General features: G+C 42.1%; 5 protein-coding genes across 5 annotated transcripts; 4 read left to right on the plus strand and 1 right to left on the minus strand.

Moving 5' to 3' along the window:
• Nucleotides 1-27411: 27411 nt before the first annotated feature.
• On the plus strand, nucleotides 27412-39584 carry LOC149285181 (activin receptor type-2A-like). Its single transcript, XM_089495725.1, has 12 exons — nucleotides 27412-27544; nucleotides 30788-30995; nucleotides 31822-31931; nucleotides 32609-32763; nucleotides 35870-35893; nucleotides 36609-36752; nucleotides 37349-37492; nucleotides 37666-37811; nucleotides 38299-38413; nucleotides 38695-38833; nucleotides 39184-39314; nucleotides 39393-39584. Exons 1-12 carry the CDS (start codon nucleotides 27412-27414, stop codon nucleotides 39582-39584), a joined length of 1641 nt encoding a protein of 546 aa, XP_089351851.1.
• Nucleotides 39585-45332: 5748 nt separating this feature from the next.
• LOC149285182 (origin recognition complex subunit 4-like) lies at nucleotides 45333-53039 on the minus strand. The gene is made up of 13 exons (XM_089495726.1): nucleotides 52983-53039; nucleotides 52179-52255; nucleotides 51766-51856; nucleotides 50858-50933; nucleotides 50413-50498; nucleotides 50045-50093; nucleotides 49308-49459; nucleotides 48749-48922; nucleotides 48133-48219; nucleotides 47473-47581; nucleotides 47170-47265; nucleotides 46729-46796; nucleotides 45333-45515 (listed from the first exon to the last, which is right to left on the minus strand). The coding sequence occupies exons 1-13, from the start codon at nucleotides 53037-53039 to the stop codon at nucleotides 45333-45335; spliced, it is 1305 nt and encodes a 434-aa protein (XP_089351852.1).
• An 11525-nt stretch (nucleotides 53040-64564) lies between these two features.
• LOC149285183 (methyl-CpG-binding domain protein 5-like) lies at nucleotides 64565-74008 on the plus strand. Its single transcript, XM_089495752.1, has 10 exons — nucleotides 64565-64677; nucleotides 65796-65898; nucleotides 66003-66183; nucleotides 66789-68858; nucleotides 69749-70066; nucleotides 70561-70778; nucleotides 71092-72282; nucleotides 72807-72880; nucleotides 73371-73446; nucleotides 73937-74008. Exons 1-10 carry the CDS (start codon nucleotides 64565-64567, stop codon nucleotides 74006-74008), a joined length of 4416 nt encoding a protein of 1471 aa, XP_089351878.1.
• A 13691-nt stretch (nucleotides 74009-87699) lies between these two features.
• Nucleotides 87700-105106, plus strand: LOC149285184 (enhancer of polycomb homolog 2). Its single transcript, XM_089495698.1, has 14 exons — nucleotides 87700-87852; nucleotides 97722-97881; nucleotides 98562-98707; nucleotides 99220-99426; nucleotides 99678-99826; nucleotides 99917-100049; nucleotides 100441-100635; nucleotides 100795-100884; nucleotides 101085-101230; nucleotides 101321-101647; nucleotides 102421-102571; nucleotides 102746-102905; nucleotides 103420-103753; nucleotides 105034-105106. Exons 1-14 carry the CDS (start codon nucleotides 87700-87702, stop codon nucleotides 105104-105106), a joined length of 2424 nt encoding a protein of 807 aa, XP_089351824.1.
• A 4345-nt stretch (nucleotides 105107-109451) lies between these two features.
• On the plus strand, nucleotides 109452-131079 carry LOC149285185 (kinesin heavy chain-like). Its single transcript, XM_089495727.1, has 25 exons — nucleotides 109452-109577; nucleotides 114199-114289; nucleotides 115423-115496; nucleotides 116456-116560; nucleotides 117444-117492; nucleotides 117814-117869; nucleotides 118114-118201; nucleotides 118603-118727; nucleotides 119049-119153; nucleotides 119931-120079; nucleotides 120173-120321; nucleotides 121718-121893; nucleotides 122738-122806; nucleotides 123091-123297; nucleotides 125697-125843; nucleotides 126304-126492; nucleotides 126612-126729; nucleotides 127465-127541; nucleotides 127796-127905; nucleotides 128156-128257; nucleotides 128563-128623; nucleotides 128787-128858; nucleotides 129187-129291; nucleotides 130661-130877; nucleotides 130967-131079. Exons 1-25 carry the CDS (start codon nucleotides 109452-109454, stop codon nucleotides 131077-131079), a joined length of 2880 nt encoding a protein of 959 aa, XP_089351853.1.
• The last annotated feature ends 13100 nt before the right edge of the window (nucleotides 131080-144179 follow it).

The following is a 144179-nucleotide window of genomic DNA, read 5'->3' on the forward strand; positions in this document are numbered from 1 at the left end:
AAATAAAACGTGGTCCAGAATGAAAATGTGACGGCCGCCGGTCATGTTTGTCTACAAAAGATGACACAATTACTGATAAAATACTGAAAAAATAAAACAAATAATAAGAGAAGTATCCCTTTAAATCTTTAAATCCCGAGGGTACAAGGTCAGAAATGTAATTCTCCTCCTCAAAGACCCCCCTGTCGCTCAAAGCGTTAAACGTGAAAACGAAACGAGCATAAAATCTGCCACCTTTCCTATCGCCGTCCAGTTACAGGAAAAGGAGTTGCAGGAAAATGTCAAGATTGGAATCCAAGAACAATATGGTTTACGTTACCGGCCCTTTCTTTATCTGACTTGGAAATAATGAAAGGATATGCTACCAAAGGGGACACGGGGTTGGGCTTTATCTGCTCATCATCCAATCAGATCCTTATATTCTAGATGATGTCGAAATGTTCCTCATTCTGACGGGAAAAGTTTCCGTTGGCAAATAATTTTATATGAAGTCACGTTCTTGGAAGTTGCTTCAGTTCCAATTTTTTTTCCCCCCAAACCGCAGAAGTGAAAAAAAATATATATATTTTCACAATAAGAGGAAACTGGCGAGGTGAGCAGGTTCACGGGAATGATACTAACGTTTAATAGCTGTTTGTTATTGTTCGAAAGTTAGAAGGCTGGTAGTCTATTGAACTGGTCAGTGGGGCTTTCAAACCTTAAGCCCTCAATGACAAAGCCCGTACATGTTTTCAATGGGTTTAGGGACCGCCCATTGTCCTTAAGGGGTTAAAGGGACAGACTAACATCCCTAACAGCGAGGGCTGGACTGGCAATGACCGCCGGGCCTGGCACTTTAAGGCCAGCAGCCTCCCCGATGATGATGATGATGATGATGAAGTGCTGGCTATCCACGGCTGCATGCTATGTATTTTATTGTGAAAATTTAAAGGGACCACGCAGCTATCATATGCAGAAAAGTCCCCCTTTAAGTACATAAGAGGCAGGGAAATTGCTAGAACAGTCCAGAACATCTTTAAAGGAGGTTCTGCTATGGAAAACACAACGGTTAATGATTACTGCAAACACTTTATCAAAACCCATTGGGTCATTTTGTTTAACGTGGAGCACAGATATTGATGATGGGCCTTGTAGTTGCATGCAATCAAATTCTTCAGCAGCACTTAGTCACACAGTCTGGAACTGACTCCTTCCTATTGGTGCTTTTGCTGCCAGTATGCGATGGTTCACCTCCCTGCTTGAAACCAGGTGACTCCAGGTGTATCTTCAAATAATGAGAAGTCAATGCTTCCCATGAGGACCGGTACCAGAGCCATCAGGGTAACACATCTGGCGAGTCGCCACATAGAATCTTCACCATGGGCTATTAAAGGGTTAAAATTTCCAGCATCTCAGGGACTGCTCATTAAGAAAGTTCCCAGCTACGGTCATCGGGCGCAGAAACAGAAACCACATCTGCTGATGGAACAATGTTTGTATCTCGCGGCGGGTTTTAATGAGTTAACTTCACGAAATCTATATTTTCTAAAAGAATTCTCGAGGACGAAGCAGGGCAAAAAAAAATAAAGACAATAAAAGCAGTTTTGTTTGACAAATAATGGTCACGCTTATTAAATACCCCTGGAATTCTAGCGCAGGCTTTTACTTTCATGTTTGTTTAAGTTACCATGTATATTATTTGCGTAGCAAAAATAACGCGCTTAATGGCCCCAGCCTAATCTCCTTCTACAAATATCAGGGAGGCGTTAGTGAAGCATATACCCCGCCGATAAGAGCGGGTATTCGTCAGCATATACACAGAATAATCAGATGGGGTATATACCTGCTAGTAGGTTTCTCTATGACATCATCAAGAACGTTACTTTTATGTGTTGTTATGCCTTCTTATCTTCGGCGGAAGATATTTTACTGAGAGGGTGGTAGATAAATGGAACAGCCTCCCATCAGAGGTAGTAGAGTCTAATAAAGTTAGGGAATTTATGGGATAGGCATTCGAGTAGAAAGATAGAATGGCTGAGGGGGGATTAACATATAGCGACAATTCATAGTAATGTAAAGCGCTGCGGAATATGATAGCGCTAAATAATAATTAGAGTGAGGAACCACGAGAAAGACAGGATGAGCGTGAAGAGATAATGGAATTAAATCTCTCTGTCTCTCTTTGTTGCCCTGATGCCCTGAGCTGAGAAGATTTGCCCGGTTGGCCATCTGGCATTATAATAAAGTATAATATAAGGTATAATATATATATATATATATATATACGGAATATATTAGGCAAAATGTAGCGAATCAGACACCCGCAGGCAGTGTTCGTCTATTGAACGCAGAGTGCATGCATTGCAGGCGGGATCTGGATGAGTTTCGAGTGGATATTTAAATGGCAGATCGTATTCGTATAGAATAGACATTCATCCTTAACTCTTCGCTTTCTTCTACCTCCCCCAGAGGCAGTTTGACCTTGAGGGCTCTTAAAAGTATCTTAGTTTCTGCTCCATTGTTATTGTGACAGTAATTCCATTAGAGCGGCGCATTTTCTCTAGACAAAAAGAAAAGTTACCAAGGCTGGCAAACTAATTCATTTTTGGACAAAGAATATAACTTATTGAATTCATAAACAAAGTATTATTTTTTTTTCCCAATCATTTTTTTTCTTCTTTTTTTGAAAAAGTTCTAGTTTTTGCATAATAAATGAGTTTCAGGCAGGCGCAGTAGCCATTTGTATGTGTTTTTACCCCAATCTACTGACTCTGTATCATACCGCACGTGGTAAACAATAGAACGCCTCTGTTGCCGTCTCTAGCTGCCGGATGGCTAATGGTGGTGGAAGTTACAGTCCGGCGGAAAAAAAAAAGATGAAAAATGCTGCATCGTTCTACCAGCAATCAAAGGGTTAAATCGCATGTTTGGCCCCATTTCATCCGATACACGGTTTAAGAACAGAGCCCTGAAAACGTAGCCTTGCGGACGCGGCGCCCGCGTTAATTGCGCACAGCTGCCGGGGATCACTAACACTTTTTAAACACATTTAGCAGGCATGGGAAACGCGTCTTTCAGGGCGACGGCTTTGTGGGGTTGGGCAGGACTCCGATACTGCTCACTATTGGGCTTCCTCCCGAAATCTAATCTCGTGTTAATCGCCCTTTTCTTTATCTCTCGCCCGCCTGCTGTGAAGCCAGCCTTGTTTTCGCTTACAGCGGACCTCGAGGGCAGAGAGCGATTGCGCGTCCACGTGTTCCCCCCGCGAGGGGAATACGCATTTTTTTTTCTTTTTTTGCATAACAAACCAACAATGGATCCCTAACGATGGGGAATGTTGACACAATGGGGCAGGATGCGAAGGTCTAGTCATTAAAACGTAACGAGCCACAGGTGTCATTATCGTTAGCATACCTGGGAACTAAGGGTTAAAGGGGCAAAATCTCAGGGTCGTGTAGTCTGGAGCTGACTCGTTCGTGCATTCATCTGATGATATCCCTGCTTGAATGCAGGTGACTCAATTAAATGTATCAATCAATGTGAAAAGTCAAGGTTTCCGTGCGGACAGGTATTAGAGTGGGTGGCAAAGTGGACCCCAGGGTGCGATTCTGCGCATGGGCAGTATGTATTCTCTGGTGTCCCAGGCACAGGAGAATTAAACCAGGACCTCAGGATTGCTGTCCCGGGCCAGAGGTAGAGGGCCATCAGGGAGGAAAGAGGGCCATCAGGGAGGAAAGAGGGGCGTCAGGGAGGAAAGAGGGGCATCAGGGAGGAAAGAGGGGCACAGGAAGAATACTCCAATACCCCTCAATAACATCTGGTGCTAACACCGGCCACGATTTAATACACACAGTATTTGCACTGCTTTGTGTTTTTTTATAGTGATTTTTATTAGTGATGTATATTTCTGGGTTTATTGTTTTTAACCTTTATGGTAGTTTGGTAGCTGTATTTTTATAAGAATTCTACAATACTATTTAGTTGTGTATTATATTTTAATCACTTTTCAGAAGGATTAACTCGCTCTTTTTTTCCCCATTTTGCCTATTTAACCCCTTGTTTTCTAGAGGAAACGCTTGCATAGTTTGGAAAGGAAATGCTGTTAGCAATCATAAGAATTATTAAATGATTGCTTGCCAAGGCCATTTGGGAAGGGTCACAGCCAAAGCTTCTTGCATTCCTAATTTATGACATTCACCTCTATTTTTTGCTTTGTTGGTTTGTTAATAAGCGTAATAGTTTTGGAAATATTTGGCAGAAGTGACATATTGATGAATTCCCTGTCCCCTTTCACCTTACCCCCACCCTTACAAAGTGGTGATCAACAGGGGGGAAGCAAAGCCATGTGCCGCCCGACCCCTCTCTCCCTACTATCCATGTACATTCACACACACACGCTTTCACTCAATCACATACTCACTCATACTCTCGCTCACATGCACACGGTCTCTCACTCAGTCACTTACACATACACCCATGGAGCCTGTCCTGTGCCCGGTCCGCATAATGTTCACCCAGTGATGTACTCTGGCCTAGCCCAACTAGACCTAGGACTAAAGTTGCAGGTCCAGGTGGGCAGCGGTTCCCTTGCCGCAAAACCAGATGGGCAGATCGACCCCCCATGCATGCCGCTGCTCCACAGGCTGGATACAAGGAAGATCTCTGATCTCCCCAGTATTTAATATATGCATTTAATATCCTGGCCCTCCGCAGTAAGGACGACAGCCGTGAATGCGATGGCCTAGGGTCAGACCTAGGGAAGCGCCCACGACAAATAATCCACTTTCTGCACTGGCCACCCCAGAGCCTAAAACCTTAGGATAAAGAGAATATACCAAGTGGGTTAAAAAAAAATGCAATATATAATATTTAGTATACAAATGGTAAAACACACAATTTGGAGAAAACGGAAGATCTTATACGTGCCCTTTAAAAAGATAAAATGTAAAAGAATAAATCAGGGATTCAGCAAAAATAATAATAAAAAAAATAAAAAAAAAAGGTCCGCTCTGATTTTTACAAATTCCACAGCAAAAAAAACCCCATCAGCGGTACAGATGTCAATAGATACAGCGCTGACCTTCTGCATAGCCGTTCCTTTGATTAATTCTGCTGAACTGTAACAAAACAAGTCTCAGTGTTTCTGTACAGATGGGTATTGCTTGTTCTGCATTTGCACCATAATAGCATTGAAAGAAACTTCAAATCCACTGTCCGCCCCGCAAAGAATTTAAAGAAGTTTCGGACCAGTCCAGCGGTACGGCGCTGTAAAAAGCGCCAATTGTTTCACCAAACCATATGGAAAATGAATGGAATTCTAAATGTTTTAACAAAACAATGATCGCATAACTTGGGGCTTTAGCTGGGAGGTTCAATTGACATCAGAGAAGGAAAACCAACAAGTTATTTCTTTGTGAAACTTTGTGAATAAAGATACTCCCAGTGACTGGAAATTCATCTGACCGCACCAGGGCCAGACTGGGGATAAGAATAGGCTCCGGCGCTTTAAGACCAGAGGCAGGTAAAATGACGTACATGCGGCTGCCTGCAGAATACACGCGGTAACACGAGGCCGTGTGTATCCAACCGGCTGCCGTACACTAAAGGATGGGATCTTCCGCTCGAGGGGCAGTAAAGGGACATAGGAAAGTGCCATTGGGTATTTGCCAGGGATGTGTTTGGGGTAAGTGGTGGCTGAGAAAAGAGGGAGAGGGTGAAGCAGGGAAAAGTGTGTGTATGTATGTGTAAGCGTATGGTGTTAGAGTGAGTATGTGAGCCGATGTTAGAGCGAGTTTCTTTCAACATTATATTATTGTGACTTTTATGGCTGTAAAACAGTCCTAGGAAAGAAATACATTAAGAGAAAGATGGACTGGGAGATTTGGGTCCCAAAGGGGGATATCCCCCATTTGTGTTGTCCCTAAACCCCCAAAAGCTACACTGGTTACTGGGCTTTTGTTGTATGTTAACCATGACGAGAGGTAGAATTTGATTCCACCAATCCCAGGACTTCTTTCACCTCCTTACTGCCCCCCTTCCCTTGTTTAGGGCTATTTCCACCTTCCAGCTCACGCGTGGAGACAGCGGGGAGATCTCAGGCCAGAATTGCTAAATCCCCAAGTTACCGCAAGCACATTGAGTCATATGGAATCGAGTCAACTCAGCGAACTGACAAACTGTTCCTATTCTACGAGACCTTCTGTTGACCAGCTGTGTTTACTTACCGCACACAACTCATGCAACTCCCAGCCAGCCAGAAACGTTACTAAGAAGAATCTGGCGAAAACGGATTACGGATTTTGTGCCTTCCCAATAAGTAACCGCTGCGGCAGCTGAAAGCTGAAACTATAGGCAACTGCCTGTCTCCACCTAATGAGTTTATCCCTGAGTGGTTTGCATAGATTTTTAACTTGATTTTATTGAAAACCTAAAGATAATTTCAACAAGAGGCAATTCTCCGGAGAAAGTCCACCAGTGGACGCTGGACATATTTTAGGTAGAGCGCTTTGTAACACATCTGTGGTTTATAACTACCATATGGTTACCATTTATTGCATTGATGTTTGAGCAAACAAATTAAACAGAATGTATACATATGTACTGGCTGTATAAACACGGGGCCCGTATTGAAATCTATTCTGGCAACAAAGATATCAGCCATCACCTTAAATAAAGTGGTTTATTATCTTTTATGAGCAAGACTTCCTCTGGAGCCTGATCACTGTTCTCAGAATTCAGAGAACGAGCCAAAATATTTCACGAAATTCCGTATGTTTACCAGAAATCGCAAAAAAAAAATAAAAAAAAATGTAAGATGGCTTCGGTTCGTCCGGTTACAAGATATCATCTTACTCTGATGCACGTTTCGATGGGCTACAACAGCAGCGCTAGCTTACATGCCATGTCCGGTATTAACCCCTTGAGAACTACCAATGCCATGTAAAGCCCAGCCTCTGGCAGGCAATTGGTTAATCGGATTTCTATAGTACAGTTCTTAGTTGCACTCTGTCAACTGATAGAATTCCGTACAAATGAATAATACAAAAAAAAACATAAATTAGGATTTGTCAACTCCCAACACACTTTTCCATTGGGGAATTGCATCAAAATATGTGGTGGGGGAAAAAAAATAACAAAAACAAAATTCACCATGGAAAATCGACTCAACGTAAAAGCGCTAGAAGAAGAAGAAAGAAAAAACCCATGTACTTCAAATAAATCCTTTTTTCTTCTTTCATCGTGTCGTCTGTGCCACAAAAAAAAATAATTAATGGGAAATTGGCAAAGCGATTCTTGTCACATGGTGGGAACTAGTTCTGGTATCTGGAACCTAGGACCTGGAGAGGCAGGAGGCTTCACGAATGGCCCAGCTAACACGGGAATTTAGGACGACACGTCTGTTACATGTTTAGTGGATTAACCGGCTAAATGCCTATGCACGGGAGATAGTCATATGAATGAACCACCACACCCAAGGTCAAAACAATGTCAGGTATTTAAAGGTGAACTGTAAAGATGCGTCATCTACACTAAAGCAATGCCAGGTAATGCAGAAGGGCTATAGGCGATGATTAGAGGCAGTTTTATTAAACCCAATTAACGCCGTGCCTGCATATTTTCTCTTTATTTGGTGATCTACTTACCACTAGAAGTAGGTTAGGAGACAGGTATGGGATCTAAGGGGTTTGGTTAGTAGGAACACACAAGCAGTTGCGACCATGGGCTGTACTTCCCAGGAAGAGATCCCTGCCGCATACCTCATTGCACCCCAGCGATGGGATATCCTCCTGCCTTAAGGAACAAGCTGGTTTTGTGAAACGCATACCTAACGTTGGGGGAAAGGTCATCGGGCTGCTCTTCACAATAGGCAGTGAAGTTGTGAGTTCAATGTCAAAATCCCAGTTTAGTAAATACACTCCATTTAACAAACCAGATCTCTAACCTGTCAGCACTCGTGCTTTTTATATACTGCCACTACACGCATAAAATCTGTGACCTTCCCATTCACTTACCTCTAATGCTCCAGGGATGGAATGTCATCTCCAAGGCACGAGCTAGGGTCATTCGACCAGCTCATCAAGGTCTCTTGGTACTGGCAACTTAAGGTCTGTCTTCATTAATGTGTAGTTAATCAGTTAAGGTTTGTCGGTGTACATGGCAAGGTTAATTGTTTCATTGCACGTTAATTAACGTGATCCTAAAACTCTTGTCAGGACATGTAAAACTTGTAGGACGGGTTGCAATGTAGGAGATGTCAGAAATGCAGTTCTGGGCTGGGGTGAGCAGAATGCAGAGCCATCAATAGACCAAACCGTCACTGACCATTAAATGTGCTGTGCCATTTAATGGCAAGGAAGGTTTTATTAAAACCTGTTTGCACAATTAAATAAAACAAAACCATAGACGCACCTATACTATATTCTGTATTTATTCTACAGAACAAAAAAATACACATTTTTGGAGAGGGGGCCCCTTAAAATTTATATCCAGCAATCTGAAATGCCACTTAAGGGTTTACATAAATCAATGTAATTTATAACCTTTAGCAACGGCATTGCTGGAACTTACCATTTACTTTAAATAGTTTCCGCTGGACCAAAAAAAAGTAAGCAAGAACAGCAAATCAATAAATAAAAGAAATGACACAGGTCTCGCTACACTAAAATGCCTTGGATATCACATACGGGAGCAAAACAAAATTTAGCTTGGCGTTTATTATTAAAGGAACAGTCCCACGGAGCTTCACCAACAAAGACTACACAATCAAGTACTTTATAACTGCTTAATTATACATTCTTCTATAAAACAACATTTTAGAAAAGCCACTTACCTTTAGGTAATGGGTGCAATAACCCCTCTCATTTTCTGCTTATGTGTAAGCCCACATTTCTTATTAACTACTTCAGTACTCTTGAGCTGGTTGGGGGTAAGTATACCACGTGGGCTGAGCACATCTCCTCCAAGGCAAGATAGACGCGAACAAGGTGTGTTACCGTGAGTGTGTGCTAGTTATGAGTGTTAGCGTGAGTGTGTGCTAGTTATGGGTGTTAGCGTGAGTGCGTGCTAGTTATGGGTGTTAGCGTGAGTGCGTGCTAGTTATGGGTGTTAGCGTGAGTGTGTGCTAGTTATGGGTGTTAGCGTGAGTGTTTGCTAGTTATGAGTGTTAGCGTGAGTGTGTGCTAGTTATGGGTGTTAGCGTGAGTGTGTGCTAGTTATGGGTGTTAGCGTCAGTGTGTGCTGGTTATGGGGGAGGTACACAGCTTTAGTCCCTGGCCAGAAAGCACCATCCTCGGTTCAGCTGGCCCTACATAATGTATCGTCCAACCAGTGAGTTTACGTTTAAGATTATGAGGGCGTAAGAGGAACTCACAAAAGTGAGGGTGGAGCGGGGTCACGTAATGCAGCATCCTATGATCCTGTGGTGGCATCCCTATAAGCATGCAAGCAGCTATGAACACAGGCTCCAGGCAAGGTGAAGGTGTGTATTAAACTATTTTTCATAAAACAGTGAAGGAGAGACAAGAATCCAAAGGAATCGGGGCATTCTATGAGTTTATTATTCATTGCTGATTATGTAAAATTATCATTTGGACTAACTATTGCAAAACAGAATTAAACAAACAAATAAGCTTGTTTTTTTAAGCTTGGTTAGATAAGGTCTTCTGGCGTTCTGCGGTCAAATACTGGCAAGATGTCAGCACTGCATCTGACTTCTGCTATTGGGAAAACGACAAAGAAAAGGTTAGATTTGCTGACGTTACAAATAATGCGGCTGAATATTCTTTTTGCCAAGGGTCTCAGTACAAACCGAAAAAAGGGACAATCTCTGCCCAAAGTTTAGATGCCTGAATCCACTGTATTGGACTCGGGACAGCCCCAAACCGAATCCTACCCCAGCCAAGCATATTCTTTTCCTTACCACCCCCATAATTTTATTTCTATTTCAGATAACATTGTTTTTTTCTGCCGTTTTACCTAGTGTAACTTTTCGGGCTGTAGAACCCTGTGATACCCTCATACCCAGCAAACATTCTGATTTCCTAGAAAAGAGGGTCATCATAGGGGGGAGATGGCAGTAGGGTATTGGCTTCTGCTGCTTATCCGTGTCGCCACCAGAAGACTCCGGGTTGTGGGAGAAGCCCACTCCCTACCCATTTCCCATGGCAAAGTGTCCACCAACGTCAGCTGGAATGCCTGCAACGTCTGCTGGACTGCCCACCGACGTTAGCAGGACAGCCCACCAACTGCAGCTGGACTTCCTGCCCACATCGCACGACGAGGGGCTATGGGTGGCCAAAGCCATAATGTTCCCAGATATGGCGGGTAGTGGGCACGTCTAAACACCGCTTCAGTGACCCGGAGCCTCCAGGCAAAACCCGGAGAGTTCCCAGGCATCCCTGTGAGGAACACTCCTTTGCCTGGCACCTCCATGATTCAAGCACCACTGGAAAGCCTGGTGCGAAAACAGGCCCTGTGGGGAAAAGTAATAAAAATAGGAAGTTCCGTTTGGCATAGATTACGTTCTAAGGAGCTCTGCCAATTCCCAGAATCCAGAGAGGAAAAACTTTTAAATATTTGCGCACTGATCCCTTACCTTTTTACTCAATTTAGGATTTTTTTTTTAGTACAGCTGTATTGTAAGAGAAAATGCGGTCTTTTTTATGTAGGACTTCAGAAAAATTCCTGCTGTGTAATGGGACAAAGTTTAAATTCAGTCTGAAAGGCTTAGATGTAATGTAAATTCTACTTTACTGAGAGGGTGGTAGATAAACGGAACAGACTCGCAGTAGAAGTAGCAGAGGTTAATACAGTGGGGGAATTTAAACATGCATGGGATAGGCATATGGCTCCTGAACCTAAGACGAGACCAACGACTGATCAAGGTCCGAGTCATTAAAAATTGGGTCTCATTTGTCATCAAATCCTAGATTTCTTCTACAAACCAAATAAATACTATGCTCGCTGACTGACGAACTGAAGGGTGACCTTGTCTAAAATCCTACATTCCATAAGGCTTCTTTGGCTACCACGAGTAATCTGAAACAGGATCCTCAAGCTTATGCTGACCTTCCACTCAGTAAGAACGTATAGATACAAAGACTTTTAGAAGTGGATCTGAACGCCCCTATAAATCAATATGAAGACTAGCGATGACTGGGTTTGTTGGTAACAAAAGGCAGAAGATGTAATGAGCAGACTGAAGGACCCTGTGAAGCCTTAAGAAGTGTAAATAAAAACCCACGGATCAATACACCAAGAGATGGAGCAAAGTTCCATCTAACAAGCTAACACGTTAGGAACCCCTATGCATTGTCATTTCCTTTAACCCACAATTTATGGGGACAACATTGATAGTCTTCTATCTGCAGTGGCCACACACTTGACAAGTCTGAAAAATACTGAAACATTTATCTAGTGATAAAATTAAAGTACGATCTTAGAGACTCTACAAAACTGTTCTAGCTGTATTTTGGTCCTCTGAAAGCTTGGGATATGGCCTCATGCTAATCGGTTTCCCAGAGTATGTCAAAAGGTAACACTAATAACATATTAATTATTTTTACACACACATTCTAACTCACACACACGCTAACCCATGTAATATGTAATATTGCTAAATGATACTAGTGGAGGACATTAGAGGTCGCCTCATTCTAACATTGAACTTTTTGGATTATTGTTTCCCACCTTTTGTAGAGTGTTTGTTCAGGGTAGGTTTGGTTAGGACTCTGCCCTGCATGATGCATAGTTACATCAGTGAGTTTCATGACATTTTAGAAGTTTAATCATACATTATACAGGCTGAACAGTCTTTCTTTACAGGAAATGTTCACTAGGGTTGGCCATTCAAATTGGGGTTTTCCCGTAACATTTTGAATGGCCAACAAAAGCATGTTTCTATACAAAAGCATATTTATCCCAGTGAGATTTCCTGAAAGTTGTATTATACAACCCTTTTTACCAAACAAATGGCAGGTATGGCTCTTTATAACGCATAAAGAGATATATAAGAACAGCTCAACTGGGGACAGGCAGCAGCAACATAAGAGCCGACCCTACAATGCATTCCTGCTTAGAAGCATCGCAGGTTTTGGCTCGCTCGTGCCATTAGAGGAAATATTTCCATTGATATATCCGGCCTGGAGCCTATAGAGACTATGCTGATACGGCACAGCCTCCACAGTGCAAGTGGGCAGGTTGGGAAGATCAAAGATCTCCCATACAAACGGTCCATTGAGCAGCAGGACACCAGGGGGGTAAAAAAAATCCACCAAGGACCAACCATAGCCCAGGCCAAGATGAGAAATAAAACAGGTCAAAATCATCGAGGAGTCAATAATATACTTACCTGCATCACTACAGTGTATGTCAAAACCATAACCCTCAACCATAATACTTGTGGTGGACAAGCCCTAGCTGTCCAGCTCAACCTACACCAGCAGAGTACACTAAATCCATATGTGAGACTCACCTTCACACTCCATTGACAGCAGTCCAGAACTAATATACATGAGGGAACCAACAACCCCAGATGTACAATTTGGCCTTCATGAGCCTCATCAGCAGGATACGGTTGGTATCACTTTAGGCACAAGTGAGCAAGGAGGTCCACGTCTAGACCCACCTTTACAGTTTCTCCCTTTGGGAGATCTCTTGGGGTTCACCCCAAGTGAAAAGGTGAGTCAAGATGTGGAACTCTTGGCTCATGTGAGCACAAGGACCATTGGGGTCATAATTTAGAGCTGTTGGTTTTCGTACAAAAAAGGAGAGTTTTGGAATTGCAAATGGCTTAGAGTTACATGTCCTCAGTCAAAACTGAAATAAGTTAAAATATGGGGTACTCCCAAGCAGGAATACCCTATAGGACAGACAATCACCCTGGTGTCTATTCCTGCACGAGTTCAGAAACCCCTTTTTAATGTTAATTAGCTGCTGCCAGGAACTTTGACTAGTATGAGAATTCTACTGAGCACGTGCGAGGAGCATACAGAAGTATGCTCCACAGTTTCAATAACGGCAGCTGGGGGAGGAGTTAAATGGGAAGAACTCCAATAACCAAAGAACGCCCTCATTAATATGCATTCAATAAGATGCCCTGGAGTGGTTATAGCGATTCTTATTTCCCTGTTACATTAGAATGTTCCACAACGAACATGATCCATGCTGCTGCGATATAAACAAAATGTACATATTGTTACACGTTTTAATTGTCTTCACGACAGGAACACAAAACAATGCATAAACATCACATTTTATATATATATATATATATATATATATATATATATATATTCATAGTTGTCCATAATGATCAGGCATGACCTCTTCTAGGCTCTGGAGCCACCCAGCACCCTCCTCAAACTTTCTATAACAATGTACTGTGCAGCACCCGGTCATGTATTTTGGAGCATTTGCAATCCACTCATCACCCTAACACCACGTCTGTCTTTTTTTAAATGCTCCCTCGGTCAGGACCGTCCACACCGAGCGCCCTGACTCCGTCTCTCCCTTTAACTGTCTGGAACATTTCATGTACCAGCAGCTCACCGCCTTCATGTTGAAGCCTCGCCTCCTATATCTACTACGTCACTCTGGGCAGAATCCCCACCTTTTCCGGAAACCCACCCTCCAATCATTGGATGATTATTGGATAGCGGACGCAAACACCGCCCAGTGCCTATTTTGACTGGCTCTTACTAGTGCCAGTCAGGAATCGGCGCCAAGCTCCGCCCATCCCTGATGTCCCTGTAGAGGCGGAGGAGGGAGGTGAGAAAACAAAAACAATCGTCCGGAGCCGCCATCTTGGCTGGGACTCTGCGGCTGAATGGGGAGATATGAGATTGGCAGGGAAGCCGCGGGCGTTCACACACATTTACCGAGACTCCGGAGAGGCCGGGCCGAGTTCGGAAACGCGTGGCTCACTGCAGCGAGGTCTTGAAGGCACCGGACTCGCTGCTTTCACAAGCTGTGACTGGTTACAGCTCCCCGGGCACGAGTGAGAGGCAGTCGCGCCAGCCGCCTCCCCCTCTTCCCTGTGAGGGCCGTGTGCTGTGTAACCCCCTCCGGGAGTCGGGGGGCATGACTCCCTGGTGTGCGAGGGGCTGAGGGCCCTGGCTCCTTCTTTGACACTCGCCTCAGTGCCCACTCACCTACCCGCTGCCCCTGCGCTTCAAGAAGCGGAATTTGCTGTAAGGATTTGCTGGGTGTTCGCCATCTCTCGGACATGGGATGTTTATTAGCCCTGCCTGTAGCCCCGGCTGTTGCCGCTGATCCTGCCCTTTGCCTGGTGACTTAGTAAGGACCCGGAATAGCAGGACACCCCCTCTCCCGGGGCAGGGGCGCCCTCATATCTCACTCACATGGTGGCAGCAGCGGGGTACCTGTGATTCCAGGGCTCATGGATGGGGATCAAGCCCTGGCATCGGAGTGATCGTACAGCTGGCACACGTGCTTCACAATATTTGTTCCGGGGAGAAAAAGACTTCCCCTGGGGGGTATCTGTATATTATTCCTCTCTGCTTTTTTTTTTTCCTTGCTTTTGGGGGACACATTTTGGGGGCACCAGGAGTGGATCTAAAGCCCCCCTCCATTTCTCCTGGCTGTAAACATGGGAGCTGCTACTAAGCTGGCCTTTGCTGTGTTCCTTATCTCCTGTTCTTCAGGTAAGAATGTAAGATATGTTGGTACCTCTGCTAAAAAAGCAGGGGTGAAAAAAATTTAAATACACCTCTTTTTTTTCTGTTAAGAGATCGGTGCCGCTGTGTGTTAAGCATGCTGCTAGCGCGCATTTATGTAAACATAGAGAAGGTTTCCATGTCTGTCTTGTAATCATGCCTTTATGTTTTTACACTATGCGCTATCTCTTCTTTTATCAGGTATCCCAAAATTGGGTAAAATAACCTTTTTTTGTTTGTTTTTCTTAGGGTGTGGGGTCCCTTTCGCTGGTTTGTTGGGAGGGAGGTGCAGATTCTGAAGGCTGCCAGTAACCCAGATGTGCCAATGTGGCCACTGGTCGCATTAACCCCTTGTGCTCTGTTCAGATAACACGGGGTTAAGCGGTGGATACGTCATGTTTTAGTGTACTTGGTGATCCAGAGTCAAAAGTTTACAAATTGTTTTTCTTTTATTCTTCTTACCGGTTTAATAAATCATCCTAAAATACATAATGATTTGCTTACCTTGCAAGGACAAAAGGCCCTTGATTTCACTGTCATTTTTAGTCCCCCCCCCCCCCCCCGTGAACTATTTGGATTACATAACTAATGTGCACATATCATGCAGCTGGGGGGGGGGAGCTTGGCATACCCCGTAGAGATATACTAAAAGCAGCTGTAAGGATTTGCCGTATACATAGAATTATATTTAGCATCCTGTCCAAAGGCGTTGAAGCAGGTGCCGGGCTATAGGCAGACATACAGTACGAATACTCTGCCGGAGTTACCAACATAGAAGTCTGCGGCGTGCTTCATGTGTGTACGGCAAGTTCAAAAGTTTGGGGTCACAGACATTGTCATGTTTTTGAAAGTAAAGCAAATATTGTCCATAAAAATAACACGAAAGCGATCAGAAACCCAGCGCAGGCGGGGTTAATGCTGTAAATGACTATTGTAACTGGAAAAGGCTGATTTTTAATGGAATCTCTTCACAGGCGGACAGAGGCCCTTTATCACTCCCATCACTCCTGTGTTCCAATGGCCCTTTATCACTCCCATCACTCCCGTGTTCCAATGGCCCTTTATCACAAAGACAGAAATGTCCTTGTTTTACATGAAAACAGCTAAGTGACCCCAAACTTTTGATTGTAGTGTATATGATGTCCTGAGCTTACACCCTGTTTTTACGTTTTTTGTGTAGTACATAAGTTGTGTTGATGTGTCTGGTGGATCGCACACATGCCGATTATTTGTTGTATTTTAATATATGAACTATGGTGCATCGGTGTTCTTCCAATCGGACTGTACTGCGGCCTGTTGGCACGTTTGCTGTCTAGGCCTGATCTCTTGGTGTAATGGTGTGCGTGTGTTCTGCCTACTAGGTTGATCTAATCCTGACAGTTCGCTTTTTCTTAATAGCTGTCATTTACAAAGCATTCTCTTGGTGAGGATCCATAATTCCGAACCCCCATTCATTGCTATAAAAGCCATTTGTTTTCTCATGCCTATCCCCAAAGCTGGGTTGGTAATTCAGTCGCTCACGCGTTGGGTTCTCTTCGGATCGTGGATAGACGGAGTGAATTGGATTCCGTGCACCTCTTTGTATTCTTCACGCATGTCTTAGTGTAAGTTAATGGAACGAGCCGCGGTTTGGGACAGCGTGTGACTAAAAGCATGTGTTTTGCGTACAGAGGAGCTCTGATTTTTTTCCTTTCCTCGCCGCCCCAGTTAATGTTCAGGTTCACAGGCGGCGATCCTTTTCTCCGTTCCGTTCACGTTTCTTTTTACTCCTCTGTTGCTCGTGAGTGGGTCGCGTATTGTTCCAAAGGCAGACATTCAGCCGTATTCACAAAGCTTAAAAGGGCTCTGCTGGATAGATCAGTTTTCTTGTGGTTACTAAATGCTGCAGAGTCTAGTCCGGTGTCTGTAGGGCCATCGATTAATCGCGGGTAGATTGTGCTGTGAAATTGCAGTTTTCTGCCGGGGGATGAGAAGGCGATTGAAAAAAATCAAGAGCAAAACATAAATTGAAACTAAAATCTCGGTAATATGACATTTTTATTCCGTCCTTAGGGTTAGCGTGTGTAGGTGGAGGTCGGGTAAAGATGGGTTGAAGGGATTAAGGTTTGGAACATTAAAAAAAAAAATAAGAAAACCACATTAAATTCTTGTAGGAACCCAAAAAAAACAGTCATGTGACCTGTCATTGCGTAAGATGGTGTAGCAGAAAGTTGGGCTTCCAGTATTTTCGCATTGCTCTTAACTAAAAAGGGATTATGGCGTGACACCCCCCCACCCGACAGGTAAACGGAGCTGTGTTTTTTTAACACATTGTTTAAGCGGAGCTTTCATTCCGCGCCGTTTGGTTTCTTAAGGTCCTAAACCTCGGCGGCTGGAGGTCGTCTCCGCATGGTTTCCAGAAACGCTCCTTTTTGTCCCGTTCCCCGTATTTGGAGATCAGAGTCCTCGAAGTCGTTAATGTTCTCGAGGATGTCGAGTGGGTCCGTGTTTTTAACACGTGGTTTTTTTCAGCACCTTTTCTTAAGCTGATCACGTGATCCGCGTTAACCCTGCGTGCGCTTCACTCAGTGCTGTAATACGAGTCCTCCTTGTTATTAGTCCCGCCGAGAGGTTAGTGGTCCTTATCCCGGGATCTTAGAATCGTTACTTTCCAATAATGTTACACGCGGTTTGGATTTGGCTTTGATGACAGTTTTTTTTGTTTTTTTTTGTGTTTATTATGTAAAAACATTTTTTCTTTTGCATGATGTGGCTAATGAAGATATACGCAAATCTATGAATGAAGACACCGGCGTGATTTATTTATTGGTTCCAACTACTTTGTGTCATCTGGAGACGCATTGCGAGCTGTTTAGACGAGCAAGAAGCAAACATTTTGGGGCTTTGTCGTGTTTAACAAGTTCCAATGGCTCGTTGCGGTCTAACTAGCATTTTTCAAACTCACTTTGCGCAAAAAAAGGAAAAAGCACACCCTGAAAAGCATATACATTCAGATTCCGGGGTGCTACTTGGGTGAGCAACATGTACCCACAAAGCAAGAGATCAGCGCACAGCCAGCAAATGCCATTTAAAATCATAAGTATCGGGGGTTCCGTTGCACTATAGGGCCATATATCGCCCGCCACTACGTCACAATACCCCATGGCGAGTCCTGCCTAGTACTTAATGGCTATATTGCTTACCAGGGAGCTGAATAAGTGGACTGCATCTTAACCCAAAAAGAGACAATTTAAAGCCCCCTCTCGACGGCATTAATGAGGCGCCTGCATGGCAGGTGGGGGGTTAACCCTCAGGTTTGGCCAGAACCTGTAAATATACAGAAAAGGGGAGCGGACAACCTAAAAAGGTTAAAGGTGAAGTCATTCCGCTGCTCTCTGACATCGTAGACCCTATTTTTGAAGCTAGTAGGGGCCTGTACCAATCCGGGCAGCAGTCCGGCGGAGCGCCCCCATACCAGTCAATCAGTCCCGTTATGTGAAGGGCTGCAGACCCTACAGAACTGGTCCTAAAAGCCTGCATTGCACCACGCTCATACATATTTATTGCCCGGATTGCTTTATTTTCCTGTTTAAATCTCATCCTGAATCCAAATCGATATTCCGTGTATAAGAGGATGGGCTTTAAAGCCGCAGGACGCGCCGTCTGTGTTTAAGAATTCGAGGAGGAATGGCTGGTATATTTTCTTTGCTAACTTTCATGTGTGATTTATTACCTTTTATTTACGTGATGCTGACAGGTTTATATAGACTGAGATGGGGGCCGGGAATAAAGTTGACTTTCTTTGCTTTCTTGGTGTTTTATTGAACTTGTGTTCTTTGCGCCTGGGGAACATGTTCAGCCACCAGTATCACCCGAGGGGGCAAAATAAATATATATATATATATATATATTTTATACCCCATTTTACTGTCATTATAGCAAATGAGAGATCAGCCACACGCAGCGGTCACTCATACTCGCATCAGATGGTTAGCGGGTGCTGATCGGTTCTAGTGCGGTCTCACGGTATGTTTTGGCCTTGAGGGCTTCTACTGTTCGTCTTCTCAGGTGGCCGTTATCGGAACAGAACAAATATATTATTTTCTTCTATTTAAATAAAAAAAACACAATACCCCCCCCCCCCCCCCCGGCTCCCATTCCTTTGAACGAGCTGCCATACGTGGCCCATATCAATGATTTCCTACAAGAGGGAGACGGCTCATCGTATAGAAGTCTCGGTTATCCAACTCTTAACTTTCTGTAGAAGGAAAGTGCGGTTCCTTTAAAACTATTTTTTTTTATTATTATTATTTCCCCAAAACCTGTGCGTTCGTTTCCAGTAATAGATGTGGCTTAAAATCCCAACGTAAAACTCACATTCAGCTTGCGCGTCAGTTTATTGAATAATGAATATATTGCATTATATTTATAAAGCGCCAGCAGGTGCCGTAGCGCTGTTGCAATCAGCGGGATCATTTAAAGTCACGCACGTGTTTGACTTCTACTTGAAATCTAAATCCGATGACCTCACAATTCATTCCTAAATCATGTATTTACCCTTTTAAATAGAAAAAGTATTGTGTGTGTGTGGCCCCCAGGACCCCCATCTCCAGAAGGGGAACATAAAAGATCCAGAAAGACTAAGGGAGCGTAAAATGTACGGTGCGCATGCAAAAGAAACATTTAAATACTTAAAGGGATTGAACGGTACAGGCGGGAAGCTTATTGCAAAGAATGAGAAACAAGAGACCACTTTACAGAGAGCAGTAGATAAATGGAACAGCCTCCCGTCAGGGGTGGTGGAGGCTAATACAGTGAGGGAATTTAGACATGCATGGGACAGACATAAAGGTATCTTCGCTATGGGACCAAATTCTGTGTTTCTAAGTGGAATCAAAGTGTTTTTTATTTGAAATTTGTATAAAAATCCCAGCATGCTTTGCTTTACGGATTAAAGCTCTAATTTTCTATAAGCAGTCCCTCGCTTTCCCAAATATTGAAATTTTCTGGTCACTCAATTAACCCATGAAATGCTGAATATGGATTCGCGTAAGCAATGCGAAGACGCTGGAAACCGGTAACGTGGACGCCGCGAAGGACGTTCGCTCGTCTATTTAGTTACTGATTGTTCTTGGGGGGGGGGAGTTAGATGATTCTGATTCTGCCACAAGCTGCCTACGGTCTCAGGTTCCATGATGTTAACCTTTAAAGTAAATTTAAAGTAAACAATTGCCTTGATTGACAATCTAAAGGTTTGTTCTATAATTAGAAGAGATGCTCCAAATGCACTTTAATGCGTATGAAAGCTTCTGTAGAATCTCTCCTCTATACATTTGCCCCCCCCCCCCATAAATTCCATTGCGGGGGCTTCCTTCCCACTGATTGGCTGGGTTGAGTTGTCCCTTTAATAAATAAGTTGGGTTAAGCGAATGACCCTCTGCTTTTTTTTGGAATCGCAGTAAATATATTTTTAAAGGGATTAAAGGCGATGTTCCACTGCCTTAGCGCTTCTGTAACTAAATGCCGAACTAGAAGCGTCCTGCCTATTACTATCTAATGACCCAGAAAATATCCGTTTTTAAGAACCCTTTTCACTTTCTATGGCAACAACCTGTTGTTGCCATCTTTTGAGTCACATGACACTTTGGTGCTCCCAGCAAAAAATATTGCTGAGGCCAAATTTTACATAATTAGTTTATTAAACCTTCAATGAGAAACGTAAAAGGACAGATCCGCTGGGAGTTCTTTGCTTTGATAAAACATTAGCTGCGCTTTCTAATGCAAAGTAAAACGGCATCTTTTAGGACCGACGCATTTTGCGCCTTTCCCGTTCCTGCTTCTCGCGTGGCTTACTGGAAATAAAGTGCCCTTATTTACTAAAACTGTGCTGGAGCTCTACGGCCAATAAAACCTAAACTCGCGGCAAAACGTTTCGTTCCATCCGGTGATTGCTACATAAACATCCCTGACAAACGCGACTTGTCTTCCTACCTACCTGCCTGTCATGCAAGCAATTGCTTGTTAGGATATACCTGTAAAAATATGAAGCCGGCTTCCCTAAGTGACCTCCTATCGGCATTGCTACCTTGTAACCTTCGCTGCTGCTGCGCGATAAAGTACAAGATAGCCGAGATCCCTGCTTGAATTCAGGTGACAGGTGTATCTCTAATGACAAGTCGAGGTTTCCAATTGGTTAACATAGAATCTTCACAACTGGCTATAGAAGGGTTAAAGTTCGGAGTGTCTCGAGGAGTTATTGGAGAAGGAACGAGCAGAGAGTCTATAGAGGAAGCCCTGCTTGGGTTTGTCCCGCAGGGGGGAGGGGGGGCTGCTGCTGGGTGTATTTGCTAATTTGAGTCAGTTTGCTGTGATTTAGTGGTTTTAGAATTGCAACCAGCGCTTCCACTTTCTTAAGTCAACTTCCTCCTGATTCTGCGTTCTGTGGGTTTGCCGGTTAGTTAACTTTCTGACGCCGCGGCGCTCGCTGCTGGCGGTTTACGCGCAGGTGCTGCTTTCTTTGATTTTTACGTTCATTCCTTCTGGAGCCGCTGGAACGCATTCGATGGTGTTGTAGTAAAGCAGGAGGATGAAAAGCGAAACGTGAGATCATTAACCCATTAAAAACAATGCATTGTGAGCCTGTGCATGTACAGTGAAATCTGTTTGTTGGTGACCGAGATGGGAATTGGTTTCAAGATGCGGCCCCCGTAATGTAAGGGCCGCAGCACTGGGTAATGTATAGAGCGCCAGCTTTACGTTACTATATCATTAAACTTTATACTAGATTGGTGATAACTCGCGTCGGGGCATATTGGTATAGAAGGAGAACGGGGCTTTGTTCCTGTGAGCTTACAATCTATTGTTTGCGCTTTCCTGACTGGAGAAGCCGAGTGACTCTGTCCCCGGACAGTAACGTTTTCTGTAAACGACTTGGTTTTTTTTTGTGCCGCTGAGCAGGATATCGGGAACGGTCGTTCTCGTCTGATGTGGGTGGCAGCCGGCTGCTGTCTGTCTTGTGGTCAGTGTTTGGGGGGCTTTGGTAAACCCAGGGCTGTTACGCTGCTTACGGGGGCGAAGTGTGTGTTATTTTAATTTGTTTTATCCGATTTTAAGGGCTTTCCAACAAGTGGCTTCATAAGTGAGTTTGTTTGAAATGCAGACTTTTATAAAACAGATTATATTCTGCTCGGGACCCGGGGGTCGTTATTTTCTTTCGGGTTGAAGATTACCGGGGAACTCTCGGGTTTGCCCCCTTAGTTTGAGTTTTTTTTCTCGGGGGGGGGGGCACATGATCTAAAGCCGACTCCTTCCTATTCCCTCAAGCTGGGATAAGGCTCCCAGTATGTTATGGTCAATATCCCTGCTTGAATGCAGGTGACTTGATTAAGTGCATCTTTAATAAGTCCAGGTTTTTTTTGGTGGCTTTCCCCTTTTTCCTGCCACCTCTACAGGGGATTCTGGGTAGGCATAACCAAGCAAGCTTACAGTGCCTCTATATCCGCTATATACGGTACTTGGGTCCCTTTAGGGCTAATGGCCGCTGTACTAGCCAGCCCTTAACCAGAAATATAATAAATATATATATATCTGTATATGTAAATGAATGCGCTCTATTTAAAGGGACTGTATGTTTTTCAGCGCGTTCCCCCCCTTTTAGCTCGTATACACGAGTTTGTTGCCTTTCTAGAAGTTCTTGTTTCTAGATTACCTTCCTCCGGACTTCTCATGAGTTCCTCCATAAACAAAAGCTTTTGTTGGGTAACAAATCCCTTTTCGGTTTATACTTCCCTTTTGTAGTCTCTGTTTATTCTTGTGAAAGCCTCAAGGCGCGAAGTAATTTTCCTGCTTTTTCGGTAGCGGGTTGGACTCGCTGTCACGTTCCATACGGTCCCCCGATCTCCATTCTTCCACCGATATACATATTGTCGAAAATGTTAATATAAAAACCACCTGTCATTTTCTGCACGCCGTATGAGAAACTTGCTGCCGCGTCACATGTGTTAAACCGCTGTCCGTCTTTTACAAGGGATTTACAGCGCCGTGGTATATGTTGGCGCTATATAATACGCTAAATAATAATTATTATTATTGCATGGTCTGCTAGCACAATGGTGGCAGAGTCTACATAATGGGGGTCTTTTCGCTAGGGTAACCAAAGTGTGTTATCTCCTTGACTTCACGATACATTATGAAGAGCTGCCCCCAGCATACCCTTATAATCTATCCTTAAATCTGAAAGATTACTTCAAAGCCTCCTTTCTCATTGAGTTATGCATTATACGAGGCCGGCTCGCCTCATCACACTCGCAAACTTGCTTGTGCTGGCCCTTCGTGATCAATAGTGAGCGTTAAACTCTCCTGCAAGCTCTCACCCCTTAGTGAATAAACCCCAATGTCTTACAATTGGCTGGGAATTAAGAGAGAGCCGGCGGAATTTGTATGAAATGTTTGGTGGCGGTCCGAGCCGGAATCTGGATAGTTTAAGTAAGAACCCGGTATATTTCTGCTGTGGCGGGTCCTTTTTCTAGGTCCGCCTATAGTTGGCAGTATAGTGCGATTACGTATAACCTATTTATAACTTTAATTTTGTTCGCACGTAATTATTCGCAGGAAAGCCTTTCATGTTCTTTGGGTGTAAGCGAAATTCTCTTCCAAACTTAAAGGGAAATGAGAGGTTAAGCGGCTCGGCCCTTTCTGTGGGCGAGCGCGTGTTGTGCAATCTAATGGGCCACGCGGACCTCCGCTGAAGCCGGTTTTATAAGAAGAATGAGCATTTTGCAATATCTCCGAGCCATTTCCCATTCATTCGCACAATCTCTGGGTCTGAAGCAGATGTTAGTCGCGTTTATTTTTCTTGAATGTGCTTTTTTTTTTTTTGTGTGGATCTGTCCATTTCCATGAGACTATTTCACAGTCCGGTACTTCATAAACCTATATGGTGATTTTTGTTTAAAATGAGCAATATATATGTATTAAAAACCCACCGTATGTAGGAGGAAGTCATCGGTTCGCTGTCGCGTACTGTTTCAGAAGTCGTTTCTTTTGGCTGTGGACGACTGGAAGGGACTTCACATCAGGAAACTAATTTTTATGTAACTTACTTTCCCCGTCATCGAGCCTTCGCTTGTCTGGAGGTAGTTTTGGGTTTGTACTGAAATGGGGTGTTAGCCCTTCTGGGGAATGAAGGAAACCGAGCATCATCATGAGCTACCCTGGCTGTGGTATGATGTTAGATGCCAAAAAATTAGGAATAACTGGGAGACGGATGCAGGTTAGTTTCAGCGACCCCCTGCAGCGACAGGTCAGATGAGAGCCCCAGACACCCCAATAAAACCTCAATTAGATTATTCTGCCGTGACAGACATCGCTCAATCGATCCTGGACTAACTGTCTATTTACAGCCTAAAAGGCATCCCTTTTTTTTTTTTTTTTTTTTTAACATTTACTAACTTTTAACGTGCGTCCAGCTTGACCCGATTGGCTGGCTCATTGCGTTGGCAGCTGCCCCGCATCGGAATGTCCGTTACCAAGAAAGCCCATGATGTGCCAGCAAACTGCACAAGAAAGGGCTCGGTAATGTGACGCACGGCCTCACCTCCAACTACCCATTTAGTGAATAAACCCCGGTGAATACCCCCCACCCAGTTTAATTGTAAGAATAAGTACCCTGCCCCCATTTCATCCCTTCTGATGTTCTGCCTGCCGAGCTGTGTTACTGAGCTGATGTCTGCAAAGAATGGCTTATTCACTAAAGGGAGAGTTTTCAGGGCCAGTACTTACATAATGCATAATTTAATGGGCGAGCATCTGCCTCATATTTACTGTACATTATACAGGGCCAGTCGAGGTCTTCATGTAGCATCAGCTTGCTGGGGTTGGCCCTTCATAACGTATAGAGACTCTTTAGCAAATTCTCCCACCACCTATCGCTTTAGTGAATAGACGGCAGAGTGTATCCGCATCACCTGTAACGGATACAGAAAGAGAAGCGGACAGTGTGGGGAATTCTTTTCTCTCTAATAAGCTAAGTTTTTTTAACCCTTAATATCTTATCGTTGGCATCCGTCAGACTCCTGCCATTAACCTGCTGGTTACGGTTGGTGTAAGTGTGTGTCTTAGTGTTTGATGCACTGATATCAGTTGGGTGATCAAAGCCCAGAGCTGTTAATTGGGGAGGGCTGGTTAGAAAAATATATTGTCCTGTTAAATGTTACAGCTTGAGCATTTGGCCCTTTTGTAAACAGAATGACATCATGTTAAGTAAAACTGCCGTACCATAGGTGTGATGATGCAATATTTACCCATATAGGCATTTGTGTGTATGTGTGTATATATAATATATATATAAAATTTGTGTGTGTGGTTTTGAGCCAAGCTGGGTTTGTAACAGTCCTGATCATTCTTTCGCCATTACGCTCATTCATTTAATTACACAGAGGCAGGAGCAGAACGCTAACATTTACAGCAGGCCACAGGAATTCAGCAAATGCAAACATTTGATTGCTGGTTGTAGATCCCTACATTGGATGATGGGCTGTATTCACTAAGGCGTGAGATGACTACTTCAGATTGCTGCTTATACCGATGCAACTTGGCCCTTAATAGATGAAAAACCATAAGGTTTAGTCCTTACTTTTAAACAATTAGAGCTGTAAGGAATTCAACATTTTGACACAATTCATCAAGTGAATATATTCCTTAAAAATAAGTTCAGGACAATCCGAAAGTGAATTATGTTAGTGATTTTCACCCCCCCCCCCAAAAAAAACGGTAATGAAATCATAAATCCGCCTCCTGCAAGTGAAAGGTTCTTGGGTTTCCCCTTCATAATTCAGTGATTTCTGAAACTGAAATTTTCTGCAAACCCCGTCTTTAGGTAATAAACCCGTTTGTTGTGGGTGCGTTTGGAGAAGACTGAGAACCTCGGGACAGGGAAGCTGAGTGATCGCTTCTGGATTAAAACGTCTCTCGGCACGGTGGGACATCACAGAAGAGTCGGCTAACCTCTTATTTATGTCTTTTGAGTCTCAAGGGCAATCTAGTGAGGGTGATGGTCATGGAGTCGTTAAATATAGATGAGCTTTCATAGCAGGCCGATGAAGAACGTTGTATTGTCTTTCTATAACCCTAGGAAATTGATGTACCTGGAGCCTGAAGAGCTTTGCGTGATTTCCGTACCACCTCCTCTACCTTCTTGGAGACGCTCATCGTCCCTTCCTTCCCCGGGTTTCCTGCCTGTCTGCTGCTTCATTAACGGCTCCTTCATGTCTGCCTCGGAAAGAAAGAGAAAAAAAAAAAAAGCTTTTAATGTTCAATCGATGGATCATATCCACATCTAGAGCTTCATTCGAACAATCTGTTCATACGCGTTGATTTGAGGGCATTATGGGGAAATTTAACACGTTTTTAGGTTAACTGTCGTGTTCTTTCAGATGGTCTTTAAGTGCGCTCGAGGCTTCAGGTGCAAGTTGCGTTCGTGTTCGAGGTGATAAGAGTTGCCCTGAGTGTGTTTGAAGCGTATAAAACCACATCTGCATATCACATTAGAGTCTTTCTGAAGTAGACCGAAGTCTAGACTGCATGTCTGCGTTCTTCTCCAGCTTTGATCTTTGATGTAACGTCGTAAGGTTGGATCTTCGTGTGCCTCTTTGTTTTATTTTGTTTTTCTGGCCTGTTTATCCACTGCTTGAAAATATTTTTTACCTGGAGGCGGCCATTGCTGTCAGTCATGTGATATTTGGGATGACTTTCCTGGCTTAAACACCGCACTGAGCTGATGCTTTATGGCAATGCTAATGAAGTCCGTTCTTCCGTAGGCTTTCATTTCATAGTCAGAGGGGTTAATTCACTAAATGTAGAGAGATTACAGGAGAGCTGTGGGTTTTAACTCCCTCCCTTCTCTATACATGCAGGATTCTCCGGCAAGAAACGTTAAGCTGGTCCTGTATAATGCATAATTCAATGTGTAAGAAGGCTTTGAAGTAGTCAATTTACTATGCATTATACAGGTCTGTCTGCAGTAGAATATATCAGATTGGCCCCTAACAATGTATAGTGAAGTAAAGGTGTTGAAAACAAAACTCTCTTGATAACTCCCCCTTTAGTGAATAAACCATAGAGTGTTGGTGTCTGAATCGTATTGTTTACTAGAGTATGATAAGGAGCCGGGGGTTTGTCTAGTAGATCGGGCTGAGATAATAGGGCGAGAAATCATACAAATGGTTAATATGCAGCTGCCTGTAAACATTATATATTACACAAAACTATACCTTTTTATTAAAAAAAAAAAGTTAGTGGGATTTCCCCTTTACCGGGCCAACAATCCCCCCCCCCCCCGCTGTTATTTATTGTGTTAATATTTAGGCTATATTTTTACCTGTTTTTTACGTTTGGGAAGTGGCATTAAACCTTTTTGTACTATTAAACGATTCAGCGGATCTTCCATTAAAAGCAAGGTCAGTAAGGGAGCCGACGGTGTCCAAAAAGCTCACCCAGCTCCTCGCTTAAGCCGTCTAGCGTCTCGCTTTGATCGGTGAACCGAACCCGGCTTCTGTCCGGAGGAGTTTAGCGGGATGGAAATTGTTCTCAGATATCGACACGTTGAAGGCCTTGGGTTAGGTTGACTTATATTAGGAGGGACAGGAGGCGTCCGTTCTTTGGTGGATAATCCTAAAATAGTTACATAATTAGGTTTTAAAAAAACACATCGTCCGAGTTCAAGCGTCCCGCAAACCCATATTAATTAAAGATTTGTTTTAAGATTTTGTTCATCGCCGCTATGGCACTCAGATGGTTAACAGACACTCTGTGCTCCGAATACGTCTCTTTAGGATTTTATGCACAAGGTTTATTCGCTAGTGAATACAATGAGCTCCCCGTCTCCACCACAAACGCCCCACCGGATCCTCACGGTAACCTCTCCTCCTCTCTATCCCCCGACGTCTCTAATGCTTCACGAATGTGATAGGAGAAAAACCAAAAAGCTCCAGGGAGCCCGGAAAACGCCACGTTCTGGATCTGCAGGTTTCAGGATAATTAACAGAAGTCACTTCTGGGTGTATCTGAAACGTCTATCACTTTATTAAAAATACTTGATCCCGGTGGAAGAACGCGTCCGGCCGGTTCTCGGGTTCGTACAACTCGCTTCTATTCTGTTTACACGAAGCAGGATTTTTTTTTAATAATTTCTCCCAAGTTCACAAAGCAAAGTTCCGGCTTCTTCCCCATAAACTCGTCAACATAAATAGTCTGTATTCACGTAGCTTTTACTAACTCCAGGGGTAAGTCCCGCCGTGTTACGGTCTTGTTGCTGTGGGGCTGGAATGTGTGTGTTTGTCACATATAGTAACTTTATGGTAGTTTGCGTGTCCCAGTTACATGGCACAGTAAATGGTGTTAGGCGGCCTTACTGAAACCACGTATTGTTGGGGAAAAAAACAGTGAAAGGCGTCTCTGGCTTCACATAAAGAGCTTCGGAAGTCGGCTCCGACTACTACCGGCCCTCGGCGTCTGGCCGTGAAGAGGTACCTTCGACTGTAGCAAACCCTGTATGTAGAGTCTGTAAATCACACAGACGCCCATCCAAAACACTGAACACTTACACACACACCTACGTCCCACGCGTTCCAGTTACCCCGCTGATCATATAAATATCCCGCAGACGCTGCGGACTTTCCTCTTTCGGTTTGATTTTATGGTTTTCTTTATAGATGTCAATAGCTGGGAGGGAACAGAAAATATACGTCATCTTTATAGTGAATTCCGCTACTTACGATGCGGGAAATCGTGCATAGAGAGTGCGTGAGACCTAAACATATAGACTGTTTCTAAAGACGAGGCCCGAGTGACCTAAACTGCCCCACAGATTAGTCTGAAACTGCATTGTAACATTTAATGTGCTTAAAGATATGCTGGGATTCATTGTTTGTCTTTAAAACACAAGGACAATTCTAGCTGTAACATAATTTGCAAAAGGGTTTCTAACGATCAATTAGCCTTTTAAACTTAAACTTGAATCAGCGAACACAACGTGCCATTGGAACACGGGAGTGATAAAGGGCCATTGGAAGACGGGAGTGATGGGAGTGATAAAGGGCCATTGGAACAGGGGAGTGATGGGAGTGATAAAGGGCCATTGGAACACAGGAGTGATGGGAGTGATGAAGGGCCTCTGTACGCCTATAAAGATATATCCATTAAAAATCCCGCTACAATAGTCATTTACAGCATTAACCCCGTCTGTGCTGGATTTCGGATCCATTTCATGTTATTTTAATGGATAAAATGATTTTCGTTCAAAAACAGACATTTCTGTTTGTGACCCCACTTTTTAATGAGTGTGTGTGTTTGTATATTTGCTTATTTTCTGAAACACTTCGGAACATTTTTATCCCGTAGCCCAATGCAGCTCGTTGGCTTTGAGTCTTTGAGTCCTTGCTAAGGACCCAGTGACCTCGCTGTATCTGACTACATTCATTGATAGACACATGTCGGTGTATCACACGTTTGCCACGGAACCCAAATATATTGCTGCCAGCAAGAATGATAGTGAATTTTAAATTATTATTATAAAGTAGCTGGGGTGGGGGAGAAGCTGGTGCTGTAATGGGGGAGGTGTGTGTATGTATAATGTCACGATACGTGCTTTTCATATTCAGGATGAGCCGGCCTGCTGAATGGTGCATTAAATAACATTCTTATAGACCATTGTATTTTCTTATTGTGCATAAAATGCATTTTCCCAAGTGTCACGGTCAGGACTACTTGCCAAGCCGTGACTGTGTGGAGGGCGTGGGCATGAAGGGGTTAATAGCACCAGGCCTCTGGATTTACTAACTTCACCCCTTAACAAGGCATAAGTTACACCAAATTAACCCCCAAATCCTGCCTGTATCCCCCCAGGTAGTCTGCCACCACTCACGATTTTGATACCGGATTCGTGAGAAATCCGAATTAGAACCTTTATCTCTATATATATATCAACCCACCCCGGGCAACTAACATATATATATATATATATATATATATATATATCCTGTAAAACTTAACAATATGGTAACGTGTTATCCTCTCTTAGGGTTTGTGGATATCGATACTAGAGCCCAAAGACAGACTTGGATTATGAATATTTTAATAACAAAAAGACAAAGATTACACAGTGCCAGAATTACAAAAAACAAGACATACAAAATAAAAATAAAACAGCAAACAGTTCTTAAAAACAAAGGGACTTAAACACAGGACCCTCACTCACGAGTTTCTCCAATAAGTAGGCCTGTGGGAACTCCTTAAGTCCAGATGGATTGTTACGATGTTGTTCCGATCAGAGTATATCATGGAGTTCTGCTTTGAGGTCGCTGCTTTGTCCCTAAATCAGACTTTTGCAAGCAAACGCCCCTCTGACCACATGACTGATTATATGACACCATCCCCAAGAATCGGGTCCCATCTTTGATGTGCCAATAAGTTATGGTGGGGTAAAGGTGATGGAAACCCCTCCACTTAAGATAGGAATGGAATTCCTATAACTCAGGGTCCTTATCTGTAAGGCCATGAATCACCACAGGGGTCCTTTGGGAAGATGACACCTCTAGCCACAACAGATACAGAGGGCATGCACAAAAACACATTTAAATCAACCTCAGATTAACTCATTGAATGCTTAAACAAAGAAACTAACCACCTCTGCTGGGTTACCCTTCCATGCATCCACTACGTTATATGAGTTAATCATGACACCAAGGATTGTGTTTGATTGTAATCTGATGTCATTAGCGATACTGAGTCGAGTGCCCTCCGTTTCAGAACGAGAGGGTCACAACCCAATATTTAAACACTGCATGCCTTCCACCGAAACTCTACTACGTGGCTGTAAGTGCTCCGGCTATGGGAGTGTGAGTGTTATTAACCCCTTCTGCTCTCAAATGAGTGGGTGTATCGTAGAGATCATTATCACAGTATTTCCAGCCATTCTAGAGCACTATGTACTGCATGCCTTTTTCTCACTAATAGCGGGTGCTGCCGCTAGAAGCTCATTTCATTTCTTACCGAGTTCAAGCTGACAAATGAATGCGCTGAACGTGGTTTAATGTGTTAGGTTTTTTTTTTTTACCCCGTTGCTAAAAGCCCGGCGTTTATTTATTTATTAAATATAGGAGCCATACTTGGAAGATCTGAAACCCAAAAATGCATCTTCTACAATGCGAGTTGGGAAAAGGATAAGACGAATCGCAGCGGAATAGAGACCTGCTACAGTGACAATGACAAGAGGAGGCATTGCTTCGCCACGTGGAAGAATGTGTCTGGATCTATCGAAATTCTCAAACAAGGGTGCTGGTTGGATGACATCAACTGTTACGACAGGTAATAAGAGGAGCCTGGCACCTGTAACCCGTACAATCCCCAACCAATCGTTCGTTGGGCTCATCTCGGATTCACTATCTACCTATCCCATGCATTTTTTAAATTCCCTTACAGTATTAGCCTCTACCACTTCTGCTGGGAGGCTGTTTTACTTATCTACCACTCTTTCGGTAAAGTAAAAAATGAGTAGCTCTTATCGAGAGGGAGAGGGTTCTTCGGTCTCCACACGAGTGTGGGGAGCAGCCCCAACACCCCCCTGCTTCCTGATCGCTCCCTGAGAGCGACAGTGCAGCGTTAACCCCTTCAATGCCACAATTGTGTATGACACATTCGTGGCATTGCAGGGGTTAACATTTGACCCCACAAGCTTGTGGGGGACTTAATATCAGTCAATGCTGTGCTCTAAGGGAACATCAGCATTGAAATGGTTAAAAAAATAATAAAATTAAAAAAAATAATAAAAAAAAAAAAAAAACAAACAGCACTGACCTGAAAGTCCTGGGTGCTTCCAGGTCAAATGCTGTGAGTTTAGTAAGTGGGGTGATGATGATGATCAGATCACTTCTGACCAAAAAAAAAAAAATCCTGGCTCCTAACTTTTTTAGCTATCGCCTAGATTCACAACAAATTTGTCAAGCCCTGTGATAAGCAGTAATGACTAACGATGTCACAGGGATGTCATCTGCATCCAGAATGTGGGGGTTCACAGGCGTGGGGTAACTAGTTCTAAAGGAAAAAGTAGCCGATGCAACCGTTAAAGGTTTGCAGACTTTGGGTATAAAACGTAAGACGTGGAGATTGTCACCGACACTCTTGTTCTGTTCAGGAATGAATGCGTTGAGAAGAAGGAGAACCCGGATGTGTTTTTTTGCTGCTGTGAAGGCAATATCTGTAATGACCGGTTCATTCATGTACCCGAGATGGAAGTCACACAACGTGAGTATTGCCTTCCTTTTACGTTCTAAACCGATATTTATACATAAACGCACACCAATACGTGCTTACCTATACATCTAGCACCACAGCGGGTGAAATGGCTACCACCCTTATGTTGCAAATTATGTAATCCCGACTGGAGGACGGTTGGGCGAGAAGATAAGGGTATACGAGAGAGAAAAGTATATATTTTGTGCATTTCGTGCCCCAGGTTTTATGTGCCGTGTTGCCCAGCGTCACCCCCCCCCCACACTGTAGGATGTGGAGGAGCTCCTGGCAGCAAAACAGGGATGTGAATTGTGTGATGGTCTTAATGCTTGTAGTTGACGAGACGGGCTTTAAGGTTGGCACTGCCGCTCTCTAAGGTCTCGCTGACCCTGTAAGACGGGCAGCGTCTCATTGTTCTCCCCCAAAGCAAATACGGAACTCCTGCTTATCGAGAAATCCATTAATCTTTTTCCCAGGAATAGTCGAATGTTACGTTACAGATATGAACAGGCGTTACTATCGCTGTGCAAAGATTAAACATTGAACTCTATTTCCAATCTGCCCGGAATTCCGGCGGTCAGCCTCTTGTGTGTAAAATAGTATTGGGGGAATGATTTTGGTTTCTATATTTTGCTCTGTTGCCGCCGTCTCTCACAAACTTTGTAACGGATCATTTTCTCCTCTTACAGCCACCTCAAATCCTGTTACACCCAAACCGCCTTTATTCAACACTTTGCTGTACTCGCTGGTGCCTATCATGGGGTTCGCGGTCATAATCCTTTTTTCGTTTTGGATGTATAGACATCACAAGCTCGCATATCCACCAGTCTTGGTTCCCACGCAGGTAAGTGGCTCTGCCGTATGCTTGCTTCAAACTTCAAATGCCTCCTCTACCTGAGCGTCTTACAAAGCGTTACAATCCGGGTCCTTTCAAACCGAAACATAAGGATGAAGTATTTTAACGTTGATAAGAGTCATGTCACGCACATTACCGCACGTATAGTTGGCAGAACCTTCCGCTGTCCTAAGCGACTTGGATTATTCCTTATTTCAAGTGAGAAGTGTTTTAGGGGGTTTTCAAGCTGAAATGCTGCGTTTCTTTCCCTTTTTTGGTAGAATAAAGTTTATACTGTCAAAATTAGCTGTTTTTATTAAAACAATGGGAAACGGTGTTGGAAGAATATATAAAGTCACTTCTCCAGGACTGACTTTCTTGCTGGTTTTTATTTATTTTATCTTTTAGTACGATAAGTATTTACATAAGATTAATCATTGTCCACGCCCGGCCCCCAGTAGTACTTGACATGCGGTTATCCGCGTGCCGCGCGTTACTTTACAGGTATTGTAATCATGCACCCGGCGCTCGGACCTATGCGGGCATCCGGCAGGGAAGGGCATTTACTTTCTTGCCTCTTCGCTTAGCGGTTATTCTCCAAACCCCGTTATAGTTGTGAACCCCGCAGGGTCTGTGCTTTCTAAACGGCGAACCCTGCATAGTCCGTCACTACCGTTGAGATCTTCTCCCTGGGCTAATGATTGCCTGCGGTGTGAGACGGGGGTCGCTTTTATGCTGCACTTGGCTAGCCCGGGTGAAGGCGAAATGCAGCCCTCGATGTCAGACTTTAAGAGAAACCCAACATTACCGATAGCCGGAAGAATGCGTGTGTGGGGGAGGGGTGGCGTGTTTACGCTGTGGGGTCTCCAAACTGAAATCTGACTCCTGCCATTCATCGCTGCGTTTGGTTTCTCCGTCTCCTGCGCTGAATGATCCTGAAGCCGCCACGGATTAACAGCTCTGATTATTATTATTATTATTATTATTATTATTATTATTATTAGATCGACGAAGCAGGGAGAAGCCATAAGCGCTGCTGGGTATAGCGAAGAATGAAGGGGCGCATCCTAGGTGCTAGAATGAGGCTCGTCGGGTCACGACCCACGCTTCGGGCATTGGGCCTGTTGTGCGCTTGCGAGACCTTTTTATGCGCAACGACCTCCTTCCATCGGATTAACGCCGAGACTGCGCAGAAAAACGCGGAAAGCCATGTTATTCCGTCTGTGTTCTGGGCTGCGATAAGAGCCAGAAGCGGATGTTAGTGTAGCGGCTGAGACACTCTGAACGTTAGAGGCTCTGCGGAAACTGTTGGCGCTATATATATATATATATATATATATATATATATATATATATATATATATATATATATATATATATATATATATATATATATATATATATATATATATATACCGTATTGGTGCAGATATAGGCCGCCCCCGTATATAGGCCACCCCCTAAAAGTTTGGTGCTTTTTTAAAGAAAAAGTTTTTTTCTTTAAAAAAGCACCAAAAAACATGCTGCCACTCTGTCTTCCCCCCCCCCCGAGATATGCTGCCACTGTCCTCCCCCCCCGAGATATGCTGCCACTCTGCACCCCCCCCGACTTACCAGAGCAGACTCCCGGGTGTCTTGCGTGGCCGGCGGGGGACATCTACGCAATACGCGTATACAACTTCCGGTGCCGGGACTCAGCGGATGTGCCGGGACCGGAAGTTGTATACGCGGGTAAACAACCTCCGCAGCCGGTGACCGTCCGCACGATGCGCTTAGACAATCTCCGGTGCTGGAAAGTGGAAAGTGCTGGCAGGGGAGGCTGTCTGAGCGTATCAGAGAGTAGGATACGGGTCCCCTAAACCGCTGCGGGGGATCTGTATCCTAACCCCGCTGCCTGTCGGGCGCTAGACCCCGAATATAGGCCGCACCCCCACTTTAAAGACTTAGTGGGGGGAAAAAGTGCCTATATTCGAGCCAATACGGTATGTGTGTATGTATATTTATCATATACGTGTGTATAATATATGATAATGAGATCGCGGCGGAGAATACTGCAGAAATATTGCTTTGCTGTGAAAGTAATAAGTGACTGAGAAGGTCGCACGTACGTTTCCGGGATTGTAGATTTTTAGCAGGTTGCCTGAATAGTCGTAATTTTTTACATATTTTACGGCTTTCTGCTGGAGTTCGGGGGGGGGGGGGGCGCACAGAACCTGGCCTTGACTCCAGTGATATTGAAACGATGGAAATGCAGAGCGTGATTAACGTTTATTATTAATCTAGCGCCGATTTAGATTCTATAATTAGAAGGTCAGAGTCTTAGAGGTAACGCGAGGAGGATTTGCTTTACTGAGATGGTGGTAGATAAGTGGAGCAGCCTCCCAGCAGTTAATGCAGTTTTTTTATATGATATCCAAACGCTGAATCTAGATCTTTACATCAGGAAAACCGGGCTGACTAAGAAGCCCTCGGCCCGTCTAATTATGTTTCTTTACAGAACAGGTTTTAGGAAGGAATGCCTTTTCTTTATGATTTTGTTGAGTTGATAATGAGCTTCTTCATCGCTTCGGAGTTTGGGACTGTTCCATGTGCAGAATGTTGCAGAACATCTCACCAGGTTATCGGGTCTCTCCTCTCTCGCGCTCCTCGGCCCCTTCCCCTCCACCCGAGTCCTTTTAATCAAGTGGCAGTGCGCCCGCGTTCCTCTTCCCCCGTTGTTGCTATGATGCTGTTTGTAGGGCTCCATTATCTTTCTTATCTTGGTTCTGTGTATAAGTTTGGCTACGAGAAAAATGTGACCCATAACTGATAAACTTTCTGAAGTTTTTAAACAATTTCCGGTGAATCCGCTTATTTTCATCCATTGAACGCGGTTAGTTTTCACACCAGCGCCCTCTGCTGCCAGAAAGTAAAACTGCAGCTTTTCAGCCTAAAACCGTCGCGTAATTTGTTTTTCTGCTCTCAGTCCGCGCGGCCCGAGTGTCGGATCGCACGCGCCGTGGCTTCTAAATGTTTAGCGTTAACGGGCTTATTATTATAACGCGTTCTTTTACGTCTGTAGAGGTTGTTGGCGGATAAAATAGTAATTAGTTTTGCCTGTGTTTTTCCTCGCAAGCACGCCTTTCACATTATGATAGAGGTAAGAGACCTTATTGCCTGTTTACGGAGCATTTCGATTTCTAATTTTCTGCATCGTTTTATTATAATTTTTTTTTTTTTGCTAATAACCTGCATGACACGATATTTCTTGTGTAAATAACCATAGAAATAAAGCTTTTAGTCGCAGGACGCAGATAATGGCTACGAAGCATCGACGCCATCTTTTATTAACTTTATCTAACCACGCGTTATTTTCAAAGCAGCTTATGGATGGAATATGTGTTTATAATCCAGTGTTTTATTTATTATATTTTTCTTTTCTATCACATTAATGTAGCCTTTTAATTTTATACAGCGTGTTTTATGAGTTTGGTTGGGGTTCCGAGTGCTAATTTATAAGAGTCGGTTTCAGAAAAACTGACAAAAGAATAAAATTCCTCTACAATGAGTTTTTATTTTCTAAAAGGGTTGTGGATCAATGGAACAGCCCCCCTGCAGAAGTGGTAGAGGGTAATACAGTGATGGGATTTAAACATGCATGGGATAAGCGTGTGGCTCCAGGGATTGCTTTAGGGGTTGGGAAGAGGTTTATTTTGTATGCTAGGTCGGGGGTGACTGGATCCGCACGGATCATACATGAATGCTTTGCTGCATGTCGTTCCTGACCGGATCCGAATGTTTAACCCCTTCCTCGCTGTGTTTCTGGGAAGAAGCCGACGGGGCCCGTAGCTCATAATTCTCCGACTCTTTCCTAGGATCCGGGGCCGCCGCCGCCGTCGCCTCTCCTGGGCCTGAAGCCTCTGCAGCTGCTGGAGGTCAAAGCGAGAGGGAGGTTCGGCTGCGTGTGGAAAGCTCAGTTATTACACGAGACCGTGGCTGTCAAGATATTCCCGCTGCAGGTATGTCCCGGCGTGTTCCGACACGGCCCCGCAAGTATTTCCTCGCGCTGCCGAGACTTGTTGCCTCGACTCGGTGCAGCACGCTGCTGCCGCCGCCGCCTCGCGTGGAGGTTCGTTCGAGTCGGAATTTACAAAAAAAATCATAATAAACCCCCCCCAATAGCATATTTTAAGTGTCCGTGTTTCTTTAAATAAAGAAGGTGCGTTAGTCGCTGACTAGAAATGTTATGCAGGCCCTTCTTTAAGGGGAGTGGGGCAGCTGTCCGGGGTGCCGCTGTATAGGGCCCGTTCATTCTTTAGGAGCCCACAGCAGGAAAGGGGTCTGTAAAGCCCCTGTATTTTTATTTTACTCCCCTGGAGGGCCGTGGAGGGGAAGGTGCAGAAAGAAGGGGGCGCTGTGAAGTATGGGGGGCACGGTGGTTGGGATCCACAAGCAGAGGCTGGTCTAGGGGCCCCACTTACATTAAATCTTCTGCTGACAGCTAATGTCTGTACCGAGGAGTTGTAGAACTTGGCCGCGGCGTATACCGGTTTGTGTACCGACATCCCGGCGCATGCATTCCTTTGAAGGCTGAACTCTTGTCCTCTTTCTTCAGGACAAGCTGTCTTGGCAGAACGAATATGAAATTTACAGCCTTCCTGGCATGAAGCATGAAAACATCTTGCATTTCATCGGCGCTGAAAAGCGAGGCACGAATCTTGACACTGATCTTTGGCTGATAACCGCTTTCCATGAAAAGGTAAATATTCCCGATGTGCCTCTTAACATTCCCGGCGTGCTGACACTGGAAGGGGTTAATAACCGGCCTTGGGTCAAAAGCAAACTTTTCCGTGAAATATTCCGCTGTGTTTTATTGGCCGAGGATTAGCGGCGCGTGTCGTTATTGTAACTCCTCGTGCTCCTCGTCCGCAGGGCTCGCTCACCGATTTCCTGAAGGCGAACGTCGTGTCTTGGAATGAACTTTACCATATAGTTGAAACTATGGCCCGGGGCTTGGCGTACCTCCACGAGGATATCCCAGGCCTGGAAGATGGACACAAACCAGCAGTAGCCCATAGGTAATTTATATCTGCTGCTTTCTCCCCATCTGTGCCAGGCTGGACCGCACGGAAACATACAAAATACATTGTGTGTGTGTATATATACACACAGGGATCCATGTATAAAGTGGATATAGAGGCAAAGGTGATAATTGTTAACCTTATTTGCATGCGCCTACCCAGAATCCCTTGTGGTTGTGAAAGCACCATGAGATTTCTGAGGGAAAAGCAAGCCTTCTGGCTTGTCTGGTGTCTGTAGAGGAGTGCTTAATAATACTTCTACTACCCCTTAAATTTAAGTGGAAGGGTTTCCATCACCTTTTACCCACCATAACTTATGTAATGAGATATATATATATATATATATATCATGTGTATGTATATATATGTGTGTATATATATATGTGTGTGTGTGTATATATATATATACTGTATGTATATACACAAAAATAATTATTCAAAATCCTATTTAGTTTTTATTTTAAAACTGTTTCTCCTTTTAAAGGGATATCAAGAGCAAAAATGTGCTCCTTAAAAACAACCTGACCGCCTGTATAGCAGACTTCGGTCTGGCTCTGAAGTTTGAAGCTGGGAAGTCCGCCGGGGACACGCACGGACAGGTAAGGACTCTCGATCCATTAAGTTTTTCATATTCTTTACAAGTAAATCATTTTTCTGTCCGTGACGAGTGTGCAAAGTCCCCCCTCTAAGCAGCGCGCCGCACAGATGTCCTTGAAATGTCTCGTGGTATAAAAGGGGGGCTGCGTGTATTTATTCCGTGACCTGGAACATGCTGCATATATATTAGGCGCCGGCCGTAGCCACGGCACGATACGTTAATCCTGGGGTAACCGCTACTAGCCGACTGCTGGGGTTTAAACTCCACTAACTCTCTTTTCAGGTCGGGACTCGGAGGTACATGGCCCCGGAAGTATTAGAAGGCGCGATCAATTTCCAGAGAGACGCGTTCTTAAGGATAGACATGTATGCGTTTGGATTAGTTCTCTGGGAACTCGCCTCCAGATGCACAGCTTCAGATGGTGAGTCCCGCGGGTTATTAAACCGGTGTTTAGACCAACCAAGAAATAAATGACAGAACCGACTCCGTATCAATCTGGGGTTGCAGCGCACCGCGGCGTACGGTTTCTTTCTATCTCCTGCTGCCTCTTTTGGCCTGTCGATGGCACGAATGGGTTGCGGCGGGACTCCGTAGTGAACCCGGGTGCTGGGGGAGACATAGCGCTCTCGACTGACGGCCGGCGAGTGAATGAGCAGCTTTCCATTAAAGCAAACTGTATGTGTTGTGAATGCTGCGCCTTTAACTTCCCGTCCTTCCCTTTCCAATAATCCGGTTCCGGCGTCTCAGTAATTCTGTAACATACGTGTGCAGGTCCCGTGGATGAATACATGTTGCCGTTTGAAGAGGAAGTCGGTCAGCATCCGTCGCTTGAAGACATGCAAGAAATAGTGGTGCACAAAAAGACGAGACCCATTCTAAGGGAGTGCTGGCAGAAACACGCGGTGAGTACCACGTTTCTTAGACGTGTAAGAGGGTCTTTATTGTTTGCGACGGCTCCCTAACTGGGCTCTCCCCCGCAGGGCCTGGCGATGCTTTGTGAGACTATAGAGGAGTGCTGGGATCACGACGCCGAAGCCAGGTTATCAGCCGGCTGCGTGGTGGAGCGAATCATTCAGATGCAGAGACTCGCGAGTATCACGACCGAGGACATTGTAACGGTGGTCACGATGGTCACGAACGTGGACTTCCCCCCCAAGGAATCCAGTCTATGATGGCCGCGCGTGGACGTGCGCATCTACTCACCGGACTCCCGCGCGGAGCCGCTAAGCTAAAGGATCCGCTTCTGGACAAACACGGAGTCTTTCACTCGAGGGGGAAAAACAAATACAAAAAGGACCCGGGAATTGGTTGGTCTTTCCTCGGAAGGGTCGGCTTTGGAGACGCTCGACGACACGGATCCACAAGACTTATTTCATTCCACGGAAAGGCCGGGCGGCCGTGTGACTTGCAGCGACTTTGCAATAAGTTTTAAGGAATGAAACAAAATATATATATAATGAAGAAATAAGGACCTTTCTGGCTAATAAACTGACACCGGTTTTCTAAACGCGTCAGAAAAAAAAAAAAGACTAATATCTTAAGAGAACTACTTACTGTTATTATTTTTTTTTTTTAAATCAAAGCATTTCATTTCAGATTTTAAAAAAAAAAAGGGTAACGGTTTTTATTGCATTTGCTGTTGTGTTTCTATAAATGACTATTGTAATGCCAATATGACACAGCTTGTGAATGTTTAGTGTGCTGCTGTTAAATGTATATATTAACCCTTAAATACTCGGTGGAACATTTAAACGAGGCTTCCAAGCATACTTTCAACCAAGGTATACCTCAGTTCCACAACTCTCTAAATTAAATTATACAATTGAAAACACTAAGATTTTAATAAATCGTTCCTTTTACCTTTTTTTTTTTTTTTTTTTTTTTAAAAAGAAAAATAATGTATTAAAATGTCAACTGTGTAAGTAGAAAGTAAAAATGGGGGGGTTAAGCTATATAAACTTACCGGGGAGCAGATAAACTGCTCTGTAATTGCTGCTGAACCACAACCCTCATCATCCTCAGCCAGCCCGTGTTAGTTGAGGGTAATGAGCGTCAGTTGAGCGCCCGAAGGCAGTCGGTTTTGCTTTAACCATTTTGCTTGCCAAGGTATTGCCCTGGCGACGCTGGGGTTAAGTAACAATCCCTGGAAAGGTTAAATAACAATAAATAGCCATTCCGAAAGCAGTTATTTTTAAATTTTCTTTTTTTTTTTTTTTTTCTTCCTTTTGGCTTTTTTTTTTTTTTTTCCACCCATAAAACAAAACGTGCCGATTCTAAGACGCCTTTCTATTACCTTTTTTTTTTTCTTTTTCTTACCTACAAAACCCTGTCGTTTCATTTAAAAGCCGCGTAGGTTTGCCGCGAAACCCTAAAGCATGCTTTTTATTCTTTCTTTCCTAATTTTTTTTGTGAACTTGGAACACTGGAACCATCAATTCTTTCGACTTTCTCGTCCGTGTTGACAGAGGCTCATCCGCTAAATTGTGCGTTCTGTTCAGTAGTCGGGATGCGGCCTCGCACGGCCGTTTCCGGATCCTCAGGAAGATTCATTACCCAGAATCCCTTACTATGCTTTGAGACGTATACACAATACACAACCGTAGTGCCATTGTGGTCAATGTAGCGTTCGCGATCTTACGATCTACCTTATCGTTCTCCGATACGACTTATGTTTTGGGTTTTTTTTGCCTTTTCAGAACGTTATAAAATCAGGGAAAAGTATTTAAACAAAAAAAAAAGTATTGCCCAAAAATATGCAATTATTGAGATGTAACAATTACGTCTAGAAACTGAATAAAATGGGAAATTTACGTTTTTTTTTTGTACCATATTGGCATAAATGGATTGGATTTGGGGAGGAGGTGCCAAAGTCCGTCTCAAAGTGGAGTAACAATTTGTTAATTTTGTAAATGCCAAAGTAAATGTTTTTTCCTTCTAAATTTTTTTTTAACTTGTTTTACAGCGAACCTTCTTCAGCCAGTATTATTATTATCTTTGTAAATTCTGATGCAGGAAACTTTTTTTTTATTATTATTAAAAAGTCAATTTCTAGTCAATCAGGAGCTTAAAATAACAGCGATTTCCGTAATTCCAACTCGCGGTACGCAATGTTTTACTTACGATATGCAACAATTCACAGAACCACCAAACGCTAAGCAGGTAATTAAGATGCTTAACTTTCTGTAACTCAGAGAAAAACAGTCAGAACAGCTCTTTTAAAATGCCCTTTTACTGTTTTTCCCCCTTAAAACTCAGGCTGTTGCCGCTGCTGCATTAACGCTTATTATTGGAGTGAAATTCCTATCACACTCAGCCAGCTACATGTCTTAGAATGATAGGAGTATATATATATATATATATATATATTACAGCCTGGCTTTAGGTTAAGGGATCCCGAGACCGTATTTAAGAAGGGGGGGCGAGCCGCGGCGAAGGTTAATAAATCTGAATTTTAGATATTTTGGTTGCAGAAAATGCTCTTTTTCTCTCAAAAAGCTTTATTTATGTGACGATTCCTTGTATCTGTTCACCAGGCTTTGCAGTCGTGTCACAAGAAGCGATCTGTCCCTGAACTCTCAGGAAGCTCTTATTATCTCGTATAAACTGCTCGGCCGTTCTCTGCGTTCCTCCCCGTCCGTCCTGCTTTATGACTCCTTCGGGAGATTTCTCTAAAGTTTAAGCTATTTCTGCTCCCTTTCACTTAAATACTCGGCTCGGCTGCATTAACGTCGGCGCAAGAAACTCTTACCCTACGAAACTAGCGTTGAAATGTAACAGCGTTATTTTAAAGCTTGTCTGTAGCTCGGTGTTTTATTCATGCTTATGTTTTAATGATATACCTGCTTGAGCACAGGTGCATGTTACTGATTCAGTGTCAGATTTGTGCAGCCTTAAATATAATCCCACCATGGCCACTAGGGACCCTTTCTGTATGATAAGTCTATAAGGATCATAGGGGTTGTTGTCCGGATACACCTGGAAGCCTTCTGCAGGTTTTGAAAACGTATTGGTCTGTTAACCCCTTAGTGACAAAGCCGGTACATGTACGCGGTTCTAAAAGCTCTGTATCTGATGACATATTGGGTTCTAAAAGTTCTATGTAGCTTTTAAATTGCATGGTAAAAATGTATCAATGTACACATTTACTCCCTGTGTATTTGATTTTTTTTTTTTTTTAGGGCCCCTCTTTATTCCGCCATCCGGCATCATTAACGTGATGATTGTCCCAACTATTTTTAAGCCACGGATGATATTTAATTATTAGTAATGTTAGTCTGTCGAGCGGCTTCAACAAAACAGAGTAGATTGGATTAAAAGCAGGTTTGAGGGGAGGCGTTCTCCATGCGGTAAGGATAGCAAGAAGGGACAAACAAGTGAGCTGATATAACGATTGCTTAACCCCAAAGGCATTTTATTTCTCGCCGATCTCATCGTACTCTCGCGCGGCTCTCAGCTCCCTCTACCAATAAATCAATATTTTCTCCCAATTTACTCCATCAAACTTATTTGTACTTCATGTTAAAGAAAAGAGCAGCTTCTATGTTCACGCAAAACCTCTACAACCAATACTTCCTTACAGGGACTTTAAAAACCAGATCAAGTGCCCCCTACTCCTCGGCCTATTATTTACTGAATCCGGGCGGCCGTAGGAATCCAGGCAATTTTGGGTGTAAAGGGTATACATTTGGGGAAATCATTAAAGCAACCAATGACGCGTAAGCGCGGCTCGCTCCGAATGTATCTCTTTGCTCCGGAATTCTTCTAGATGGACCTGGCTCTCCGGACCTCGTTACGGATCTCGGTAACCCGGCAGTAAACGATACGGCCGTTTCTCTGATTTTTATCCTTATTTTCTGATGCCTTGGGACATGTGCTGAATGTAATAAAAGGTATAATATTCATTTTTATCTGTGACTATATCTCAAGAACACAAACTGCCAACTTCAGTTTGCCGAGTACAGATTTTATCGATTTACCGACGTTTTTCAATCTGTTTGAAAACTTTTTATGAATTTTTTATTCAATGCATTTTGGTATAAATATGCAGATTTTATTTATGGTTTAATTGCAAAAAAACAATGCGAGGAAGCATTGTTAAAACATCATTTACCTCAAATATTCAACCAGCAAAGTATGTTTTTTATGCAGTCTCGATCCATATAATACGTTACCTCTCGGATATTTACTAAGCAAATCTAGCTTTTTGCTCTCTGTATTTGTCGATGTTCGGGCGCAGGTTGTACTACTGTCTGGTTTTACTTGCAATTCTTTTAATTTTGTTTTTTATTATTTTTGTTTCAGTTTTGCAAGTATCTACAATAAAAAAAAAAAAATGCCCTGGATAAAGTGATTGTTAAATATTGTATAAATTGTATGCTATCCCCACCAAAACAAAAAAAGGAAATAAAAAAAAGTAAGAAATAAAATGTGATTGTTTGTTGTGAGCGTTTTATTTCTCTCTGAAACGGGTTTGCTGAAGAATTTATATACAGGACAGAACGTGAGAAAATATTTTAATATCTGATGATTTCAAATGTATCGTATCCTCTGCCCACAATGTGCTGTTGTGTACATATAACAAGTATATATATATATATATATATATATATATATACTTAAGTGCCCCATGTAGCCTCCTTATCCAAGTACTTTAATATACATTTGTTAAATTACTTCCTGTTACAGAAGTTGCAGCTCCAGAGCTGAAGTGCAAAATATGGTCCATGATCTGGTGTTTTGCTCCACTGATTGGCTGTTTGAATAGGCAAATACATTATTATTATTATCTTTTATTTATATAGCGCCAACAGTTTACACAGCGCTTAATAGAATACATATATTCAAGGGGTTTAACGAGACGAGAATAGACAGACTGTGACAAACCGATACATTAGGTGCAGAGACCCCGGCTCGCAAGCTTACAATCTTGGGGTGATTCTGCAGAAACCCTTCATGATCCCACGATCCTCTGCTATTTAAAAGCTAGTGGAAGCCCCTTGGAGATGGGAACATGGAACTTGATTGCTTCAGGTCACGTGACCAGCGTGCAACATAATCATGTGAAAATTGCTACAACGTTGAGTTTCTGCCTTTTACCCCCTTGCATTTATCATTAGTACCCCCAAGCCTTCATCCTTTCAATCACACCCCTCCAAAACCTCATTCATTTCATGTAGTTTTAATGGAGAACATTTGCTTTTCTTTTAAAAACAAGGACATTTTGAAGCGGCCTCGCACTTTTGGCTGGCAGTGTGTATTTATCATTTGATGTAGGTTAGTTTACTGAATAAAACCCTAAAATGTAAGTTTTGAAGAAGGGGACTGATCAAGTTAACTGGGTTTAACTGTTTGACTTCTAGTTTTTAAATTGCCCCTCACACTGAACGTCACCTGCCATTCCTCATCTCCATTTCTTACTTACATGCTTTAAAAAAAAAAATCTTGTGGCCCAGTACAAACCTATAGACCATGTCCCACCACCCTGCCCCCGGCTCCCACCACCCTGCCCCCGGCTCCCACCATGGCAGATCAGGGAACACAGACCCCGTACATAGGTATTGGTTGGAATGGCAGCCCCTTTTAAAGCAACCCCAAGCTTGGTTATTCCACAAAAATTGGACTTTTGGTCCAGAACCAAAGTCTTCCGTATGATCCGTGCAGAACAATATCGGAGTCGCTGTTTTATGGCAATTTCCTTCTCAAATAACGAGCAATGGAAAGTTCCAACATCAATTAAGCAACAGTTCAAAAACCCCAACCTATCCAATAACAAACAAACTGACCTAAAAGCAACATCAAGAGCAAACATAGTAACAAAATGCATCGGTCATTTTATTTAGAAAAATACTTTAAATATAAAGAGCATTATCACTGAAAGTATATTTTTCATCATGAAACTATTCTAGGAAATTAAGATATCATCATTCTAGTGCTGATACTGCCCATTGCTTCACATCTGTGGGGCAATTGGGGTACCTCTGGAGCGCCTCAGTGACTTGGCTGTTGTCTAGAAGCAGCTTCATGAGTCTGTATTCTTTCTGGGAACGGACAGACAAACCCTCCATTGGTTTTATCAACTCCAGCTGCTGCAAATGTTCAAACGCCTGAAAACGAAAACCAAGCACCCATCAGATTTTTGGCACCCATCAGATTTTTGGCACCCATCCGAATCGTCTTTTTCGAATAGCTTTTAAAAGAAACAGACAAATGCCAGCGATAAAAACCGTGATAAGACTGCAATGTAATACCACCAATATCCAGCAGAGGGAGCTCTGCACCATCTGAAGATTTAAAGAAGACCAATTAGATTGCTATAAACTGAGTGTTACTCGCCTGCACAGAGAATAGTTTTATGATGTCATAAAAAAAAAAAAAAATACCATAATGCCCAACAATAATGGCTCTTGGGTTTTTATGGGCTATGTGCAAGAACCCTTACTGGTCATGTCTGGCACGAGACTTCCTATAAATTAAGTTACAAAAAAAACCCCCCAAAAAAACTTATCCCATGATGGCGCTATAATATCAATCAATCAATAAGTCACGGTCTGCCCTGAATCAGACTTGCCTTAACCCAAAAGTCGGGACCTAACCCAGTGGACAGGGGCAGCCGTACATTTTCTACACCCCATAAAGTGTCAAACGCTAGTCTTCAGCAACAATGTTTCTCTTATATGTTCTGAATGCTCCGGCCCATCAGCTTCTTAAATATTCACAGGCGTCTCCGTAATCTGACTACATTGATCTACGTAACACAACAGAAGCAGGTGACAGACAAGAGGGCACTTCAGCTTTGCAAGATGTAAGAAGAAAAGCTGGCAGGGGATGTTTGTTTACAACCAAAGCGAAGTCCTTAAAAGGTCAAGATAATGAGAGGTAACGAGTAGCACTCAAGACAAAGGAACAGGTGAATATTTGGACATAATGAGGCAATCATTAATGACCCATAAACTATTGTATTTCAGCACTGTTTGTCCTCGAGAGCCACAAATTCAACAGCATAAAGAAATCCTGAAAAAGTCCTGATTGGAGCTCTTTGCGGTCGGTTTTAAGCAGACCGTGTTAAGAGGATCATGGAGGTCTCCAGAAGTCAACCTGGATGTCTCATAGGGGTTGTGAAGGAGATTCATAGTTACTTTTCTCACCCTTTTAAAACTTTGGACCCCTGGTATCCAATTTCTCAAAAACTTCTTGGCTCGTTTGGCTTTTAGTTATAATTTCCAAAGATGAAGGAAGCCAGCATAGCGATTATTAAAGGGGGAAGCCGAGGGTGTGAGCGACAAACACATGCAAAACTTTACAAGACCATATTCTTACCTTCAGTATAACAGGTTTCTCAAAGTTATAGACAGAATGAGCCTTCCTCTGGATGAACTTCTGGAATTCTGTAATAACAAAACAGCCAATCAGAAATAAGAGGGGTTACCTTGAACACAATATACTTGTTTATCTGTATCTTTTGTAAATTCACCAAAACTAAAAATAAATCAGTGGGGGGCCTCATATGAATTTATCTTGAGATCCCTCAAACAAGTTGTGTTAGTTCTTTACTTCATAAATCATCTCTTCTAGCTGACGTAATCTCAGGACTCGACTACCCTTTCTGCACGATGATACATATTCCTTTGTGGCTTTTAATGCGGGGCTGCGGACTGGGGTCCCTCTGTGTTGGATCTGTTTTTGCATTTTCTGATTGGCAGGCAATTTCTAACAAAGGAAAGGAGTTAAAAAACAAACAAACAAACAAAAACTATGTACCATTGTGGACCATCTGGAAATTAAACGGTTCTCCGTCGTAAATGTCTTGCAAGTGTTTCATGGCTATGATTAGGCACAGTTCTAGAACAGACAGACCTGGGGAAAGAAAAAAATGAAATTAAAGTGTTTTCATCCAGAACCAGTTCTGATATATTTTGATGCTACAGAAATAATCCCAGGACCGTACTCCTCCCACGTTATGAATATCCCAAGCCGACAAACACTTGTATGTTTTAATTTCTTTATTTCTTTATGCGCCTGAAATAATATACGCTAAAGAGCAACCGGCCAATTAGAACTCACCGTGCAAAATATTTGCTTTGGAGTCCATTCTTCGAAGTCTAAAAGCCTCCAGAAAGTCTGCCGCGTTCAGATGAGGATGAGATACGTTTATACGACACAAGGCGAGCAACTATTAATACAAGACGTAATTGTTAACAGATTGTGGAAAAAAACAGAAAAAAAGAAAATGATGCAATTTCACTTTTTAACTAATAACCTCGATGTTACATAAAGGGGCTATCAATGTTGGACTTCATCATTCCTTCCGACCTTTAAGAATAGTAAAGGGTCTGTTCCAGATAATATATAATGTTCAAAATAATAATAATAATAATATAATATAACTGATAATAATAATATAATTATACACACATATCTATCCAGATCAATACATAGAATGTAGAATTCCCAGTAAATCGTAACGCCGCTCCTTCTCACTATTTGCTTGCAAAACTAACAGGGATCTTGCAAGAAACGTCGTTAAAACGGCTCTAATTGCTTTCAGGGATTTCAAACAGTTTCTTTTAAGCCTGAAGATATATATATATATATATATATATATATATATATATATATATATATACACATATACATATATGTTATATCTCTGGGTAAAGGCAATCACTGGTGTAATGAAAGCACGGACACGGTACGGAGCAATTTCCAACTTATTTTACTAACCAAGAGCATATGCAGCGATCGCACATCTTTTGTAGCGTTGAACTGTTTTTGAAGAACCTCTTCCACGGTTTTGTTTTCTAGCAGACTCTAGAAGACCAGAAAGAATAAGGAGAAAAATAAAGACAACAATATACAACACGTCTGCCTTCCACATTATGCCCCAGTCCGTTTTCTTGGCTTTCAACAAATGTATTGGGCCTTTACAGTTTCTAGATAATGTGCTATAAATTAATACTTTTAGGCATACGAGATCTGGAGAAACTATGGAGTCACCAACCTATTGCCTTGAACATTTGACAGCCTATTTATTCAGGATGACAGCAAAACCACAAATTGAACTGAATTTGGCAAATAAATCATCAGATTCACCGTTGTTCAAGATGTGTTCGTGAAGAACTCAATCGGAAAAGTTCAGCACAAACAGGAAACTTTGGGTTTGGATTTTAGACCGGAGAGTTTCCCCAAGAAAATATATTTTTTTATTCACATTCATTTACATTTTCAGTCTGCAAGTCCGCGAACTTTGCCGAGCTTCATGGAAAACATTTAGCGTTACCATAATCGTGTTTCCGTTGGCCTTTTAGGCAGGTTTCTTAGCGTCGGCCTGCCACGTTACCTCTATGTTTTTATTCCAGCTCTCTGCAAACTGCGTGTCGGGGAAATCGGAAGGCAGAGAAAGCTGATCCTGAAATAGTTCTAAATATTGGGAAAACTTAAAGGAGTTCAGCAAGTGGATCTGCCGGTGAGAAAACCTCGACTTCACTCTCTTCTCGAGCAGCTCCATGACGTCCTCCAAAGACAAACAAAACGGACTGATGTCATCATTCTGAAAATATTCTTCATTTGGTTAAATCTAAAGATACACAGTAATTACTGACATTAAATACAGAGACTCCATCGCTGCTCAGGGCACATTTTTTGTTCTACCCTTACCGATTGATCCGGTGCAATTAATGTTTTGGACAACTGCCCCTTAGTGATCAAATTGCCAGGAAGGTTTTTATTTTTTTTATTTAAAACCACTTATTTAGTTATCTGTCCCAAAGATCAGGTAAGAGTTAGGTGGGGGCAAAATAACAAAATATAGAACATTTAATGGCAGGAGATGTCATTTATAACACCATAGACAAAAACAACAACATTCTGGAAGCAGAGAGCAGAACGAGACAACTCACCAGTCGGCAGGTGAGTCCGATGACGGCCACGGGGGTCTGTGCCGATTGCGCAATGTCAAAGAGGTTATAAAGCAGAGTCTGGTTCTTGTGACTGGCAAACAGGTCAAACTCATCCAATATAAACAGCACCGGACAGCTCCGCGTACGATCACCTGCGAAGAGATCGCTGGATGCTGAATGTGATCGCACAACGAGGAGTCTGGTACAAGCTAGGATTTTTTAACAATACAGGATTCACAATCGCCCAACAAACTACACCAGCGAACGACGAAGACGGACTATATCGTCTCAAACAAGACCCCAAGCTCTGGATGCTCACGTTGTGTAAAGGCGCGTTCTTTATTGGGGCTCACCGGTCCAGATTGAAAAGCGAGCCTTCAGTGGCAAGTCTGTAAAGTGCCGGACCAGCCAGTCAAGGTTTTTCAGTCCAAATACAGGCTGATCCACTCCAAGGATCTCCACATCTGGCCCTCTGCTTTCAGTAAATGCATTCAAGAAGCTATTTTAAAATATCTATATGTAAAAGTGATCAATAAGGACAGACCAGATGGGCTGATTTGCCCGTCTAGTCCACTATTTTGTTTCTAGTTCTTTGTGTTTGGAAGATGAGCTTAATTAGAGCGCATGGAATCTGCACTGACGTCCCAGAAGGTCCCGCGTGGAACTGCTACGTAAACCTAGGTTCTCCTGGTGGACTTAAAATAAAGTTGCTGTTACTTCAGCGCAATCACATTTACCTTTTTTTAAGGCTTCGAGAAGGAACGCAAGGTTTTCAGCAAAGCTTCCCTGTCCGGAAAAACAATATTTAAAAATGTACGCATTGTGAAGTACTACGTGACGAATTAAAACCTGTTATAATTGGAAACAAACTAAATATATCATAATTTTTAGACCTGGTATGTGTAACCAACACCCTTAAAGCAAGATGGACAAAATGTGCTTTTCTTTTAAAAAACCAATGACATGTCTAAGCGACCCCAAACTTTTGAATGGTAGCGTATAAAGTTCTCTAATAACCTACTTGTGCCGCAGCTACCATTCTGGGTCATTGCACTCAAAAAACTTAAATCAAAATGGGAAGGTAAATAAAAATAAATCAACTTACAAATACTCTGTCCCCAACTACGTTTTCTAAATTCAGCTGTCTGGTAATTTCCTTTAGAGCTATTTTATCGTTAGTTTGTAACAGACCTGAAAACAAAGACAAAAAGTTAGAATTCAGAAATAGGACAAGATTATAACAAAGAAACTAAAATCATGACTTTGCCAACATCAAAGTGAAACTACATCAAAACATTCATTATACCCCCCCCCAAAAAATGGTATAAGAAAGTAATAAGTAATCGGATGTCGTAAGCATGCGAGGACCGTGAGGGTGTGTGTCTGTAAGTAAGTGTGTTAGAGTGTGTGCAAGTGTGTTAATGTTTGTGTGCTTATGTGTGTGTTAGTGTGTGCTTAAATGCCTGTTAACGTGTACGTTTGTTTAAGTAAAACAGCCCCGGTAATGGAACACGTGTGTAACGCTGTTCTATTGTGCTTTTCTGGCATACCATTGAGAAGAACTTGCAGCGCGTTCTCCTTTATTTGACCGATCTTCAGGATCTCTTGTAAGGCATCTTTTAATAACTGGAAAACATGTTATAACAAAGTGTTACAAGTCACTGCCGCCTGGTGCCCCACTCCGTGGCCTGGGGGGGCCGAACGCTATCAAAAGCGACCCAGACTGTATGAGAACCGGAGTCCTGCCGGCTCAGCTACTCCATGAGATCAACCCACCCGGCAAACACAGACATCGACAGAGATCTTTTACTCCGCTGTCCGCATACCCTACATTTACTGCAAACGTTGAGAGTGTTATGTGGTTTGGTTTTTTTGTTTGTTTCCTTATATTTTTTTCGTTTAAGTCCTTTTTCTATTTGGCTGGTTGATAATGTTCTTACTATGGTGTTAGCTCTACATAAACCGCTTTCAGAAAGAAACTGAAAGGCACTCGCCCTTCCCTGTAGAGGAATGTGCAATGCTCTGCAGAGCCGCCTGGCTCCATCTCCTCCACAGCACAGTCCGGACCCTCGGTGGGCTCCATTCTCAATCCTGCTGAGAGGTGAAAACACGCTGGGGACACCCGTGTCCCAGACACATGTGCGGGTGAAAGCAAGATAAAGCACACATGTGCGGTCCGACTACCAACAGCAATCAGGACACCAGTGAAGTGAACACCGTTTGCTTCACTGATGCCTGAAAACCAAACAAGGTGGTAATGACTGTCCTTTAAGATGAAAAAAAAAGAACTGGGGAGGGTGGTAGATGCATGCAATTGCCTCCCATCAGAAGTGGTAGGGCGACTAGATGGGCAGATGGGGTTAATCCGCCGACAATTACTTTTGTTTCTATGTTTGAATTATTTCAAACGACAATGAAAGCAGCAAAAGAACAAGAGACACCAATCATGAATTCTTACCATGCTCTTGCCGGATCCCACGGGACCAATAATCACAGCAGAGTTACTCTCCCCGTGAATCACTGTTCTCTTCAGAAGCTCAACTAAGTGCCTAAAATTATAATAACAAAGGGATCAGATCCTGAGCGTGAAGTCTCAAAATAGCACAAAATACAGAAAAAAAAAACAGCCAACCGAGATTCATCATCTCCAGAGAGATTAAGAAAAAGTGACAGTTCACCTGGAGCCGCGAAATGAGTCAAATATGTAAAATGTAAGAAAAGTACCTAAACCTGCGGTTAATTTTACTAGGTGTTTGGGGGGGGGGGTGTTACACACACACACACACATATATATATATATATATATATATATATATAACCCCAGAGAGCTTCCTAGGACGGTTTTATGGATCAGGTTAACGGAATACACACTTATGCTGAGATTCCACCCCGAATTTCTTTCCGTCGTGGCTTTGTTGAAGAAATCTCAGTCGCAGAGCGGCATGAACCTGAAACGGAAGAAAACCGTCCGTCACTAAACATTTAACAGAAGAGAAAATATTGTCAGGTAATTAAACCGGACTCCAAATCCGTCCCAGATTTCATCGGGTTACCAAGATATCACCCGCCTCCCCCGGTCTGTTCTAACGGAAGATAAACCCCTGTCATTTGCGGATATTAAATGTCGGAGTTCTGGGCGCTCTGATATAAATAAAGCGTCAGCGCAGCGACAGCGTATCGATTATCTATTCCATTGTCGAAGACGCAGCAGAGTCTAATTTTTTACTGAATGCAGGAAGATAATTTCAAGGCTTTGCCGTCAGTGAGTTACGGCGCCTTTGGTTTATGAAGAAGGGGCTAGAGATTGGTGAAACTGCTCACTTTGTCATCATTGGGCAATAATTGTTAAGAGGTTAGAATAGTTCAAATTAAAAAATAAATATATATTTTTTAAATATATAAACAGGCAGATTGGCCCGCTCTAAATCAATAAGTCATCTTCTAGCAGCAATACGTTGGCCCAAAACTTTATTAATTAAGTTTGATTAGATTTTTGATAGAAGGGTCATTATATCAGTTTTTAGCTTAATTACTCCTAAAATGAGGCCGGTATACTTGCGCTGAAATGTAATATGTTTCTTTTTATTTATTACACTTTTTTTGGGGGGGGGGGGGGTCGTGGCAATAGTAGGTTTGGTAAACGAGATAGAAATTATATATCCAGAAAAGCCTCACCTGGGAAATACATTCTCCGATAGGGAGCACTTTGTCCTTACTCTTCCTTTTACTCATTACGTGAACGATTTCACAACCTTTTAAGGAGAAATAGAGGAATATTAGTACTTAAATCAGACCTTGACAGGCATCAATTCCATTTGATTAACACATTTGGGGAGTCACTGCATAGACTCTCGGTGATGGGCTATGATGATGGGTTAATGGGTTAATATTTCCAGGATCAGCTCATTTACAAAGTTCCCAGGTATGGTAACGGTCCGGTTCTATCCTCCCAGTGCTTTGGGATAGCTGCAATCTGTACTGTCCCAACAAATCAGGACTGTTGGTGGCTATGACACCAAGAGGCTTCATTATTTCTTGAATAAAAACATGATTGTTCCTTAAAAGAAAGTTAGAACGCCCCAATAAGTCTTCACCATGAACACGGCTTGAAAGAAAGCTTGCGATCGCCTTCTGTATGAGTTCAGGCAGCTTCGTTATAATAAAAAGCCAGTAAAATAAAAAATTCTAAAGAATATTGGAATTTGCAAATATTTCCCAGTGGAAATGTCAGGTGGGATTATCAGAAAAATAGAAGTTTCTTTTAAGCGGAGCTCCGCGGAGAATTCTTATCTGACATAATCTTGGGGTTTACAGCAAAAAAAAAAAAAAAAAAAGCCATGCTTTGTAGTCCAATAAACAGAACAGAAAAGGTTATTTATTCACCCGCAATTTAAAGGAGAATCATCATCTTTAAAGGTTTTCTCCAGCTTACATTTTTTTAATCAATGAAGTTGCCGTAGAGATAAAAATATATTGGCCGTAAATCCCGTCCTGGTTACTTATGTTAATATTTGCAAAGGGAAATATTTGGGGACGATCCATTTGTATTTTGATGTTGTCGTGTAAACGAACACATTCGTTTTTAAACACTTAATTGTCATGTAACAAAAACGGTCGTTGATGCAGAAATCTCCTTAAATGTTTTTATGCAACTACACCTTTGGAAGAAACAATAAAATGACGGATCTGCAAAGGTTCGTTTTCTTATAGGACACTCCAGCCATCGTTTGCCCTTTAATGCAAATTTAGTGTCTTGGTGTCCCCTAAGCGAATGGATTTATCCGTTTCCTCTCCCCGACAGCAAGTTGCCGGGCGCCTGATATACTTACCTCCAGTCAGATCTAGCGCTGGCTCAGCCAACACTGTAAGCCAGGGGTGTCCAACCTGCGACCCCCCCAGCTGCTGCAGGACTACATCTCCCATAATGCTCTTTCAGCTAAGGGACAGGCTGAGGTGTATGGGAGATGTAGTCCTGCCGCAGCCGGAAGGCCGCAGGTTGGACACCCCTGCGGGTAGGCTGATCAAACTGCAGCCTTACTGAAGCTCAAGCTGATAAGCGTGATGGGAGTTGTGGCCCACAAGAGTGGGTGCCATAGAAAAGCAAAAGGCTGGCATACCGAAAACGTATCTTTTGTTATCGGTCTTTGCATAATGGATTATCGTTTAACCCTTTACCTTCTGCGTGTCTACCTTGCCCTATTATGTGTGCTGTTGTGCAGTGAAACCTGGTATGTAGTGTGTCGTGCATTTAAATAATATACAAAAACCTATGTAAATGGGGTGTGTAATCTGGGGATGCAGCGAGAGCTGAAACAACGTATCCACTAAATCAATAATTAAAATAGTTGCCGGTGACTAAGTATTGATTGGTTGGTCCTGGGTGCAGCATGCACTATTGTGTTAAAGTTCAGCTTACTTCAGACGATACTTAGCTGAGTGGAGAAGACGTACCATTCCTCGGGCTCCTGTAAGGTATGTATTAATTGCCTCCGACCCTTCGGTCTGATCAGGTCCCTAATCTCTCTCTTATCCCATCGTTAACCCCTTTCGACTTCCCTGTCTGCACCCCCCCCCCCTTCATATGATCTGGTCCACCATCATTAACTCCCCCTGTCCCCTCATTAACCCCCTCTGGTCTGCAAATTTTATAAAATCCCTCGCATCCTTAAGTCCTATCCAGTCCCCAGTCTCTCTCTCTCTCTCTTATCCCATCATTAATGCCCCCAGTCCCTTCATAAAAGCCCCCCAACATTTGTATTATAAATACATTTTGCAACCAATCCTAAGAGACATGGAGAGGTTGGTAATGAGCGTTACGAATGAATATATTTTGTGGTATTTTGGTCACTGAACCGGTTTGGAGACGATTTTTAGAGCAAAATATTAGAAAAACATTGTTTTAATGTATTATTCATACTAAACATTGGACTTTACAGTAAAAATTTAACTCTATCTGTCGTTGAATAAAAAATCTATAATTTGTGTCGGTGCATGGAAAAACTTAAAAGAAAATTAATCATGGGTAAAAATGCTCAAAAAGTCTCAGGTTTTTGGGTACAAAACACCCTCAGTAAAGATGGGGTTAAAGCGATGGCTGGAGAGAAGAATGTATCAAATGCAGTCACCCTTGCAAAGGAGCATCAAGGGAGGAAAGAGGGACTGTCTCTTATTAAGAGGGACTCCTGGGAGCTATGTTGTTTACCTAACATTATCATAGCTTCTAGGAACTACAACTCCCATCACTATAAGTAAGCAGCAGTTACTTGCCCCCCACAGTAGCCCCCATCTCACCCACCTGTGGGCTCTGTGCTCCCAGAGATGCGGTCTCCAGCATGTGCCTCCTGTTACCCCGCCCCCCTCCGGCTGTTTCCCTGGCAACCAGAGAGGATCCTGGAAGAGACTCTGCCAGCCTTCGGTCACTTCCGGGTTGCCCTGCGCCCTGGTGCATTGTGGGTCCCCGCCTCCCCCCGGCCTGTCAGGGACATGCGCAGTCGGAAAACTCCCATCTTTCTCCCAACAAGCCAGAGAGCCAGGGGCAGCTGAGGGAGAGCCGGACTGGGGGCGCCGCGGGGCACGATTCCCAGTGTCGGGTTGCAGGTGTTAGAGAGGCCGATCCCCGCTTCCCTCCGGCTCCCACCGTGATGCGGGGCGGACAGGCGAGGTGAGGAGGCCGGGGGGGGGAGGGCTAGCTCACCGGGCCTGGGCCGCACACTGAGAGGAGGAAGAGCCGCAGCCTGACACGAAGCATTAACTGCGGCCCCCCCATGAGCCTGGGACGGGCGCCCTACCCCGGCAGCTGCTATAAGACCCTCTGTGCTGCCCTCCTCGGGGGCAGGATTACAGTGCCCCTCAGCAGAGGGGGCAGATCTGCAGCCACAGGGTGAGTGGGGGGTCAGGGGAACTATCACTGGGGCAATAGGGGTGCAGAGGCCGGTATCACTGGGTTAGTGGGCTGCAGGGGCAACAATTAGTGGGTCTGGGGGCTATCAGAGGGGGTGGGCGTATTTGCACCAATCAGTGGATGTAGGGGGCTCCAGGGAAACAGTGAGTGGGGGGTACGTGGGGAGCCATCAGGATAATTAAGATATAAATACCCCTTAGGGGTAATTTGGGGTGTAGAGGCAACCGTTGCTGGAAGAGTTTTGGTTCAGGGGGCAACTTTCAGCTGGTGAGTGAGGGTACCTGTCAGATCACACGCTTTGACATGTGAGGGCGAGTGGGCTGGGGATCCTCCACTTGCGTGGGATGAGTGAGGACACTTCACTTAATCCCCGATCCCCTCGTTATTCGGCCGAAGTGACCCTCGTTGTGTCATCTAGCTGTGGATACTCCGTAGCGTTAGTCTCTGCGTGTAGATGCTGTATGTTGTATGTTGTATGTTATGCGTGTTGTGGCTGGGAATCCCTGCCGCCCGTGTTTGTGACGTGTTCTTTTTGTATTAATAATATGTATTTTTGGTGATATATTTTGTCATTTGCCGGATATTTGATGATTACGTTGATTTGACCCGCTTGGTTCTGAAGACGATGCGAGTTCGTATTAAGAAGGACCTGTAGATCGTTGGGGGGTTTTTTTTGGGGGGGGGTCTGGAATTTTTTTTTTTATTTATAAATTATTTTTTGGAGGTGGAATGTATTTTTGTTGCGTGTTTTCTACAGTATTTTCTACAGTATTTCTGAAAAGTTTCCCTGGTTTGAAGTTTATCGGATTATCCCTGAATTACATGGCGTTTTTGGCATAAACTACCATCGCTGTCACCTTTTTGGGCGGGAATCAGCGTTTTTTGTGGCCACAATCTGTTATCAAATCAGAAATGCTCGTTTCATTGCAATTTTAGATAATTTTTTTAAAATCTGTAATTATAACATGTATGACACAGCACGTGTTTTATGTAATCCAGGATAATATGTATGACACTTTGCATGTTTTTGTCCCCGTGTTTATAACATGTATGATGCAGCACATGTTTTTGTTCCTGTGATGTGTAGTAAACGTGATTGTGATTCTTGTTGCGTATCCCCGGAGCGTTCAGCAGGCTGTAGGTGTGAAGCGATAGATTTGTCGTTATTGTATGAATGAAAAGTGCCGACCAGCCCTGCTGGTAATACTTCACTTGGTGCCTTAGATGATCTTTCTGATGTTCATGTTGATTTGTTAATCCTGGGCGCGTGTTTCAGGAGGACCCCTTCAGGCTGTTTAGTGATTGGACTATCTAGGGCTCTATTCACTAAGTGGTGAGTCATCCGGAGAACCCGCTTCACTATATACCCCAGTGAGCTGCTGCTGCTGGGAAATCTGGATCTGCCCCGTATAATGTATTATTAAAGCAGTGACATTTCTCCATCCATTGAATTATGCATTATACAGGGCCAGCGTAGCCTGCTAGCTGGAGAAGCTGTCCAGTGACTGCCCGTCATAATAAATAGGGAAGCGAAGGGCCGGTGTGAGGTCATGTGATCATTCTCATCGGTGATTCTGTACACATGGCTTGGCGTGTGGATATTAACCCTTAAATATTCCTAATGTGTGAAAGAAACCGAATCTGGGAAGTTTGGAAAGGCATACAAAGATCTAACGCTCCAGGAAGTACCGTATAGGAAGCGAACAGGTGCATTATGGGAAGGGGAATGGAATGGAATATATAATGATTATTTAAATCATTCGGCTGCTAGCTACCGGTCTGTAGGGGTTCATAGGCCTTGGAAACGGGCCCTGGGGAGGCATGTGTTGGAGTAACGGGGGGGGGCATAAAAACAATGGCTTGGAGTGGAGGAAGATTAAAAGACCGAGGCGTGTGACGGAGACACTGTATTCCCCCCCCCCCCCCCCATCTCTCACTTGATCCGCTGCTCGTTATAGAAGTCCGGTAGAGTTTGGAAAGCACAGAACGTACGGATTCAAAGTGGAAGTGCGGTAACGGAGCCGGCAACTTAAATTAGTTATATTTTTTCAATACCCCCAGCCTTGTAAAAGAAGCTTTCTGAGGGCTGCCGACAGGGGGTCCCGCTCCCCGGCAGGGGGTCCGCTCGCCCGTGGTTGCTCATCACTAAATGCACGTGTAGTGAAGTATTTACCAAGACTGCTTGAGGGGATTGTAACTTCCCTTCCCAGCTGGAGCCAAGAGAGATGATGTCACCGCCAGCCCCTGCTCTCAGCTGATTGGCTTAGACATGAGCTGACATCATCGTGATCATGGTATTTGGGTGCATTTATGTCTTCCATACAGAGGTTATTTGTAATATAAATCCTATATAAATAGCCGTCTTGGGTGTAAGCCTTTTGGGGCCACCAGTGACATCAACGTATTCACTAAATATTTGTGGCTGTAAGTGTGGAGGAAGAATCTTCACGGCACGGGGTACCAGCGCTACGTTTTTTGGATTTTTATTTTCCTTTTTCTTCCTTTTTTCGGTTAAACTCTTCAAACGATTTGGAGCTGCAGATTTACGGCCGGTCCTGCTTTAATAAATACTAGAACGGGTCGGCGGGATAACGATGCTTATTAAATCTCCGTGTAACGAAACCCATCATTTTGGGTCTATCGCCCACCCGAGCGCGCCGTACACTGAGCTGCCGCCTTCGGTGGGCTTCCTTTAGGATAAGACAGGTTCTGGCGCGCTCTATAAAGCGCGCAGGAATTATATCTGAGTCATTCCGGCCCCCGACAACGTCTATTTTATATTTAGATGAATAAAACACGTTTTCAAGGCCTCCCGCGAACGCTTCCTTGTGGTTTGTTGAGCGCCTGACAGACAGCTCGCCTTTTAAATGTTCCCGAACCAGTAATTGGGCGCCCGATTATGGAGATATAATACAATAGAGCGCGTTTCTGTCTCTCGAGCCGTTTAACGCTTTGCAGGAGCCTGGTTATTTTTTGTGTATTCGCTTTTTGGGCTGTAACCGATCAGGTTTAATGACTTCATCCGACTAAATAAAAGCTAAATGATGTCCGCCCCCCCCCCCCCTAAAGAAATGTATGCATTGTAGACCCGGTGGAGTACATGGTGTGTGTTAGTCCTCTGATCTTGACGTGGGATCCGGTAAAGGCTGTGCTGTTTGATGACATCATGATCGTTTGGGGTTTTGACCCGTGTTGGGTTCCGCTGTGACGCAAGTCGATCTGTCCGGTGTCTGTGTGTCTTTCTCCGGTGCAAGGACCATGTCTACCAAATAGATGACCCAGATAAACCGGTTTGCTCCTCTACTTCGTGAGCCGTTAGGAAGGGCCGACGCTCGCAGGTTAGCTAGAATTTGAAGGGCTGAGCTGGCCCTGATTAACACAATGAGTAAAGAGACTTGAACACAATCTGACTGATTTAACTATACATTATGCAGGGCCAGCCAAGCTCCTCCAGCAGCAGCAGCTCCTCACCAGGGTTGGCCTTCTGAATATATAGAGAAACACAATTCTCCAGGTGACTCTCGCTTTAGTGAATAAACCCCAAGGTCCTTCTATCCCAAAACAGCCCGACGGGGCACTTATACGTTTGGCCGGTATAAGCGGAATGTCCCGTTCCTGCTGAAATATACACTCTGGATTAATAAATGTATATTAACGTCAGGAAGTAGAAACCACAACTCTTCTGCAAACTGTCCTGTCCGCTCGCCCTTTAGTGAATAAACCCCAAACGAGAGCTCGGTCATTAGAAGGTGTTGCCCGTTACCTCCTCTTCCAAGCTAGCGAGCGCGGATACGATAACGTCCCAACTTGTTCACCTGAATACGTTATTTTGGGGTGGGAATTGGCCTAAATTATGAATTCTCGGTTCACTAAGAGGCAACTTTTCAGCAAGATTTTTTTTTTTATTATTTTTTGGTCGTTTGGCCGGAATACAGGCTCGAGGAGGCGAGTTTTCCCGGGCAGGGATACCTGGCACCTGAAAACTTTTGTAAATGCGTAGATCTGGATGATGACGTATAGAACGTGCAGCTCTGCGGAGCATCTCGGGTGTAGCGGGGGTGAGCCGGTAGTTCAGGGGTTACCATGGTAAACGTACAATTTGCTTATCATTACCGTTCAATTGCACATTAGGTGTTGAGCCAAATGCACAAAATCCTGCAGCCCCGGGTCAGTCCGTCTCCGGCAGCCTCTAAGATTGATGGCGCCTTTTTATATATATAATATATAATATATATATATATAGATAGATAGATCCCATGCATGGAACATATATATAATATTTTTAATTTTTTATTATTATTTTTATTTTTTTAGTGAATGCCTATTTTTTCCCCTCATTCAAACATGGGTATTGAGCTCTGTTAGATAAATCATAAATGGGGTTTTTTTGCTGATAGGCACATATTTTTCCAATATTTACATAAATGTAATGACTTCGTTTTTTTTTTTTTATTATTAGATATTGAACACTTTTTTTGTCATCTATACCAAATATACTTAACATTTTTTTTTTATTATTTATTTATTTTTCTAAAGCATATTTTGCGGTGCTCGGCCGCGCTCAGAAACCAAAATCCAAAAAAATACAACAAGCTGGGCCTTTCTCTGAATCTTCCAAGAACTGTAAAACTGCTATTGCCGGTATCCATTCCGGGGGCCGCTGTCACGAGGACTATTTTCCTTCTCTCTAAACTCAATCCCGTTAAACCTTTTGCAGATTAAAGTGAGAAATCTAAAGACCTTAATATAGTTTTCATCATTTTTGCAGATGTTCATGAATAAATTCTTCCTGTGTGTTTGTGAAATAAATGTTTTCGGCGCGGATGAAGAACAAGATATTTAAATTCCACTTCCATGGAAAAAGGTGAGTTAAACCCGCTTTCTTAGACTTTAATTATTTTTTTTATATATATACCTATTGGGAAATCTTCTAGTAGCACATTTTGGGAAATGCGATCCGATTATTGCCAACCGGTGATGTACATGGTGAAATACATTAGTTCCCTCGATGCTCTGGTCTAACGAGTCACGTGAAAGCTCCTGTAATAACCGTAAAATCATCTAAAACAATCACATTATCGCGATGATGGAACACTTTTAGGTAACAGGTTTGCTTTCATTCAACGGAACCCTTCTGAGAAGTGATTTCATTTGGACGTCTTCATACTGAGGTCGGCTATTTACTCCATTTTCAGTGAATGTTTCCAGGGACCGAACAGTCATTGAAATTCGGGTCATATTCTGACGTTTAGCCGCACGGAAGCGGTGTCAGATATTGGCTGGTTTTTTGTTTTTTTTTTGATGGAGCGATGATCTCTTATTCTGAATATAATTGCAGGGAATTGAGCTCCTTTGCAAATGTTACTCGGTTCTGGAAGTTGGTAGCTCTGAATCACACGCTTCGGGAAAACAAACTTTTGTCAATTTTTTTTTTCCTGATAAATGTGATTATGAGTATTCCTGAATTAAATTTCAGGTGTCCAAATAGGGATGCGTTTGTTGGTGTCATGGCAGTTCCCGAGGTGCCGATATAAGCGGTATGACACCCAAAAATCAGGACTGTTGGGTGGTATGTGCTGTGTCGGTGTTTGACATAACTAACCCCGTTTCTGAAAACTCTTCTAGCTCTTGCTTCTTGGTATGATCAGGTTAATTGTTTTTGGAGATTCTTGGTTTAAAAGGTCAACCGGTGGATTTGCTTATCGATTCTCCGCCTCGAAGCTCTCTGCCTTTTCCTCGCCCGCCCGTACAAAAGCTGATGATGTAAAAGGGCAGATCTGCTTTAGATATTTAAAGGGCTGGCTTTCTCATGGTGTCCCGTCAATCATTCACATCTTGAGACCCCAGAAAGTTGGCCGTTCATTCCAGGAGCACCGAACCTGCTACCTAACCAGGCTAATGAACCCGCGGTGCAGTTACGCCGATCTCCAGATTGATTATCCATTAAAAATATGCGATGCCAAAAGGTAGGTAGAGCATGGAGACCCTCGAGAGCCGGGCTCTTTAATGCCCCCTTAATGCCCCGAAATATCCAGCTTTCCATGCCTGGACCTTCTCAGTAGGCTGGAGATGACCACCTTCACTAAACAAGAGTGTAGCTGCGTGTTGGTACGTTTGTTTTTCCTTCGCTCGTTGCGGAGTATTCTTTTATTATGGATCAACCTCTGTATTTATTTCAAGGAAAGACAACATGACTGTAATTCCACACACGTGTGACGTGTACAAGGGCAAAGCTGCCGTCGGTGTGTGTATGCGTGTGTTTTCTCTCAATAGTGTGACCTATTTTCCTCCGAGCATAATTTCTATAGCAATAAGCAGGATATTTATAGTAAGTTGTTGAATGAAGTAGAAAATGTAACCATGTATATTTGTGCGGATCTCTAGTGATATCCTCCGCAAGAATGACTTATGATTTCTGGGAATTTTAGTTTTTGTAAAATAAAATAAATTATTTTATTAATATATTTATAAGATCATGTTTTGTAGCTTGGGTATCTTTTGAAGAATACATTTAAAAATACCTAAATATATAATTTCTAGATTGTAAACTCATTTGAGCAGCGACTTCGGATTGTTTAATACTCGTGTCATGTTTACCCATTGTACAGCGCTGTGGAATATGGTGGAGCTATATTATATAAATAATATGTATGTATCCCTTTAATTTCTCCTCCCCCCTCCTCCAAAGACTAAATCTGTGTTAAATTCTAATTTGAGCGGCAGAATCTAGCACATTAATTATTAAATTTGTTTACAAACCCTGTATCCTAATAAAAGAAAAAAAGGGCGGAGTATAAGACAACGCTACGGGGTGGGGGGAGGACTAAACGACTCCTTTTGCTTTGGGTGCCGTCATGTTCTCACTCACGCTCTCTCTCAATGTCTCCCTACCTTCTCCGCCGACCGCTTCCGTGTCCCTGTCTTCTTTTCCGCAGCTCTACTTCTTCACTCTTCTGTCCTCTCTATTCGTCCGCTTCTCTCTGTTATCCAGGTACTTCCGCGAAAGGGGTGGGCCTACACGCTCTACCTCGCCTCCTATTGGAGGAACGGGGGAGAGGCTGTCCCCGTGGTGCACACCGTGGCTCCTCCTTTTTAATGGAAGTACTCCAAGGGTACAAAATATTTCAGAGAAGCCTTTCCGCTCCTCTCTTTCCACGCGAATCCGTCTGCGATAATCCGATCCTTAGCAGCCGCTGCGATTAATCATTTACTATCCTATTCCTCGTGCGTTTGTGAAAAATGATAATATTTACAGAGCGGGGGTTAATATTTATGCGATAACAAGCAACTGCACTTACTGTCTGGCTTTTTACATAGTAAACCGCTCCTCGTGCATTCATGCAAAAAAAGAACGACCCAAGTAAATGCTGGCGGGCCCCAGACTTAACGCAGAGCTGGATAAAGCCCCCCCCCCCCCCATAGCGGCGAGACAGAAAGCCAACCAAAATCTCATTTATTGTGGAACATCCAGTTTTTAGCTCATTTGATCATGATGGTTGCTATTGAAGCCGTTGCGCGTTATTACAGTCTCTGAGACTGTGTCCATATGTTTCCAATTCCAGGCCCAGGAGGTCGTCTTTTCGTTTGGCTCTGATCTGACCCTGTAGGGCTAAAGGCATCCAGACCAGGTACCCAATGAGCCGCCACTTTGTTGGGTAATGGAGATTATATAATCATAATGACCCTCTAAACCCTTGTTTTCTAAATCTACACGTTTTCAGTACAAAGTATGAGTTTAACAAAATGGGACATCCTATGTTCTTCATATGCTGAGCAGATACTGAAAGCGGTGGGGGGGGGGTCTTCTCATATTTAAGTATAGCATCTCATCATTTTCTTCTTTATTTTCAAGGGAACAAGACTGGGAGTTGTGACATCATGAAATCTCCTGGATCCTTTTCTTCGTCTTGGATACAGATTATTAGAAGGTTACAGTAAAGCAGAAAGAATGTTGCATATAAATGGTAATCTACTTTCTGTTACTCTCGCTGGGAATGTTTTTTCCACCATTGGACGCTGTTATGGTAAATTATAAAGCTGTTTCTCATTCAGGTGGCCGCGTATTGGTGGACTGTGCTATTCCACAGCAAAAAGGACTCATAGCTTCCTGAGCCAATTGTCGTCGTAGATCAAAGGTGTATTTTTTTTCATCCGTATTTCATTTGGGACAAGAATGGATCGCGGAAACGAAGAGAAATTCTTTTGATCTGGTAACGGACTAAAGCAGTATTTCCACCAAATGCCCTTTGTACAGTTGGCAGAACCGTACCGTGTCGGTCCACTTGGAGTCATGCTTACATACGGCACGCCAGCATCCTCTTTCTGCTGATATCTCGGAAGCTTTGCAAGCAAAAAAATGAATGGAGGAAAGGCGTGTGATAGAGGAGACAATGATGGGGTCGCGGCGGCGGTGCAGGTTCCCGTTGGCTGGCAGCGGCGGGTGGATCAAAATGGCGTGCTTTACGTTAGGTAAGCGATTCCGGTAGCCGGTACACGTGAGCTTGTCTTCTACAGGTGGTGGAGCTGTCTGTCATTTAAGGTGCTGTCCCACCTGCTCGGTTGATTTTTAAAATGTTTGAAACAAAATGCCGTTGACCACCCAGTGCCCTTCCCGGAAACAATTCTTTCGTCAAGTTACATTATTGCTGGGAACGCTTTATTGTCAAGTCATGCAAAACCGGGCACCGATAGGTGGTTGCCATGGAAACTGGAAAGGCTACTGAAAAGTTTGTGTTTCTTATGTGATTACTCCTTCACAGGGTAGAACAGAATGACAGATCTGCCAAGGTTTGTTTAAAATAGAATGCAGAACAGTTCCTTTTAAAAGAATCTGCAAAAACATATATCGGGCCAAAAATGTATATGTTAAACAAAATCACTGTTTAATTTTAGTAATGTATGTGTCCTGCGCAAATGGTTTTGGTATCAGGGGGAGAAAGGATCAACAAAAATGAAAATGTTCTCGGATGGATTGAAATCTTACTGAAATACTGTGACTTTTTTTTTTTTTTTTTTTTAGAAAATTTTACGCTAAGATAGATCTTTAATCTGCCGATTCAGAGCCGTGACGCTGTCTGACCTGTACAAGAGTTGATGGGTTTTTAGGTCTACAGCTCCTCCAGAAGTCGCTTTCTTTGTTAGGTTTCTGTTTTTAAGTTTATTTTATTTTACTTGCCTTAAGCTTTTCTGCTTGTTCAGCAACCCTTTAATTTTTGTTGCTTTTTCTTGTCTCGTGGAGACATGGCGGTCTTGCTATCCTGCAGTCCCATGTAGACATCATAACAACGCAATCATCCTCGCTAAAGGATTATGGAATTCTGATGCCCCTGACAAATGTTTCTTTTTGCTATTTCTTTACATGGAGCAGAGAGATCTTTGGCTCCTCATAATGTCGCAAGTACCATAAGATCAGACAGGATAAGTAATGGCTGCCTCAAGAAACTAACTTTACCTTTCAATGCCGTTTATTAAGAAAGGAAAAAAAAATAGGAATTGTGAGTGTAGTGTGGGGTATTCCTCACCATGTGGATTCTGTGACATGAAAGGTATACATACATCATTTAATATACATTTCAATTTGTTCACAGCCCCAGTGGTTCCCCCCTGTCATGCCTGGAGCAGGTCAAAGCCTACCTTCTTACAGATGGAACCTGCAAGTGTGGGTTGGAGTGTCCACTAATTCTCCCTAAGGTACTAGTTGGCCAGTTTCAGAAAGCGATCCCTTACAATAATGCTATTCAAGTGATTTCCATGGCCACGCTTACCTTGTTCCACCCCGTCTGAATTTGCTTTAGGTGTTTAATTTTGACCCCGGAGCCGTTGTGAAGCAGAGGACAGCAGAAGATGTTAAAGCTGATGAAGATGTAACGAAATTGTGCATCCATAAGCGGAAGATCATCGCTGTGGCTACACTTCATAAAAGCATGGAAGCACCGCACCCGTCGCTGGTCTTGACAAGTCCAGGCGGTGGAACAAGTACGTTTTTGGCATGCAGACACTCCTTTCATTGCCGGTGCCCTGGGAGTACGATGCGAACTACGTATTTTCCTTTTTATATAATAACTCAAGCGTGGCTGGGAATGTGGATTAACCATACGTAGCCCGGGCGGCACAGTAGTGTAACTGGTGGCAGATGTTACTGGAGAGGTTCACTTTGCCGCACTTGATTTTGGTTCTTCTAAATCTTTGATGTCAGTGGTAATGGCTGCGGAGGTAACCTACCGTATTAGCTGCCCTCATAGTCCATGGATCTTGACCACACCATATAACAAACGTTTCACAACCTTTTAAAAAAAAAAAAAAAAAAAATGTCTTGGTAAACGATATTAAACGGCTTTACAAAGTATATTCTTTGATTTGAGAAAGCAACAGGTTTACGCAAAAATAATTGTGTAGCGTAACATATAACTTATTTAACTTTGGCATCTTCCAATTATCCTCCTCAAGGAGGCCATGGCCTTTTCAATTGGATTTTGTTACCCTTATAGTTATGTTATACATACATGCGTACCTATCTGCAGATGTCTGCATACCTACGTATATACATATTTATATGAAGTCATTGTTTCTGTTAATTACAGATTCTGCTCCTGTGGTGCCTACACGTGCAGCAACTCCAAGGTCGATTAGGAATAAACTGCATGAAGGAGTCGTGAATTCCTCTCTGCCCGAATGTAAAAACCCGTATAAACTTATGGTCAAAGAGCACGTTGGAGGTCAGCCACATGAACTGCATTCTGCTTACCCAAGGTCACGATTAGGTAGCAGTGAACATGGCCAAAAGTCGCCATTCCGCGGGGGTCATGGTGGAATGCCAAGTCCAGCTTCATCGGGATCTCAGATATATGGTGATGGATCAATATCTCCACGGACAGACCCGCTGGGAAGCCCTGATGCATTTGCAAGGAACAACTTTCACGTACCGCCTAATTCTAGTCCAATTCATGCTAACCGGACTCCAATATCTCCACAGTCCCTAATGTTGCATGGTTCACCAATGCAGTCGTCTTGTGCGATGGCTGGAAGGACTAATATCCCTTTGTCCCCCACTTTCACTAGCCCAGTATTAAAGAAGACCATGTGTAACTATTCAGCTAACATGGATATGCCACGGCCGATGTTTCATCATAAACCGACACAAGCTCCCCCTCCGCCGTTGCCACCGCCTCCACCGCCTTGTGCTCTTCAGAAAAAGCCATTGACGTCTTCAGAAAAAGACCCCCTCGGTATTCTTGACCCCATTCCCAGTAAGCCGGTAATCCAGAATCCTGTCATCAACGCAAACTCATTTCATTCAAATGTTCACGCTCAGGTACCTGTGATGAATGTAAACATGCCACCTGCCGTCGTTCCTTTGCCAAGCAATCTTCCTTTGCCAACTATCAAACCTGGTCATGTGAACCATAGTAATCATGTTCAAAGAATTCAACATCCAGCTTCGACTTCCCTCTCACCGTCACCGGTGACCTCCCCGGTTAATATGATGGGACCGGCTATGGGAAGGATCGAGGCGTCCCCCCAAAGATCACGCTCATCTTCCACGTCTTCGGATCATGGGAATTTTATGATGCCTCCTCTAGGAACGCAGCCCGCGTGTGGTGGGATCAAAGTTCCGGCAAAATCACCAAGGTCCAATCTGGGCTCTCCGAGGCCATCGATGCCATCGAGTCCATCTACTAAGCCCGACGCACATCATCAGTTCAAAGACATCCACAACCCATTGGTAGCTGGAATGAACAATGTGTTAAATCCCCCGAACAGTGCTGTATTTGCCCCTTCCTCCGTTGGCAATGCCCCATTGAAGAGTCAGACAGGTCTGCTGGGAATGCCATTAAACCAGATATTGAACCAGCACAATGCTGCCTCTTTTCCAGCGAGTAGTTTACTTTCAGCAGCAGCCAAAGCACAGCTAGCAAATCAAAATAAACTCGCTGGTAACAATAGCGGTAACTCCGGACCTGTTGTCGGTTGTGGCAACAGTGATGGGACTAGCACTTTAAACCCCATGTTTCCGCCTGCTACCAATATGCTTCTGCCGACGGGAGACGGGCAAAGCGGTCGAGCCGCCCTGAGAGATAAGTTGATGTCTCAGCAAAAAGACCCCTTAAGGAAACGGAAACAGCCGGCTGCTGCGGTGTTGAATTTATTGAAACAATCGCAAGCGGACAATGCTGGAATCCAAAAGTCTGGGCCAGATCTAATGAGAAAGCAAGGGCAAAACTCATTCCCCGTGAACTCCATGTCACAGCTTCTCCAAAACATGAGTTGTCAAAACACTCATATGAACAGCAATAGTACCCCGGGTTCCGAGAACCCCAATTTAGTCATGCCTTGTCCTCCCAATCAGCTTAATTTTCCGGAAAACAATATAAACTCCTCTGCACTTCATAGTTCGCTGGCGCACAATTTACCTCTTCGAGGTGATGGCGTTCCCTGCCAGAATACGAACTTTGTTCACGGGGGCGCTCCCATTCCCAACAACCACCTCCCTGGCCCAATGAATCCGGTGCCCAGCGGCGGCGCCTACGGGATGGCAAATCACACAGGTGGCTCTTTACACCTGAACCCACCCCAGTCGCGAATGCAGACGTCATCCATGCCAATGATCGCCAACAGCATTAACAGCTGCAGTCAAATGAGTTCCGATGCAGGTAGGATTTTATTCAGCATAAAGGGTTTGTACTAGAGGGTGGTGGAGACAGAGATCCTTCACCGAGTTCACAGGTAGTAACAAACCCCAAAAATCACGCAATGTCAACATGGCATTGATCGCAGAATCCCATTTTACCCGACTATATTTTTCCTATCTTTTCTTTTGTTAGCGGTATTTAACCTGATGGTAAATCGTGATCAGATGACCTATTTCATCTACCAATTTAGGTTTAGGTTATGCAAGATCTGTGCCGTTCTCACAGTAGACACTCGCCTGGGTCGATCCTTTTATAATGTACAGTTAATGAAATATGTTATCATCGCTTATTTTCTAACTAATCCTCCTCTCAGCATCACCCTGTTCGCATCTTTCTTTATTCCGTATATAGTTTTTGGGGTTTTTTTATATTTTACGAAATGAAATAGCAGCTTTCAGCAGCTACTGTGATCTGCCCTATTTTACTAGGTTTCCAACTGGTATTTATGCACAATTCTGTGTATCTTTTAATTACTTTTTTTATTTCTATACTTATTTTTGTTCCTGTAAAACAAACAGTGGTTAAAAGGCCCCCCCCCCTTTGTTGTCCGGTTACACAAAAAAACTACACAGGATGGATAACATCCAACATCAATGCGTTTCTATGTATTTTTGTCTCGATTCCAACTTTTGCCAGCTTTTAAAGGCACAATGGCCTTGGATTTGAAGAGCGTATTTTTGGACCGGTTACGTTCTAGCCATAGATTGGCCCGTTCTTAAACGTTACACGCAGACTACATGTTTGGTTGCTTAGGTTTACATTGAATGTTCTTTTCTTACATGAATTGTATTATTCGTTTAAGCATAATTAAAGTCAAAATTAACGCTGTCGTAATTTTGTTGACGTTGTAGGGATTCCAGTACCTTTGTCATCTGTCGCAATCGCTGGCGCGGGTCATCCGGCAATGACGAAGACCACATCCGTTCTTCAGGACGGTGTAATAGTCACTACTGCTTCTGGAAACCCGCCGCAAAGCCAAGTCCCTATGGCCGGGACTTACCCGTTCGCCGGCCCCGAGCACCCATCGCATTTTACACAGAACGCTACGAATCTGCCCCGCTCCATGAACTCGAACCTTCTCGGTTGCATGCCCATGCCTTTACAGATGAACCAACAACATCTCCTAAATCAGAACATATTGCATATGCTACAGCCTTCGACAGCAGAAGGCAAGTCTGAGGTCAACCTCAATTATCCCTTTTTTTTTTTTTTTGTACAGCCTTTAGAATATTTCTAATTCATTGATAACGCCCGGTGTCCTTTAAGGTATTTAACGTGAATATTTTCTAAATTTCGGTACGGATATATTTTATTATTTTTCAATCGCCCCTTCCATGATTTGTTTGGTTATAGTGAATATCTTTTATCCTACCTACATTAAGTCGTTACTCACCCTAGTTTTGTTTTTCTTTTGTTTGTTTTATTTTTAGGTAGTTTTAGGTAGTTTAGGCTTTGCAATTAACATCCCCAAAACATAATCAGATTGGTGTAATAAGCTGTTAAGGAGATACATTCTGTGCATCAGGGTTTATATGCAATAAGATATCTGTCTAGTGATTATTGTACACAACCAACCCATGCAGATGGTTCCCGTCTTTAAGAGTAACAGAAGAAAATTGTTTATAAAAATGTTGATCGACGTATTGCTCTTTGTGCGTTTCAGGCGACGTGTCTTCAATGAACAGCACCCTCAACAACCATCAGCTATCTCATCTTCAGTCGTTACTTAATAACACTCAGATGTTCCCATCAAATCAACAACCGCAACAGCAGCAGCTTATTCAGGGGTACCAAAATATACAGGCAATGAAAGGGCAAACCCCTCTTCCTCAGCCATCTAACAATCTCAACCCGATGGCCTGTTTGTTCCAAAACTTCCAGGTAATTCTATAAAATGTTGCAACTGTATTTATTCTTTTTGGTAGATTTTTACGTATCTTTTTTTTTTTTTTTCTCATTTTCTAAAAGAATAATGGTTATTTTTTGTTGTCTTAAATTATACCCAATTGCATCCTGTGATTCTTCTTCGGTAGTTTAGCAGATAAGACCTTATTAGATAACTTACGATGGAAGGTTTTACTGGAAATCTTAGACGTAGACTCGCACAGTCATATCTGTAATGCCAGTGTGATACCGCTCTAGGGTGTATCGTGTCTGGAATTAGCTCTGTAAATGTAATCTGTATCTGTTGTAGATGAGAATGCAAGAGAATTCAATGTTGTCAAACAAGGAGATAAATGCTCAGATGGGAATGTCTTCATTACCGGAGAATCCAAACACAACTCTTCCTCCATTTCCAGATAAACCCTGTAACATCCAACAAAGGACTGACCCATTGCTCGGGCAACAGTTGAAAGGTAATTTACGAGATGGAGACAACTCGGTTGATGCAATTTATAAAGCTGTGGTGGACGCTGCAAGCAAAGGCATGCAAGTTGTGATCACCACGGCTGTTTCAAGTACAACGCGGATGAGTCCTATTCCAGCTCTAAGCGCCATGAGTGCCTTCACTGCGTCGATTGGTGACCCGTTATATCTCTCTAGCACCGTCAGTGCAGTAATTCATGGGAGGAACATTGGAAACTCTGACCATGAAGTCAGAGCCAGGAACCCTAGAGGGAATCGTATGAGGAAGAGCTTTGATCACAAGAACATGAACGAAGGAGAAGGATTTGAGTATTTTAAGTCATCTGGATGCAATACGCCTAAAAAGCAGTGGAACGGAGGTCAAAGCCCTGGGGAAGCCAACCGGTGGAAATGCGAGGAGTTTATGGACCACACTGGGCAGATCCACCATAATCCTTGTCAACCGAGACCTGGCAACATGTCCGTATTACACCCCTACGAAGACGAGCCGTGCCAGATTTTGATGCCACCGAGACATTGTCAGAACGATAAAACGCTAGATGATAATTTCAGATTTAACCATTACAAAAGAACTATGATTAGTTTTAAGGAAAGGTTGGAGAACACTGTAGAGAGATGTGCTCACATTAATGGGAATCGAACTCCGCATCCAAGAGGGTTTGGAGATCTGCTAAGCATTCCTAAACAAGAACTACCTATAGAGGAGCAATCTCCGAGCTCTTCAAATAGTTTGGAGAGCTCTTTAGCAAGAGACTATGTCCACTACAACGGAGACTTCCATGCCAAAGGCATGAATGGCTGTGCCCCAAGTCCTTCGGACACTAAAAGTATCAGCAGTGAGGATGATCTTCGGATACCGGACTCGCCTTCTTCAAACGAGTTAATGCATTATAGACCAAGGACGTTTAATATGGGGGACTTGGTCTGGGGCCAAATCAAAGGACTAGCTTCATGGCCTGGAAAGTTAGTAAGGGAAGATCTACACAACTCATATCAACAAAGTTCAGAGGAAGGAAAGGTATGATGTGCTTTTCTTGTATTATAAATATTGGCTATTTTAAAAATATTTTTTAAACAATTTTAGATATGATTTTCATTTTCTGTCTCTGAAACTGATCATTGAGGCTAAGGTTGGGTATTTAGTTAACCATGACGAGGGTAGGCAGTAAGAAACTGCATGAAAGAACCTAGGTGGACATCACAAGTGTCCTGAAGGTCAGCAACAGTACCACATGGTGCCTTGTTGATTGGTCTTTTTCCTATGAAATTAAACATGGATGAGGTTATCTGGAATTTTAATTCTTGACATCAAAAATAAAGCATCTTTATGATGTCATATTCCAATTTTTCTCTCTTTTATGGACTCTGTGTCAGCCTGTCGGATCACATTAAGATAGACAAGTGACGAAAGCTTGTAATTATCCAATCAGTATGTCAACTCGAAACGTATCCTAGTGTTGGTGGATGTGTTACACGTTGGGGGGGAAGCCATGCATTCAGAACTCATTTGTGTAACGTCACTCTCGTGGTGCTTTCGTTCAGGTGGAGTCTGAGAAGCTAAAGACACTAACCGAAGGATTGGAAGCTTACAGTCGAGCGCAGAAGAGAATTAGGAAGTAAGACTACCCATTCAGGCCGTAAAATATCCTTTATTTTTAAGTTTTTAGTTTCGACGGCTCTTGCTTTACGTTAAATTTTCTGATCTTTTGACTGTAGTCGTCGGGAGATCTGTGTCCGATCAGCTTCCGCTGTCTAGAGAGCCGTGTATTTACAATCCCTTTAATTCATTGAGCGCATGCTTACTCGTCACATGGTTTGTTTTTGTATTTTTACTTGAATATAAATGGGTTTATGGTTTCTCTTCCCGGCCAAATGGAAGAGGGGGACTTCAAGTTCCTTGCGGTTCTTTTTTAATTCACTTACTCCCGTATACCTTTTCATTTTGAGGAGTGCGGTGCTGTCCCAGCCCGAGACTCCATGCCAATTGTCATAAAATACAGCGGACAGAATTGTAAAGACTTTACTTTACGCCTTTACGGTGGGAACTGACAAATATTGTTTGTATGTTTTTAGTCGATTCTCATTGTCTTCTTTGTTTCTTGGTAGAAGCGGAACACTAAACAACCATTTAGAAGCTGCTATACACGAAGCGATGAGTGAGCTGGACAAGATGTCTGGCAATGTAAGTCCGGCACTCATCATTCTTCATGGGTAACCGGTAACTGCCACGTCTAGTTATAGTCCCATGGGTTTTTAAGTTTTAATGTCCATTAATGTATTAATGGACATGTATAGATAGATATCACACACTTAAGTGCAGCTGAGAAGTTGTCTAGCGAAGAAGCCACTATCAACATTTAATCGTAATAGAAGTCTAGCTGTGTTTGGTGTAGTATCATGGCGGCCACTCGACCAGAAGCCTCATAAAGCCCAACTGCCTTATTCCCATTTTTAGGGGCTTTTTGAGTAACGGCGGTGGCTTAGAAATAGCTACTGAAAGCTATGTGTCACCGATTCTATCATACATGGTCGGTCTTAGCCTGGCCCACCGTATCGAGGAGCCGTTACTCCTTGGGTGGGCAGCTGGCCGTGGGTCCTGCGTGGGTTCATGGAGACGCTGGGACACCAGTCCATGTTTCCTTCCTAACTACGAACTGTATTTGTTGTTCTAGGTGCACCAGATCCCACAGAGAGACCGGCAACTGAAGCCTCCAAAGCCCAAGAGGCGAAAGATATCTAGATAACATTGAATGTCTTCACTAATGGTTAAGAACATGCACATTTATCTGTATATAGGCATTGATATTAATATATGTATATCAATATTTCTATGACGACTGATAGATATCACCACCTGGTGTATAGTGAAACAGTGGTAAATATTTTTGCATTAGGCCGGTGGGTTTAAACCCATCGAAGTCTTTGGAGAAAAAAAACAAATAATTATCATGTGACTGAATGACAATTGTTTTTTTCTTTTTTTTTTTTTCTTTTCTTTCTATGATGCTACAGTTGTGATTATAAAAAAAAAAAAAAGAGAGAATAGTCCAAATGTTTCCGATTTTACGTTTTCGATGTGTATATAGAAAATCCAGAGTTTCTTGCTGATAAGTGAATTGTAAATATTGTACAATACGGTCGCGTACGAGCTTACTGACTGCACACTTTATCTTTTACTGTACAATAATAGTGTACAAAAAAAAACACATTTATTTGGGTTTCTATCGAGTACACATTCCGGTGTATAGTCGTAAATAACGATACAGCCTAACTGCTTTTTTTTTTTTTTCTTTTCTATGATAGTATAAATGAAAGCTGTTTTTGTAATTAACAGCAAAAAGACAGGCATGATTATGTCAAACCGTAATTACGGCGTTTCACGTCATTCTTCTCCTTCCCGTTTCGTTCTCCATTTAAAATTAACCTTGCTTGGAAAGTTTGTACGTTCATTCAGGTCCCTGTGGGAGAGCGAGACGTTGCCGGATGCGAAAGGAAAATGTCTGCATGTCACTTACTTATTTTTGATTGATAATTCATTATTGCAATAATTTGGGGGGGGGGGGGGTTTGCCCCCCCCCTCCCTTTTAGTTCCTGTAAGCCTTCGAACCCAGCAGGTGAGAGCCTGGATTTTAAAGTATGCCCAAAATGTAGCAAATTTTACTGATTCTAAGCCAATTTGAATGCAGGGAAACCCCTCGATTGACTCGGGTAACGTTAAGGAAGTTGAGTTTGAAGTTTATTGTGTCCACGGCGTGTGAGGTTTCTCAGTTCCAGGCTTTGTGGGCTTAGCCTGTTCCCAAAATACACTGACATAGCGGCCAGGAGATAATAAAAACTTTCATTACAGAAGAGAAGCAGAAATAATCCTAGAAAGAAAAAGGGAAAAAAAAAAAGGGTGGAATGTTGCTGCTTTTTGAACCAGTCCACTGGTTGCTATGGTGATAAGACCACTTCTCATTGTATCCGCGTGTACCCATACTAATAATCACTAGTCTTTTGCATGGTAGGATGGTCGGCCTTCGTGGAGATTCCTGTTAAAATTCTGTTGCACAGGGACAGCATGAAAAAAAAATAAAAAAAAAAATTTAAATAGAAAAATATTTATTTAGTTTTTTTTAAGGAGCCAGCTGGTGGTTCCTATAAATGAGTTTTTTTGGGGGCTAAAAATACAGCGCTCCCGAGCCAATGTAGGGCGTTCTGGCTGCACTTGGATTACCGCAGCTTTGCCGCAATTTGGCAGGAGAATAGACGGGGTGTTTTAGTCCGGTAGAACCCAAAGTACCCCCCAGCCCTGAATTAAAACGCTTCCCGTTTTAAATCTTTCTCCCTGCTTTGCGTTTGAACCCACATACCGCCTGTATCGGAGAAGTCCTCTTCTTTCCTTGTGTTAGGGCCAAAAAACCCACCCTTTCAATCGACTGACTGCAGTTTCTATTGCTAATTTATATTTTGTTGTATTTCTACACTACTTGTGTTATCATACAAGGAAAAAAAAAAACCTAAAGCTCTGTACTCGTAATATAACTCGCCTAATACGCATGTATGTCCAATACAAGAGCCGTCACTCAGTATTAACCCATCAGAACCCGGAGGTGGCTGGACTCACTACCAGAAGCTTAATTTTTTTTTTTTATCAGTATTATGTAACATATCACAGATTTATTTTATTTAAGAAAAAAAAAAATATTTATACTGTTAACAGATTATATATTAATGTGGCTGAAACATGCTAGTTATTTTATTAACCAAATTATTTATGTTACGTAAAGTGAAAATGTGAAACAAAAAAAAAAAAAACACAAAAACACTAAAAAATAAATATTGAGCCTACAACATTGTAATTGCAGCAAAATATTAAATCTCCCGATCTGTATGTGTATATATATATGTATTTGATAAGAGGAGGGTAAGCGGCGTGTGCATATATATGTATATACACGGACGTGATGTAGTTCTATCCTGACTTTCGAAACCCGGTGGATGGCGTCAAGCGGCACGGAGCTACGGTGGCCTGGAGTCGACAAACCCGTTGTCTTTGTTCGGTTCATTTCCAAATCAAGCATGTGGACATCTCAACACGGTCTCCCCATAAAACCTTTTTGTCAAGCGATTCCCGTGTTCAGCATACACTTTTTTTCTGTTAAACAGCGTGTGTGTGTGTGTGTTACTTTTAAACTCGTTATTAATGTTACCCATATTTCGTACTAGCCTGCTTTTTATGCTGTTTTTGTCCACACCGATGTTATCCATAAAGATATGTATGTGAACTTGATTTCATTTTGGTTTGTTTTCATTTTTTTTCTCATATTTTCCATTTCTTTTCTTTATTCATAATTTATAATTGTCTGGTGAATTTGTTAATTTGTACCGATCAGCGTTTGTTCCCCCCCCCCCCCCCCCTTGATACTTTACATTAGTCTCTTATGTAAAGTATATGTGCGCTCCCTTGGATTATAATATCGTGTGCTCTAGGAGTAGTTTTGTTTTTCACGTCGTATCATTTTCAGGGTTTTTTTTCTTTAATTTTCAGAGTTTTTGGATTTATGTACATGGTTAATGTAAATATTGTGAGAATTACAGGTCATGCCGTGTTGTGACATTTTAAAAAAAAAATGTTGCACCTACTTTGTGATTAAAAAAAACAAAAAAATGTTCACATACATGAAATTCTACCTGCAGAACTATTTATTTCTGTGTTTAAAAGGAAGTTTTTATTGGGCGAGTAGTACGGAGGTATTTTTCTTCAATAAATTAATGTTTATCTTTTCTATTAGAATTGCTAAAAAAAAACAACTACATTTCTTATACATCTGACATACAATATGAACAAAAAATATCAAAACAAACTTGACAGTGTTATAATTTTGTTTAATTTTAGGTGATTTTCTCTAATTTTCTAAGTTTTATTATCTATTTTATCCAATTGAGTCGGAGCTCGTCTTTTTTTTTATTATTATTATTATAGTATATGTGAAGACAAATATACAAACAGCGCTTTGATAAGTCAGAGGAGGCAGGGGCCCAAAGGTTGGCCCCCAATTTTTTTTTGTTAATGGGCTTTCCCCTTACATGTGTGATTATTTCTAACTTTCATAGATGGCAACCTCTTATCATTTAAAAGTGCCTCCTTCCTTGGCTCATTGGATGATTGAATGAAACCTTCAGGCCTTAGTAAGCTTCTATTCACATCAGTGGGTTTTTTGTTTTTCCTCCCCAACCCCACCCGCCCCCATTACACAAGCAGAGTGGGGGGTGATTACCATATGACTACTAATCAATGTCCATGCCTCGTAAGAAGACCGGTGTTATCAAACGCTTAGCGTGCTGAATGCATTTCAATTCCTAAGTTTGTCTAAAATGTTAACGATTTTGGTTAATTTTGTATTTATTTGTAATCTTCTATAGGGTCCTGTTTTTGACAAATTTATCGATTTCAAGAACTAATCCATCTTAAATTCAGGGATGATCGATACGTTCTGTATACAGAACAGTTTATAAAGTGTCTTCCCTAAATATAAAGTGTTATGTAAATAATACTAAACACACGCACACCCGCACGAGCACCCGCACACGCTAACACCACTCCTCATTTCAAGTCACAAAATAATAATAAGGAAGATCTGCTTTGCAATTTTCTGTTCCCTTTTTTATGTCTTTGGTCCCCATGCCTTGAATGCCACATTAAGGTAATATTTTCAAGTGCATCTCATGAATTCTTCCCAATAACCTCCCATGATTATAGAACGATGGAAGATTGTGTGCCAAGGAGTGAGGTCCATGTCCCATTTATTTTTTTACGAGAGCCCCGCGTAAAGCTCACGGTGGAATATTGTTTATTATTAAAGAAAGTCGCACGGGAGCAACATGTTTATGATATGAAAATTGCAAGAGTGAACATTGCGTCTAATGAGAGCGTCTACTAAAATGAGTGGAGACTCATGAAAGATGAACCCAAGATTGCGATGTTTATGGACCTAGTGTGTCGCAAATATAAGGAACGCATGCTGTATCCAAAGCCATTGAGAACATCGTATGGAGTCCTCACATGGTTTTTAGCTGACATAGTACATTAGGAAAAAAACTATATTTACTAGTGTGTTGGGGGATTGATATAAACCATTAATTTCTAGGGGATGCAGCCCCTCCGGCCCATAACTTAAGGAATTTAGCCAATTGGGCCGTAAAGCTCTATGGGCCAATTGGAGCTCCTCTGTTACTGACCAACGTACACTATGGAGGCCTGTGTCTATGGCAGTGCTCCGTACCAAATGTACCGAGGTTCCTTAAAATGCACCCTGCCGGGATATGATGTCATATACTAGCGCTCCGTGTAGATGACGGTGGCCGGGGGGGTAAGTCTGAGGGGAGGCTGGGGCACTGCCCTGGGTAAGGTCTAGGACAGCGCCCAACCGAATTACACCACTGACTATAATACAGGACAGAAAGGACTCTCACAAAACGTAAGTGAATGAATGATTCTGAGACCGTTTATTTAACATGGAATAAATTCTGGGTCATTTTGTTACAGGCATAATAAATTACAGCAGTGCCTTTTTAAACTTACATGCGCTAAAGAGCATCCTCGTTTTATGTAAATCACAATCTGTTGGGGAGTTTTCGTAGTTTTTATTGTATTTCTTCATTCTTTCGCTTTCAAAGCCGCTGTGATTTTTTTCTACTGGTGTAAGGAGATGCAATCAGGAGGAACTCTGCCACTCTCTGCAGTGATTACACTCACTAGTATTCTAAGAAAATAAACTTTAACAGATCCATCATTTTATTTTTTATTTCCTCTGAAGGATAGATAACACACAAAAAACAACATAGACCACTTAAAAAAACTTTTTTTTTTCTCCATTTAAATTTTACATAAATACAGATCTACATTAGACATACGGCAAAAAAAATTCCACTTTAGAATGTTTTAGTCATCCTCATGTTTGCCATAGATTAAGATGTACATAAAGACGAAGAATTAAGAACAAACAAAAAAAAGAGGAACAAGAAAAACTGTCGAACAGAAAAAAAAATTGTGCACAAAGGAGTTCAATCAATCAGTTTTTTGAAAAACTTTTTTAGTGCTTGCTTTTGTGTCACATGGCAATTAATCATTCCCAGAAAAAAATGATAAAGGAGGCAAATTTTTATATTAATAAATCATTATTTCTGGGACACCTTTGTTGAGGGGGCAATAAGGATGGGAAGGATCACCTATCTGGTCACCTGGCTGTCTGTAGTGTCAATGTGTGGCATGGTGGCCGTGTGCGAGCTGTGATAGGGGCTTGTGTTGTAAGAGACTTCGCTTAGACATCAGGCATTCACCTTACCAGTCCGTGATCCCACGAAGTGGGCCAGCTGTGCAGCACAGTGCTGGAAAATCAGGACTGTCCTGTGGAAATTGAGACGGCTCGGAGGTATGCATTTGTATACCTAAACCCTCATTTCCTCCAGTGTATAAAATAAGCTGTAAACGCCATGGGATTTATTCACTAAAGCGAGAGTTTGCACAAGACCACCAGCGATCTACCATATGGGGTAAGATTATTCGGCGTTACCCTCTCTGAGCTGCTTCTGTATGATGTATCGATAATTCCCATTGTTAGAACCTCACGTAACGGATAAATTCGGCAAAACGCCCGCTGGGCAATAAATCCCGGAATATTTGTCCATTTCTTCAGTATGTAAATAGTTTGGAATCCGGAGAATGAAACGATCGCGTCAGGAAAGGGACAGAGTGATCTGCCGATAAAACCTTTACACGGGAAAACCGGTTCGCCCAGCTCCTCGTTCCCCCGCCGTCCGCTGCCAAAACACAATTATATCACGCATTATTACTAAAGAAAAACCGTGATCGCAGAGTAAAAATGCCGCCTTAACTCATGAAATGCCAGTTTGCTGAAAGTATTAAATACCCGCAAATGAAGTAAAAAACTACCTAGAAAATTCAGCCCGTCTAGTCCAGCTGTAAAGACTAAAACCTTAATCAGTCGTTGGTCTCGTCGTAGATTCAGGAGCCGTATGTCTATCCCATGCATGCACTGTATTACCCTCTACCACTTCTGCCAGGAAGCTGTTCCACTTATCTACCACCTTCTTAAAAACATTTTTTTTACTAATAATATACAAAATAAAGAGCTGATAAGATCATGCTACATAACCAATCCCCACTTGGTAGGTATCGCACCCTTGGTGTGTGCTGAAAGAAATTATAGGCTTCCATCGCATTTATACAATGGCTACGTGCCCGGCATTACACCTGTAGCCTTGTGGTGCCCACAATGCCCACAGCAACCGTTTTCGTCAGGCATGTGATATTTGGGGTGACTTTACCTGCTCTGAGCTTATTCTTTTTGGTGATGCTAAGTAGTCCCTTCCTCCATACACTTTCATTAGACAGAGTGTCTGGCTGGGCGATTAAGACCGAGCCATTCTATTGTTTACCAAAAAGCAGTATGATAAGCAGGGTGTTTGTCTAGTAGATTGGGTTGCGATAACAGAGCGAGAACTCATACAAACGGCTAATGTGCAGCTGCCCAAAACGCATTATATTATGGGGCAAAAACTAGAAACCAGTGCGATATTTTTCCCAAAAAAATTGCATTTTATCGCAATCGCAGAGTATCGCTGAGTACATTTCTGTGCATTTTTATAATGGGGGTTGCACAAGCCATTTCTATTGTGTGATGATGTGAATAAGTCCCTTTACCTACATATATGTGTATGTATATATATATGTATCTATATTTTTCGTGGGAAGTGGCATGTGCCTAATAACCGCGACACTCGAGTCTGTTTTCCATCTCCATGAACCTGCGTTCCAACAGGTAATGGAACCGTCTCACCCAATCTCTCCAAGCAGCGAATACATAAGGAGATGTAACCGGCGTAAAGCCCCTCTCATCAGCTTAGTACGAGTGGGATGGCGGCACTCAAGCATCCCATTGATATGGGAGTCATGTATGCGGGGGGATGCGTCGGGTCTTTGTGAATAATAATGCCTCCATCCTGCCTGCTGTACCCCATACCGCACTCCACATCGGAAATGTGAGGAAAAGCAAAAACTGATAATCCATGGATGATAAACCCCTTTTATGCATTTGCCCCTTTGCCCACCCTGGGGGTATTTTCCATGCGGGCGATGTATATTGTCTGTTACTATCATATGGTCTTTATTGGTCGGATTGCCACGGCGCTGGCACAGCAAACACAAGGGGGTCCAATGAGAGTTTCAATGGGAGCGCTTAGGCTGCTACAAGCGGTGGCAGACAGGGTGGAGAGCTGCAGCTCAGGAGAGCCATACAATAAAAAGAAATCAATCAATAAATAAAATACTTATTATCAGTATTAATATTTTTTTATTATTATTATATAATTATAATAACAACGATAATTCAGAATCCTTTTACTTTAGTACGCTCTCTTCTTTAGTAGGGCTGTCCCTTAAAATTCAATATCTTTTTGGTTTCTTGAAGTTTTTGGTTTTTTGGTTTTCTTTTCACCATCAAAAGTTAGAATTTAATGGTCATCAACGAGAACATGTCCGGATGGGAATAAAACAGTTTAACGTCACTGACAGCCCTTCCAAATAAGAACTCTGTGAGTAGTTTAATGTACATTCTTCAGAGACAAGAAAACAGACTCAAGTTGAAACTGCAGCCCTGCAGCTGCCTTCCAACTCCGTGGTCTGATGATTCTTTTCACAGATTGGCTGCTTGTAGCAGCCAATCAGTGGCAGCAAAGCACGCCCACTGAAATCTTTGGGAGTTCTGGGGGTGAGTTTATCACATGTGGGGAGATGTGTTTGGCTGAACATATCACACGTATGAAAAATAGCTGGGGAGTGGGGGAGGGGCAAATGTGTATAAAAGGATTCCGCAGAACCCCCTGATACATTTGTGGGGGGAGGGGACTCCACAAAAATTTAAAGGGCCCACACAGCTATCACATGCATTAAAGTGAGTATGATGGGTGGAGCGTCCCTTTAAAAGCGTCCCTGGCTGAGAAAGCGATCATGAGCTCCATGTAACATGACACATCATAACAGGAGATTGGATTTGTTCTACCCCCACTCCTCACTTCTGTTACCATGGTAACTACTACACCACTGCATCCACCATGTGTACCCTAGCAGTCGAGAGTTTATCTAGTTACCATGGCATCCCATGAGCGCAGAGTACTCAAAAAGAGCCACCAAGACATCGCATCTCGGACGAGGTAGCATTAAAGGTGCTGTTCCACTCAGACAAAACATTAAGTGCCCGCTCTAGTATGTTAAGCAGAAATTAGTTTTTTCTCTTTCCTTTACAGGTTTTATCATCTAAAAACAGCACCAGAAATTTCTATAGTAAGCGATGACTTCTGACACCTGTGTCATGTGACACGTGTTCCCTGCAAAATGAAGAATGAGACAAAATTGCACTTGAATAAAGAATCATTTCTAGTAAAGGCTCCGGCATTCATATGTACTTGAGATGGAGTTTCTAATGCTGAATTTGGTTAAAAAAAAAAAGTGTTAAATCCGGCAGCGTAGATTTTGAAAGATTTGTGGAATTTATTCTGGGAAAAAAGTCCCAAGGAACAATCACCTTATTTTAAATACAGTGTGATGGAACTTTGGGGATCTTTGGATCTTTCTTGATTACGCATGGCCCTCCTCTGGTCACATGCTAGTAACGCAAATGATATTTCAAAAATAGAAAATAATAAAAAAAATAAAGTTTTATCAAAATAGACTTTCGTATTTATTTTAATCAGTGCTAAAGTAGATATACGAGGGCAAAGCATGAAAATAAGTAACTGTATACATACACATAATCCATTCGCTATATCATTTACTGAATCAGGGGTGGGCTTGGCTGGGTGGGGGGGGTCAGTGAGAGCAATTGCCCCCTGAGCCACTCCAAAATTCTTCAAAAAGGGCTGGTATGACTTGGGCCAGGCGGCACACAGAGACTGGAACGCGGTGGGGGGAAGGCTATAAAAAAGGCTGGATGAGAGGTGCATAAGTGCGTGTATGAGAGGTTAAGGGAGTTAGGGAGGCAGTGTGTGAATTAATATGTGCGTGTGTTAGCATGAATACGTATGTGTGAAAGCAGAAGATTAAACACTGAGATTAAAACATTGAGGGGTTTTGGTTCGGGATAGTTTTAGTGCTCGATGAAAAAAGTAGTGTTACGTACATAGCTGGCGTCACATGTTAAGACTATACTCTGGCTTCACGTATGACGCTTTTATCGTCAGCTCTGGATCCTTGTTGTCTGAAGTCCGACCACGAAAGGCAACACTCAACACAAGATGTGCCGCGTGGAAATCACGCCGGAAAAAACAGGAACTAAGAACACGTATGGGAAACATAAATACCAACTTACCAAGTAATTACCCCCATTGGCAATATAAATAAGACACATAATGGGAAAAAAGTGGGACTTTCCCTTTAAGATCTTTAGAGTTATCTTCTCAGCTTTGACGTCTTATCGCATTCTATAAAATCGACACTTGTTTCTCACGACGCTGCCATGTTTCCTCGAATCTTCCCGCATGGCTTTGCAATCGTCCACACGAACCTCTGGGGCTGTTTGTTCATCTGTAAAGCTATTAAATGTCAAATGTCTTCGAATGAGGCAGCAAAGGGACAGCTCCAGCTTACATCAAATTATTAAGTAACAGGTCATCCTTATATTTATAAGTGATCCACCAACACAATGTGTATTTTTAGATCCGTCTTACAAAATAGGGGTACTGAGTATTTACTAGTGTATTAGTGTGGATCCCCCCCCCCCCCCCCCGCGGTGCATTTCTATAAACACACATAATAAAGCACAGTAACTTTACAATCACTAAAAAGAATGGACATGACATCGGGGGCATATTCACTAAACCAGGACTTTGCATTAGAATGGAACCCAGAAGCTCCACTGATGTGTTGGAGAGTGTGGGACAACAAAGCCATTTGCCATATGCTTTGGTCTTGCCCTGAAGTCATGCCAATGTGGGATTGTGCGTTGGGCTTTCTCTGTACGGTCCTGCGGGTCGGGTAATGGCAGCACCGGAGTCGGCCTTGCTGGGCTCCATTCCAGAGGAGATTCCTGATAGACCGCACAAACTGGGTTATACACTCCTGCCTTGGTCCGGCAGTGGAAGCAAACTGAATGTTATCAAAAATACTTCATTAGACACTAAGCGCATGGGATATTTAACACATTCTATTCAAAATACAACTGGAGTGTTTGATGGAACTTGAGCTCCATGGTGTTTGGATGGTCAGATACTTTAGATGATTCTTCAAGGGTACAGTTGTGTAAATTCTCTTGTCTATGGGGGGAAATAAGAGTGATTGTCGGGAGAACTTTGTAGGAGAACGATCAGAAGGTTGACCATGCCGGAGCCACCTAATATATAGGCTTATGTTTACCTGCAATTTAGGTTTGAGTTACTTCTTGGAAATAGACTGGACCTTTTCTCTTCTTGCTTGGGAAAGGCTTTGGTACAAGATCATAAACTGGGTTGTATGAAATGCTTATTTGTAATTTTTTAAGCTATGGGTTGTACGACTCTGTATCTGGTCGGGTTGTATGTTTTATTTGCAAATAAACATCAATGGAAATAAATGGAATGTTTTCAATTCCCAGACTTTGTTAAGAATCATAATGAGCTAACGCCTACGAGCCTAGAGGTTCTTCATCACACAGGGCCAGTTCAGAAAGATAATCTTACTGGTTATAGTGCTTGATGGTGTGCCATGGAATCAACTGTTCTGTACATTCCCAGTATAATGAATAAGCCTCGTTGTACCTGTGATAAAGGTCAAGTCAGCTTAATGAATATCAGAATGCAGCTTGACAATGATTTGGTGGATTTGGTTAGGAGACTGAAATAAGATGAGGTGTGCAGAAAACAAATACCCCCCCCCCTGTTTAATGGAAACATGAAAAAACAGGCTTGCTCATCTAGCCCGGATAGCTGTTTCTCAGATCACAAATACAATCATTTCCAGGTTAAGTGACACAAAGTTAAAGGGACACTCCAGCCATTGTAACATAATACATATGACAGCTGAGAGTCCCTTTACATTTACATGGTGTCCCTTTGGCAAATGCACGGAGAGATTCTACAGAATCCCCATATACATCCCTCGACTAGTTGCTGTGCAGGAGGTCCGTTTGGCCCAACACATCTCCTTGCAGTGATTTACTTACTGTTATATACTACTTCTTATGTCCTTTTTACTCATTGTACAGCACTGCGGAATATGATGGCGATATATAAAACAAGAAATAATAATTAGAAGTACTTTAATATGCATTCTTCTTTGGTGAGACTGTCTGGGACATTAAGCTGCCTCTTTAAGATGATCATGGGAGCGTGTGGGGCTGAGCATGTAATGGGTATGGCTGAGCATGTGCTACTTTAACATTAATTTGGCTGAGAGTGCTGTGTGTGTGTGAGTGCTATGTGTGTGTGCGTACGCCACAGACTCAAATGCAGAGGGTTTTGGGCACATAAATAAGAAATTCTGTGTAAATAAATAATAAAAAAATATTGTTTTAGTGTTTTGATGGATACTCGGCCACATATATGTACAATAAATACTATAATAACGTTCGGTAATTTTGTATCATAGGAAAAGTTACAAAAAAGGTAGAAAGGACTAACAATTCTTGGCAAAAAGTATATAATTGATAGTATGTTGTAAGTATATTTTTTTATATTATTTTGTTAACATATTATTTATATTATATTATTTTGTAAATATATTATATTATTTTGTAAATATATTATTTATATTATATTATTTTGTAGATATATTATTCATATTAATTTTTAATATATTATTTATATAATATTATTTTGTAAATATATTATTTATATTAATTTATTTAAGTATTTTATTTATCTCAATTGTTGTCTGTTATTTTAATAGTTTAAACAGATTTCACTAAAATATTAAACTGGGACAACGGTATGTGCATAAAATGTTTTAAAAAAAATCACTGCAAACAAAAAATTTAATATTTTTTTTTAAAAAGTAACGTAGATGTAATGTAAGGAAGTTTTACTTTAATGAGAGGGTGGTAGATAAATGGAACAGCCTCCCAGTAGAAGTGGCAGGGGCTATTACATTAAAACATGCATGGGATGGGCATATGGCTCCTGAAGGAGAGCCTATGGACGGATTAAAATGGGCAGACCAGACGGGCCGAATGGTTCTTATTTACAGTTCTATGTTTAGTCTATGAAGTAGCGTCATATTTGGAAAATGTTCAGAGTAAAGTTTTTAAGGAAAAAACACAATTTTAGGGTTTCCCATCTAACAAAAATAAATCCAGAGTACCTTATTAACCTGGTACAGGGACAGAAAAAAATCATTATTTCACACAACTATGGAAAGTCTGCTATTTTAGTGCAATTTATTCAGCTTGGTCATTAACACTATTTAATGCTAAAATAGTATTTTAACACCAAGGGGTTGCCATCTATTTATGTACAGAAAAAAACTACGACTAATTGTCAGAACAAAATGCCATAATCTAAACCTAGACGGTCAGAGGCTTAGGTGTAATTCCAGGACGTTTTACTTTGCCGAAAGGGTGGCAGATGAATGGAACAGCCTCCCAGCAGAAGTGGTAGAGGCTAATACAGCAAGGGAATTTAAACATATGGCTCCTAGATCTTTAATCAGTAAAATCAGCAGTCAAATTCTATGTTTCTATGAATCGATCCTACTAAATGCAAAATTACCCCAGCCCGGGGCAGTACTCGACGAACTTTATGTCGCTTCCTACACGCATCATAATTGTGCTAAAATGTGGGTTTTGGTGATTTTAGGTGTGTCCCAAATTGTTTTTAAATAGATGTAGAAAATAATCCACTATAATGGATTCTAAAAATATAAATTTACCAAAAATAAACATGTACTAAAATTAGCAGAATATTATCGGTGTAATGGAATTTTGCTGGCTTTCTTCTTCCAGTAAAGGTTGAGATATCTATAAATATTAATTGCCCCCTGGGAATTGCCCCTCTCCTCCTCCCTACACCTTCAGGGGCAGCTCTCGCTTCTCCTATGTGGCTGTACTGCGTGCGCGCCCTCGAGTCTTTGCGCGCTCCCTCTTCCCCCCCCTCCTATTGCGCGCGCACCCCCTCTGTGCCGCCGCTCGCGGGGGCTGCTGGGATCGCTCGCCGCCTTGGTAATGTCCGCCATGTTTGCCATGGCGCAGGGAGCGGATCGAGCCAACAAAACCCGGATCTAAGCGCGACGAGACACCGCCCGAGCCGCTGCATTCCGCCCCTCACCGTAGCCCGGGGTCCCCCATGAGTTCGAAGGGGACACAGACGAGCGGCTTGGGGCAGTCTTTGTGACTGAAAATTTAAAGCGTGGGGTGTTTTTTTTGTTGTTATTCCTCCCCCGTCTGTCGGGTGTTTTTTTGTGGTAACAATGAGTAAACTCTCCTTCCGAGCGCGGGCGCTAGACGCCGCCAAACCGCTCCCCATTTACCGCGGCAAAGACATGCCCGATCTCAACGACTGCGTCTCCATCAACCGGGCCGTGCCGCAGATGCCGACGGGGATGGAGAAGGAGGAGGAATCGGTATGTAATCTTTTGTTATCCCGCTCTCTGTTTTTCTCTCTCTCCTCGGCCTCCCCCCTCCGCCTCCCTCCATTGTAAATAAGAGATTGGTATTCAGAAAGCCTCTTACGCCTAATGGGATGCGTAGGGGTCGCTGTTCTGCTTCTTCGCTACGTCAGTGTGGGTTGGCGTAGAGCTGTGGCAGGCGTAGTTGGCGGGAGCCGCCATATTGTTGCGTTCAGCCCTTACGTCAAAATGTGTTTGGGAACTTAGCGTAGGCGTAAAATGCGCTGTGAATAGCAATCCTTCGTATCGCTGGAACTGCAGCCGGCTTGTGTTTTTGTTGTTGCTCTGTATCAGCGCTTGGCAGGCAGCGCTATACCGGGGACCTCCTCGGTTTATGAGGCTATGGGTGGTCATCCTGCCCGCAGTCTTTATACTGATGAATTATACGCGAAACATCTGATTTTTTTTTTATTTTCAAAAGTAGACTTAAGTTTCTCGGAATAGCACGTGTGCGCTATGTTAAGGAAGCTACTCCGTCTTATTGTTGTTGCCTCTTCAATGATGAAATTCCAAGATATTCTGCAGCATCTGATCCATTTCGTTATTGACAAGTGACCTTCTAGAGATCGAACAGCATAGAAGCTTAATTTGTTCTTTAAAATTGTGCAACATAACTTAACTCTTTCAATGGCGGGCATGTCTTTACAGCATCTTAAGTAATATATTACATGCCTGTTACACAAGGTGGGAGCCGAGATCTATTACTAGATGTGCGGTCCTGGTGCTGTCACTCTCCAGTGCATGGCCCAAAACAGTGTTACTTAGTGTTATTCTCATGGATACATTGTTGTTGTAATATTGTTACTATGTATCTTTACATTTGTTCAGAACAACCTAGTTCAGTTCCATGTACCCAATTAATAGCATTCTTAATTGATTATTATTGCGATCAGCAATGTCTTGGTATGTTCTCTTGCGTTTCGGGTGTTCTGTGGATATTGTAGTGTGCAGTGTTTAATGGTTTGCAGTTAATAGACGTTGTGTGTTGTAGAATAAACAGGAATCAGAGGTTACATGAATATTCTGTGTATAAATCACGCGTGTGGTGTCCGCGGTGCCTGTAGCTTACAATGTATGTGCTCTGCAATAAGGAATATACGGGCTCCTGTCCGTTTGTGTGCGTATTTGTGGTTGTAAGTGTAGCCAGATAGATTTCCTGAATGAAAGCAAGCCACGCCTCTTTCAGTTTCCTATTGGCTGCGCTTGATTCTTTCAGTGACAGGCCGCGGGCAGCACCGATCGGTTACTCCTACCCTGTGTTACTGTTTGTGCTGGTTGGTTGGCGGTAGCCGTCACCTCATTTCCCCGGGCACTCGCACTTAGCAGTCGGCTGGGCTAGGTGCTGTGGCCCTCGCTAGTATCTCAAGACACGCAGATGCCCCATTAAATCACGTTTTCTTTACCCGTTTCCTCAGAGTGTTGCTGTCAGTTTTCATTTGCGTTAAAGCCCCTCGCTGCTCCGGAAGGTGTTTGTTTGTAGATGAGCAGCAAAAGTGTAAATCGGATTCGTGGGTTTGCTGTTTAGTAAATGTGGTTGTTTTCTAGGGTTCTATTAACTAAAAGGAGAGCTGGTGGGAGTTCTGTGATCTTAACCCTCTCACTTCACTATTCATTATGTAACGCCTGCTGGAGCAAGTTATGCAGCCTGAGCGGGCCCTGTATAATGCATAGTTCAATGGGACAGGAGACTGAAGAAAAATCACTATTTTGACTTTACTGGATAAGCCAAACTCTTCCTGCAGCAGAAGCTCCCCGGGGTCGTCATCTCAAACACAAGTGTCCTTAATGTCACCCGTGTCTACGGGAGGGCCTTCTGCAACGCTTAAACAGAACATCTCTATATGCTCATGCATGGGAAATGTGTCAACCACACCTATAAATAATTCACACTCCCCTCTATCTAATGAGTTCACTCAAGTAGTGACTTTATTCTCATAGAATTAGAAAGATGTGCTGTGCAAAAAAAAAAAATCACTGATGAATATGTTGCATTTCTTTCCAGCTAATAAGTGTTTTAACGTTGTGGCAAATTCTCTTGTGACTTTGTATAAGTCCTGCTCTTTTACCCCACTGAAAGGTAGCTTTGAGCACTGAGTGTGTCGGTGGCGTATGGGGGGGGCAGTGTAGCTGGTTGAATTCAAATCACTTGATTGTATTGTCAGGCAGTGTAATCAATGCATTTGTTTAGGAAAATGTAATTAATAGTATACTCTGAGTACTTTAATATGTGTTCTTCCCAAACTGTACATAGATTCCTGTCCCTTAAGTCAGGCCTCAACAAACCCTGGGTGCCATGTCCTCTAGAAATAGCTTCCTGGCAGTTTTAGGTGACAAGGGGGTAAAAACTGGCCAGGGCTGCCATTGTGAATCCGGCACCCTACACTTTCCTGCTCCCCATGCCATATTCACGATGCCAGAATATAGTCAGCAGCGTGGAGTGGTGCATGTGAGTGTGTATACTGTAGTGTTCGTGTCTATATGTTTGAATTTATAGTGTTAGTGTTTTTTGTATAGTGTTGGCCAGTGTGTGTGTGCATATGAGTGTGGTATTGTGTATGTTACAGTATGACATTGGCATGATTCTGTATGTTCACATATAAGGCTGATTAAGTGCTTCCATTGGAATCCGTGGGAAGACTATACACGGATCTAAACAGACCCCTACATGCCGCATTCAGCAGAACCCGCAACTGGATTAGAGTTGAGTATTACGTGCAGGGTAATGCATTCGTCTGAATGCATCTCCTGATGGTCATTTAGCGAGGGGATGGGGGAAGGGGACAAATGCATTTGAGGAGGATTTTACAGAATCCCCCCATGTATTTGGTTAACCGACCACGCACCTTTCATATGCGTTACAATGCATGTGATGGCCTGAGTGTCCCTTTTTAAAGTAATTTGTTAGATCGTTGTGTTGATTTTGTTCTATGCAGAAATGGGTTGATCACATAGAGATTGTAAATGTACAGCTCAAATTATACTGTCGCATTTTTAATTCGTATTATATCTGCATGCTGGTGTATCATTTTTTCTGTACGTTTAACATGCCACAGATGGCATTTCATTCCCTACCACATGTGGCTCTATCCATTCGTACCATTTGTAAATTGAATGCGTTCTTCTGTTATCGGTTGAGGTGTTGACATCGAAGTGATCGTATGGCCAGTAAGAGTTTCCAGGTCACAGACCTCTGTGTTTAGGAGGGTCAACCAGATGTAACAAATCTTCTGCTTCTTTATACATAATAGAGTGTGTGTGTGTGTGTGTGTGTAAATAATCGTACAATAAAGCATTGCTGCTTTGTGACTGTTTTTTACGTAACATCCCGTAGTTTAATACACTCTTGTTCGCCAAAGTGTGAAATAATTTAACTCTCATTAAGTCACCCGAATTCCAGAATCCTCCCTTCGTTAACACTTAATTTTGGTAAAAATAGCTCATTTTGATCTGTTGAAGCCGTTGTTGTTGTAATGTGTATTTAATGATTTCACCGACACCCCCTCCGGCCGCGAGTAATTGGATTGCTGATCATCGCCTACCTTCATGTACCTACAAACCCACCCGACGCAAATAATGTAATACTGGCGATCGTTAGTGAATCAGTGTAAAGCTTCCAATCGAGTGCACGCTCCAAATACGTCAGTCGGATGCCACCCAGAGATAACAACAAGTTAACAGCCCGGGATATAATGACGCCGGCCACGTGATAATGTCCGGGAACACAAAACACACTTTGTCTCGAGTTTGTGGCAGAACAATCCTATCCTCCTTGGTTTCCTTTACATTACCTCGCCGTGTATGGATCCCCACCCGGGAATCTGACATTAATGAAACAAAAGCTATAGATTTGCCCAATCCTTGCAGAAAATATCAGAAAATAAAACCTGACAGCAAGGCTTTGGTAATGCATGGGTTAATTAAGGCATCATCTATTCTGCAGATAGTTTTTAATTAAAGTAAAGGTGGTTTTTGCTTCATTGTAAGAGGGCAACGAGCCAGCGGGACCTTTTCCTCGCCGCAGCGTTCGGCTTATTATGCATGCGCTTACTGTTCGCTCGTGGTTCTTACTGTCGTAGTTTACAATCTTTGCTGGGGGTGGGGCTGGGTCTGGCTGTCCTTGCTGGGCTAATTTAGGGAACATAAAGTAAAGATTTGCCAAAGCGCTGCGTAAGGTGCTTCTTAGTGATGGAGGAGGCGGCGGAAGCAGCAAGACTTCCAGGTCTCCATAATACAGGTGACAGAAAACGGAAATCCTCTAACGTTACGATGATATGACCTTTCATACACTTAAAACACTGGGGTGTCCCTTTAAGGGGGGGGTAATACAAAAACCATGCGTATGAAAGTACTTTGTAAGTACATCCGTATGCATTGATCTTGAGCTGCCGTCCTCCTCCATAGTCTAATGATTCTTTAAATCTATGGGTGCGCTTTCTGCGCATGCATGTGAACCGACCCTGCAGCCTTCACCAAGCCAGCCCTGGAGATGACTTGGAGTGTCCTGGATGAGTTCGGCCGAACCCACACCACCTGCGGAGATAATAGTGAGGCTGGGGGCAAATGCATAGAGTGGATTCTGTGAAATTTGTGCAAACGACATATCATTCCTCTGCTGGTAGCACACTTATTCCTCCCCTACTCCTTCACCGGTTAAACCTATTCCTCCTTTCTAATCGCGTGTCGGAGAAATCCGGCTATGTGTGTTCTCTGTTGTGTTCTGCTGCCGGCGCGGGATCCCCCACCGGGTCCATCGGCTCAAGTAGCAAATGACTTGTGATCTACCACAGCGTGCAGACGGCGCGCTCACCGACTGCATTATTAACAAAGAATCATATGAATGAGGCACGAGATGCTTACTAGGATCTGTAGAAAGCGCTTTGGTGAACGGGGTAGAGAGCGGTGTAAGTATTTTGTATTTAAAGTCTATTGCGCCTTTATCATCGTACATATTACTCTGACACGTATGTATTCTCTATCCACGTATACCGCCTTAAGAAAACAAGTACTAAACAACATACGCAATATATATATCCCATACCTATCCCAACAATCACTCGTGGACATGTGCAAAGCTTTATTGTATGTCATGATATTTCATCGGGGATTAGTATGTATAGTGTTATTGCGAGCAAGTCTGTCATGACAATAGGTTCCTCCTACAAAACAAAGCCCCCCGTCGTCTATTATATGGCCTTAGAGGTCTTTTTTCCAGTAATATATAGAGGGTGTGGAGAGCGAGCGGATGACACGAAAGGCTGGTGCTTGTTGCGTTTGATTACTGATTATATGATGTGAACCCGCTATCTTTCAGGCAAACGCCAACCCAATCCAAGGGGTTAATAGTTGGGGGGGGGGGTTCGAAGAGCTTGGCAAACAGTGACGTTGTGCCATATAAATCCGACCTCGGCCCCCGCCATCAGATTAAAGTTGTCGGCACACAAGTGTCCAAACCCGCAACCGGCCGCTTCTTAAAAGGCGTTCCCTGAACACCTCCAGGCAGCAGTTCGAATTAACATTATTTTGTCCTGATGAAGACCCGATGTTTGTTGGGTTGGAACGTTTGCTTTTGTGATGGATTTTTTTGGTGTTTTTTGCTTTTTTTTTTTTATACGTTTTTCTTTATTTCTAGGGCAGTAATCCCCATGGATCTGGGTGCCTCATGTTTTAACTCCACGCGTGTTTGTCTTCGCTTTATTTTTTGCGCATCTGAAGCTTCTGTGTTGTACGTCGATGTTCATTAATCTGAAAAAGGTTACGCGGTTTATAACGAGCCGCTGTCACAGCTACACCGACCAGGTGGGGACGTTTAGGGACAGTAATGAGTCCTTCCAGGAGTTACCAGATTCTCTTAAAGGGTCCGCAGGCCCCCGTCGCCTCGGCTCGAGTCCCGTATTCGGTCTCACTGATGGCAAATGATTAAGCTTGAAACGCATCTCAGGGGTTCCCTCTACCCGCTCGGCGTGTATTTGCGGTGTAGATTGATCAATAATTTCCGCAGAAGCTTCTCTGTGTGTTGATCTTCTTACCGAATGGTTTTTCTGTTTTATGTTCAGCTGGGGCTGTTCTGAGATCGCGATCTGGATGTTACATTCATTCACCAAACCTGGAATATAGAAGACATCCGAAGGGGACGTGCGTTTCCACAAAATGTTATCAAAGATGTGGATGCCAGCTTGCTTTAGCTTTAGTTGTCGGGACGGTTTTATGCTTGGAATATAAATGCCTGTGTTTATTCCTCCGGTTTTGTCTTCCTTTAATAATCTGAAGATGCTGATTTATTCTTTTTGGGGTTTTGGCTGCCTTAGGGATGGAAAATCCTAAATAAAATCTATCCAGGGTCTTACTTTTATACAAACTATTCCACATTTGTAAGACTATGTAGTATTTGCTGCCTTTTTTTTTATGAACAAAGCAGCAGGTTTGTGTCTTCTCTGCCACGATATGCCTGCGACGTGTTTCAGCGAGTAGTTTTTATGGAGTTCTTTATTGCTTTTACTGTTTGCTTTTCTTGTTTAGTTTTACTTGTAGTGCAGAATTGGCCAAATCAAGTATTCAAAAACTAAACCCGCTAAAGTCATTTAAAAACACCTTATTTCTTGCTGTGTATCTTACGGCCGCGTCATGTTTTTAAACTGGTTCCTGGCCTTGTGATTTCTTTACGGGGGGATCTGCGCACCTAGAGACCCCAGCAAAGTCTGCTAAAACAATGGCGGTATATTCTCGGAAGCGGCCTGAAACGTGACGTGCGGGGTAATCATAACTTCCTTAAATAATCTTCTTTCTGACATCATGGGCATTAAAAGCCGCGGATCTCAGAGCCGGAAAGTGTGTGTGAAAACTATCATTCAAAAGTTTGGGGTCACTCGCTGTTTTCATGGAAAACGAGGACATTTCTCGCTGTAACATTTGCAACCATCAGCCTTTTAAACTTAAAATTGTATCAGCGAATACAAAATGCCGTTGGAACACAGGAGTTATGGGAGTGATAAAGGGCCATTGGAACACAGGAGTGATGGGAGTGATAAAGGGCCATTGGAACACAGGAGTGATGGGAGTGATAAAGGGCCATTGGAACACAGGAGTGATGGGAGTGATAAAGGGCCATTGGCACACAGGAGTGATGGGAGTGATAAAGGGCTATTGGCACACAGGAGTGATGGGAGTAATAAAGGGCCATTGGAACACAGGAGTGATGGGAGTGATAAAGGGCCATTGGAACACAGGAGTGATGGGAGTGATAAAGGGCCATTGGCACACAGGAGTGATGGGAGTGATAAAGGGCCATTGGAACACAGGCATGATAAAGGGCCTCTGTACACCTATGAAGATATTCTATTAAAAATCAGCCACTTCCAGCTAAAATAATCACTTACAACATTAACCCCGTCTGCGCTGGATTTCTGATCAATTATGTTATTTAATGGGCAAAGCTTTCTTTTAAAATCGGAGATTTCTAAGTGACCCCAAACTTTTGAACGTTAGTGTGTTCTCACAGACACGGAATACTCTATCGATATGAGCGGCTCAGTAATGGTATAGTTCAGGAGATAATGTACGTAGATATAGAGTCTTGGATCAAACACTGCAAATAAATTGCCGCCAGTAACAAACTGTAATATTTTTAAATGCCAAACTAGAAAAACCTAACAAAATCCACTTAATATGACTTATTCTATCACAATACGGGAAAGTGACATCACTACTTTTGGATTAGATTTATGTGACTTAGTGTTATGTGTCGAAGCGTTTGCCAGTGATACATTTAATTATGTTGGCCGTTGCTAGTGCTTGGGGATAGAGGCATGCTCTCGTTGCCTTGGTAACGGTAGTAATCGTGCTTATTGGAGCGTTGCTGAGAAATGGATTCCTATAAACCTGCTGTACGTGCGAGGTTTTTGTCACGTGATCATTTTCTTTTGGTCGTTAGTCGCATGCTTTTTGTGCAGAATTTCCATCTTAGGCCCTCGATGAGACGACTCGGGGGTCTGCATCCTGGCCTCTCCTATTAAAGTTAATGCGGATTAATAAATCCCAAGACACAATAGCAACAAGGGCGGCAAAAGTGAAATAATGCGTGTCGGAGATAATAGTTTGGCAGTTTTTGACGCGTAGCGACTTCAGAAATAAGATGACAGAGAGATGACCCTTCTCTGTGTCTTACAACTCGCTAATGTCTATTGGCCTGGAGGGGTTAAAAAACGACCAGTGGTTTTATGTTGATTTCCATTTTGTATGAATGCCTATAATAAGCGTGAGAAATAATGTTTATGGCTGGAATGACAGATGGCGATTAATGCGAAGGAAGCCGCTTTCCCTGCCATTCTAGCGGAAAACAGAAAACATGCTCGCTTTAGTTAAAAGGCGTAGGAATGGCGTAAAATGTCGCTCTGTTTCTTTGTATCAGCGCCTGTTGGAAAGTTGTAACTTGCGATGGAAATGCTCTCCGGCGTCCCGGAGCTTCTGTTTTGCGCTTTTAATGGAACATCAAACTAATATTTGTAACAGGAATCTCCCCCCTTTTATGCAAATGAAAGTTGCACGGCCGCATAAACTTTTCATTATAGGAGCCCCCCTCTTCTAAATGCATGGGCGTCTGTATCCCCCCATTCCCCGCTATTTTCTGAGGAAGAGATGTATGTTCGGCCAAACGCCCCGCCCTATGCTCTAGGTTGGAGAACGCTGCAAACGGGGTCCGTCCAGACCCCTGTGCACTTTCCTTCCACTGATTGGCTTCTTCTAGCAGCCAATCAGTGGCAAGAATCATCAGAGCACAGAATACTTTAAAATGCATTGTTAGCGTTGCTGTCAGGGCCGGTAAATTGCCCCTTTATTTTTTGGAGGAACCTGTTTTTGAGGTGTGAAGCTGGTTCTGTAAGGATGATGCGAATCGCGCTGCGATACAAACAAATTGATTACAGGGATTGTTCTTAACAATGTACCCGTAGGAAGCCGTCCCGGGTACACGGCAGGGCTGGTGTTAGTAGCAGGGCTGGTGTTAGTAGCAGGGCTGGTGTTAGTAGCAGGGCTGGTGTTAGTAGCAGGGCTGGTGTTAGTAGCGGAGCAGCTTTTTCTCGGCACGGTGAACGAAGCTTCTGTTTTCTGTCTGTTTTTTGTGGATGTTTTGGATCTTTTTCCTCTAATACAGCTCAATATTGCTTTTGTCACACTATGCCTTACTTGTATTCGGTGTGCATGTATGTGGAATCGGCCCCGCTGGCCCCTCTCCATGTATACGGGTGATTTTGATGCAGCCCTCAACCCTCCTGAGCGGATTGCTGTGATTTTTGTGTGCGAGTCTCACGTCGTCTTGGAAACCTGGTTGTAACGTTTTGTCAGATTTGTTCAGTTATCAACATAATTGCAAATAATCTCTTCTTAGCAGTCACGTTCTCCCCAGTTTAACCTCTGTGTATAAAATGATCTTTCTCTGATGTACTTGATGTAAATGGCAAGTTTTTTTTGGGGGGGGGGGGGCAATTTGAATTGGCCAAACCACGCTTCTGATTCGTTTACTCGTCAGGATTCTAGAAGGAAACATTACATGTTTGAAAAAAAATATTTTGGTTCCATAGCTTGATTTTTGACGACGTGATTATGAACCTGAAAGTTTCTGATGATATCGGTACCTGCTCACATTACGAGTCTTAAAGAAGCCTCTGCTGCTTTTATCTCGGAGCCTTCTATTTTGTTAATGTTCTTCTTGCGTTAATCATGCCCGTTTTGTAAAGCGACAGGGAAGAGTCTGATATCTGATGTGTTTTGTTGCTGGTTGTTTTAAAGCCTCTCCGATTCTCTGGACTGAGTTTGTCGTTCTCTATTCGCAGGAACACCATTTACAACGAGCTATCTCAGCACAGCAAGTGTTCCGAGAAAAGAAAGAAAGCATGGTTATTCCGGTTCCTGAAGCCGAGAGCAATGTACTCTACTACAGTCGTCTGTATAAAGGGGAATACAAACAGCCTAAGCAGTTCATTCACATTCAACGTAAGTTCATCTTCATTGAAAGCCGTGGTGTCTTCAGGATTGTCAGCGTTCCAGTAACAAACAGCGATGCGTCTGTTAGTAGTAGCGAAGTGAGCCACCTGCCCTCTCATACGTGAAGCCAAGGGTAGAGCCGACTATCGATCCCATTAATGGATCAAATTGCCCTTTTTGTCCTGCAATTTACATAATTGCCGGTTTGCCTGAAATGTAAAAATACCATCATGTTGCCCTGTGCATTACATAAAGGTAGGAAAGACTTTCCTCGAGGGGGAGACATGCTTGTGATGGGGCAGATATAGAAGAAGCTTCATTGTACGTCCATAATAAAAGGTAAAAATAGATGTTGGGCCTGAATCAGCTGGATCTGGTTAAGGGTTCAAGTGATGGGCCCGTCAACAGTTTTGCCGTAAAAAAATGCAATATTGGCACAGTTTATATTTGGGGGGGGGGCGGTATTTCTGGCTTGCGGCTCATCAGGCGTTTAAAGCTGTCTACATTAAAACATACACATTAATCAGTGGGGCATTATTTTGTGTGTTTCATGTAAGGACCACTTTCAGTTACATGTTTCTGCTGAAATTTGACATATTTAATCCAGCCTTACAAACGCCTTTTCATCAGCTCTGTATGAAAGTTGTTTAGTGATACGTTTATGAATGGAAATGCTCTGCGTTTTTTAGCTTTTAATCTGGACAATGAGCAGCCAGATTACGATATGGACTCTGAAGACGAGACATTGCTTAATCGGCTAAACAGAAAAATGGAAATTAAGCCACTGCAGTTTGAAATTATGATTGACAGGCTGGAGAAAGCAAGCTCTAATCAGGTAATGTACTGCTACGGCGGCCGTTGGGATTTGGTTTCATTTCTAGTGCTTTAGTAGGAGAGACTCCAGCGAGTACACATCGGTTTATTATTCCCGAATCTAGTCTGTTCTAAAATGGCACGAGCAAGACCCCTTTCTTCTTCTGTATCTGCGTTATGGCTTCTGTGTGTTCAGATCGTTAATCTTGTGTATTGTCAATTTTAATGTTGTAACTTTTATGTTGCTGTTGGAATAATGCTACAGAACCTGCTGGTGCTCTGTTTTTATACAATGTAATGATATTCCAGTCTGCCCACTTTGAATCACTGTTTAAATTATTTAAGGCTGTTGGCGTTGCACACGTTCCAAGTTAACTTGTATTGCTTTATTTACATTCTACGTCCTCACAAATAAAGAGACTGACTTTCTTGCTGGGGTTAACTGTGGCATGAGTGTGTGTGATATAATATATGATCATGTACATAGTGTGATTGATTGGCATCTTCACTTAACACCTTGAATTTGTTTTGCAGCTTGTGACACTTCAGGAAGCAAAGCTGCTGCTAAATGAAGATGATTACCTTATCAAATCTGTATATGACTACTGGGTGAGGAAACGGAAAAACTGCAGGGGGCCATCCCTTATTCCTCAAATCAAGCAGGAGAAGAGAGATGGCTCTACGAACAGTGACCCGTACGTTGCCTTCAGAAGGAGAACCGAGAAAATGCAGACGCGAAAGGTAACGTCCACAAAGTTTTCTTTTCTTAACATAACTGTCAAAAAAAAATCAGGCGATGCCTTATCCAAAAGTTTATTTCATGTTTTTAAATACATTCCGTTTGTAACCGTACAGTGAGCTGAATACTTATCACACAGACAGATAAGAAAACGGTTAAACCCCTTGTCTTTTGTCACTTGTCGTTGCTGTTTTTGAACTACAAAACTTGTTTGGTACAGCTGGCTGATTACGTTACATTCTGATTTCTGCAGAATCGTAAGAATGATGAAGCGTCTTATGAGAAGATGTTAAAACTGAGAAGGGAGTTCAGCCGAGCCATAACCATCCTGGAGATGATCAAAAGGAGAGAAAAGACAAAACGGGAGCTATTACACCTAACTTTGGAAGTGGTGGAGAAGAGGTAAATTGGGCTGGTACATAGCATTTCATACACTTTTTATGTATATTTGCTCTTCCACTATAACTTGTAGTGTTTCTCTTTGTATCCAAGGTATAGTCTGGGTGACTTTGGAGGAGAAATCTTGAATGAAATCAAGATTCCAAAAGTTGAAAAGGACATTCATGCCATTCCTGCCTCCCTTCATAATGGAAACCATCATAAAGTTCTGGAATGTAAAGCTAAGGTACAGTTCTTTAAGGTTCAAAGTGTTCTTTTTTTTTTATTTATTATATGTGTGTGTGTGTGTGTGTGTATGTGTGTATATATATATATATATATCTCCTGTTTTGCATTAAACCAGTTATGTAGAGTGTAACAGGAAAGAGATACTTTTCCTCCGGTGTTCTCAATTAAGTTATATAATTCACAATGTGTTTAAATGTATAACTCTGTTTATGGCTCAGAAAAATCGAAAACTGAAGCCATTTGGCACTTTGATGACATCCAGTGGCTGTCATGAAAATAACATAATTAGAGTGGTCTAATTAATCATCCAGTGAATCCTGTATTTCAAGGAGTTTATTACAAAGCAATGCATAACAAAATATATCAAATCATTATCTGTACCCTTTTAGAATTTACATCATTCCTCTGTAAAAGAAGATGTCTTAGAAATTGTCCGTCTCAAAAAGAAGCATCCAAAGAAGCCAAAAGCAGAAACCCTCAATACCCCTCAGTCCCAAGCCACCTCGGAGCCATTGCCAGTAATTAACAAGAGCGATATCAAACAATACGACTTCCAAAGCTCTGATGACGAGGAATTTCCACAGGTAGGTAGTAGATGAGCGCTATGGCGTGTTACTCGTGGCATAGTCCAAGAAATCTTCACAATTTACACACATGTCTGTCAAATCTTGAGAACACACATATGTTGACCTAGTAAGATGTTACTCCTGGACCAATATTTACCATTGATTTTTGTTTCTAAGGTACCTTCGCCAGTCTCAGAGGTGGAAGAAGACAGTGACCCTGATGGACCTTATGCTTTTAGAAGGAAAAGTGGATGCCAGTATTTTGCTGTGAGTAGGACATACTTTTTTAGATTAGCATTCGCCTAATTCAAAATTTGAGGGCCATGTTCTAATTCTAGACTTTGCTTTGCAGTCTGATAATAAATATGTAATGTAAACTTACCACAAATCAGTGTTTTGTAGTAGTTTTGCATTGTTTATTGTGGCAACCACAATCATTAAACTTGTTTTTGTTCTTGAATGTGCAGCCTCGTTTGGACCAAGCAAGTGAGCCTTCGGAAAACACAGATTTGTCTACCCTGGCCAGATATCGGTATAGGCATTGTCTCACAGCTCTTACGGTTCCAAGGCGATGCATAGGCTTTGCAAGGAGGCGATTAGGCCGAGGTGGAAGGTAATTTTAACTGTTTTCCTTTTTGTTCTGTACTTTTTTCCCCCCTCTTCTGTCTGAGATGTTCATATTGTGTTCTTTATCATATCACAGGGTAATAATGGACAGACTATCCACAGAGCATGACCACATTCTAAGGCAGATTGACCCAGAAATGTTGTCGAGTCCTCCAAGCTCTTCCCACGATGCGCCGCTCCCTCCCAATCCCCCACGGACCAATGCTTCCGATAGACATTGTGAAAACAGACTTTCTCTCTCTGAGATCATAAGCAATATTAGATCGTGTAGACTGCAGTGTTTTCAGCCAAGGCAACTCCATTTTCAAGACAGCGATAGCGAAGAACGTACCTCACGGATCGTAGGACAAGCTGTGAACGTTAAAAGGGTTTCTGCAGGTTTATTGAACACCAGCAAGAATGGCTTAACAGGTAATGTTAAGTTGGCCATTTAAAGGTACTTTTGTCACTTCCATCAGTTTTCTGTTGTATGTTGGTGGGAGAAATCGATAGCAATAAATTTATATATAATCAGTCACCTGAATACATTTTGCTCTGATCACTAAAGTTTAAATGTTCGTAATGTGTGTTTACATTCTAATACGTAAATGTATGAGGGGAACGAGGTGGACTTGTTGCTGGCTTTTCTTAGACATCCTCCAGAACCTGCAACGGTTCGTCCTTTTCTGTTATCCCTCACATCCCACCCCCTAGGTTTTTCTTAAGATCCTTCTCGACATTAAACCAGAATAATTTTTTAGATGTATGCCCTAGCGCGTGAAGCTAGGAGCTAAAGATCTCTAAGGCAGATGTTTCTTTACAAAAAAATCTCAATCTTGCTGTAGATGTTATATTAGTTGTCAAATAAGCTTTATTATCCTTTTATAACCTTTTAAGTCCTGTGTCGCCTTATTCTCTTACTGCTCATAGTTAGGATGAGATGGAACTCGTACCGCTGAATTATTTTACAGGGTGTTTGTTTTATTAAAATGTTTTAGCATAATCATGAATGGGATTGGGTTGTCCGTGTGCAGAAGCAGCTAACAGGAGTACAACCAGTACAGCTTTGGGAAATACAAGGCTAAGTTTTATAACCCGTGGCAATAGCAGTCTACATGCAAATGAAAGACCTGGTTCTGTGAAGCTTTATGTTTAGATTTTGTTTCTTCTCATGAACCTAAAATGTTTAACACTTTATATTACTGTCACAGGGGGCATCACAGAAGAGCAGTTCCAAACACATCAACAGCAGCTAGTTCAAATGCAAAGGCAACAACTGGCTCAGCTTCAGCAAAAGCAGCAGCAGCAGTCGCAGCAGTGCTCTCAGCAGACACATCCGAAAGTCCAGGTACGAGCAAAGACTGAGCGGAGCGACCGTTTCACCACTCGCACCAGTCACACGATAGTGGTGGGCACAGCAACATACCACAGACTAGTGGGACTATAAACGTATTACGGTTTTTATTAGTTTGCTTTCTAAGAAAATAATGTACCCTATTTAAAATGTGTTTTACTACTCTAGGGCTTAAGCAGTTCTGACTGCATGTCCAAGACGCTTGACTCGGCAAGTGCTCATTTTGCTGCATCTGCTGTGGTCAACTCGCCAACCCCAGGCCGCAGCGAAGTACCCAAGGAGCAAAATGTTGGTCACAGCAACCTGAATGGTGTCTTACAACCTTCAGGTAAGAGAGCCACAGCAGATGTCCCATGTTTCATCTACACGTACAATACTAAGTTTCCAAGCTATTGGATAACAGCAGTTACAACCACATGGCCCACTTAGTATGGTCCATAAGTAACTGCAGGCTAAAGGCAGAAGAAATATATGTTCCAGAGTAACCCTGCATACAGTCTGAGGAGGTTAGATTCATACCTGGGTGCCTCTCCAAACCAAGATCCATATACAAGAAAGTAAAAGCGTGCACGCAGCAGGAGAGTTTATTCACTTCAAGTGGTTATCGACAGAAACTCAAGGTTTCAGCCCCTGTCTGGGTAAAAGACCACCGCGGTATGTCTTCCCTTTATGTGCACAACTGCAATAGGATCAAATCTTGGTTATTTTACCAGGTTGCAAAGCTGTGTACGTAAACTTTCTGGAAGAAGAAGCTTACATTAGTTTTTCTCCTTAAATGTAACCTTGTATTAGCTTAAATGTTTTCTTTATTAATGTGTTTTTTTTTTTTTCTCTTTCTCCAGGGACTGCTAAAACTCTGTACCCCACAAATATGGCTTTGTCATCCAGCCCAGGGATTTCCACAGTTCAGCTTGTACGGACAGTTGGCCACCCCACCACTAACCACTTAATTCCAACATTGTGCACAAGCAACTCACAGACACTTCCTATAAGTAATTCTTGCCTAACCAATACTGTTCACCTCAACAATGTCAGTGTTGTCTCACCTGTCAATGTGCATATCAATACAAGGACTTCTGCACCATCGCCCTCAGCCTTAAAACTTGCCACAGTTGCTGCCAGCATGGACAGAGTGCCAAAGGTTACTCCAAGCAGTGCCATTAGCAGCATAGCCAGGTGTGTATTATAGAGGGGGGCTGTCTGATGTACAATTGCCTCAGTTGTATTTTAGCATTTTTGGGGTCTTCAGCCGACCTCTGTAGGCTGTTACCATGTAATGATTGTCATGTTATTGTGTACGAAGGGAACTTTCTGCTCTGATCTTTGCTGCAGCATGTTATCTTGGGGAGATCCGTTTAAGGTTTGTGGGGGGGTGCATTTGAGGGTATCTTTCTTGTGTGCAATTTTAGGGGAAAATTTAAGTGGTTTTTGTTTCTCATCTTTCTGTATTCATACTAAATGACAGACTAAATATGTTTAGATAAGGAAAGCCCATCATCATCCGACGGTATATTATTTGTACGGTGCATGAAATCACAGGGGATCTATTCAACAAACACATAGCTAAATGGTAATTTTTTACAAAAATGTGTCCAAGCCTAATCAATTAAAATGAGGCCGACTAGTTACCTGTCGGCATCAATTATATTTGCATATTCTGTTTACTTTCATATAATGTAGCTTGAATGTACAAGCTCAGCTAGAATTACCATTGTCCCAATCTAATGCAATACGGAGACTTCATCGCCTTATGATTAGTTCTCTAAAAATAAAACATAAAATGGTTTAGATTTCAGACGCTGTAAAAGCAAAATGTTTTTGTTTTTTTCTTTCTGTCCATAAGGGAGCTTATTCTTGTTATTACTGTCCGGTACATGTTCACCAAAGCATACAGAGCACAGAAATCTTAGACTAAAGCTTTTCTTAATAAATGCTCCTAGTGGCTGGCTGTGGAACTGCAAGCACAACACCTTCCACTCAGAATAAATCTTGCGAGCCCTCCCCATGCGTACTGTGCTGAATAAATACATTTTAGTTGTTTTCTCAGCGTCAATGCATACATGTCAAACGCTGTGTGTTGTGTTACATATGCCGATTGACAGATTGAAAGCTCCTTTGCGTTCTTAAAGCCACTTGTGGCTCGCCCTTGTTTTAAATGAATAGCTTACCTTTTAGTGTGATTTTAGATTTGTAATTAAAAAGTGGCCTAGGACCCAGTTTTCCTACTGATTGGATTGTGTTATAGTGGAAAGATGAGCATCGGTATCACTTTTCATACTCAACCCCCAATGTGCATATGGGGATATATATATAAATGTACCCACCTTATTTTATTCTATTGCCACAACTATTAAACACCTGTTCTCGATAGACATCCTCTTAATGTATTATGTACTAGTGCAGTGAAATATTGATCTAGTGGAATTCGGTACTAATTTTTCTTCTTTATCCAACAGAGAGACCCATGAACCAGAAAGGTTGGGTTTAAATGGAATTGCCGACACGACAGTGGCCATGGAAGTGACATAACTTTTAAACACGTGGACTTTGGCCTGATGGTTTTTAGGCATTTGTTTCCCAACAAAATGCAGATTGCAACGCTCTGCGGATCAGTGCGCTAATACGGACCTAAATGGACTATCAGTATATCGGAAAATGAAAACGATATACTATGTAAATTTTGTAAAATTGGAGAAAATCACTACCTTGTAAAATAGTTTATTTGTATCATCAATATTATTTCTGTTACTTGAATAGTAGATATTCATCATCATGCTTTTGCACTTGAATTTGCAACTGAATGGATATAAAAAAAATCTTTAAATGGGATCATGAGCATGAAATGGGATCCTGCATCACTTGTTTTAACTATTTATTTTGCCATGTTTACATTTTGTATCTTGTACAAATAAATCCAACTTTGTGTCTCAAAAAACAAAAATTCATAGCTAGGAAATGAAATTCTTGTAATTTTTTTCTAAAAAGAAATGTAAAGTTTTCACTTGGTTCATTTTGTTTCACAATTTGACTATCTGGACCTTTTTGGTATATACTTTAGTGGCATTTCACTGTCCAATATGAAGTTCAAGTTAAAATAGTATTTTCTATTACTGTGCAGGGGTAAGGGATGGATCGATACGTACAAAACTTAACAGTAGCTCACTTTTCCATATATTTTGAATGTATATTTCTATTTATAATACCAGTTTCTAAGAGTTAATTACACAAAGTCTATGGAAAACATAATGATGCATCCGCCACAGAATTCCCCCCCCCCCCCACGATTTACATTTTATCAGAAAGAAAATTCATATTTTATCCAGCTTCTAGCACCCAAAGTAAAGATCATTTTACCATTTATATATTGCATTCTATACCATTGCAATAACGATTGGATGTTTCAATATTGAGCCATCCCTGGTGAAGGGGGGTGGGTCGGGAGGGGGCAGTGGCGCGATTTGTCTTATCAATTCAATATCGTTTTCCTGTAGCTACAAGGCAAGTAACGGGTTTGAAATAGTCTGACTGTATTCGTTGGACACCTTCATAGTGTTTAGTAATATATATATTTTTTCCTATTTTTTTTTTTATACTGTTCTTGTAAATTAGGTATGTGTAGTACTGTTTATCCGAATGTTTGTTTATACACTAGTTCAGACAACTTTCCCTGTTACTTGTTCTTGATAAGTGAAACTGCAGGGAAATAAAATACATATCAAAACATTAATGCTTTGTGCAAGTTCTGTTTTTGCACAGTATGCAAAGAATATGGTTAAAAAAAAAAACACGGTCTCATCGAGTGCAGCCAATAAATACCCCCCAGAAACAAGCAGATTAAGTGCAAGCTCTTGGTGCACTTTAAGAAGTAGTTTTTTTTTTTTTTTGTTTTTTTTTCTGTTCTTCCCCTTTAACAGAATGCAAGATGTCCTGAAACAGGCAAGGTATTGGCGTAAAACAGGATTTAACAAAGTACAGGAGGAAGGTTTATTTTAAAGCTGGAGAAATGTTAGCGGCTGTAAGGTCAGAGGATAAGATCTGAAGTATTATCTTTTATTTATATAAAAATATTTTTATTTATATTGCGCCAACCATTCCTGCAGCGTTTCTTACAATACATTTATTCAAGGGGTACATACATTAGGAGGAGAGAGAGCTCTGCTTACAATGTAAGGACGTTTTACTTTACTGAGGGTATTAGATTAGTGGAACTGCCTCCCATTAGTGGTGGCAGAGGCTAATACAATAAGGGAATTTAAGGACTGATTAAGATGTGAGTCTTACGTTAGGAAAAATGGACAGATGGGCTGAATGGTTCTTATCTGCTGTCATTCTACATTTCAAATGAAAGGCTAAACTGGACACAAGTGAGAGGTCCTGGTTGGCTTTGCATGAAATGAATAGCTGCAGGTTTCATCCTGTGGTGGTGGCAGCAGTTAAATTCCCAGTTTGCCTTGGAGCTTTGCGAAAATCTATTTCCATGAATTAACATGTATTGGAAGACACCATAAGTGACCAGAGGGTAGCGTAGTTAATGGCTCATTGTGGAGATGTTCGTGCTAGAGGCTGAGCAAACATCCACCTACAGACCACGGCAGGTGTTGAAGGTGCCCCTAAGGTAACGCTTTTGCCTTGTGTTAAATACATTATTTCAGAGAATAAAGTTAACCATTCTTTGCTTATTCCAAGTTAATGGGTTTTTTTTTGTTTTTTTTTTTTTAATTTAACACCTTTTTCAATAAATTATTTCTATGTTTTCTTTGTGAAGTCAGGCCTGCGGCTAATAAATTGAATGTTTTTATGCTGGACACATGTGGTCAACACTAAAAGTCTGCAGTGCAAGCTCCAATACAGGTAACTGGTAGGTGTCATTGGGCCAGACATGTCTAGCTGCATGCTGCAGCACCCGATCTGCTGCTGGAGGGGCAAAACGTGTGAGTGTGTGGTGCTGTCAGCCAGTGCCCCCCCCCCGGGTATTTGCCCAATGTACCAGATGCCTAGTCCAGGCCGGATTAGGTGCCATTCCAGCAAAGATTTGCCCAAAGACCAGTCTTACCTCTTAATGAAAACATCTTTCAATATTACCGTATATCTTAAAAGAACACATTTCACATCAATCTGGCACCAATAAAGTTAAGGCATTATTCATGGATTTATATGACGAGTAGCTCGCATCTAGCTCAGTAACTTCTCTGGAGCCCTCATTTACCTTTCACTGGAAAACAGCAGCGTGTGCTGAGATTATGAACTGGTTTCAACCTCTGACTCAACCAGTGAGTCAGACCAGCACTGAAATAAACTAATCCACTTATGGTTTGTACTGCATGCGTGACATAGAAAATCATATCTGAAACACTATAATCCATTAAACATAGGTAAAAAAAAAAACCTAATAAAAAATAATGTTTTATCATTGCTGGTTGTGCTGCATTGCTGCTCTCTGCAGAAACCAGTTGGTGTCCCAACAGATATTCTTATGCAGCATAAAAACAATGAGAAAATCAAAGCCCACAATTATACAATCAGCTTGAAAATATACATTATTCACACACCCAGAATTGTTTCTGTAAATCCCCATTGTGATGTATTACCTTGTGATTTGCCGGTTGTACAGCACTGGGGAGTAACCTAGAGGTACATAAATTAATAATAATAAAACGTCCCAGGCACATATATTGCCCCCCCCCCACCTCCTCTAGTAAACATTTTATATTTGGTAATGTGGCCGCAAGTCAGGCTGGTGCCAGTAAAGCACAAAAATGATTGTGAACCGCAACACTTCATGCCCCAGCTTCAATAGAAGTGCTACAGTGCAGGCGAAGGAAGCATACTTAAGTATGCTTCCGGCTTTTATTAACTCCTGTAAATGTATTGAATCCATACCAAATGGATCCCAATGTTTTGTGTGGGTTTTTTTTCCAATGAAGGAAGAAAATCTGACAGATAGACTGCATTCATCAATTTGTATGCTGTAAAATGTATAATATATATATATATATATATATATAAAATATTATATATTATATTAAAACAAGTAAATAAAGTAAAGTAATAACAATAGTAATAAACATTTACCAAAGTGCTAGAAATAACTACACAGAGCACAATAAACAAAGTAAAGAGATTTGGGATTGCTTGTGATGGCCATAGAGGTATCCTGAAATAAAATAAATAGGAGGTGCCAACTTGATCTATGGGGGTCATAAATAAAAAGCTATTCTGTATTCCGGAGTGTATTTGAAGGTGGTGTCAGCTTAGCCACCGCTGAAATGTTCCTGCTTATTGGACCATTCCATAAGCTGCTGTAGTTGATAAGTTTATTTGGACCAGACTCACATTGTATCACATGTGCTTTATTGTATCTAAATGTTGCAACATTGTAGCAAGCGATTGTAAGTAACTCCACATCAGAGCTGTGTCAGGCTTAGAGAAGGTGATGGGGGGGGGGGGCTGATGAGGATCATCAGGATTCTCCACCAAACTACAACTCCCAGCATGCTCTGGGCTCCCTACGCTGCAGAACGTGTACTAGGAGGAGCTGGGAGGGGGGATGCAGAGAAGTGACAAAGCCTTGGACCGGGGAGAAGGTGGCTGCTGCTGGTGCGGGATGGCAGATCTTGCAGGCAGGGTTAGGAACTGATAGGGTGGAAGACATTCCATCATTTTGTCTCTGCTACATCCTCAGGATTAACCCCCCCCCCCCTGCACCTGCCATATCTAATACATGGGACTGGGCTCCTGCAACCCCTGAGCAGATGCTGGATTGGGAATGAGATGATCTGCTGAAGGTGGAGATCTGCTGTTCCAGCTCTGGATTGATATTTATGCATCAGATTGGAAGCCATACATTGATGTTTAGTTGACCCCCACAGGAATCATGGCAGACCCAGCAGAATGCAGCATCAAAGTGATGTGCAGGTTCAGGCCACTGAATGGAGCAGAAATTCAAAGAGGGGACAAGTTCATCCCTGTATTTAAAGGTGATGACACCACAGTAATTGGGGTAAGTACAAGGAAGGGCATCCCTTTATTTTTATAAGACTGGCCACCCCAAACCCATACACACAATCCATCGTGCAATTTTGAGCCCCCATTGTGCATCAGATGAACATCATGGGGTAAGAGTGTCTATCTAGATGCCCTCTGCAATTCATAGACTTCAGAGCATGGACCATTGTGATCAAATAGGTTTTCCCCTGTATAAAGTCTGCACTGGGTCTGGTCACTGGCTTATTTTTCCTGTATTAGCCTATTCAGGGTCAGAGACAGGCTTTAACACACACACCCTTTGCAATTAAGGCTTTCCTTGCAGTTGCTGGGTGTGGATTCCCTGTGGGCTTTTGGTCTAAAACTGAGAAATTAATTACAATTTTTAAAAACAAAATAGGTGATCCCATCACAAACTTCATTTACATCGATGGGCCCCAATTGCATTGAATGAATGGCATCCCTGAGAAACCTGCTGTTTAACGAGACAATAAAAAAAATAGCCCAGACAATGAAGGAAATTAACCGGTTTACAATACAGGATTTCCTATTCACCTGCATTCCCTTTAAAATGCTGAAAAGCACCATTTAACCCTTACTAAAACATCCCATTTTCAATATAATGAAAGGGTTAAATATATACTGGTATCCAGGTTGATGGATTTGATCGGCAATCTATTAAATCTATATTTTATTTTGAATTTATTGCATCCAAGGACAACTTATTGTGCTGACAAATTGTTAATTGGAAGGAAATCTCCACTTCTGAAATGTGTAGCTTAATCCTGAGGCTGACAAGCATTTCCCCCAACAAAAGCCAAATGATTGTGCGACAAAATGCATTGTGCATCCCCCCCATGGCACCTTTTAAGGGTTGTGCAAATATCTTCTTTTGGTGAAGGACTTAAGGAATGATTAGAGGGGTAAACTCTCATTAACTACATTTGGAGTTTAATCAAATCAGCTGTTATCTAGAGATGCCAAGAACCGAGATGTGCCACGTGGTCACAGCATCAGGCCCACCTGGCTCTGCAGGGGTTAAATCAGGAATCAGACAGCAGCAATCGGTTTGGTACCTGCGGCTGCGTTGCTTTTGTTCCTGAATATTTGGAAGCTAGGCTTATGGGTAGATGTGGCACTATGTTTGCCTTGTGTGGGACTGGATGGCGGAGCAGGCGCCTCTCGGCAGGGATGCCCATTTTATGCAGGTGTCTGGATGCTAGGTGTTTATTTTCCTGGCCGACGGGGCCGATATGTTCTGGTTGCTTCTGCGCTGGTGCAGCCTCCTCAGCATTCATAACGATGATGTCATCAGGATTCTGCACATGTGCAATGGGGATTCTGCAGAGGACCAGCTGATTGACATGTCCATGGTTGCCTTGGAGAGGAGGAGGAGAGCCTGTTCTGGGATGAGGGCCAGGCGCCCCATAACGATTTGGTTCACAGCGAGAGGTCACTTGTCAATCACAAAAGCCAAAGTGCTCCTGCCACTCAAAACCAGCTTGTATGGATCACACTTGAAATGGCCATTAAAACGGTTTGCACAATAATTAACCAAAAGGGCCAAATTTTTTAGTCTTTAATTCCTGTTCCTGCCAGAACCTCATTTGGAGGCGAGCAGTCAATCAGATCATAATATTTATTTACCCCAAAGAAAAACTAATGTAAACTATCTTAATGTCCTGCTCTACGTATATGTGTGCGGAGATTGACTTGCTTGTCACCTTGTTTTTCCCTATTTAGTCTAAAATACATGGTCTGGACCACAACTCCCATCATTTTCTGTCAGCCTCTGCCAAGACTGCAGAGCTGGCAATTTGCATTTTTCATAAAGCATCTGCTTCTCTGTCAAGCTTATAAAACCCTCAAATCTCCTGGTTTTGATGGTAAAACTCTAATCACCCTTGGCCAAGAAAGTCATGCAGGCAGTAGCTAGAGTGCCCTAGACAGCATATGCAGAGAGGCCATTATAATGTATAGAACCAAATTTCCTGTATCGAAAACTATAACTCTCATGACCCTTAGCCAGGTTTTGGGCTGAAGCGATGTGTATGAAATGAAGTTCTGGTTTTGAATAGTTGCTTCGTCAAATTTAAAAATGAGTCTAAAATCCATAACAGAGATTAGAATAAAACTGAGATGGTTTTATTACGCCACCAACTGATGAAAACCCTTGTTACTTGTCAATAAATAGTATGTATTACTCCGGATTCTAACGGCTGAAGGAAACCCCTCGGTACTCCCCAGGGGCATTCTCATGTTCTGGGTTTATGTATGAGAGCAGATCCACGGGAGGCTCTGTGGGAAAGTAACTGCTCCTGCAATCTGCATTCTAGTTTATCCCAAAGGTGTCCGATGGGGTTGAGGTCAGGGCTCTGTGCGGCCGGTCAAGTTCTTCCACACCAAACTCATCCAACCATGTCTTTATGGAGCTTGCTTTGTGCGCTGGGCGCAGTCATGCTGGAATAGAACGGGGTCTTCCCCAAACTGTTCCCCCAAAGTTGGGAAGCAGAGCATTGTCCAAAATGGCTTGGTATGCTGAAGCGTTAAGATTTCCGTTCACTGGAACTAAGGGGCCCAAACCCCAAACAGCCCCAGACCATTCATTATCCCTCATCCACCAAACTCTGCAGCAGGCACTGTGCATTCCCAGATTCATCCATCAGACTTCCAGATATCGAAGCGAGATTCAGCACTCCAGAGAACGAGTTTCCGCTGCTCCAGTGTCCAGCGGCGGTGGCTTTACTCCACTCCAGCCGACGCTTGGAATTGCGATCTTCGGCTTGTGTGCGGCTGCTCGGTGTTGGAAACCCATTTAAAGAAGCTCCCGACACACAGGGCTTGTGCTGATGTTGCTTCCAGACGCAGTTTGGAACTCCTGTAGTGAGTAAGGATACTCAGGATATTTTTAAGTACTTGACGCTTCAGCACTCGGCAGCCCTGCTCTTTGAGTGTGCGTGGTCTACGGCTTCGTGGCTGAGCTGTGACTCCTAGACGATTCCACTTACAGCGGCCTTGGTGTTGGTACTGACCGTGTAAAAGTAAATCTAACCCGTTGTCTTTCCATCCGTATTGACCAAATGGTCATCTGTGCCCCATCTCAGAGATCATCCTCGGTACTTCGAATTAACTGCAAACGAACAAAAAAAGGGACTAACGTGCTGCCTTCTCCAAATTGAACAAAGTAAAACACATCTTGACACCATGCCTTTGAGCAGTATGCGTCTTTCCGACATTTGATAAGGACGAGGACTTTCTTTATAACTTGGCTACATAAATATCGGCCAACAGGTCACGGAGTAAGAAGTTTAGAAGACCAGTAAAGTTTTTAGGGCTGTAGAACGTTGAGGTACTCTTACAACCAGCAAAAGTTCTGCGCTCCTAGAAAAGATGGACAAGGGGGCATTTGTTTCCCAAAGGGGGACTGTCCTTACCAAGGGACAGTTGGTAGCTATGGTGGTAGAACATAACTCAATTAATTCAATATTCTCTGATATTTAGATACTGTGACAATGTCTCTGTTTAAATACATTCCTTGTAGGTTTAGCAGGGCAATGCGAGCAAACAATGGGAATGAACGTTTCTGACCAGCGGGTCCCAGTCAGTGTTTCCCCGTCCCCTGCAATCCTTTTCAATGCTTTTGTCTCCATATTAGCTCAGGCTTATCACGATACAATGGGAACATTCCGGCTCTGGCAGCGCTGCTCTCTGTTAAAGTCACATCTACAAACCCACCCCACACAAGTTGGCGTTGGAGTATTAGGGTACATCTGAGGAGATGCCATTTAATAATACTAGAGGTGTCCAGTAATGAAGAGTGATATTAAATAGGGGGTTAAACCTTCTGAGTGAATGCTGAATGTGTGCAAATTGTTAGGGTTTTAAAACTTATACTGGATACAGCGACGTAGTAGTACCATGCGGGGGGGGGGGGTTATTCACCAAATTAAGAGTTGGCAGGGGTCACCTTTTGCTATAGGTTAGGGCAGGAAGGGCCAAGCTGCCCCTGTATAATATATAGTGAGACGTATTGAATACAATGTCTTATCCCATGCTTCATCTAGAAAAACCCTACCTGCCTGTGCCACGCGCATTCTGATGGCAGCCCTGGTGTGTTCCTTTACCCTTTAGAACTTTTCCCAACCCCCTGGACTTGGGGCAGGGGGTACTCCTAACACTTTAATGATGCTAAAAATATATAATACCATCTCCTACCTTTTTATTAGATAAGATCGCTCCTCGTGGTATAAGAATGTTGGGGTAAGGGCTGTTCTATTAGAACCGTGCTGAAGGATGCACTAGAAGAAGGGTAGTTCTCATCATTAAGGAGATCCTCAACCTGATAAAACAGTCTGGTCCCTGACGTTCTTGGTTTAAGAATTTGTTATACGATCACCCGTGTTATGTTTTATATTCTGTAACATCTCTTAAGGGTTAGATAGCACCTTACTGCGCCTTGTCTTTGTCACGTGCTGTCCCTTTTTGGTCACCTCCATCACAGCGTCTTCCTGTTCCTTTGAGGTCTCCCAGCGTCGTCGCGTTTTTCCGTGAATGTGTGACCTTTTTTATTTAGTAAATTATCTGAACCTCCTGAGTTTTCCTGGTTCTTGACACCCTCCTGTTCTTATTTCTTACAGCAGGGGAAGCCTTACGTGTTTGATAAAGTGTTTTCTCCCAACACCTCCCAGGATCAAGTGTACAGCGCCTGCGCCAAGCAGATCGTCAAAGGTAAAACCATCGGAAATTCCGCGTTAAGATGTCTTTTTGAAGGGATGCCCATCTAGTTATCAACACAGTTATCCTCTTTATATCTATTCGTTCCCTTTTCGTACTCGTGTAATATTTTTTAGCTTTTATAATAATAATAATAATATTTTTTTATAATAATATGTGAAATACTAGAAGCAGAAATGTATGCCATTCGATGCACCTACAAGCCAAAAATGTCCTTTGTGAGATGCTGCGTGTCTTCTGCTTGTCTGCCGTAACGGAATAATTGGTGCTTCCTGACACCCCCTCCTGATGAACTCCGGGGAAATGAACGCCATGGTTACCGGAGCTCCATGCTAAGGAGATGACGGAGATCTCTAAAGCCTGTTGGCCATTTGCCGTTTTGAATCTATTACAGTTCGATCAATGGAGGAGCCTTGGGTTTTCTTTTGTGTTTTCCTATTGGGGGGGGGGGTGTAGAATGGTGAATTCTAATAAGATCAAAGCAGGGATTTAACCGACTCTGGCATTTTATGAAGAATTCCAAAAAACCCCAAAACAAACTAAATCTTGAATTGCGTAGGTTGCGTTCACGCAGGGAATTGTATCCAGGTGCCATTCTTATACCTGAGAATGTCCTAAATAAACTGACCCTGAGACTCTTCGGACAGTTGGCCGTCACGAGCATTCTCCTTTAGTGAACCACAAACCCTTATGGTTCTAATAATATGGTTATTCTTACAGGATAATGTAGGTGTGGCTTACTTTAGCTCCACCCACTTGTCATAGGAGCCATTTTTTACCTAGAGGACACTGTAGAGGTTTATTGCACCTCCACTCGTAGTTGAAGTATGTTCAAACAATCGCATTGTGTTAAGCGGACATGGGCCTCTAGTGCTAGAGTTAGTACCGGGAGTTCATTTAAATATTGTAATTATTGTCATTTTTGTGTTTTTAATTTATCGTGTATCCTAAAACAAAGCAAGTATTGGGGATTCCGTCACTCTGTACAGCCATAAATTGCTCAGCCCGACGCTGCGTCACTAAGTACCCCAGGTTTGGCGAGACCCACGTAATTTACCAAGGAGCTGAAGCCTTTTCTGGACACTGTTGTGTATCTGAGGGCTCTGCTTTACTTCTGTTTATTGTAGATGTTTTGGACGGCTACAATGGAACCATCTTTGCTTATGGACAGACATCTTCAGGGAAAACGCACACGATGGAGGTAATAACTGCTCCTTACAGGGTCCCCCCCTTAACACATTTGGTTTCTGGTAACTTGTCTCCATGCTAAGATCCCCCCAGGTCACACTTTATGGCTGTTGCTGTAAACATTGACTCGCGACTTAGTGGGGTAAATATTGTAGTCTTCATAGATTGGGACCGTTGTCCACCTGATGGACCATTTGCTCGTCTGCAGGGACCGGTTTGTTAAATGTTTATGAGGAACATAACAAAAAGCTCCTTACAAGTACCTACAGTGTGATTGATGAGCTCACTTGGCGTGATGTTCTTTCTACCCTTGTCCATTTTACCAGCTCTTTTACCAAGCCGTGGGACCCTCAAAACACCACCTCTCTTCTCCATCCCTCTGTTTCTACCCTTCCCTTCCCCCCCCCCCCCCGCTTCTTCTTAAACCCACTGAGCTGTGATGCACGGATTAGGGATGGTGGCTGCGTAAATAACAGAACTGAAGAATTCTCTTTAAGTCTGCTCTGGTAGGGAGAGTAGATAAGTAACAGATAAGAGAAGACAGACAGAAGAAAGAAATAGCAGATCGCAAGCCAATGAGCAGTTCCCAAGCGTCCAAAGACGAGCCAAACATAAATAGAATAAATTGACGTGTGTGCCATCAAATATAGATATAGCTAGTTTGCATTAAAAACCAAATTCATTTTAATTTAATAATACTATATATAATAAAATGTAGATAACATAAAAATATCAAATGTACAAATGAGCGTAGAGTGCTACCAATATTATAAACTCTTTTGGTACAGAAACCCGACACGTTTCACCAATGAGGCTTCTTCATGAAAGGCGTGATGCGCGTGTAATGTTTTAATTTGGCCGGTTTATTTTATTTGTGGTTTGTTCTCTGTTGCCAGGTTAATGATGTATCCTATAAGTGTCAGAACATAGCCAGATGTATCTCCTTTATCGCTATTTTGTTTCCACCCCCAGGGAAAGCTGCACGACCCTCAGATGATGGGCATCATTCCAAGAATTGCGCACGACATCTTTGATCACATTTATTCCATGGATGAAAACCTCGAGTTCCACATTAAGGTGAATGAGGGCGAGATGAGGGGATTTTGGCACGGTATCGTGAAAATATTGCTAAATAATATTCTTTAAAATAATAGTCTATGGGGAAAAAAGTCAAGTTTTAAATGCATAAAGACAAAAAAAGGCAGGTGGAAATGTACTGTTGAGCTTACGATTTAGAGACTTGTTCTTCGTGATTTCTTATCCCTGTATTTTTTTTATTTTTTTTTACTTTTTAAAAGCCTATAAAATTTTTTGACTACAATAGATTCAAAATGCAGTAGATTAGACAGGATATTAAAACTTGACCTACTAAGAATGGCAGCTGTACGGTGACTGGTTTTCCCGGGATTATAAACCCGTCGCTGCTGGTTTATGGCAGATGCTGTCATTTAAATATTGATGTTTGATGGTAAATGGTTACCGCGTTACACTTGTAATTCTTTCTAGTTTATGTTTAACGTATAAACGGATCCTTTTTTTTTCTTGTTAAATTTGAATGGGGTTTATATATATATATATATATATATATATATATATATATATATATATATATATATATATATATATATATATATATATATATATAATATAATATAATCTCCTGGTGCGCCCCCCCCCCCAAGGGACAGTCAGAAAACAGACCACTGTGTTGGCTAGGGTACTTTGCAAGATTATATATATGTATAAAAAGTTTTAAAACTTGCTAGTTACCCCACAGTTACACATCAGCTATGCTGGTTCTGATGCGTAGACTCCTTCGTGGCACAGTGGTCCATCGCTGACCCCCTGCTGGCCGTGGTGGCTTTTGTTTCCATGTAGTACTGTGTTGTGTTTTGTTGTTTTTTTTTTGTTTGTTTGTTTGTTTTTTTATGACTTTTGTTTTGTTTTGTTTTTCTTCTAGGTTTCCTATTTTGAAATTTACTTGGATAAAATTAGAGACTTACTCGATGGTAATGACCCAAGGATTTAATTTATTTATTCACTTCAATACATGATCATACCCCTTTAAAATATTAGAAAATACATTTTTACAAGCCTTAACTTAGATCAACAATAATAATAATAATCAGATTTCGCAAAATCATTTTGCGCTCATACTGTGCAAGCTTTTTTTTTTGTTAGAAATCTGCTCATGATTATTCATTTAATATTAATTTGATTTATCATTATTTAGCCTCGATCTGTTAAGCTCCATTAATGTAAAATCTAATTCTTTTTAATTATTTCTATGGCATTCCTAATACTTTTCCCCCCCTCTCTCGCCTTTTAAGTGTCTAAGACCAATCTCGCGGTACATGAAGATAAAAACAGAGTTCCTTATGTAAAGGTACAGTAGGTTTGCACTTTTTTATTGGATTTCTAGAAAATTTGTGATCTTTTACTGTTAAGATGTAATTTTGACCACATTTCCATCAAGGCGTACTTTTAGGAATAAAAGTAAATTTGGGAATAATTCATTGATAATTACATTTTACTTTTGACTTCGTGCTCCATCCCCACTGGCGGCCATATCTACTTCACAACGTCTCCTTCCACGCAGTTCTGAAGTTGCTGTTCTTATGTTTATTTAGGGTTGCACGGAAAGGTTTGTATCCAGTCCAGAAGAAGTCATGGATGTGATAGATGAGGGCAAGGCTAACAGACACGTCGCGGTTACAAGTAAGTCATTCACAAAATGGATTCCGTGTCTGAAGGGCATGGCGATGTGCGCCGGGGTGGAGCAGGGGCTTTAAGGTCCTCTTACAGTGGGGGTGTTGGTGAGAAAAGAAGAAGAGAAATTAGCAGTAAATACAGATTTTTTTATAAAAGTATGAGGCGGGATTTTGGATTTAATACGCCGGGAATTTATTGTCGTAGGAAATCATGGAGAAATATTTCTTCTCCTTGGCGTCCTTCTTATCCCAAATTATATATCTCGCAGTGCTGTGTTTTAAATAAACCTCTGTATTGATGTTTTACCAATTAAATTAACCGATATATACGCTATAAATCCACCTTGTGTGGAGACCACGGGGGCGGCCATCTTGGGTTCGCTAAATAATGTTTTTCTTTCTTTCCAGATATGAATGAGCACAGCTCCAGAAGTCACAGTATTTTCTTAATAAACATAAAACAAGAGAACGTGGAAACCGAGAAGAAGCTTTGTGGCAAACTCTACTTGGTGGATTTAGCCGGAAGTGAAAAGGTAATCCATTTATTTATTTATTTTTTCTTTGGGATCAGAATAATTCGTTTTTGTAAAGTGTGTTTTATACAGAATGTACAACGCTGTACAAATTGGGAAATGTTTGGCTTGCTTGTTAAACTTGTCTAAAGGGACGGCCGTCATTATTAAAATAGTGTGTGTATTGGTTATTCAGCATTTTTTCTGGTTTATTTGTATTTTTATTTGTTAAAATTGGCTAAGCAGATCAAATGAATTGTAGTTTTTGAATACGCTTAGAAAATGTAAATTGTGGCTGTTGTCACCCAAGTGATTGATGTGCTTGGTGTTGTTGTCTGGCAGGTCAGCAAGACGGGAGCGGAGGGAGCCGTTTTGGATGAAGCCAAAAACATCAATAAGTCTTTATCTGCTTTGGGCAACGTAATCTCGGCTCTGGCCGAAGGAACCGTAAGTACAGATCTCCACCACCGGCATCTGTCTGTAACATCAATCGCGATCAATGGAGTATCGGCCAGGCCGGCTGAAACCTGAGGATATGCAGGCTCTTCAGAGCCTTCTCTGTTTCTTTATTACTCTTATCTAATATCTTAGATTAGGTGCGCTTATCTTAGCACCAGGTGTAATAAAAATCTTACTAGTACTTGCTCCCACTATAGACAAACGATGATGGTGGTCCTTAAATAAATAATAATAAAAAAAAATAATGTATACACGTGTATAATATGTTCCTCTGCATAGGAGTTTATTCACTAAAGTGGGCATTTTGTAGGAGAACTGAACATTATGAAATTCCAAACTCGGTGAGCTTCTCCTGGAAAGCAAGAGTTTGGTTGAGCCTCTAAAATGTCATATCAGCCGGTCCCTTGATTGAACTTTGCACTACTCGGGGTCAGGTCTCAGCCCTTATGTCAGGTTTGGCCCTTCATAATGTATAGAAAAGTCAAGAAATTGGAATCACGGCCTTCAAACTTTTGTGGATAAGTCAGCCATGGACCTTACTTGGTCCTCCTGCTTTTCTTCGCAGCGGTTAGAGGCGCATTAAGTGGATTACGGTCTTTACAGCCATCTAATCCTAAAGCTATTGCTGTAAAAATCTGGTTCCCGTTTTTGAGTGCTGGCACATACAACATGTGAGAAAGGGGAAAAAGAAAAAGAAACCTTCCTCCAACAGAGCTGCCGATTAGGTCAACTGAAAATGTGCTTTTCTTTCTTTACCTTTTGCAGAAAACCCACGTTCCCTACAGAGACAGTAAAATGACCCGTATTCTTCAGGATTCCCTGGGTGGTAATTGCCGAACGACCATTATAATCTGCTGTTCTCCATCCATCTTCAATGAAGCCGAAACAAAGTCCACCCTAATGTTTGGGCAGAGGTGAGCGTCTGTACCGGCAGAACTGGCATCCCGATCTCCAGCTCTTTGTAAGCTCCTTCACTGTTACTTGTATCTCTTGCCCCCCCCCCGTAGAGCGAAGACCATCAAGAACACGGTTTCTGTGAATCTTGAGCTGACCGCGGAGGAATGGAAGAAGAAATACGAAAAGGAGAAAGAGAAAAACAAATCTCTCAAGAACATTATTCAGCATCTTGAGATGGAGCTAAGCAGATGGCGAGGCGGTAAGAAAATAATACGAACCTTTGCTGACGAGGACTGTATCGAATCGCGAGTTCACGTCTTGGCCAGGCAAAGTGTGGAACGCCAAACCTCAAAAGCTCCCAGTTCTCAAGATTACAAAAGCATCTGGAATATTGCTTTTTTTTTGTTATATTTCACTTTGTGTCTTTTATTTGCTGCCTAAAAAAAGCTGATTATTATTATATACTGGATTTTATAGTGCTATCCTATTCTGCAGCGCTGTACAAATAGCGCTTGATAATGCCTATGATGTCATGCGTACTTATCATAACACAGCACCAAGAAGGGTATGGTATAGTACCTGGGTCCCTCCTAGCTCAGAGTATACTAATACATCATGTATTTTTGATACATACTGAATGTAATAGCTGGAAATCCCCCCCGTGGTTTCGGGAGCAGTCTCTTTAAATGATGTGTAGGTAGCTTTATGCTGCCAGCTGATGCTGGTGCTTTTTCTTCCGACTCGTCCCACGGGGTTCTGCTGATTGTTGTATAATGAATGTATCTTTGATTGCGGCATGGAAATTGGCATGGCGACTGCTTTTCTGGAAGCCGTTTTGGTTTGCCTAGAATATAAGTCCCGCGTGTGATTACGGGTTCGATGGCGGCCTCGCTTATTGCAATTTTGCGTTGCCGCTTATACTAGGAGACGTGTGCCTGAATAAAGACAGGGGAGTTCTGTGTCATTGGATTTATGCTTGTTGGAACCACAAGCATAACCACTTTTTTCTAATTTATATTGGCTTTTCTAAAGATTTAATATATATATAATTAAAAGCATTTTTTCAAAATAATTTTTTTAACCCTTTAGGTGGATATCTGTGCTTCTTGTAATAAATGGGTCAATTAACCCATTGGCCTTAGGGTCAATTAACAAAAGTTAAGCTGCACATGCTGGGGCTGTCAGGACAGGGAAAAGGGATTGGTTGTCAAGAATGGCTGTTCTGTGGGTCCCAATTTGCTTGGGATCTCCTTATGTTGTATATTATGACATCATTACTTTGTCAGCTCTTGCTGATCCGCTAAAAGCATGATGTAAGCCACAGGACCCAAGAATGGATCTGCTGTTTAATGTATGATGCATTAACTATTAATGCCTAATGCAGCAGGACTGTACTTAAGCATTTATCCAGTGTTTACGCTTGGTTACACTTACATGGCTGGTCTGTCGCCATCATAACCTGGGAGCTTTCTGGCTCCGGCTACCTGGAGCTTCCATTGAGGGATGCGGGTAGAAGGTCCCGCTGAGGTCAGTTGGGGGGACTCCGTTGACGTTGAGGGACACGCTTCCGGTTTTTACACATTTCCTGGCTGCAAAACTGTTTAATTTACTTAGTTCTCCAAAATGATTGCTTCCGTTTGCCATTTTCATAACAGGAGAAGCGGTTCCCGTGGACGAGCAGATAAGCGCAAAGGACCAAAAAACCCTCGAACCGTGTGACAACACCCCAGTCATCGATAACCTGTCCCAGACCATCGCCAGCATCTCGTCGGAGGAGAAGAAGAAGTATGATGACGACATCGCCAGTCTGTACAGGCAGCTGGATGATAAGGTTGGACATCGCTTGCACGTTTTGCATCATATGGTATTTTCTGGGTGACGTTAAAAAAAACAAACCAAAAAAAAACAACAAAAATCCTCACTTTATTTTTTTGGGAGGTTTAATGATACTGTGTGAATAAGTTTGGGTGTAATTTCCAATTTCTGTCGGGGATAAGTATAATGTTGACTAATTGCACGTTTCTAGCGGTTCCAGATCTTCATTGCTCTCTGCGTTCAGCAGACAGGAGGTCTTTTTATTTCTAGTTTCTAAACATCATTAGTAGAAGTGCTAATTAAAGAAGACATCTTAATTCTTACTTTGTAGCTGCACAAAAAAATGCCATTAACTGCTTCTGGTCTCTGGTGAAATGGGACAGTTTAAAGTAACGACGCAAGTGTGAGAGTGAGAGCGGATACGTGTATCACACTTCTGCGTATATTCATATATAATATGTCCTTCGTTTAATGATATTTATGTAACGATGTAATAATGTAAATATTGGAGTGTTGGCCCGGTAAAAACTGAATTCTTTATATTACTATTTTAGATCTTTGCTCAATGAACTCCAGGTTTAATTCCCTATTTTGTTTATCAAATGATCAATTAAACTTTTTTTTATAAAAACATAATTCTGAGATCATGTGACAGAATGTATAAATTAAATCACAAAGCAGGTGAATATGGATCCTAGTTAATTATGGCTGCGGTGAGACATTTAGTTTTTTTTTTTTAATGTAATATGTTCCATGGGAGCCTTTTGTGTAAACATTTTGTAAAGTTTACAGCATGTTTTTATTTATTTATTGTAATTGCGTGTATTTTATTTTTCATTTCTTCTTTTGAATATTTGTAGGATGATGAAATTAACCAACATAGTCAGATGGCTGAAAAATTGAAAGAACAAATGTTGGATCAGGAAGAGGTATAACTGTTTGTTTGTGTTTTTTGTTTCTTTCTAGAATTTAATAATGTTAAGGGTATGAATCAGTTGACCGAGGGTAAAGGTTTCTAAAACCGATTCTGGTGGAATGTTTTAAAAGTAGTTTTATTGCTGGCGCAATGAATGATTGGATGATTCCAATGGTGATAAAACCAATATTTTGCGCCGGGATCATATTTTATGTCTAAACCTCCATTGAGCATCCGTTAGTCTGCCCCATTGTGTCACACTTTGTGTTCCTCCTAATTTCTTCTTCTTCGTTCCAGCTCCTGGCGTCCACACGTAGAGACTATGAGAAGATTCAAGAAGAGCTGACGCGGCTTCAGATAGAGAACGACGCCGCCAAGGACGAGGTGAAGGAAGTTCTTCAAGCCTTGGAGGAACTAGCTGTGAATTATGACCAGAAATCTCAGGAAGTGGAGGACAAGACCAAAGCCAACGAGCAACTTTCTGATGAACTTGGCCAAAAAACGGTAAGTATACTGCCAAAAAAGTGATAACTTTGTATTACAAGAGGTTTATTCGATTTTTGTCACATGGAACGTTTTTTGCTCACTCTCGAGAGTCTGGTCAAAGAGTTTCAGAAGGCGGAAATTCCGGAATATGCAGTGTATGACCTCTGTGAATGACTTTATGAGTCTCCAGATGATAAACCGCGTTTCCTTTTCTAATCCGCCTCGGAAGCCTCTCTGCTTTTTTTGAAAACTGATTTTCACTTCATCTCGGCTGAACAAACGCCTGCTATCTCTGCACAAAAGTACAGAGAATAATGCGTTCATACGATGAAGCTCTGCAGCTGCTTTGGGATTCGGGACGTACAGTCGTTTCTAGAAAAAAAGCTTTCGTTTTATGAGTCATCTGCCTGCAGTCGGCTTATAGATAATAAGTCTCGCTGTCTTCAAAGAGACCGTTTGTAGTTAGAAATGGTAGAACCGGCGTTCCATTGAGTGTCGTTATGAATTTAATGCCTGATCGTATGTATGATGCGTACGTAGATGCGTTCGCTTCTAGAAGAAGGCTTTGTTTCTTCATAATTAAATTGAGATTGGGGTGGATGGCTCTACCATCCCGGTCTCTTTCTTGTCTGCTGACTGTTGGTTCCGCTGCTTTACTTGCCCTATCCCTGACCATTATCCTAAAAATCTCATCCACCCCTTACGAAAAAATTACTGCAGTTTTTCTGAAGTAAGGCTAGGTTTCCACTTGGGTTTTTGTCCTGCGTTTTTTTTTCTTGATGAAAGGCGTTTTAGCCTTTCTGTGGAAATTGCTTTTTTTGACCTTAGGCAGTTTTTCCAGCCTTTACAAGTTAGAAGTTTCACCCAGCTAAAAGGGATTAGGATAAATGGCAAGTATCTGCCCCCTCCTGATGCCATTTACTTGGTAGAGTTCTACTTAAACGCCCCGGCGGACCCTTTTGTCTCTTTTCTGTGGTTTGTAAGGCCTGCTTTATTCCGAATGTCTGCTCCTCTAGGAAGATTGGCCCCAAATGATGGTGCAAATTGTTTGCTGTTGCTTTTGGCACGCAGGATCCAGTTGATGCGTCGCGTATGTTTGTTTGTAATGGGATGTTTGTTCCAAATGGTGTAGAATTCAATATGAACTTTGTTTTGTGTGAAACTGTTTGTTTCCAGCCTATTTCTCGTAGGACACACAGATACTGGGTCCATCCTCTGCATTGTAAGTGTGGAAAAAACGCCATAAAAAACGCCAAGGCAATAAACCCACATGGCTTTTTCATGGCGTTTTTTCTCTCCCATAGACTTCTATTGGAGAAAAACGCCAAGATTTCCTTGCAAAAAACGCCAGAGTGTCAACATGCTGCGATTCTGAAAAACTGCCACAGAGCCCAAAAAAGCAGAAAAACGCCAAAGAGGACTGAAAAAACGCCAAACGGAAAAACGCCAAGTGGAGATGGCATTCTGCGATTTCCTATTGAAGAACAGCTAACATCTGGCTGCTGCGTTTTTTCACAAAAAAAACGCCAGGTGGCGCTATTGGCGTTTTTATGGGCGTTTTTAGCTAAAAAAAACCAAGTGGAAACCTAGCCTAATACTGCTGTTTTTTGGACATGAAAAAACTGCAATACTGCACTTTTACTGCAGTTGTACTGCATTTGTACTTCACTGTACTGCAGTTATTTTTGTACGGAAGTACAAATGCAATAAAGCTGCAGTACATTGAAGTACAACTGTAGGTTTGCAATATAAAAAAAAAAAAAAGTGCAGTAAAAGTGCAGTATTGCAGTTTTTTCATGTCCAAAAAACAGCAGTATTACTTCAGAAAAACTGCAGTAATTTTTCATAAGGGACCCGATATAGATATAGAATTTGTGTATAAACCAAGATGTTGGGAAAGGATTTTCAGAGGGGGTTTCGAGGAATCCTTATAGCCTAAAACTATAAAATCTCGATTAAGGAAGGTAGAAGGTTTTTATGTGGTGGAAACGTTTAGGCCACCCTCCTTTTGTTGGTGTGATTGATGATCATGGAAGTCTTTGTTACCAAACCTGGAAAGCCTTAGACAAAAAAAAAACAGATATTCCTCAGGTTTCTCAACTATCTCTAACATTAATTCGTTGTATCATATGTTGCTCTGTTCTAGATACCGGGTTCCGTCCTTGCGTCCTTCCTTATAGATATATCCTCATTCTGCGTACCTTTTTGGACTGAATAAATTGGTATAGAAATTAATGGCTGAAGGTGATGGCTTCCCTTTTTGTCATCCTTAATTTTGACCTTTAATTTACAATAATCAGACAATAATTGAATTCAGTGCCAAAAATGGTTTTAGAAGGACTAAGTTTAAGATCTGTGTACTGTTAATACTGGTTATTTCTTAATACTTTTTTCATTTATTTTATTTTATTTTTAAGACCGGTTTGATAGCCACCCAGCGTGAGCTTCACCAGCTGCAGGAGCTCAGTAATCATCAGAAGAAGAGAGCCACGGAAATCTTGAACCTGCTGCTCAAGGACCTTGGAGAGATTGGAGGGATTATTGGAACCAACGACGTGAAAACGGTGATTTTTCTTTATTGTTGTCATCATTGTAACAATGTTGCGCACACGCACACGCACACGCACACCCCCTATATGGTTTAAATAGGACAACTTGATCCAAGAATATGGGTTCCATACACGAGTTTGTAGCGTACCAGTTCAACAATGATGAAACTTCCAGAACCAAGCCTTGATTTCTTGAATCTGTGCTTTTTGAAACACAAACATTAATTACTCGGCCATTAAACCATCTTGATGACCTTGATTTTTTTTATTTATTATTTTTTTGATTTTTTTTAAAAGGTTTAATTACAGTTTGCGTTACAGTAACAGACGGAAGGTTGAATTGGCTGACTCTGCAAGCTCTAGCGTACAATGCGCTCGCTGGGTTTTGCTCTTGGTTTTTAATGTGTTGCTTTTATTGGACGTAATCGCGCATGGTGTCGCAACTTTAAAAAAATTAACGAGAAACTTGTTGTAGCTCGCGGATGTGAACGGGGTGATCGAGGAAGAGTTTACCATGGCTCGTTTGTACATCAGCAAGATGAAATCTGAAGTCAAGTCGCTAGTAAATCGGAGTAAACAACTGGAAGCCGCGCAGATGGAAGCAAATCGGAAAATCAATGAAAGCGAGAGAGAACTGGCGGCGTGCCAACTGCTCAGCTCCCAGGTAATTCACGCAGAATCGTCAAATGGGGGACAAGTGACCCAAAACTTACTGTTCACCCAACAGAATTAGCACTTGTAATTTTTGTCTTAATGCTAACATATTAATTTCTTTTCTGCCAGCATGAAGCAAAGATCAAATCCCTTACAGATTATATGCAGAATGTGGAGCATAGACGGAGGCAGCTGGAGGAAGCTCAAGACTCACTGAATGAGGAGCTGGCCAAACTCCATGCGCAAGGTATCTGCCCGCTGTGTGTTCTGATGCAGACAATCGGCTGGATCGGTCACATCCCCAAAAAAGTGTATACCTTGGAAACGTTTCGCCTCCACTTTCAAGTTACTCACAGTTTAGTTTATTATTTTTTATTCATATAATTTCCTGCAGTGCTTCTTACCATAGTCTGTTGGCAGCATCTCTCCTGTGGGAATCGGGGGTCCCTAATGGTAAATAGGTGTTATATATGGGGGGGGGGGGGGGTCTGTGCATCGTCCAAACCAGGATTTAGTAATGTTGGCTTCACAACAAAGATCAAAGCACAGGACGCTGTAGCTCGGAGATCGTGTCTGGATTATTCTGCTTGTAAACAGCCTGCAAGCAATTCCTGTGTTTGTGACTCAAAACCGCTTTCTTATTAACTTTAACGAATAACAGGAAGGATATGGGAAAGCTCAATTATATTGCGAACTCCGAAGAGCTAAATACATTAGATCGATATAAATAAAAATGTACATGAACTGCAACTAAGTAATGCCACGAGAAATGCCCGGAGCATTGAGTCGTCGATGAGATTGTTGGGTTTAAATGGCTACATGATGGCGGACCTGATTTACACAACTGTCACTCAAAGAAAGGCAGGGATCTGTCCAATACGGAGGTCACTGGATACAGCGGCCAATATCGATTTAAAGATCGTTTTTAAAAATAGTAATTTTTTACAACCTGTTTTAAGACTACTTTTTGTCTATATTACAGAGAAAATGCACGAAGTCTCCTTTAAAGATAAAGAAAAGGAACATTTGACCAGACTTCAAGACGCTGAAGAAATGAAGGTAAATTATTGAAAATTGGGTACATCACAGATGTATTTTTTTTTCCCCATAAATATTTTGGGGATGCTGATGACGGAGGAGAAAACCCCCTTTATGGGCACTCGTTACCCGTTCTTACTGTGAGTGTTGTGTCCGCGTATGCTCGCCTTTCTGCTCGGTGTGTTCGCAGGCATTTATACCCAACAGCCTTCTCTTATCTCAGTGTCCGGATATCTCTCTGTAGTGATTTCATGCTTTTATCTTTTGTAAATAAGAAAACCCTGGAGCAGCAGATGGAAAGTCACAGGGAGGCTCATCAGAAACAGCTTTCCCGACTGAGGGATGAAATTGAGGAGAAACAGAAGATGATCGACGATCTCAAAGAGTAAGTTCTGTCTTTGAATAAAATATCTACATGCCTTGTGGGTTCAACGATGGAAAATGAGTTGGCTCACCCTGTATTGAGTGATGAGCAAAACGCGAAGGGGCTTCGTTTCCGTTCTTTGGGTGTTTGTTGGGTTAACTTGCTTCAGTATGGATGATTTGGGGTCGCCAAGTCAAATGTCTGTCCCCTCTCAGAGGTAAATTATCCAGAGATTATTCATTTTAACATTTTTCCACCAATTTCCACATAGTCTGAATCAGAAGCTGCAGCTGCAGAAGGATAAACTGACTTCTGATTACGAGAAGCTAAAGGCGGAAGATCAACAGAGAGCAAAGGAACTGGAAAGTCTCGTGTGAGTAGCCCTTGGGTGATGTGTCTTGGGTTTTATGTTTGATGGTTATGTATGTTCTGTGTGTCTGGAGAACATCAACCAACAGAACCTTACAACGGGGAGCCCGCTGGGATTAACAAATAATGAAGATTTTTCAGTTTATAAGGTAAATGTACCATTTCCGCCCCGGCGTAGATTATTTCATATTAAGAGATTCTAGAAATGCCTGCAGTGTCTGTACATTGAATCGCCAGACAAGACAATGTCTTCTTTCTAATGATTTTTATCACTAAATAAAACAATATATATATATTTTTTTCTACTAGGCTGCTTAATGAGAAACGGGAGCAGTCTCGCGAAGACCTAAAGGGCCTGGAGGAAACTGTGGTATGTTTGCTGAAGGTGTTTTTATTATTGAATTTAACCTGAATTTTTTGAATGTTTTGCTATTAAATTGCTGATAATACAGTTTCCTTTTCCTCGGATCGCTGCTGTCGGAATATTATCTGGTGAGATGGTTATGGATACATGTATTACTTTTGCTGTCTAGGCCAGAGAACTCCAGACTCTACATAACCTCCGCAGGCTTTTTGTGCAAGATCTCACAACGAGAGTGAAAAAGGTATGTTCTGCGCATGGAGAAGACCCTAAGTTTTTTTTACTTTTAGGATTACATGGCTGGCAGGGGGCAGGTGGAACTGGGGGATGCGCGGCTTGTCACAGCAACACGTTCCTCATCATAAAAGTTAAAAATGTGGTTTGATAGCAGATGAGATACGTTGCCCCCCGGTAGAAGTGACTTAATCAAACCTCAGAGTAATGGGTACGCCGCGGCAAAGCTGCAGGTCAGAATCCTGAGCGGCTTACTAGGGAGAGGTGGTAACTCACGGGCAGAGACTTTTTTTCCTTCATCCGTATTTTATTTATTTATTTGTATTCCTCCCCTGCAGAGCGTTGAGCTGGACAGTGATGATGGAGGTGGAAGCGCAGCCCAAAAACAGAAAATTTCCTTTCTTGAGAACAACCTTGAGCAGCTCACCAAAGTTCACAAACAGGTGAGAATTACCTGGGATGTTCTGGTACAATGAACAAAAAGGAAGGTCACAAGGTTACATATTTAAGTTAAAACTACCCCTATATGATGCATGGAGTTATAGATACTTTCTTGGGCTTTCCAACTGGGTGCCAAAAGCTGGTCGGTTATAGAATATGTTATACAATCCCAAGTCCTTATTGATATGTTTTGAGTAATATATCCCTCCCAGACAGGATTCTTTGAATTGGAGTCTATTATAATCGCTATTCCATTTCATCCGATTCACATTACATCAGCATTTGGAGGAGCGGTCTCCTGCATAGATGGCGCTAGCCCCGGAGAACTTAAGTGGGTGTAAACTGGGCAGGGAGAGGGGCTAGCGGGCAGGCCGTGACCACAAGCGGCTCCCCTTCAGTGAGAAAGAGGAAACTGACCCAGGGAAGCATGGCTTCAACCTGGAGACCCCTGGTCAGACACAGAGTTCCCAGCCATGGTGGTCTCGAGTTGAATCTAATGTTGCAATCTGAACAATCTTTTTATAATCATTTATTATTCAGTGCCAACAAACTAGGCAGCGCTGTAGTTTAAATTGGGCCATTTACACACAAAAAAAATATATACATTCCTACAGGTACATCAGGAGTTGTGCCTACCTTGCAAGAGCGTAGCTTGAGATCGTAGTAAGCAGACTGTTATGATGGAGAAAAGCTACAAGAGAAGAAATAGAATACCTGCTATTTTGGTTTACGTTTAGAATCATAAAAATGGTATCGGTTATCTTCCGATGTGTTCTTCCATTATTGGATCAGTCTATATTTGCCACCTCCAATAAATTGTTCTTTTTGGGACTCCTTTACAAATTTGGATTGAAGTTCCTCTTTTTAAGATGCAGTGCTCACAAACTCCACTAGATGTCACTAGTATTCCAGCAGTGTTCCTAAAGTGCAAGTTTAACAAATCCCTGCCTTAAAATGTAGTAATACATGGGAGTAATACATCCAATTCCTGAAAATTAGCAGAAGTTAATGCCAAAAACATGAAGAACAAGCTTTCTACAATACTATGTGATGAATCCCATATAACTTGCTGGTCTCTTTTGCTAAAAATTCATCCAATTCTAAAATATTCCCTATAATGTCCACTTCCTGACCCATCACTCATTCTGTGTATGTTTTGATCTCTGTATGCTCTGTATGATGTATTAGAATGGGTTGAGGTGTCTACATTCTGGAAGTCGACAGCTGGCTGGTGGTGAAGCTGCTTCTGAGCACCTGAAGGCTCTATAGCCATCTTTCGGCATTAGCTTCGTCTGATCACTTAAGTATATCTGTGTGATACTCGTTCATAGGTGCAGATCTAGTCCTCCCCAATTCTTACTTTTATTTCAGCTGGTACGTGATAACGCAGATCTCCGCTGTGAGCTTCCTAAACTGGAGAAACGTCTTCGAGCCACAGCTGAGCGAGTTAAGGCCCTGGAGGGTGCCCTTAAGGAGGCCAAAGAGAACGCCATGCGCGACCGCAAGAGATACCAGCAGGAGGTAGACCGTATCAAGGAGGCTGTGAGGGCAAAGAATATGGCAAGGAGGGCACATTCTGCCCAAATCGGTGAGAGATTCTCATTGAGGAGTTGTTATATGTGCTGATGATGTATGATAGATTGTAAAGCGTTGTCTCTGGGGGTTTTTTTTTTCCAGCCAAACCAATCCGACCCGGCCATTACCCGGCATCCTCTCCCACGGCGGTGAATTCCGTTCGAGGCGGAGGTGGATCCGTGCATTCTTCCTATTACCATCACCATGCAAAATAAACAAGTGAGTCGAGTGATGATTTGGACCAACAATAAAAGATCTGTGCGCAACATAATCTTCTTTTTATGTTCTTTTGACTTAAGTTATAATAGAAGAATTTCCTCTATTGGTTATGTTGCTTATTCATGTTTACATTGCTTCTCCTCCATAAGATATATGGGGTGCAAAAAAGACACAAAATGCCTTTTTAAGAGTAATAAAGATTTTCACCCCATAAAATTGCTCTCCGCATAACCAGTAACCCCTTGGATGCCGAATCCCCTTTACTTTACTATGGCTGGGAGTCTCCAGTGTGTTTTTTTTCTTGCTGCCCCTAGGTGGAGCTGTAGGGTCACGTTATTCGTCTGTCTCTGTTACGCAGCTCGTCTCATTAGCTCAGTTACACAATCACCATGCGCGAACCTATCGCCAGAGCTCATGCTGAAAAAAATCTCCCTAAATATATACACACAAGCATTCAAAAGTTTGGGGTCACTTAGAAATTTCCTTGGCTTTGAAAGAAAAGCTAATTTTGTCCATTAAAATAAAATGAAATTTAGTATCAGAAATCCAGCGCAGACAGTGTTAATGTTGTAAATGACTATTGTAGCTGATTTTAAATACCGCCATATAACACTATTAACCAATAATGGAATTGGTGTGACTGCAAATTTTATAATCCATATCTGTCAGATTTACTCCTTATCACTAACAGCCGGAGGGGCGTGATTCTGAAATGTCCGATTTGCCTGCGAAATACGTGGCTTTGTTAATATCCCAACCTGTCGTTGCATGTGAGGTCTGTGAATCGAGCTGAGGGAGAGGGTCCCCGGCACAGACCCCCTGCTCTATTTCCATAGGGATAAGTCATCTTGGCTTTTGATTCCGTCCCAGATGTACTTGATGGGACTCTTGTTGGGAAGGACGGTCAGCACTTAATATATAATTCTCAATGCATTTGTAGATGTTTCTAAGTAGTGTATCTATGTAGATGGATAGATATAAAATATGCTGCGTTCCTGTGAACCCCCCAGACCGTGACAAAGAGGTGATCCTAGATAACGCGTTCCCGCACGTTTCCACACTACGGACGGAGCGGAATAAATTCTAGTGCAGTCTTGCAGGGGATACTATTTTTCTCCTTAACAAAAACCCTTTCAGGGATGGGATGGAATCTCTCCATGGTCTGCTGAGAATCTTATAAAGCCCTTTGCTGCTGGATTCCTGTACAGGGCAGGCATATTGTGTAAATGTGACGTTTGGATGGATGGAAATGCGATCTGCGTTTTGGAATAATGCGACTGCAAATCAGAAAACGGAGAAAAGTTTGTAGCGCGGACTGTATTATGTAAATTGGAGACCTTTCGCTAAGTCACATTGTCTAGGTATAGGTCTTCCACGATCTTGGTCACAACCGATAGCCAGAAGATAAAATAAAGGTGCTGTTAGAAGAGCTGACTGGTCTGATTTGTCATAACTAACTCCAACAATTAAATGTTTTACTAGATTAACATTGCACTGGCTTCTTTTGTTTTAAATAGTCCTAGCTTTCGGATCTGTTCTGTCTCTGTTATCTGAGCCCAATCTACTAGACATACTCCCTGACTCCTTGTCATACTGCCTGTGGGAAACAATAGAATGGCTCAAACTTAATCACCCAACCAGACTCTCTGACTAAAGTCTAAGAAGCAGACTTTGTTTGTTTTGCCATAAATATTGAGCTCGGTGTGGTGTTTGAGCAGGGAACGTCACCCAAAATATCACATGATATAGCTATGGTGCAAATAAGCCAGTGATCGGGTAATAAAATGTTTTGCACGCATCCAAAATGCACCTACAAGTCCTAGTGCAGGGGTGTCCAACCTGCGGCCCTCCAGCTGCTGCAGGACTACATGTCCCATAATGCTCTTTCAGCTAAGTGGCTGATAGGGGAGTATGGGAGATGTAGTCCTGCCACAGCTGGAGGGCCGCAGGTTGGACAGCCCTGTACTAGTGGATAACCCCCCCTCCCCCGGGATTTTTAATGATATTTCTGTTTTCTCCTCTCTCCCCAGGAACCATCGCTACGCATGTGAATCCACTGTTAATAATTTCCCCTTCGCCATCTCTTCGCGTGTAGTTTGCATCTTTTCCTCCCTGCCCTGTCTGCAGTCATCAGTCTGGATCCCTGGCTTACCTGAACCCACTAATGTACAGACGCGTTTTATCACAGCGTAATGTATCGAGCATATCCACAACTATAGTGACCCCAGCACCCGTCCCTTGGTGCTAAAGTGGCCTCTGCTCTTACATAGGCAATGCAATCAGCCCCTGGGGTACGGCCGCCTAGCAGCGCTATCCCCTTCCTCAGCTCCCCGGACACCATGCATCGGTATCTCTGCTGCATATTATCCTTTACATAGCAGCAAAACCGTATGCCATGGTGTCGGAGGCTGGGGACGAGCGAGTCGCCAGTGTCTGATGTACAATAGAGCCCTATTTTATATATTTATGGAATGAAGAAACCGTGTGCTGCTACACATCGTCCATTCATTTTACAGTATAAAAAAGACAAAACCCAAATCTAGCCGATTTAAGTAAAAAAGTGGAGGTTATGGCTTAAGGAGAATACAGCATTTTGGGGTTAATCATGTTCCTTCAACTGAACCCTTCGAACAGTATAAAAAAAGGTTATCGGACGGTGTCACGAGGATCGAATTGTTACAACACTTACTACGATGAATGTACTGTTGATCTTGTAGATCAATCAAAGGTCCCCTTTTTTGATTCCATATGTGAAATATGAGCATTAATGAAAAGAATCTCAACATTCATATGATGCTCTATACAGGTTAATTTATGCAATTGTAACAAACATTATTTGATTCTTGTGTCGCCCCCTCTTTAACCAATAGGCATTATATTCCCTTTCCTGGTCCATGAGGGGTTAAGTCTGCTACACTGTGGTTAAAAAAATAAAAATAAAAAAATCTAATTAACCCCATTTAATCCATTGTGGCCTGTGAAATTAGACAGCCATTTGCTAATTTGAAAAAAAACCGCGATTTGATTGGCTAAGGAGCAGGTTTGTAATAGGTTGGTCTGTAAAGCCACCTCCTGAGATGGTCCATACGCTTTACTATTGAGCCAAGCACATCACAAAGAGAAATGAATGTATAGATCAAGCCTTCCCTAATGTAGCCCCGTAAATTGGCTACGTCGGCGGATACATTTAGGATTTTTACAAAAATATGCCTTTTTTTTTTCTAACCCTTATGTGCCAGTTATTTATTTTTGTCCCTAACTGTATAGACCAGGGCAACGCCAACAGAATGCCAGTCCTATCGCCTACAGACTGGCTTAGATTGATGATATTTGTGATATCTGGACATTCTGCTTTAGCTTTGCCCTGGAATATTCTGTAAGAAACATGATCTTTATTTACAGGACGGATCTTATAAAGTTTACTTTTTTTGACAATAAAAGAATCTAGACTATTTATATGGAAACTTGGAGCATTACAGGCACGAGTTACATAATGTTTTCCTTTGTTTTTTCCCCCAATGTATTTATTTTTCCATTTTTGTAACAATATATTTATAAAGTTGGATAGTTTTTTTGTTATTTAATTTGTATTTATTGTTGGAGGTTTAGTTTTGTTTACATGTGATAATGATGATGTAACTGCTTTTCTCAAAACTCCAGGATATCGTTGTATTTCGGACGTATCTATTTAGTGTACAAATGGTCAGCTTTGGCACACAACTGGTTAAACATGTTACTGAAAAGGGGCTATGGAGACGATAATAGGGTCAATACCCCCCCCCCCCCCCGAAGTTCCAATGATTTAAAATGATGATTTGTGGAATTGCCTCTTTTAGAAGGATATTTAGATATCGATATAACATATGTTATGTCCTAACAACCGGAGAGCCGTTTTCTGGGGATAAGAATTAGAATTTGCCCTCTTTAGAACTCGGGGCTTGTGGTATAAAACGGGCCGGTGACCTCTGTTGACCTGCTAATCAAGAAGAGGTCTGGTGCTCGCCTGTATTGAAGACTAACTTTCCGGGGCAAATACATAAAAATCTTAATAACGTTAAAATTTACTTTATAGAATATGGTCCTTCCAGATTTTTCTTTTTAGGGAGCTGGTTAATCTTTAATAAGATGACCTAAACGTCCCATGTCTGATCAGCCAGTCAGATGTTTGGAATGTGTTGCTCTCTAAAATCGCTTTATCAAAAAGATTAGTTTGTGATAAAAATAGCAAGACCTGGGTGTTTGCAATCCTCTATTGTTTTTTTTTTTCCCCATTACATTCAAATTCAATTTCCAAAATTAGCTGTCCAATTGCTGCTGAACAAAACTCCTATGACTCCGAGGCATCCGAGAAGCATACGGTTCCTATACTGATCAAAACGTATAGGATAAGTTTCATCCTGTAGGATGCCTTCTCCCCGATCCCAAGGAACAAAGTGATTGATATACAGAAGGGTAGAAGTTTTAGGGGTTTGAGATTCTTGTGGGTTTCTGGGGCTAGTAAGTCCTGTTTCAAGGTGGTCGTGGGGGGCAGGGGATTAGCTGTCTATACCCAAAAGGACCCTTTACTGCCTGGTGATCATTGAGACTGTCTCTTCACTACCAGGACGTTCTGAAATACATAGATAAACTGTGTGGTTTTGATTATTTGTGAAATTTATTTTTGTTTTGTTTTGTTTTCTGGTTTATCAAACGTGTAACTATCCTTCTGGGGTATTAGCCTTTATAAATTGAAACATTTTCTACCAAGTTGACCTCTTAGATGTTAATGTTTTGTCGCCAACATGTCATGTGCGTTGTTAAGTAGAGAGCTTTTTGTGTTGGTGTTTTTGCCATGTCTAGATTGTACCGTGTGACGGGTGAACCAGGTGTTATTCGCCGAGCTCGATGTATATGTATATAGTCGCGTTCGTCATAGAGAAGATAAGCAATCTAGCTGAGAGGAAAGATACTTTACTGGTGTGTGGCTTTTTAAAAAAAAATCAAATAATACATCAGAAACGGATCAGACTGATATTCTGCTGATTGTAATATAATAATAATAAAAAAAAAAAAGTTCCAAAAGTCCAGGAGGCGTATAAAAAGTTTGCCTGAGGTTTGTCTCCAGCTCCTGATATTAAAGATTGCATGATTTTATCTGAAAATGTCAAAGTGAAAAATAAAATTTGAATTAAGTTTACTATCAGTTTTTTGGCTTTTTTTTTTTTTTTTTTTATATATATATATGTATATGTATATGTATATATATATATATATATATATATATATGTATATGTTTTATCTCTGGCTCGATGAGCATCATGGGACTGGGCTATATTGCTATACAGGAATGAATCAGCTTTGTAGGGACAGTAGATTGGTTTCCATAGTAACTGCTTTACATAGAACATTCATCGCAAGATTTGGAATTTTGCGGCATTCCCGGGTTCTATCATTCAGTTGAGCTTTAGAGGGAAAGTTTTTAATAAAGTTCGCTAAAGAAGAAAGCATAAAAACATACTTTGAAAGACGACCCTCCTGTGATCCTCACTACTAATTGGCTAGTTGAAGCAGCCAATCGGTGCAGCCAAAAGTGCGCTGACTGAAATCAATGGGAGTATTTTCTGTCCATCGCACAGGGGTCCCGATAGACCCCCCTGTAGTGCGGCTGACCGGCAGTAAGAGTATCGTGTGTAGGTACCTCGGGGATTATATACATTAAAGTGAGTATTAGCGCTTGAGTGTCCCTTTAAGCTGAATCCGATCTTGCTTTACTACACGGAGTGATCCCCCCCCCCAGTCCCCCATGACACCCCCCAAATCACACACCTTGTTATTACCATGGAATGTCCCTGGTGTACCGGTGAATTGAGCCCTGTGCTGTTGACACAGACGAAGTCAAACATTATTTTTATGGCGATTGCGTTCCTTCTCAAACATCGGCTAAGCACTTTCTTTGTGGCCACTTATGAATGTCACGCTGATGGATGTGGCTCTGTAACATTTTCATTTTCCCTCTCTGGTTCACCTGTAACAGGTAAGATCTTTCGCGTTTATCACCGGCTTTCTAATTGTCCGCGCCTGTTTACAGACAGTTGGCAAATATTTCACACCTGTTGGTGCCTTTTAACTCAAAGGACTAGGTACCGGCCTCCAAATATCGTGCTCCGTATACAATGTGTTTTAACATATATATATATATATAATTATATTCAAACTGGGGAAGAAAGGGTTCGATTCGCTAAGCTGCGATACAGTAAGTGGCAGTAAAATGAGGGTACATGATCAGTTTAGAGAAACTTAAACTTAAGACAAAAATGTCCTTATACACTTGCTAGGAAACCCCAATGCATAGGTGGAGATGTATGGATCAAGCAGACAGTCACGTTTTGCCATCTGTTAATGGTGAGATGGGGAAATTAAAGGGGTTTGAGCCGAGTCCTCCTGGCGATGGTTCCTCGGCTTTGTCGAAAAACGCTGGTATTTTTTTATACAATCTGACGCCGTCGTTGCTAAGAGGTTGTCTTGTATTCCTTCTGTCGCTTGCTCGAGTTTCGTGTTTAATTTTTCATGCGGACGACCTTCTAGTTATATATATCGGTGTGTGTGTGTGTGTGTGTGTGTGTGTGTGTGTGTGTGTGTGTGTGTGTGTGTGTGTGTGTGTGTGTGTGTGTGTGTGTGTGTGTGTGTGTGTGTGTGTGTGTGTGTGTGTGTGTGTGTGTGTGTGTGTGTGTGTGTGTGTGTGTGTGTGTGTGTGTGTGTGTGTGTGTGTGTGTGTGTATATATGTATGTATATATAGATAGATAGCTTTCTCCTTTTCCTATAATTTGGTTTGTGATATTGTGCTATCACTGAAAAGGAAAGCTTTGGCGAAGAACATATATCTTTTTTTTGTTCCTCTTTTTGAGAATTGTTTGAATGCTGCGGCTTCCGTGATAAACTTTTTATGTGATGTAAGTGCGAGCGGCGGCGCGGGATTCCACTGAGAAAAAAGCCAGCAGCTATTCACATGTAGCTGAAGTATGTCCCTGCAGCCATATCTGCATTCACTATACAGCCCCGAACATGATTTAGATCTCAGGTTACAGCGCCTGGGCTGCAGGACTGAGCTGATTACACACAGGACAGGAGGTAAGTGCCGGGTACTGAAAACCAATTCACTTGTATAAATGAAATGATTTGTTCAAATAAACAATTTAAATTCCGTGGGTCTGTGTTTATTTCGCTGGATCCGGTGACGGAGGGGTGTATATAACTGCCCTCATACCGGGAACTGAACTGAACCACCACTCACATCATGCTCAGCCAATTGTTTCTCATAAGCAGGTGTGCATCTTTGTCAAGGAACAAGTGAACGAGCAGGGAGCTGGGGGTGTGCCTTATCATGACCACGCCCCGTTTTTGTCTGTCCAATCAGGAGCAGGCTCGGCTGTACATGCAGGGCAGGCTGGCTTTGTGCGCTGACTCGGAGCTTTAACTAATGCATTGGGGGCCACAGCCTTGGACTGGTGCAGGATCTGCCCCGGACTTGGGCTCTTCTAAAGGTAAATGCCCCTCGCCCCGTTCTCCCTGCGGTCTGCATAGGGCTTGCATCACTCACTGGGGTTGTACTGGGCCATACTGGGATTCCCCTGATCTGTAAGTTAGAAACCAGTCTGACCTTCACTGGAAGGACTGGAAAAGCCACTTGTCTGTAATGCCTTGTTGGACAGAGTGATGCTCAGCTCCTGCAGAACCTCTTGGGCAGCAGAACTGACAATCGCTGCCTTATGGGTATGATCAGAGGGGAATTAAAAGCTCTGTTTACAAATAAATCCTGCTTTTGTTGTTTTATTACTATGTTTATTATTTTCCCCTTTATTTCTTTGTGACCCAGTTTGGCATTAACCATTTATATGCAGGATGTGAGCCCTTCACAGCACTACTCATTACAATGACAATAGGGATCGGCGCAGGGCAGTAAATGCCATGCATTGTATTACAAATGCTATATTCAGGGACAGGCAGATGAAGGGCCACATCTGCTGGGAACTACTATTGGGAGTACATGACCTGGCCATCAGTGTAGGCTGGCTGTGCTTGATGGGAGTTGTCGTCCACAGGCACTTGGATAACAGAGGGTTTTATTAAAAAGCTTTTATGGTATTTACACAGATTACAGGATTCAGTAATTATAGGGTTTATTTCCAAATCCAATATCATTTTTTTAATAGAAATATTTTTAAAAACTGGATCAACAGGTTAATAAGTTGTGAATCCTTACTGTTTATTGTGATACTGTATATCTTCCTCATTATATATTTATAGATATATATAATTTAGAATTCTATAACTTGGGATAAGATCTTCTTATAGTAACAATGTATCCGGTGAGCCCTCTGTGTGTACATGTGCTGTGTACATGTGCTGTTAGTATGTCATTGCTGTGTAACTGTATCTGTATGTCTGTATCTGCTCACTCAGCAGTCACTTAACCCCAAGGTCCAGCATGCTTTATTTAACCCATTCACTGCCTCAAATGTGCCAGAGATCATGATGAACACATGGATAATAGTCCATAATTGAGCTCTCTCTTTCGCATATATACCGGGGTGTGTGTATATATACAATATATATATATATATTCAGCTATGTATATAGTAGATATTTGCATTTCAACTCATTCAAATCCCATTGTGCTGCTGCATATGGTAATGTTATATAAAACAATTAATAATAATAATGATAGTTGAATATATGTTTAACGTAACATACTTCCTGAATTCATGTGCTTTCGGTGTGTGGTTTTCTCACAGTTGTGAAGGAGTTAAAATGCCAAGAGCCGCTCAGTCGATTCATCCTGTATATTAATTAATATATTGAAGGCGTGAGATATGCCCCGTGCTCGGGAATTGTTCCCTCTTTCAGGACGCTATAATTACTATAATATAAATTATTCTGCCACAATCCAGATGGAAGTTAGGGTGTATCTAACAATAAAGCGGAAATTACTGCGTTATAATCAGTGCTGTTTGTGAAAAGTAATCGTATTTGCAGGAGTTTACAGAACAAAGGCGAGACTTAACCAGCTCTTAAGTAATCTTAGCGTTATGAATCAGAATGGGTGTGTTTAATACCTTTTGAGAGTTTAGAAAATTGTGGGAATAAGGAGAGGGATGTTGGTTTCTTCAAACTGACTTCACAATGTCCTTTATCCGTAATGCTGTCTCCAGAGCGGCTTAGCTTCAGCCATCACATTTATCATCTTTGCGTACATTTACCTTGAAATGAATAGCGTATGAATGAGTACAAAGAATTCCCAGTGTCTTTTCCATTTTATTCATAGAATTCTAAAGAAACATAAGAATAGTAATGTAAGGAAGTTTTACTTTACTGAGAGGGCAGTAGATGAGTGTAACAGCCTCCCAGCAGAGATGGTAGAGGCTAATACAGTAAGGGATACTGAAATTATTGTTATAAGATGGCTGGCAATCTAAATGACTGACGAGGGGCACTGTGTGTACATGACATTTTTATGCAAAAGTACGCAGAATAGTTTTTTTGTTTCAAAAAGTAACCCTACCCCGGAGAATTTAATGATTTTTCTGTCCCCCGGGGGGGCATTTACAATGCGTGAGCGTCGTGCAAGGCCACTTAACCCCTTTCAGGAGGGCCACATATGATTGGGCATGAAGACCATTTGCTAAGTATTTTTGAAGGAACGTGCAAACCCCTGGTCGAGTACAAAGACTCCCTTACTATAAAAAGGACCGACAGGACAGGTCCGTGAAGATTATCAGCCCCCCCCCCCGCTGTTTCTTGGACCCTCCACATCAAGAAAGGGTTAAAAAAATAACACCTTTTAGCTTGGTATATAGAACGCAACACAATTTCCTACCCGATTACTCCCCGCTTTGTTCTTGACGCTCCCTTTGGATAAACACGAATCTGGCGCTGAGGCTTATGACATATTATCCATAATGGGTTCTTTTCAATAGTTGTCAAAAAAATAAATATATATATATATATATAAATTCAAAAACAATATCCTTTCCACAAAAAAAATCTATGTGGCAAAGAGCCCACCCCGGTTACTATCCATATAACCTTCATTGTGGAATAAATAATCATTTTTAAAAACCCATCGACGTTAACCATAAAAGTGTATTTTGTGTTTATCAAGTGTCTCCTGATGAGAGATGCTGTTTGTTTTGGCGTCATCAACAGCTACTTGAGGCACAAACTTTCCCCGACATGCCACTGAATGGTAGGTGACACTCACTGCGTTGTCACCGGGGGCATTTAATCAATTTGGAGACAGGCTGAAGGGCTTCGAGGACCTACCAGATATCGTTCGTTGTCCTCCTGGAAGTCTCCCTATTTACTAATCGGGGTCTAAGTATGGCTATAGCGTATTCTGAATCAGGCCAGGAGTTGGCCGTTAGGACGGTGTCGGGACCTGTGCCTCGTGGAATAGGAAATTCGTTATAAAACAGTTAATTAATGCTCCACGCCGGGTCGCAAGAGGTCATGGAGCAGGAAACGCTCCATCATTCAGTCGGAGATCATTCAGTAGATAGCTTTTTCACTTTGACTTCATTCACAGTCAGTGATGATGAAAGATCTCGGTAGCAAAGGGCATCATACCCCAGAACCAGCTGCAAAATCAAACGAAAAAAAGATGATTACGGAAAATATAAATTGGGCGAGAAGGTTCTTGATGCTTAAGAAGGAAATTGTCATTAGTGTCTCTTAAATTGATAGCAGGTGTTCTAGACTGATGAGCTTCTCATTCTATTACGTTGTGTTCCATGATTATTATGCTATGACTAAATGAATACAAGTACCCTCATTAGTCTGTTTTGGAAGAGAAGAATCTTCTCTTTCCCAAACCTCTCGGAATCATTTGTACGAAGCAATTAATGGTCTTTGTTTTAAAACCCCTTCCAAAGAAGGTTGTAAGCTCTTTGACCAAGTTTGATTGCTCAGTGAATGCACGATCACGGTCTCTCTAAGGATAATGGATATTCGCAGATGTGCTTCCAGTTAGGTAAACATTATGTACACCCACGTCTGCGCCGATCTAGACTACTAATCGCCTGTTTGATAAACCATGTGACATGTTCCCGCATCCTAATGTTTTTTGGAGAGGAGGAAAATCCCCTTCAGTCCGAGGTGCTTATGGAAAACGCTGCAAGGAGAATTGTCACCGCATAAATGTCCCTATTTAAATATTCCATCCGGTCACTCTAGACTACCCAGGTTTTACCTGTAACTAGGAACGTATATGGACATTTATGTAGGTTCAAAATTCTACTTTTAGCTATATATGCAACTACTGTTCAAAAGTTTGGGGTCTCTTAGCGGTTCTCATGGGAATCAAAGACATTTCTAGCTGTAACATAATTGCAAAAGGGTTTCTAATGTTCAGATAGCCTTTTAAACTTAAACTTGGATCAGCCAATACACTATTGCCATTGGAACACAGGAGTGATGGGAGTGATAAAGGGCCATAGGAACACAGGAATGATGGGAGTGATAAAGGGTCATTGGAACACAGGAGTGATGGGAGTGATAAAGGGCCATAGGAACACAGGAGTGATGGGAGTGATAAAGGGCCATAGGAACACAGGAGTGATGGGAGTGATAAAGGGTCATTGGAACACAGGAGTGATGGGAGTGATAAAGAGCCTCTGTACGCCTATGAAGAGATTCCATCAAAAATCTGCCGTTTCCAGCTGCAATAATCATTTACACTATTAACCCCGTCTGCACTGGATTTCTGATCCATTTCACGTTACGGTATTTATCACGGGACGCAATCAGTTTTCTGTTGTGTATCTCATTTCCGTGGCTACCTTATTGCATTGTCTGTTATTCTTTAGCACAAGGTAGGCTGTGATGTTCTGACATTTGAATGGAGTTTTGGCCGCAGCAGAACACACAGGAATTATTGTGAAGTCCGGTAACCTATGCTGCCTGACGTTGCCTGAGAAGAGGTCCGGGCACCTGAGCCCCTCCTGGCAATAGTTTCTCTAAAGCTGGAAGAATTGTTCAGATGTCTTGCGATCATCAATCTCAATGTGTTGTAGTGACTAGATTGCCCGTGGCAGTCAAACACCGGCCGGTCCTTTGTATTGTTTCTTTGTGTATGGAGGCAGCTACCTCAATTGTTTTTTTTACACTGGGATTTTAACCCCCATATGATATCCTCCATAGGGAACACATGATGCTCATGTCACGTTAGGGGTCTACCGTAGGATTCTCCATGTCATATGCGTTCACCTTTAGAACATGTATAAAACACTTAGAATATTCTTTGTTTTTGACAGAAATTTGGTCCACTAAAATAACACACAATGGATCAGAAATCCAGAGCAGATGGGGTTAATGCTGTAAATGACTATTGTAGTTGGAAACAGCTGTCTTTTAATGGAATCTCTTCATGGGCCTTTATCACTCCCATCACTCCTGTGTTCCAATGGCTCTTTATCACTCCCATCACTCCTGTGCTCCAATGGCCCTTTATCACTCCCATCACTCCTGTGTTCCAATGGCACTCAAGGGGTTAATAATAGCAAATTATCCCCTCCCCCGCACCTTTTCTGGTACCCGAATTGTTACTCATATTCAGGACTGTATCACTGTACCTTGTAAGCTGTACTGAGAAGAGCCTTCTTATGCCTGGGTATTTGGGGGATAATTGAACAGAAAAGATCTCCTGGTTTGAGGACGAATTAGTAAATAAATGCGGGGTCGGATTAACTAAGAAGCGTAAAGCCGCAGAACGAAAATTCCTATGTTGTTTGATGTATACATAAACTATATTTCACCCTTCTTCAGGATTAGCGAGCACATACCTCTACCTGTCTGACTAATGAGCGCACCGTAGTACTTTGGCAACCGAAGAATGTAAAGAAAAACTGCCAAAATAAATAAAATACTAAATGTGAATTCATCCAGAATACAATATCAATAGGTGTGATCAATTATTGTTTTATCTGCCCAATTAAAACATAAATCACTTCTTCGGGGAATGTTAACATTAAAGAGGACCAGCCGAGATACATCTCTTAACTCTCTCCTACGTGAAAAATCACACTTCCATTGACTTTAAGTGAAGAAGATCCATTTCCATCA

The sequence above is a fragment of the Sceloporus occidentalis genome, unplaced genomic scaffold (genome assembly GCF_023333645.1).
Source record: "Sceloporus occidentalis isolate IW3139 unplaced genomic scaffold, rSceOcc1.0.p SCAF_83, whole genome shotgun sequence".
In the NCBI taxonomy this organism is placed as follows: domain Eukaryota; kingdom Metazoa; phylum Chordata; class Lepidosauria; order Squamata; family Phrynosomatidae; genus Sceloporus; species Sceloporus occidentalis.

Coding starts and splice junctions, on each gene's coding strand:
- LOC149285181 (XM_089495725.1), top strand. CDS start 27,412: ATGGCACTCAGATGGTTAACAGACACTCTGTGCTCCGAATACGTCTCT. Junction 31,932..32,608: donor CGAGATGGAAGTCACACAAC/GTGAGTATTGCC, acceptor CTCCTCTTACAG/CCACCTCAAATCCTGTTACA. Junction 32,764..35,869: donor CAGTCTTGGTTCCCACGCAG/GTAAGTGGCTCT, acceptor TTTCCTCGCAAG/CACGCCTTTCACATTATGAT.
- LOC149285182 (XM_089495726.1), bottom strand. CDS start 53,039: ATGAGTAAAAGGAAGAGTAAGGACAAAGTGCTCCCTATCGGAGAATGT. Junction 52,256..52,982: donor TCGGAGAATGTATTTCCCAG/GTGAGGCTTTTC, acceptor CTTCCGTTTCAG/GTTCATGCCGCTCTGCGACT. Junction 50,094..50,412: donor TAGTTGGGGACAGAGTATTT/GTAAGTTGATTT, acceptor TTTTCCGGACAG/GGAAGCTTTGCTGAAAACCT.
- LOC149285183 (XM_089495752.1), top strand. CDS start 64,565: ATGAATGGAGGAAAGGCGTGTGATAGAGGAGACAATGATGGGGTCGCG. Junction 70,067..70,560: donor ACAGCCTTCGACAGCAGAAG/GCAAGTCTGAGG, acceptor TGTGCGTTTCAG/GCGACGTGTCTTCAATGAAC. Junction 73,447..73,936: donor TGGACAAGATGTCTGGCAAT/GTAAGTCCGGCA, acceptor TTGTTGTTCTAG/GTGCACCAGATCCCACAGAG.
- LOC149285184 (XM_089495698.1), top strand. CDS start 87,700: ATGAGTAAACTCTCCTTCCGAGCGCGGGCGCTAGACGCCGCCAAACCG. Junction 97,882..98,561: donor GCAGTTCATTCACATTCAAC/GTAAGTTCATCT, acceptor TGCGTTTTTTAG/CTTTTAATCTGGACAATGAG. Junction 103,754..105,033: donor GCCATTAGCAGCATAGCCAG/GTGTGTATTATA, acceptor TTTATCCAACAG/AGAGACCCATGAACCAGAAA.
- LOC149285185 (XM_089495727.1), top strand. CDS start 109,452: ATGGCAGACCCAGCAGAATGCAGCATCAAAGTGATGTGCAGGTTCAGG. Junction 128,624..128,786: donor AGGGCCTGGAGGAAACTGTG/GTATGTTTGCTG, acceptor TTTGCTGTCTAG/GCCAGAGAACTCCAGACTCT. Junction 129,292..130,660: donor TCACCAAAGTTCACAAACAG/GTGAGAATTACC, acceptor CTTTTATTTCAG/CTGGTACGTGATAACGCAGA.